Here is a 144179-nt window from a genome sequence, read left to right as displayed (position 1 = left end):
TTTTCCAGTCCTTACCTTTAAATCTAACCTCTCTTCTTCCTCTCCTGTCCTCTTTCTCCATCTCTGAGTGAACTTCTCTCTCTTTGCTCTCCCTGAAATACAGCAGCTCTTCTTTTAGCTAGCAGACACACTGTGTGACAAACTGCACACACTTTGTGTGTTTGCTGATATTTGTTGAGCATTTAGAAACGTTGCATTTACCTGCCACACGTTACTCCCTTCATGCTCGCTCCTCTTCAGTAGCGCTAATGAAGCTGTTTATGTGCCGCAGCGCAACTTACGGACTCGGTCCGGCCCGATTATAGCGCTATAAATGATACATTAATTATATGGGTTTGTGTATTTAATCCCTTTGTACGAGATAAGCCCCGATGATGGAGGATACACCAGTACGATTGTCTCTTATGTGTTATTATTCCTCCATTTAGGCTCAGATCGTTTTATGTTTGAAGGCGCACTGACCGGAAATGCAAACTTCTCTCTGACGTGTTAAAAAGTAACGAGTCTGTTTGAAAATGTAAGAAGTAGAAAGTACCGATAATTGTGTAAAAATGTAGGGAGTAAAAGTAAAAAGTAGTCAGAAAAATAGATACTTAAGTAAAGTACAGATACCTGAAAAATCTACTTAAGTACAGTAACGAAGTATTTGTACTTCGTTACTTCCCACCTCTGTTCATCAGGCATTAGAATCCAAATCCACATGTGTCAGGAGTGAACTTGGAGTGATGGGATCTGATTCTGCCATCGATATTTAAATTAACATGTATACTACATTTTCTATTTTCAGTTTGAACACCCCCTCAATTTGGGCATCCTACTCAAAAATTTAGAGCAGTCACTCCAACCCTGACAAATCAAGATGGTGGCAGCTTGCGTAAACATTAGTAAAACTCCATAATTTGTAGTTTGTGTATTTGTTACGCATTAAATAAGCCACACCAGGCTCCATCTGAGAATGTGCTGAGAAAAAAAAGAAGAAAGCAAAAAAAGACAGACATTGTGTGTATGCCAGGTATCCAGGTATTGCCAGCAGTGACTGAATGTTTGTACCTTGCTGTGGAGCAAAACTTTCCATCCTTTATAACAAAAAATGGGCAAGTGGAAAGCTAATATTTTGTAACTGATAAAGATTTAATCAAGCCATACCTGGTGTTTAGCTGATCTTGTTTGACAATGCCATCGTATCAGTAAGTTTTTGTTAAAAAACAGAAAGCTTCGCATTGCATGTAAGAAACATTTTATAGAAAACACGTGAAAAATATTTTATATGCAAATTTCTGCCCTTTGTTACAGGTGTTCTGGTGTACTTAATGAAGGGTTGTTAGTGACAGACTATGAAGCTGCACAAGTGTTGCTCTTGTGATGCATGAAAACTTTTGGTTTTTGGTGCTGCTCCAGAAAGCAGCTGGGAGAACAATAGCTGAGGGCTTCAACAGGGAACAGACATTTGGCACCATACATCAACAATATACATCCACAGATCTGTGCATAAACCATGTGTGCCAATGTTTCACCAATCAATATTTTTGATCTGAATTTGTCCTTATTTTACAAACACATTTAGAACCACCTCAGAATATGCTTACAAACAAGTGATAAGACCTGAAAACTGCTAAAAAAAAAAAAAAAAAAAAAAAAAAGAAAAGAAAAACAAAATAAACACACACACACACACACACAAAAACAACTGTAGTCAGTCTCAGGACACAATTACAATATTTACAAAATGTTTTTGTAATACATGTCAGATACAGTCTTGAATGTTATATTTTCTTAACAGTGCCCATACCTCCACCTGAAAAGCAAAGGGAGAAAACACACCAACCCAGCCTACACCAATCCTGACTGTGTGTGTTTTGTTTTTCATTTAATCACTTTTTAAAAATTAGTTTCATGGTATATTTGGAATAAATCTTTAGCGCCACACTTTTTCCATTTTAGCTATATCACATGTTAAAATTAACATCTTAAAAACCATCTAAAATCTACAAATAAAGTCACAAAGCAAATATGCCACTGGCAGTATAGTACTAACAAGTAACCTTATATAGCATAGAAAAAGTTACTAGCAAATGTTAGCAGTTCAGAGTCATTTCATGGCTGCTGGGTTTTTTTTTATGCCTATAACAAATCTGTATGTTTACAAAACTTTATCTTTTTCCTCATAGATTTGAACCAGGGGCCTTTTTGTTTCTTGCTGTAAGGTGACAGTGCAAATCATGCCATCACATTACAGAGTTCATAGAGTTCAAGGTACTTTCTGTCGAGGCTCTTCTGATGGCTAATTCTGGGTTAATTCTGCTAATTCTGTTGTTTTGTGAAAATCATAAACGACAAAATAAAACAGTATTAATAATTAATATTGTTTTCCAATTTTTACACAACTTAGACAGTTGTGTAAAAATTGGAAAACAGGAGCATAAGAGATGTTTTGGTTAGTTCTGTTTTAGTTTCTGCATATCTTTAATTCTTGGAACTGTTTAGCTACATTAAAGTTGTATTTGCTGATTCATTCACCCTTCTAGGACCTCTTTGCCTGTCTTATATGTCCAAACAGCTCGTCCCTCTACTTTAGCTTAATTCATTTATGTTTCACAGCTCTTTACCTCATTGCAAAATGCATTCTTTAGTTTTAACTTATTCACACTCTAAACCCATGTCTGATCTCTTATGTGTTTTAGGCAACAGAAAGCCTCACACAGCCAGGCGTGCTGCTACTTTGGGGTTATAAGGTGAGTAGGGTTCACAGGCAGGCCAAATGACAGTATGAGATGGAGGATTGGAAGCAGGGAGGGGAGGACTGGCACAGCATCTGATGCTTTTTTCTGATGCCAGCATAAAGGCTTATTTAGGTTTTCTGCCTTGGGTGTTTTTGTTGATTCTTCTTTATACCCACTGTTTCATGTATGTAAAAATAATCACTGTATGAAGAGCTCATCTCCAAACGTGACTGTGCAGCACTTTTGCTCTGTACTCAAAGAGCAAACAAGTTAAGAGTTTTGTCACTGAACTCGGGCAACGGAGCAACAAGGAGTTCTGCTGAAGTGGCGGGAGAATATTAACTGAGGACTAGGTAAGTGGGAATGATTGCAGCAGCATTTGTAAGAATTTGCATAATTGAGGGTATGGCTCTGAGGGACTCAGGAAGAGTACTTGGTTGGCTGGAGGGCTCAGTGGCTGAGAAGAGACAGGTGGAGAGTGGGCAGGCAGGTGCAGAGCTGGTATGTCCTTCCCTTCTCAGGTGACTGAGCTGGCATGCCAATGTTGAGATAAGTGCCTGATGGTGCCCACAGTCCACTGCAGCGTGTAGCTTGGAAGTAGCAACTGGAGGAGCAGAGAAAGCAGGAACACAGGAAGCATGCAGGAGATTTTAGAAAACCGACTGTCACCATACCGGCAAGAACAATCCAGCAGAGAACTTATGGCACCAATCAGCCTAGAAATACCCAGCACCTGGTTACACCATGAGAAACGGGTATGCAAAAATATTTCATATGAGTGTGACAATAACTTTTTTCTTTAGGCTTAATAAATCTAATTATATTAATAGTGCCACAAAGTGTAGTTAAGCAAATTCAAATCACACTACTTTGATTCTGTGAAAAACTTAATTTATTACAATTTATTAAGCATAGAAACATAATATAACAACAACCTGGTCAGCTTCTTGTGTTTAAACTACCTAATGACAGATTTGTGTTACCATATCAACCAACATTTCAATCTGTTAAAATACACTGAAAATGAGCCCCAGTTCACTCTGACACAGTTACTCAGCTGGCTTCCTCCATCCTGAGGTTACAGAGCTGCTGGTTTCTGTATTCTTTATGTCAACAAATCCTATCAAGAAGACCCACTGAGAAACACTGCTTGGAAACACAGGCAATACCTGTTAATACACGGCTGCTTTTGGCATTTCCATGTATTTGTTGTCAATACAAAAAAAAATAGAAAATCTCCAGCCTCACAGTTCAACTGTATAACCACAGTCAGCTGAAATCCTAAAGATAAAAATCGTGTACACACAATTAACACTTTCTAAAACTTATCTGAGGAAGGATTTCTCAATATCTGTCATTCATATGTCCGAGTTTCAAAATAAAATGTCAACATTTTATTCTTCTTCATTTAAGACCTCAAATACATCAGATAGTAATCTTATGGACCTGCAGGAACCCAGAGATTTTCTGCAATGAAAATATTTTCAAATTAGGATGAAAAGAAGAACCAGCTACACACAAAGGGTGAGCACACATTACACACTACACAGGAATTACTTTCAGATAAAATGAGTAAACAAATTCTCTTTTCCTCCTCACTGCTAATTCTACTAGCACAGTCATCAATCATCTAAAATTAAAACTATTCCAAAACTTTAATTATAACAGCTCAGCAACACAGGAAAAGGTTTCTTTTCTGTTAGCTGATTTGTGATCATATGCCAGCTATAAGCTTTCCTCTGTGCCACTTCTGAGTGGTCCATAAAAGATCTTTAATGCATCAGTCTACTTGCCGTAGCTTGTATGTACTTAAAGTCTGTTGGGTGGCTCCAAGGTTGTGAAACACTTCCACACCTCTGATGACGACTCCAACACCTTCCAGGACACCTTCTATGGGTTCTGTGTGTTAATGTTTCACGGTGAAACATCATCACCATAGACTTTTGGTTGTCCTCAACATCCTGAAAAACAGAACAAAAAAAAAAAAAAGTGGTGCTCACTTTTCTTTCATTATCTTTATCACAGACATGTGCACGCTCACACTCAGAGAAAGAAGACAATGAGAGATTGCCAACAGCAGAGCAAACACTGGGACAGTGACTGATGACGGGAATATGCAGAGCTAACAGAAAGGGAAACTGTGATAAATGTGTTTGCACAAATGTGCATTTGTGTCTGTAGTTGTGCAGTGAGAATATATTTTGCCTCTGTTTGGGTATGTTTGCATCTATGTGAATGTGTGTTCCAGCTTGGAATATGATTGTCTAAGTGGTACTGATAGTAACACCAAAACACTCTTTAAATTGGTTTACTACATACATACATAATTGTGTTTGGTGTGTTTGTGATGTTCACTTCAAACTAGAACTGAAACTGCAAGTCAGTTCTGTGATTGGCTGTTTCCTCACAAGACTGGAGCAACAGCCAGCCACATAACGAGTTCTTCCCTGTTTATCCTAATTATGGAAATAAGCCCTCTTGTTTTTCCATCATAATGCTACCTTCTTCTGCCCTTACATCACCAGTAGCTAAGTGCTTCTCTGAGTGAAAAGTACTTGGTAGCCTCTAAATACATTCCAGGCATTATCATGCTTTCTTTTTTGTTTGTTTCATTATGTGATGTCACCTACTACACACCTTTAACCCCAATCCCCCTCCTTCTCCACACACATTTCCAGCACATTTTTCTCTCTTTGCCATTCTCATTCTCTGCGGGTACTGTGTGGTGATATTCCAGTTTCATGTTTAGCCAAAGAAGAGAACATTCTAGTTACACAATAATATTTTTCTAATTTCTTCACATAAAAAGTAAAGAGTTATTTGAGTAGTATTTTCTACTACTCTTGTGGTTGGTAGTCGGTGTCAGTTTACTGGTGCAAGATTAGAATATTGTGAAAAACTCAGTTTTTGTAATTTAATGTTAAAGGGTAAAGTTTCAAATACATTATATATTTTGTTCGTCTATTAGCTGCTCACTTTAGGAGTCGCCGCAGCATCTCACCATATCCTCTGCATCCTCCTCTGTCACATCAACCCTCTGCATGTCTTTCTTCACCATATCCGTGAATCTTTTCTGTGGTCTTCCTCTTTTCCTCCTGCCTTGCAGCTCCATATTGAAGATTCTTTGTCCAGCGCATCCACTATCCCTCCTCTGCACATATCCAAACCATCTCAGCCTTGCTTCACTTAGCTGTCCCTCTAATATACAAAATTCTAATCCTGTCCATCCTGGTCATTCCCAATAAAAAACTTAGCATCTTCAACTCTGCCACTTCCAGCATGGCCTGCTGTCTTTTTGTCAGTGCCACCTTATGACGTATGGTTTCTTCTCAACACACTCGCTTCACTTGTTAGCACATTTTCATCTTTGGCCTTAATTACATCAACCTACTGCACATCCTTTCCAGCTCAAATTCTCTGCCTAGCCAATTGACACAAGTCTTTTTCTCCCTTGCTTAGTGTCCGGTCTCACAGACAACTTACTTTTAGCCTTTTTTGCTTTGCAACTTCTGCATAACATGTAACCTTATATGTTATTTCCATCCTTTTCGCAAAATCTACTACCATCTGTTCCCTTCACCTACATGTCCATGGAGGTCTGCTACAATCACCAATCTCTCCCCCAGAGGACACTCTCTACCACTTCATCCAGAATTCCTCTCTCCTGGTATCCAACTTGGGTCACATATGCAATGAAAACATTCAACATCACCCTTTTGATTTCCAGATTCAAACTCATGATCCTGTCCAGCACGCTCTTCACCTCCAAAATGCGATTCACACACACATACTCACATACATATCCTACTCCATTTATCTTCTTCTATCCTCTTCTTCTACAGTTAGTTCAAAAACATACTTTTTCTCTTTCACTTTATGATGGTGAAGTGAGACATACAAATAATATACAGGATACCATCTACTATCTCTAAATATTCTGATGTGGTTTAAAGTTGCCTTTAGCCCTATGACAGCTTGATAAGCATGAGAATGCAACTCTCTGACCTTAGGTTATCTGTGAATTATTTAGTAAAATCCAGCCATTTGTTTTAATACAGGTGACACAAAAAACAATGATTTTTAAAAAAAATTTATTTATTTTTGCTATTCAGACACACTTCTTTTAAATATTACATAAATATTTTTAATTTATGGAATAAACTTATGGAATAAAATCAATAATCTATATTATTTCTTATATTAATAACATAAATATATGTAAACATTATTTCATCTAATTTTGTTCTCTTGTAACATGTCATCCCATCATGACTGCCCATGAACTGACTGTCTTTAAAGGGAATCTGAACAAATAGTTTTATTATTTAAAGGACCATGTGAAAATCTTTACACTCTGGGATTGGCCTAAAGGAATGGTGAGGAGGACTGAGCTGAGAGGATGAAGCAGGTCAGGTCAGGTCAGGGAGTCACGTCACTGAACTTTACAACAATTCCCTACTTTCATGAGCCCAGGAGCAATCTAACATCTAAAAGACAAAGGGACATAAAAGGCACAAACGACGCTCGTTCCCTAGCGCCATTAATGTCTTCCCAACAACATTTACATCCAAATACCACACCCTGCCTCATAAATGATGAAAGACTGCCTGATGTCTACAGTCAAAGGAGAAACACATACAACCCTCCCTCTCTACAATCAGTTTCACTTTCTGATATCCTGAATCTTTAGCCATGATATGCCACATTGCTCCTAAGCACCCCATGCATGCAGTGCACGCACCTGCTCGTACAAACACTTTAGATGATCTGATTATCTAAGTAGGAGGCCGTGGAAAGGCCAAAGGAACTAACAGGTCTATGTCACATTTCAGAGAGCATCAGGCCTTTGATGAGGAAGAAAGGCTGTGGTCTTTGAACACTGCAATAGAACAGTTTCATCAGTGTGTCAGGAGGGATAGAAATCTCCCATCACCACATACCTACAGTCATAACACACCCACAGTGCACAAGGTCTCAGTCTCAGCACTCACATCACTGCTGTAAAAAGAAAAAAAAGAAAAGAAAATCCTTATTTGAAACTAATTAATAATTGTTTGCCACTATCTCAATAAGGGGGCATCACAGGTAAAGTCTACGCACCCCGTCTACCCAGAAAGCTTGACACAATATAGAACTCGCTATGACTGTGGCACATGAATGTGTATCATCACTGCCTCCTGGATGACCTGTTTTCTAAATCATTGGTATCACCCTCACCTTGACCTTATGTTGTGAGTCTCCTGGTAACCTAAGCATTCCTTCAGCTTCATGTGGGAATAGCTGTTACTGGAAATGGAGATTAGCACAGGAGAATAGACTGCTTGCCTCCATGGTCACTGACAGAGTTTGAAGCTGTGCTGAACTTTTGAACTTGTCAAAGTATGTTTGAGGGCAACAGGCAACCAAGAAAATCTGCACACCACAATCCCTGTGACAAAGTGACAAAGAGAGGCTTTCCCCATCAGAGACCAAGAGAGCTCTGCTCAGTCCTCTGAGCTATTAGAATAATGTGCTGTCAATGTGTATGACTTCTCTGCATAAACCATATCAGGGACATTAAAGTACTTAAGACAGATGAAGATGGTTCTCCAATTTTTGAACTTCCAACTTCTGAAACAGATTCCAGGAGGTGGAGCATATTTTATAGCTAAGTAGTTATCTTCATACTAACAAGCAACAGTTTCAGTTGTTCCAAGTTAGGTTTAGTTAGCACTAAGGATCATCATTGCATGTTTTACCAGAAATCAGGATTATTCAGCATAGTTTCCCATTTCATCTGGGCCCTACCTACCATTGCTTCTGTGGCCTAATAATGGAGCCCTCCTTTATAGTTTGAGACAGTTCCTTAGCCTCACACTAGCTTACATTAAGTTACCACTAACTCAAGTAAATTGCTATTGCAGGTTTTAAAAACAAAACAAACAAACAAAAAAAACGTACAAATATAAACCAAACTTTAGTTAGGGGATTCACACACGCTGCCTGGAGGCTTTAACAAGATGGCAGGACTTGATCTCTAGGAGCTCAATGTAAATTGTATTTAATATTTATTTTCAAAATAAAAGCCATGTAATTAAAACAGAAACTAACAAAATGACTGTTAAATAAGGCTATCTTTTCTTTAGAACTGAAACAGAAGTTGTGGTGTTCACACACCCTTTTGTATTTTTCTCTTGCAACATTAAAAACAGTCATAATTATCTAATATTACTTAAAAGGATTGTTTAGTATTTTCTATTATTATTATTATTAGTTATTATCAAATCATTATTCTAAAGTTTTTCCTTCTGAACTTGTTTCTGTAGATCTGCTTCAGAGCCTCTGTTTTTTGGGGGGAGGCAAAAAGGATTTTCAGAGACACCTTGTTATGGTCCCGAGCTAGCTTCACAGTGTTTTGAGTTTTTGATTCTGTGGTTTTGGTCATTTAATTATTCAGTTTCCTGTTTTGTCTTGTGCTTATATTGTTTGTTTGTTTTATGCTTAAGTCTATTTAATTGTGTTCTCAGTTCTTAGTGCTTTAGTTCAGTTCTCCCTCTGTGGGCCCTTCCCACCATAATGTGCCCTCTCTCTTGTGTCTTGTCTCCTGTGCTATGTTTATACATGTGTGGTGTCAAGTCTGTGTTCCTGCCTCTTTGCTCAGTTGTTTCCTGTTGTAGTTTGTCAGTCTCTTGTCTCTTGGGAGTGGCTGTGGCTCAGGAGGTAGAACAGGTCATCTACTAATCGGAAGGTTGGTGGTTTGATTCCTGGTTGCTCCTGTCTGCATGCCAAAGTATCCTTGGGCAAGATACTGAACCCCAAGTTGCTCTCCAATGCAACCATTGGAGCATGAATGTGTGTGAATGTTAGATAGAAAGTACTTTGAAATAGTGCTTGTGTGAATGGGTAAATGCAAATGTGTGGTATAAAGTGCTTTGAGTGCTCAGCTAGAGTAGAACTAGCTATGTTACTATGTGATGCCTATATAAGAACTAGTCCATTCCTTGTGTTTTGTATTCAGCTTTACTTCCCTGTCTCATTCTCTGTGATTTAGTTCAGCTATGTGTTCCCAGAGGTTTTGTTTCTGTAGTTTATAGCCTCCAGTGAATTCCCAGCGTGATGTTATAAGTAAATTTAGTTCTGTTAGATTTTAGTGTTTTCTACTGTATTACCCACGTATAGTCTAATAAAAGACACACTTTCAGTTTCACCATGTTTGCCTCCCCACGTGCTGTTTTTGGGTCCACATTCCTCTGCGCTCTCCACAGTCTACCTCCACAGACCCTGACACAACTTTACAGAGAATATTAGTGATAGTGTGATCGTCAGTTGCTGGCCTCTCTAAATCGACTCACTGTAACATATGTTACCACAAGAGCTATGTGCTATATGAGCTATGCGAGGATGCTCTTTGTGGACTACAGCTCAACATTTAACACAATCGTCCCGGATATCTTAACCACCAAACTGCTCAAACTGCAGATCCCCCTTCCCACCTGCATCTGGATACAACACTTCCACACTCACCGCCCACAATCTGTCAGATGTGGCCCCCATCTCTCCTCCACACTCACACTCAGCACTGGTTCCCCTCAAGGCTGCATGCTAATCACACCAAACCACTAACAACAATGTTAATGGCACTATTAACACATCTTACTGGGCGCTCAGAGCACTCCACAGCAGATTTTCATTTAAGGTAATTTTTTTTAAGTAACTCATGGGGCATGTAACATTATGCTTTTTATGCAGCTTTTTCCAATAAACAAACATTTGTCTGCTAGCTACCCTGTGGAGAATGTCTAGTTTTCTATACAGTGGAATGGACCTTAATCTTAGTCTCTTTAGTTTTGATACTGAAGATCTTGATCAAATAGCAAATACACTCTCAAAAATTAAAGTACCTTATTGTACCATTGGGGATGAAATGGTTTATCATTGGAGCCAGTTCATAAGGTGCTGCTGTTGTGCTCGTCACAGGGGAAGTGAGGTTGACTTGAACATCTGGTGACAGTTTTGCACCTTAATGTAATGGTACAAAATAAATGGGCGCAAAATCAGATATTGGCAGACCTAAAAACTATCAATGGCAGAAGAACAGTATCTGAAAGTCATGTCCTTATAAAACATGAAAAAAAAAATCCAAGAACTATAATAGGACCTGAAAATGCTGGACTTTTGAAGTGGATACAAAATAAAGCGGATGAAATGAACACAGAACTGAAATTGGTATTATTTGCATCATATCCAGGTGTTGTGTAAGTCAGTATCAAAAATTAACCATGTTGTTGAATTTGTAACTAAAATAGTTAACTTCTTGAGGACAAAAGCACTGAATCACAGACAGTTTGTTGCACTTTTGGAGAAGCATGAGACTGAAAATGGTGACATAGGCAAGTAGCAGTTCATAAAGAAATAAAATTAATATTGAGAAGAATTGGGAAAATTAACTGCCCATCCCTGTCTAAAGAGTTCAGACTGTGTTGACGAATAAAGGTGGCCGTGCCAAATACTGACTTTCAAGCTTATAAGCTTAGTTTAGAATTGTGTAAATGTGTATTTATTTTTTTGCCTCATATACTGCTTTTTCATGTATGTTTGCACGCTTCAATAAATCACTGCAAGTCTTTCTAATTTTCCAAGTAAAATAAGAAGAAATGAGGGGTAACGCAGGACTTTTGCACTGTACTGTACAAATACAGACTTCTCCTGTTTTTCTTTCTCTTTCTTCCCTGTGGTTTTCTTTGCCTCCACCCACTCTTATGGATTGTTCATGGCAACAAAGTTGTTCAGTGTTGACTTCAGTAACGCTACTTTACCCGCTATTACAATGATTTACTTTGGACTGTTTTCAGGCCTTGGGATCTAAATGAAAGCGAACAAGCTTTAAACCTTTTTCAACACTGTGTTGTAAATTCACTAAAATGGTCAAAAATGTAGACAAAATGGCCTTGGCCGTGCAGAGTGTTGTTTCTGCTGGGTGATGGTGAACAATGGTGGGGAGGAAATGCTCTTTAAAATGAGGAGAGGAGGCAAAGTTCAGAAAAGTTCATTCACATCGTTCGAGGGCTGGACCAGCAGCGATAGGATAACTGGACATAAAGGTGTCAGCTACAATTTACTATTACAATTTGGCCATTAAGCTGAAACTCTTATCCACGGTGACTTACACTAAGGACAACAGTTCAGCATTTGTGGATCCAATAATTGCAAGAAGCACAGTAATAAACAAGGGCCAGGGACAACAGCACAAAGCTAAGAAGTCAACATGGTATGGAGGGAGGCTGGGTATAAATCAGAATGGCACCAGAATGAGAATCAACTTGTGAAAGAAGCCAAACCACATTTGCCAGTAAAGGTTCCACTGAAGTACAGAAACTCTGGCTCTTATTTGCCAAACAAAGTGAAGGTTACAGTGTTACAAATACATGCAGCCAAAAAGTTTCACGCACCGTCAGACTGATGACACTCTTCACTGTCTGACGTGAATGACCAGTTTACTCAGAGAATCCAGGCTATGCATGTATTCAGAGAATGTCTCAACATACACTGTAGTAACCTGGTTACTGAGTATCCACATGTAAACACATGCAGCAGGTCAGTCATCACATTTTCATTTACCTTTTTACATTTTTTTAGTCATGCATTTTTACATTTAGGTTCATATACAAATAAAAACAGACTAGACAATAGTGTAAGACAGATTCAGACGTATACTCAGATGTATTTTGATCGTAGACCCAGCAGGGTCTCAGTCCCAACTCGTTACATACATCAGAGTCAAGTGTTAGCACAATATAAACTTTTGCATAATTTCTCAATATGCAGAGTCAGTATAGCAAAACAATGTAACATAATCCAAACCATGATTTCAAACTAAACCTAACCAAGCTGTCTGCTTGTCTAAAGTCTGCTCTCTTTTCTTTCCCCTCACACCCAACGGGTCGCAGTGAATCACTGCCCCTCCCTGAGCCTGGTTCTGCTGCAGGTTTCTTCCCCTTAAAAGGGAGTTTTTCCTTCTCACTGTCACCAATTGCTGTTGATAGGGGGTTGTGTGCTTGTTTGTCTCTTTCTAATATTGCACAGTCTTTACTTTACAATGTAAAAGCCCCTTGAGGTGACTGTTGTTGTAAATTGGTGCTACATAAATAAAATTGAAGGGAATTGAACCTAACCAAACAGCAATGAAAACAAACATTAAAGGAAAATAAGACAAAAACACACAGAAAACTAAACAAGTGTCCAAAACAGGGCATGAACACATTTTTGCATATAGAACTGACAAAATTGTACTAATGGGGAAAAGAATGTGCTGGTTTTACATGCTAAGCTAAGCACATCTTAACTCTAGTATTAAATTACCATATTTGAATGTGTTTTTAATATTTTTACACACATGCCTTCATTGGGAGCAATAGTAGAGATACAAAGTGAAAATGCAAAGGGAGAGAACAGGACACGAAAGGAAAACAAGAACAAACAGGTGTGAAGTGTGGGAAAACATTTATAGGTATATGACAGGAGAGGGCATGTTTGAGGCATGCTCCTGCCCATGAACTTGAACTATTATGCTCATATCATGCAGTCCTTGCTCAGGCGTGTGAAAATGTGTAAGCTTCTCTGTTACAAGTTTTCTTTCTTAATTTCTTCATACACCGTTTCCTCTCACTTTCTCATGAACTTAGTGCAGCATGGGAGGAGAGACAACCTGTAAAGGAAGGAAGTAAGGGTCAAGACAGCAAACACATAAATGCGCCAAATGTACATAGTTTCTGTTTAGAGATCAGGGAGGTATTCTGATCCAGGAGGAGGCTACGGCCGCATTCTCCTCACCCAATCTCTAAGTGTGGCAATTCAAAACAGCTTCAAAAACATTTGCTCCTCAGTAAGGTTGGATGACACTGTTGGGACTTGTTTTACACGCAGTGAACTCAGTACGCTAACCAGATAATCTGATCATTAGGAGCTGCTTTCTCTGCCAGCTCCAAGTGTGTTGTTTGAGAGAAATCTGCAAAGCCAGCTCCACAAACTATTTTCTGCCTTTATGTCATAAACACATTTAATAATCCATTAACAGCTTGTAATCCTGAATGAGAGGACCTGCAATGATCATGAATCTGTGTTACAGGACTGCTTTTATTGTTCCACTGTGAATCTTTACTAGCTTGATGCCCTGAAAGTGAACTGATCAGTATGAACTCTGTTTCACCCTCTGACTGCTCATCTGTTAGGGTCATCAGGGCACATCTTTGCTTTCACTCCTATGGATTCCAGATTTCTCCTATATTGCTCTTGATCTCATCATTTACAATTACACTGACATACCTCACTACAACTGCACTAATTCATTTATGCATTTTTATAATGAAGTTGTGATATAGTCTCAATTTATTAATTTTTTTTAAATATAGCCTTTAGTCCAGGTATTCTAATTTCCCTGGATTTATATGTAAAAATATGCAATACTTGCATGAAGGTCATAAACTGTATGTAATAGACGGATGTCCTGTGTCTGAAAAGTGAAGCCAATGCCAAACTACCTTAAACTTTCTTTCTTCCTAATGGCCAGCAGCAGGCAACTCCTCTGGTTGCAAAAAGATGTCCAGTTTTAATAGAAGTCTACTGGAAAATGACCTTTTGGTTGACTTGATCTGTGGCCACAGTAAACACTTTACTGATAAGTTTACAGCCTCAGTCATTTCAAATCATACAGTACTAAACATGGTTTGCTAAATTATGGCTCAATGGAGTAACAAAAGGACAATAAGGCAGGGGATTATCATGCATCATCATGACTGACAAGTTGGCTAACCGTTCAGCATGCAGTGTGCCTCGTTTCAACGTTAGACTCATCATGTCCAGTTTCAAAGCACCAAGCTCAGGTCAAGGCTTCACAATGCAACCACTGACCAATGAATAACATTACTGTGGCTGTGTCTATCTTTTATATACAATCATTGAAAATAAAACACAAATAATTCATTTTAAACAGTTAAACTGTATGTAAATGTTGAGATTAACAAAAAGAATAAAATTTACTGAAATATAAATAAACAAAACATTTGCCTAAAAGAAAGCAAAGGATTCAGGGAGGACTGTGTGTCACAAAGGTAAACCAGGAGTGTGATAGGGAGATGAAGTAGCTAGCTGATTATAGAACACAGTAGTCATAGTTTGGTTTGAAATGAAAACAGAATCAAGCAGATGTTTGCAGTTTTGAGGTGTTTATTGTAAAAATGGAAAAAGATTCTGGTAAGTGACTGGTTACTGAACTGAGTGAACTCTCTACAGGGATGCAATCAGGGGCTCTGTCGGAGAGGAGAGAGAGTATTAGCAGAGGACCATGCAAGTGGGAATGAGTATTGATGTGTTTTTAATTGAGTAAATTGAGTACTTGGTCAGCAGGAGGGTTCTGAGAACAGCCAAAAGGAGGCAGGTGGAGAGCTGGCATGCCAGAGAACAGAGATGCAGCTGGAGGCGCTCACAATCTATAGGAATGCTCGATTTGGAGTTTGCAGGTTTCCAGAGATCACTGGGTTCTGGCAACTAGTAGAGAAGGCAGGTTACACATGGGTAAGCACAGGAACCTAGTGAAAACCAAAGAGACCTGACCATCACCATGTTTGCAAGGGCAATCTAGAGGAGAACTGCATCACCCATCTGCCTAGAAATACCCAGCTCTTGATTACACCATAACAGGTGAGGGAAGGACTGCCAGGGCAGGAAGGCTCCACCCCCAGATCTGAGACACAGTGCCAGGACAGCAACTCCACCTGACTAAGAGTAAGAATAGAGAGGTTAATAAAAAAAGAAAAAACAGAAACTAGAGCCCACCCAGCTAAACCATAATACTGGTGTGTAAAACATGTGAGTATCTATGTGACTGAGATAGGGGATGTTTTGTTTCCTTTCTGTTTAATTGTCATTTGCAATCATTTTCTCATACACAATATGATTTAGAGCAGGGATCCTCAAATCCAGGCCTCGAGGTCCGGTGTCCTGCAGGTTTTAGATGTGTCCCTGATCCAACACACCTGAGTCAAATATAGAAGTCATTAGCGGGACTCTGGAAAACTTGACTGCATACTGAGGAGGTAATTCAGCCATTTGATTCAGATGTGTTGGATCAGGGACACATCTAAAAGCTGCAGGACAGCGGACCTCGAGGCCTGGATTTGAGGATTGTACCTTTTGTCCTGACAGATGACAGAAATGGAGAGATAAAGCTCACATCATTATTTAGTTGGCTTATCACTGTTATGGTCAGAGGCTTGACAGAAACTAGGACTTCTACTCTTTACTATATGGGTAGTGAAAAGTTTGTCAACTCTTTAGAAAGTTTCTGCCTAAATGTGACCTAGAACATCAGCTGACTTTGAAACAAGTCCCAAAAGTAGACAAAGTGAACCCCTTTAACAAATGCCATAATATAATACACGTCTACTGGAGAAAGCGATCCAGTATTATTCCTCTTACAGGCAAAGGCCTGTGCACTTTAATGAATAGCAGTTAGATCAGGTGTTTTCAGGGATAACAACCAGGTGTGAGTGAATATTTAAAGAGCAGAGATCTATCAAAGTCTGATCTTCACAAACGTTTGCAGAAATGATTCATGGCAACAGAGATTTGTTATGGCCTCAGAAAAGAATAGTTATCTCTTGATGCTCACCAGGAAAAGGTTACAGAGCCATTTCTAAAGAATTTGCACTTCACCAGCACACAGTGTCCAAGAAGGAAATGAAAGACCACTGTTAGCCTTATTTGTTAGGCAGTTTTTGTTTTTTGTTTGGTCGTTTGTTTTTCCAGATGGACGCGTGTATATTACCAAAAGGTAAAGTTGGAATAGCAGGACGGAGAAGAAGAAATGAAAACAGAAGACAATATAGTGGCAGCAGTGACGCAAAATGTAGAATTGTAAATACAAATGGGTCTGAGCTGTTTTAGTAGTATACAAATGATCAACGGTATATTAGCATAGGTAGATGCAGTCATGTTTTGGTTCAGTGTACCTCTAACAATTAAATGCAAAAATAAATAAGTTCTCTGCAAAATACTTTATTAAATAAAAAAAACCCACACATTAAAACATAATTCATTTAAATAAGCTGAAGTACAATACAAAAGTTATATAAAACAGACAAATTAAATATGTACAAAGTCCTACATGGAATACTTTAATCAGCTCAGAGGAGTCTACAAAGTGTCTCATTTAGTTTGCTTATATCAAGAAAATATATACAAATCAATGTATAAATAGTATAGTATAAAATATGCTCTTGTGTAATCTACAGTATGTACAGTTAATGCTTAAAAACACCACACTGACATGTGGCAAAAAGAAAAAAAAAAACATTTTCTGTTGTAAGTGGTGTGGCCTATGATCCGTTTCTGGAGCCAAAACATTCGACATTTAGTCTGTTCTAGGAAAAAATCCTCAACATATTAGTTTAATTTTGTACATAGCTAGTGAACTTGGTTGGTAGGTTGTCTTCAGGATAGACAGTAGGTCCTGTTTTCATGGTTGGAGGCCCATTTAAAAGAGTCCAATGACACTTTGTAACCACCTCCACCAGGAAAACCTTCAGCATAACCTTGGCAAATTCCTTCCCAATGCACATCCTGGAGCCACCCCCAAATGGGATGTATTGAAATCTGGAGGAGTTAGCACAAGGGTTGGTCATGAAGCGCTCTGGCTGGAAGTCTTCTTTGTTGGGGAAGATTTGTGCCACATCATGAGTATCACAGATGCTATATACAACATTCCAACCTTTGGGAATCTGGTAACCCTGAGGAGATAAGTGGAAATTATCAGTGAGCAGGTTTTCTATCATGCCTCTTTAAACTTTCACTTTCATATTGTTTAAAAAAAAAAAAAAAAAAAAAGCTTACATTGAGCTCAAAGGTTTTGAGGGCTACTCTGAAGCCTCCAGGCACAGGAGGGTTGATCCTGAGTGTCTCTTTAATGACACAGCCTGTGTATTTCAACTGCTCCAAGGACTCAATGTTCAGACTCTGGAGGTCCATACCCTGCTCCACCTGAAGATAAACATTTGTGTTGAGAACCCAAAGACAGTGTTAGGAATTGAGCCACTTGTTTCTGTTATTGCACAGTGGTAGAATCAAACAGTTCAAGCTAATAAGCATTCTGAAAACAAACAAAAAAAAACCCAAAACAAGAAAAAAAACAAACAAACAAACAAAAACAAACACAGGTGCCAGTGGGGGCAGCAATAAAATAATTCAATTTTATTTATATAGCACCAAATCACAATAGTCACCTCAAGCTGATTTTTATATTGTAAGGTGAATATCCTACAATAATACAGAGAAAATCCCAACAATCAGACAACCCCCTGTGAGCAAGCACTAGCACTTGGCAACAGTGGGAAGGAAAAACTCCCTTTTAACCAGAAGAAACCTCTGGCAGAACCAGCCTGAGGGAGGGGCAGTCATCTGTCTCGACTGGTTGGGGGTGAGGGGAGAGAGAGACAGGACAAAAAGACACACTGTGGAAGAGAACCAGAGATTGATAATAACTAATGATTAAATGCAGAGTGGTGTATAAACACAAAGAGTGAAAAGAGGTGAGTGAATAAGAGAGTGCATCATGGGAATCCCCCAGCCTATTGGAACATAACTAAGGGAGAGTTCAGGGTCACCTGATCCAGCCCTTACGATAAGATTGATCCAAAAGGAAAGTTTTAAGCCTAATCTTAAAAATAGAGAGGGTGTCTGTCTCCCAAATCCAAACTGGCTCCACAAAAGAGGGGTCTGAAAGTTGAAGGCTCTGCCTCCCATTCTACTTTTAAATAGCCCAGGAACCACATGTAAGCCAGCAGTCTGAGTGTGATATATAAACTCTCATTAAAGTTAAAGACTTCTTACTTACTATTCATCACTGATTGAAGAAAATAAGTGTTGAACCTTTAGCCAGGCTCACAGAGTCAGAGCTTTGCTGAGTCGAGTTAACTAGTAATGATTTCATGAAGTTCTTCACAATTTTAACCATTAGAGAAAAAAATGATTCATAACCAGATGTATAATTATATTCAGCTACTTTCAGTACTACTGTTATTTACACTTTCCCTCTGATTGATCTTCCTGAATTACCTTCAATAGTTACTTCCTCCAAACCATGAACATGTCCATTTGACCCATTCCTATAAGACTGCTCAAAGAGGTCCTACAATTAAAGATTAAATCTTAAATAGGATCAGTCTCTCTATTTACAGACTACATACCACAGGCTTTTTAGGTGGCAGTAATTAAACCATTACATAACCAGTCACTTGACCTCGCTGTCTTAGCTAATTGTAGGCCAATCTCCAACCTTCCTTTTATCCCAAAAAGTCTTGAAAGAGTAGTTGTAAAACAGCTAACTGATCATCTGCAGAGGAATGGTTTATTTGAAGAGTTTGTCAGGATTTAGTGTGCATTACAAAAACACAAACAGCATTAGTGCAGGTTATAAATGATCTTCTTACAGCCTCTGACAGTGGACTCATCTCTGTGCTTGTCTTGCTAGACCTCAGTGCAGCATTCGATACTGTTCACCATGATATATTACAGAGATTAGAGCATGCTGTAGGTATTAAAGGTACTGTGCTGCAGTGGTTTGAATCAGATCTAAGAGACTCCAATTTGTTCATGTAAATGGGGAATCTTCTTCACACACTAAGGTTAATTATGGAGTTCCACGGGGTTCTGTGCTAGGACCAGTTTTATTTACATTATACATGCTTCCCTTGGCCACAACCCTGAACCGGATAAGCAGAGGAGAATGGATAGATGCTTCCCTTGGGTAGTATTATTAGAAGGTACAGTATAAATTTTGATTGCTATGCAGATGAGACCCAGCTTTATCTATCCATGAGGCCAGATGACACACACTAATTAATTAAACTGCAGGAATGTCTTAAAGACATAAAATGCTAGATGACTTCCAATTTCCTGCTTCTAAATTCAGATAAAACTGGAGTTCATGTATTCAGCCCTAAAAATCTTAGAAACAGTGTCTACCAGATACTTACTCTGGATGGCACTATTTTGGCCTCCAGTAACACTGAGAAATCTTGGAGTCATTTTGACCAGGATATGTCCTTCAATGTACATTTAAACAAATATGTAGGACCACTTTCTTGCATTTGCACAATGTTGCTAAAAACAGCCTGTCTCAGAGTGATGCTGAAAAACTACCTCATGCATTAATTACTTCTAGGCTGGACTACTGCAATTCATTATTATCAGCCTGTTCGAAACACTTCCTGAAAAGCCTTCAGTTGAACCAAAATGCAGCAGCAAGAGTACTGATGAAGTAGAAAGAGAGCATAATTCTCCCATATAGGCTTCTCTTCATTGGCTCCCTATTAAATCCAGAATTAAATTTAAATGTATTCTCTTCACATACAAGATCTTGAATAATCAGGTCCCATCTTATCCTAAAGACCTCATAGTCCCATATCACCCCAATAGAGCACTTTGCTCTCAGACTGCTGGCTTACTTGTGGTTCCTGGTGTATTTAAAAGTAAAATAGGAGGCCTTCAGCGTTCAGGCCCCACTTCTGTGGAACCAGCTCCCAGTTTGGGTTTGGGAGCCAGACACACTCTACTTTTAAGGTTAGGCTTAAAACTTACCTTTTTGATCAAGCTTATAGGTGGATCAGGTGACACTGAACCCTCCCTTAGTTACGGCACAATGGGCCTCGGCAGCTGGGGGCTTCCTATGATGCACTGATTATTTCTTTTTCAATCACCTCTTTTTAATCCGTTTATACACCACTCAGCAGTTAATCATTAGTTATTATTAATCTCCGGTTCTCTTCCACAGCATGTCTTTTGTCCTGTTTCCCTCTCCTCACCCCCAACCAGTCGAGGCAGATGGATGCCCCTTCCTTAGGCTGGTTCTGCCGGAGGTTTCTTCTGGTTAAAAGGGAGTTTTTCCTTCCCACTGTCACCAAGCTTGCTCACAGGAGGTTGTCTGATTTTTGGTGTTTTTTCTGCATTATTGTAGGGTTTTTAACCTTACAATATAAAGCGATTTGAGGCAACTATTGTGATTTAGTGCTATATAAATAAAATTGAATCTATCCTACCCTAACATGCATGTCTTTGGACTGTGGGAGGAAGCTAAAGTGCCCAGAGGAAACCCATCCAGGCACCGGAAGGGGTTCAAACCAAAAGCCTTCTTGCTGTAAGGCAACAGTGCTAACCACTGCACTACCATACTTCCCCCACTGATCTGAGCAGCTCGTCACTATCCATCTGACGGGGCTTCAGATGGCCTTCCTGATCGCGGTTTAACATCTTACACTAATGAGCTTTTTGTAGAGAGCGCCAATGTGGATTATTGGCTCAGTGTCAATTATAAGATAAGCAAACCTTACTATAAAATTTTTTAAAGTAACATCAGCATGTTGGTAATGGAGATGGTCATTGTAGCAAAGACTGTCATTATGTGGCTGCCACGACAAATAAGTAACTGATTTTAGTGAGGAAGACCAGTTCAGGAAATGTAAAAAGTAGACCTTGATTCTTGTTTTTGAATTAATTTTTGCAAAATAAATTGCAGCGGTCACTGTAAACATTACTAATTAAGTTAGTGTGTATTCACCTTGTCTATGAGTTCCTGCCTTAGTCTGTCCACTACTTTGGGGTTTAGACCCAGGAACATGACCAAAGAGGTGGCTGTGCTGGCTGTGGTTTCATGCCCCCCAAACAGCAGCTCTGTAGCAGACTGCTTGATGGCCTGCAAACAGAAATAGATTCATTTCAGGCTCTGATCATAACAGTGGCTCATGGACAGAAAATACTGAGTTTAGTTTTTCAGATGTACATTGCAGCAAATCTGACATTGTCATTACCTGCATGCTGATGGGCTCTCTGTTCTTGTTGCTGCTGTCTATGAGCTGCTGCAGGGCATCTCTGTGTTTCCACTCCTGGTCTGACTCCTGCACCTTCTTCTTGATGTTCTCCTCAATCTTGGAGTGGATGAAGTTCCTTGCTTTCAGACCCTGCAGGAAAGGAAGCAGGAAACCGAGGAACAGAATGAAGGGACAAAAGAAGGTGGAAATAAAAAAAATATATATATATATCAAATGGGGGATTGAAGTGAAGGCTTAAATTAACTGAACTATGAACATGAAATTCTTCTGTTCAGACACAGTACAATAATTTCATGTTGTTCTTTGCCTCCTGAAGAAAAGTTTGTTATAAATGGACCTTAATTGAACCTTAAAAAACACTGTAAATTGTATGTATGTCATGCTTCTCTTACCCTGTACAGTCCACTGAAAGGCACATCAATGGGCAAAGAGAACAGATTCTTGATCATTTCCTCAAAAGCCTCCACCAGCTCACGCTCATCATTTTTAATCTGCTCTGGCTCAAAGCCCAGCAGAACCCTCATGGCAATGCGGAACATCAGCCGCTTCATCTCTGGGTAGACAAGCACGCAGGAGTCGCTTGCCAGCCACTCCTTCACTGCAGCCTGCACTTCCTCCTGGATAATGGGGATGTATAGCTCTAGAGCTTCCCTGGAAAAGGCCTGCATGATAGCCTGAGAGGGACAGAAGTGGTGGATGGCAGGGTAGACTTAATGAGACCATTTCATCTAAATCTGACAGACAATTTATAAAATTACTAATATAAAATCTTGTCAAAGTACAATAGTCAGTAAATAGCCAAAGTAAAATAATATGTCTTTAAATTCCTTTAACCAAAAATATTTAAGTACATTCCCCTTAAGTAAAGTTCCAGATAACTTACTTTTTTCTTAGTCTTGTGCTGAGCTCCATGCAAGTTAGAGAGTGTCTCCGAGCCCAGGATAGTGCGAACAGAAGCGGGCCACTGCACGGATACCAGCCTGTGCTCCCCCAGAAGGATCTGCCTGACGTTATCCGCGCCGGTCACGCGCACCGTGCGGTTCCCGAAGAGGTGTGTGCGGTAGATGTAACCGTACTTCTCTCGTTTCATCCGAAGAAAAGTTTTCCTCTGTAAATATGTTCACACAAACCGAACCAAAATGAGAGATGTGCAACCACTGAGTTTGCTTTGTAGATCACACGCGCCAACATAAAACCAGACTCGGAAAGGAAAGGCAATGTACTTGTGATAAATACTACATGTAAACATTTCCGAAGAGGAACAGGGGCAGAGTTTAATTAGAAGTGTATGTTCACACACACACACACACACACACACACACACACACACACACACACACACACACACACACACACACACACACAGCATAAAGCGTTTACGTGAAAGCAGCATTTACCTGGAGGATGAGTTGTAGCGTTTCTCCAATGAAAGGTAAGCCCATGGATCCGGGGGGCAGCGGGCAGGGGGAGTTCGGGTCTCTGCATCGGAGTATGTAAACCTCCCACAGCTTCACGGCCATCAGGAACAGCAAAATGGGAAGCGCCACGGTGCATAAGAACGTGGTCAGCAGTGCACTCACAACCATGTTGCAGCGTCTTGTGGGACCCGTGAAGCGTTCAGGTGGAGCTCTGTCTGCTACTGTGACTCCGGTGTTCTCAGCCACAGCTTTTATAGGCTGCCAAGACTGCGGGTAGCCCGTTACCTTCTCCTCCCTCCGATAAATTAGTTCACGCAAAGTTCATCTTTAATTGTGGGTGTCGCTCCGCCCCGCCTCCGACCTGTACTGGCCGACTTGCCTTACCATTTGTTCCAGGGGCCACATCTTTAGTCCCTACCTCCTGTTGCACGCAGACAATCCGCGGCGGATTTCACTGAGAAAAGGTGATGATTCCCTCCGAGACAATGGAAGTCCCAAGACGCCTTTGTTGGCAATAAGGCAGCTATTTTACACACTCATTACCTTGGCTTAAGCCCCGCTTATAAGATCAATAATCATGCCTGCCAGCAACGACCATTCAGGAGCAATGAGCTTTTGAGGATCGCATTTTCAGGCGCGTCAGAAAATGGAAAAGCCGCATTTAATCCCTCTCTCTGTGGGCCTCACTGGTGCCATTCATAGTTAAAACTATAAGTTGGTTTTGTTTTATAGCTTGTGACTGTTGTGGCATTTTAAAACTTCACTTCATCACTTTGGCTGTAATTATTCAGAATACCAGACCCAGCTTCCCCTCTTGCCTTAATCAAATATCAACAGAACAATAAACGCAGTATCTGCCTATCTGAGATGAAGGGTGATTAAGAGCTTGCTGCAAAGCAGCGCTGCCCTCCGCTTTGACTTCTATCAGTCAATTATTCCATTGAACCTCTTTATAATCTACAAGAAGACTTTAACCTGCTCTCACTCTTTCTTGCTGTGTATGTGTTATAAAAATGATATCTCTCTTAGAGGGTTCAAACACAGGTCAGTAGACAAGTAAGCGGCACACGCGCTCACAGCGCACGCAAGGTTATCCCCGGGTTACGCTGATGCACGCAAAGTAAACACAGAGCTCATCAGCCGGGTCACCACATCCTCACTCTGCATTTGGACTCTTTACGATCTGCCATAACTTCCGAAGGTGTGTGCGCGTGGGGCCAATCGCTCAGTCAGAGACAGACAGCTTGGCTGCTGTTTTTACAGCGAAACATTGCATGGATGGATCTGCCTCTTCTGGTTGACTGTGTGCGTTTTTCAAAGAGGGCGCCCCGAGGTTCACCCCGATGGGAAGGTGCGGCAACTATCACTATTACAGTCATACAAAAGCCCGGACATATAATCCGATCTCCCACCAAGGCCTGGTTGTAAAATTCCCTGACTTTTCCTTTAACTATTGTATGGCTGTAACAGGTAAATTTGCGTTCTGGGAAGTTTAGCAGCCTGCTGGGAACGATATGTTACAATTAATGACATGGTTGTTGCTTTTTCAGGTTTATTCAACTTTGCGGGATTCGCATATTTAGGGAACATACCACTTACATAAGAAATGATTTCCATATTTCTCCAGGATTCCTGGCAGCTTGTATAAGAAACACCAAGGCCAGCTCCCCCGTCTCTCTGTGCCTATGTCTACAGATTTTTAAAGATGCAACACTGACTTGTCCTACACAAGCCAAGTGTGAGTAGTACAAACCATTTGAAATACAGTAGTTGTAGAACCACTGTATTTCAATTCAATTTTTATTAATATAGCACCAAATCACAACAACAGTCACTTTAAGCACTTTATATTGTAAAGCTGTGATTTCTCACAAGTGACACCAACTGGTCTCCCCTTTTTTTTTTTGCATTCTTGAAATTAATACTGGTATAAAAAATGGATTCTGTTCTTCAGTTTCATGAAGACAAGTTTCTGAAAATAACAATATACCTAACAGTAATACTAACAATTAATGTAATTCAGTTCAATGTTCCACAAAAACAAAGATGAAGTATATTAGTCTATAAACTGCTGTTGCTATTTGGAGGAATTTCCTGGAAAGAGCAGCTTATTTAGGGGGAAAGACTGAACAGTGAACTAGAAATACTTGAGTGTGAAACAACTGAAACTTTTAGAGAATTTGTTTTGCGTGTCTGCAGCAGCTGGTGATGGATGTTCAGGGTGAACGGGTTTCCAGCTGGTCATGTTGTGGACGGTGAGTTTTTTCACATGACAATGTGAATGTGTGAAACAAGATTCTGCTGTTTATGTGTTACAGGGCGGGGACAGGGGACAGGAGGTGAAGGGAAGTTCAAGTATAAAGAATGATTCATTGATTTAAGCTTACTGCACAAACGCAGACTGATCAGAGGACTGCACCTCGACTGCTGTCATAGTATATAGTCAATGGTGCAGAAATCAAGGGAATACCTTCATGGTCTGTTCTTAGAGATTTTAGCTTTAGCTGCAAGACAACATACGAGCTTTACACACAGCTGATGTCATATTCTAACAGTTAAAAATTAATCTACTAATAATGTTCACACTTCCCTGAGGACAAACCCCTTGGTTTCCCAGTCAACATACCCGTGACATTTCTCATGGCTTCATATTCGTGACACAATTACAAACTCCAAAAAAAATCCATTGTTTTGTTATAATTCCACTAGAAAAAAAAATATTTGAAATAGTATTAACAGTAAATGTAATAATACTAAGTAGGTACATGGTACAGCCATTGCGATCATAGTCACACTCTTCCATGCTGAAAACTTCTGAGAAGGAGGATTGGAGTATGCACCATGGTTTTGGAGGCCCAGATGTATTTTTTTGTTTTTGTTCATTTAAATCATGCAATTCATATTCAGACAGGATTTTGTTCAAACTGAACCGCTGACAGGACAGCAATCTTTATTTTATTAAAGATTGTGTCACAGCTGACTCACTGACGATATTAAAGCTACTATAAAAAGTCTCGAGTTTGTGAGGCTACAAAGGAGCTGATAAACTAAACGTCACTCTGGCTTGGTAATGAGAAGAAAACAAAAGTTAAATTTCTCTAAGCTGTGTCTTATCAGATTGTGTCAAGATTGTGTTTGTTTTTAACCCCACCCCGGAGTTCAGAATGGGTTGTTGTTTTTGATATGTTTGTCTGTCTGTCTGACTGTTTGTTTGCTTGTTTACAGCAAAACTACTATCTGATTCATACCGAATTTGCACAAAAGTGACCCGTAGATCACCTGATTACATTTTTGCCATAATTGGGCCACGGTCAGAGGTCAAGTTTTTCTGACAATCTTCTCAATGCTATAACTTGAGAACAATGTAAGGTATGATGTTCAAATTCACACCATAGATGCACCTATTAAAAAGCTCAGACAAGTTTCAATCTCAGCAACCTCAAGATAAAGATTCAAAGGTCAAGTTTTCGCAATGTGGAGTTCTGTAAAACACACACACCCACTGATGGAAGAGAGTGCACATTCAGTGGGCACCACCTGACCTGATTATGACCCTGACATCTCAGTGAACTCCAGAGCGCAACCAAGTTCACTGTCTGTTAAAAGGGGGTTTCACTATTTAACTATTAAGTCAACTGAGAACACATAAAAACAAAAAACAGACAGTAAAAAAACTGAGAACATTCAGTAGCTAAAGGATTAATAGCCTAATATAAATAAATAAGGGCAGCACGGTCACAGTTGTTAGCTGACATGCAGTTAGTGGGGTTAGGTTAACTGGTGATTCTAAATTGCCCATAGGTGCAAATGTGAGTGTGAATAGTTGTCTGCCTCTCTGAGTTAGCCCTGCAACAGACTGCCAACCTGCCCAGGGTGTACCCTGCCTCTTGCCTCATGGCAGGTGGGATAGGCTCCTCAACATGACTGAAGCAGTGTGGGATCATCCTAACAGAAAACAGAACAAAAAGCAGCCAACATCCAAAGAAGAGCTTTGAATGTCCTCCCAGAAGCCTGGAGAAGTATTCCTGAAGAATACTTGAAGAAATAACAGGAAAGCTTCATCAAGAGGGTTCCAGTGGAGCTGCTAATGTTGCTCTGTATGACTGTTTGCTAACATGGTAACTACAACAACTTTATAATATGTGAGATTTTTTGTTTATGGATCAATAAAGAATCAGGAAATCCATGTTTTATTGGTACCACTGGGAGCATCATGAAAGCAATGTGAATGTGAGTACAAATACTGCTTGTATCGTATATAAAAAATGTTTGAAGTGCTTATTTGGTGACTCTGTTGTAAGTTATAATAGAAAAGGTAAAAAGAGTTTCAGATTAATTTATAATGATTTACAGCACATATCTGTGATATCTGGTTTGAGGCACAACCCAGAGGTGCATTCCCAGCAGGAGGAAGTCACAGGGAGTGGCAAACTCCTGACTCAGCAAACGTTCACTCAGTGTTTGTCTACGTTTTATATATAATTATATATATAAATTCAGTTCTTGTCTACTGACGTGTCTTTGGATCTCATTGCAGAGTTTGTAAGTTTCAGTCAGAGAGCAGAGGAGACAGAGAGTTCTCCAGGCCTCATTCCATAATCCCGGATGAACATGGTAGACTGGTATCACTTGCATACAAATTCACCTCCATATTTGCTGTGGGAAATTGGGAGTGGTTTTTGTCATGGTTCTGGGTCTTGATCCCAGCATTTGGAGTTTAAACATTTAAGTTCTGTTTATTGTATATTTTTGCATAGTGTAATTTTGAGTTTTGTATTTTAGTTGATGTCTCCTGTTTTGGTTTTGTAGTCTTATTTCTGTTCACAATTACCATAGTTATAGTTTATAGTAAATCCCTGTTATATTTTGGTAGCTTCTGTCTGTGTCCTGTATCTAGTTTTGCTTTCTCTATCTCATCGTATGGATTCGTTTCAGCTGTGTGCCCTAGCCTTTCCCACCTTCTTGATTACCTCTTGTGTATTTAAACCCTCAGTCTGCTTCTGTTCATTCTTGTGTCATGGTCTTTGTTTTCTGTTGTCTTTTCACCAGTTATGCTTGTGGTCCATCCTGTTCCTGTTGTGATCTCTGAAATGAGGAGCTGGCAGAGGAGCAGAGTTGCTGAGATGAGGCTGCAGTTTGGAGCGCCGATACCACAGTGGGTGAAGAATCATGGAGGGCCTACAACTGTTGACAGAGTGGCTCAGTGCATCCTGCTGAACCCTCACCACTGATGCTGCAGTTTGCTAGCTCTTGTCCACAGCGGCTCCATCTCCACCTGAAGCTCTGATGATGAGGCTGGGCTGGCTGTTTTTCATCGGCCATCCAACCGCTGCCCGCCACAAGAAGCAAGAGTCAGCCTTTGCTCTGCCTGCGCCCTCTTCCAGGAGCAAACTGCTCACACGGTCGTCACTCCCGCGGCAGCCAGACTTTATTTCAACCCATTTCTGGCTTGCTTAGGCTGGGGTTACTGCAGCCTGCTCTGCACAGGGGTGGTTGGTCTAGGAAGACAGCCGCTGTTCTCTGTGGAAGCTGTCAATGTACTTGAGTGTTGCTGACCTGCTGACATCTGTGCCTGGCCCTGGCCTTGGACTGTGACTCTGAATTTTCTGCCTTGTTAAAGCATTAAGTCCCTACACTAAAATACCTGTCACTGCTGTTGACATGCAGGAAAGAAACATACCTAACATTGCATTAACACAGGAAGGCAAAATCTACTGGCTTTCCCAACAAATGGCTGGGGTTGGTGCTGTCTCTGAGCCAGCCTTGTTTTGACATGGCTAAAGTCACCTCAAATGTACAGATCAGACTTTCTACTTTTCAGGACAGTGAACATCTGAATCATTCTAAAATCTGACAAAGTTTAATTTACTAAACTTATTTTACTGTGAACAGTGAAGTAATGTTTACTAATTGTCTGTCATGTGTCATCAATTTGTATAATAAGCCGTTTTTGGCTGCTCTTTTGCCACAAGTAGTTGCTCCAGCAGGTAGCGCCACATGTCTGATTTGGCAGTTTTATGCCAGATGCCCTTCCTGACACAACCACAAAAGGTTGTCAAATTTGTTTCTGGCTGGAACTGAACCAGCAACCTTTCACCTGTAAGCAAATGTATTAACCACTACACCACTGGAGACAGTTATTTTATTAAAGATTGTGTCACAGCTGACCATTTTTTGATTAAATCAACACAACATTTTCTATTTGTCATTCTTTCATTACTGATCAGTCTGCTTATCCTCATTACATCATGTCACACACTGCCATTTTGTCAACACTGCTGACCTCTCAGAGAAACTGTGCCCTTTGGTTTTTGTACCGTACAGAGGTGGGAAGTAAAAGTACAAATACTTTGTTACTGTACTTAAGTACGATTTTCAGGTATCTGAATATTTTTCCGACAACTCTTTACTTTTACTTTTAGCCATCACTGTAGCTTATCAGGGGTTAAAGTGGATCCAGACCAGCGTTTGTGGTGCACATATCTGTAATTTGTAATTGAGGTACTTCTGCATCTAGCTAGCGCTACACAAAACCATAAAGAGAGTAATGTGTTGTTTCAGGGCATTTCAAATGCAGAATTTCTAACAGCAGAACAAATATCAGTAAACACACAAACGGTACAGCTAAAGGTAAATTCACTCAGAGATGGAGGAAGATGTAAGAAAGAGCACAGGAGAGGAAGAAGAGTTCAGAGTTGTGTTCAAAGGTAAGGACTGATCAGTGTCATTTGATACACTGGAAATTTAGAGCTTACGTGACATAAATCAGATCTTGGATCTGTATATGATGTGAAGTTATGTTTTGTTTTGTTTTTTTCTCATTTTGTGAGACGTTCTACGAAACAAACTGAGGGATACTAACTTTGTGTTATTCAAAGGTTGCATAGGTTAATGCAGGATAAACAAGTCAGCCTGCCGTTCTGTGATGAACTTACAGTAAAGCTCTGTGTTGCACCAGTGCAGAGCAGCTGGGGTATTTGTTGCCACAGATGGGTTATGTCAAGTGTAGTGAAATGAATTTGAATTCATCTGATGATTAGATTCACTAAGTTCCACCTTTATACCAACTGAATACTGTCAGTATAAACAGTCACTGTAGGGGATGGAAATCAGCTAAGATCGCTCGTGAAATACTGGGTTACAGCTTGCTGAATTCATTTGTCTAAATCTACAAAGAGCAGTAAAACCAGAGCAGCAGCAGCAGCTGATCACAGCTTGTACACAAAGAAAATCTACCAGAGCCAACAATAGAAATTATTCTATTGTGAATATCATTTTCCCCACGCTGAGCCGCTACAACCGATCTTAAGATTCCTAATTTTTCTGTTTGTGTTGAGGCAGTCACCCTCTACAATGTAGGCGACAGCAAATAGATTTTTTTTTTCATTAATTCTTCTTTTTTTAACCTCTGCTCATGTTTTACATAACCGTGTTCAAGGTGAGTACATTTAGAATTAGAATTAAGATTGAAATTAAGTTAGTATTCTCAAATAATATCATTTATGTTAATTTAGCACAAGGTTCCGTTAGCTTTGCACAAAAATAGCTGATAGAATGAGCTCCAAAGAACTACGTTTTACTTTCTTTCTTGGACTACATTTCAGAGTCTGTACTTTTTCACTTTTACTTGGGTAAGAACTTGAATCAGTACTTCAGCTTCTACCAGAGTATTTTTTTTTATATACAAGTATCTGTACTCTTCCTGTACAAGTATCTCCTGCGTGAATTGCTACTTTATCATGGTGGAGGGGTTGTTGTCCCCCCTGGAGCTATGTTGTCTGGGGGCTTGTCCCCCTGGTAGGGTCTCCCACGGCAAACTGGTCCTGGGTGAGGGGCCAGAAAAAGAGCGATTCTGAAGACCCCTATGGAAGAGTCACCAAGGGAACTGTTTATCCTGCCTGGGATAGGGTTACCAGGGCCCCACCCTGGAGCAAGGTCTGGGAAGGAAGCTCGAGGGAGAGTGCCTGGTGGCCAGGCATTAGCCCGTGGTGCCCGAACGGGTGTAGCCCAAAGAGAGAACATGGGACCGCCCTTCTGTAGGCCCACCACCCACAGGAGGTGTAATAGGGGTCGGGTGCAATGTATGTTGGGCGGTGGCCAAGGACGGAGGCCCTGGCAGACCGAACGAGCAGGAGCTAGTGCATGAGGTTGAGAGATACCAGCTAGATATAGGCGGGCTCACCTCAATGCATGGCCTGGGCCCTGGAACCAGTCTCCTGTAGAGGGGCTGGACTCTATTCCAGTCTGGAGTTGCCCTCGGTGAGAGGAGGCGAGCTGGGGTGGATATTCTTGTATCCCCTCGGCCTGTACGTTGGAGTTTTCACCAGTGTACTAAGGGGTTGCTTCCCTGTGCCTTCCTGCCGGGGAATGGGTCCTGACTGTTGTTTGCACTTATGCGCTGAATGACAGTTCAAGGTACCCACCCTTCTTGGAGTTGCTGGGTGGGCTGGAGGGTGCTCCATCCAGTGACTCCATCGTACTACTGGGAGACTTCAATGCTCAATGTGAGACCTGGAGGGGCATGATTGGGAGGAACGGCCTTCCCGATCTGAACGTGAATGGTGTTTTATTGAGGGCTGTCTCGGTTGTCATACCTCTGCAAAGTTGCATGGAGATGGAGATGGGGTGGCACGACTGGATTGGCAGACTGAGGTGTCTGGGCCATTGTTATGGGCCATTTAGTCCCCGTCCAACTGCAGTGAGAGCTTGGTCTGCATTGTTGGCCATAAGTCGTACTCATTACTGGTCGGTGTTGGACTCTGCCAGGTCTGCCCTTTGTGACAGATTCTGTTCATAATTTTTATGGAAATAATTTCTAGACATCATCAAGTGGCAGAAGGCTTTTACCTTGGTGGCTTCAAAATCTCATCTCTGCTTTTTGCAGATGATGTTGTCTTGTTGGCTCCATCAGGTGGTGGCCTCCAGCTCACACCAGAGCGGTTCAAAACAGTGTGAAGTGGCAGGTATGAGAATTAGCACCTCTAAGGTCCCGTTTACATGACGACATTTCCAGTGGAAACAGTGTTGTTTTGATGCGTTTCAGCCTCCCGTTTACACGGATGCGTTTCAGAAACAATCTCCATTTACACGGAAACACTAGAAACAGTGAAAACGATGTAGTTCCCATTGCCAGGCCACAAGTTGGCTGTGTTTTTAAAATTTTTTTGCAAAGTTTGTTTACGCAACATGCGCATGCGTGGAGGGACTCGGTGGGATGCACAACAAAGATCTGGTCATTACTTACAAAATGGTCAATGTGGACTGACGAGGTTGGATTGCTGCTGCACACAACACCAAATTAGAAAACTGCAAAAACACAGAAAAATATTGGCTGGGAATGCCACTCGAAGTACGCAGATATTTAAGTTGAAGTTTAAGTTAAGTTCAAAAGACTGAGCAGCACAAGAAGCAAACGTGAATCCGCCAGTGTCATTCATCTATTAGTGCATGTGCAGAAAACTGTGGCTGTCGCAACCATAGTGCGCATGTGCGAGTGCTCCCGTTTCCAAAAAGCATCGTTTTCGTCCGTTTACACAGAAGTGGAGTGTTTCTGGAGGCCGTTTCCAAAAAGTCACTCCGTTCTCATGTAAATGGGAGGCCGAAACGCATCAAAACAACAGTTTCAGTAAACTGTCTGTTTCTCCAGATTTTTATCTTCGGTTTCTGGCATTTTGTCCTTGTCAAGTTACAGCTGAATAAATAGATTTTAAAAATCTAATGTAAAATTAGGATTCCACCGTCATCTAATGAAAATTCAAATGGGTAAATGATGAGAAGAAATGATCTATTTTATATCAAACTTTTATACTGTCTGTGAAAACATAGTGGACCAAACTGATTAAAATGACTCTTCCCCATGTTCAGATTCCTCGGTCCACTGCATTAAAATCAAGGCTCAGATTTTTATTTACCTGTTGCCATGGTAAATCCTGGTATCGGAGCTCCATTGATGATGGCTTTCTTTCCATAATCATGTACCTGCATAACTAAGGATGCTCATGCTCCAAGTTCATTGAACTAACTCTGATCTGTTCGGGGAACTCAGAGTTTCCAGGCTTTCCAAAAGGTTTAGTAGTGTGTTTGTTGGAATTTTTGAACATTCTTCCAGAATGCTGATTCATCCTCAAAGTGTTCTGTCGGGTTGAGGTCAGGACTCTGTGCAGGCCAGTCAAGTTCTTCCACACCAAACTTGCTCATCTATGTCTTTATGGACCTCGCTTTGTGCTCTGGTGTGCAGTCATGTTGGAACAGGAAGGAGCCATCCCCAAACTGTTCCCACAATGTTGGAAGCATGAAATTGTCCAAAAAGTACCGTTCTCCTGGCAACCGACAAACCCAGACTCATCAATCGGATTGCCAGACAGAGAAGCGTGATACGTCACCCCAGAGAACACATCTCCACTGCTCTAGAGTCCGGTGGTGGCATGCTTTACACCACTGCATCCGACACTTTGCATTGTGCTTGGTGATGTAAGGCTTGGATGATGCTGCTTGGCAATGGAAACACATTCCATGAAGCTCTCTACGCACTGTTCTTGAGCTAATCTGAAGGCCACATGAAGTTTGGAAGTCTGTAGTGACTGACTCTGCAGAAAGTTGGCGACCTCTGCACACTATGTGCCTCAGTATCCGCTAACCCCGCTCTGTGATTTTACATGGCCTACCACTTTGTGGCCAAGTTGCTGTCCGTCCCAATCACTTCCACTTTGTTATAATACCACTAACAGTTGACTGTGGAATATTTAGTGGTGACAAAATTTCACAACTGGACTTGTTGCACAGGTGGCGTCCTATCACGGTATCATGCTGGAATTCACTGAGCTCCTGTGACCCATTCTTTCACAAATCTTTGTAGAAGCAGTCTGCATGTCTAGGTGCTTTGGTATGAAAATAACAGTGCAAAATAACAGTCTGAACATTTCTTAGCATGTTTGTGTGCTGGGACACAGTGAGGCTCTGAGAGTGAGATACAAATGACAGGAACCCTTCCTAGAACAAGTGATGCCTGTCTGTGTGAGTATGTGTGAGAGATGGGGAGAGAAGGGGCTTATAGCCAGAAATACAGTGATTGGTGGGATTTAAAGATGAAGCACCATCTCTTTGCATCTTTGTTTCACTCAGTGACTTTAAAGGGTCAGGCCACCAACATAATTTGTCTGTTTTCACAGTCTGCGTCTATCCTACTGTCCGCTGTGTCTGTTATGACTGACAGCCTTTCCACTGCAGTAAATATGGAGTTCAATTCAATTTTAATTATATAGTGCCAAGTCACAACAAACAGGTGCCTCAAGGCACATGATATGTGCAGGTATTGTAAATGCAGAATTCTGCTCTCACAAACCTTTTTCCAAAAATGGTGATTTTTGTTTTTGAGTTTGACCAATCAGTATCAAGGCCCACAAGCATGTTTTCAGAACCTATCAGAAGTACCTACCCCAGGGAAGGCTTTTTTAACCTTCTGCTACACTGGAAAAATGTTTTCAGGCCTGATTTTTTTTTTTGGCTTTTGAAATCTGTAAAACTGGTTCGATTAGACACCACTACACATCTATGCTTTAGGGCATAGCTAGCTTGTAACTGAGAAGTTGCAACCATGAGTGTGTACCTTAGTTTGTCATTCAGAGGCACCCTTTCTCTAGTTTTAAAACAGCAGCGTGACCTCAAGAAGTGAATGGGAATTCAGTAGGTAATGTCTGACTTTTATATGCAGTCTAAGATGAACACTCATGCCAAACGTCATGGCAATGTGGCAGCGTGGACATTTACCAGCCAGATGCTCACATCTTGTTGTAGAGTTAAATGCTGGACAGTTGGACCCGCCGGTCTTACACATAACCTGACCACTGAGTTCTGGAACAAATAATATATTCAGCAACAAGCAGCTGTTGGATAAACTTTTATTACAGCACACAAAATAAAAACAACAAATTTGGGGAAACAACCTCTCAGTCAGCATTTCCTACTGAGAACAATAACAAAGGCAAAGCAAGGATTCCTTTGGATATTAAAATGTACCCTCTCTTCACTTGTGCAAATGACAAGAAAAACCAAACTCCTGCGTCTTCAAAGGAAATTGTAATCACCTACGTTCATAAGGTCTTAATCTTTTCTCACAAGATAACTAACCACTGATCAGTGCTAATAAATAAAACTGAAGATTCATGACATACTCCTCATTTTGCTGCTCTGCTTGTCGTTCAGACAGTTTCATAACCCAGTTTATAATTTTACATTATTATTAAGCGACTGTAAATGAAAAGGACCATCTCATGTTTCACAACAAGTCTTCCAGCTGATCGAAGGGCATACTGTACTCTTACTCCTTAAGTGGCAGGTTTCAAAGACCTGGGATCAGACCTTTGAATCCATCCACCCCCTTGAGTTGGCTGACTTACACGGCATAACAAGGAACAACAGTTTTTCTGCTAAAAAAACAAAAACAAAGATTGGTGCAGAAGCCAAGCAACATTTTTGCCAATGCCAAAACCAAGATGGAAACAGAGTGTAATGACTCTGCACCTCTACAGGATGTCTTGAGTTGCCTTGAAAACAACCAAAAAAAGACAATGCAGAATGTACTGGAAACAAGCAGTGAAAAGGATTTTCATCCAAATGTGGCAAAAAATTTAAATACACTTCAAGAAAATCAGAAATGTCCACAAGCATTAGTGACCAAAAGAGTGAGATTGCGGATACAAGCAGCAGAACCTTTTCTCTGAAGGGTGGCTGACCTCTCCCTTAGAAATAGGGTGAAGAGTGCAGTTATTCAAGGAGGTAGTTCAGGCAACTGGGGCAGACCCAGGACACTCTGGGGAGATTATATCTATTGGCTGGCCTGGGAACACCACAGTGTCCCCCCAGATAAGCTGGAGGACATGGCTGGGGAAAAATAGATGGATGGAAAATCAGCAGAAGAAAAATGATTTCCCATCAACTACTAGTGAATGCATGCTAATTTGGTTTGGCAGACCACAGATGGTGGAGCCAATTCTCCAGTTAGAGCTATCAGAGCACTGCTGATGAAGAGAATGTAACAAGATAATGGAGCTGAAAAAAGTGTCACTTTCATGTATTAATGTAATGAAGGTTACAGCTTCCTCAAAAAGTTGATGTTTATGTCCAGTGGAAGCTGCATGCTTTGTGTATTACTTTTTTCACATTGTTCCTTTGATACACCACCTCAGCCAAGCTTAAAAACACTGCAGATGCTTTCAAACTGTTATGCACTTCCACTCACAAGGTTTTAAGCACCAACTGAAAATGCACTTAAAACAGGTGGATGGAAACAGACCTGTAAATTGTATATCTGGTAAAAGGGAAAATATAACAGCATCATTGAGTCATGATAATTGCATGACTATTTATGCTGCAAAAACTGTCAATATCATGATTGTAGAGTCAACATAGCAGCGACTCCACAGTGTAGCTATTTAGACATTTACCTAAATGAAAGATCCTGATTCAGTTCCAGAAGGAGACACAAATCCCCTTGGGATGTCCTCAGGATGGGCATCAGGTGTTTAAAAAAAAAAGTGCCAAAAAATAAATCTGTTAGGACTGGTGCGGCTTCTGTTTTATGTTTTTATGAATGTTGTTTTATTTCAGAATTTATATTAAAGTGGACATGAATATATATTGTGGTACAGGCCCTGTACATACATCCTAACCAGGAGAAGCAGTACACTCATGAGATGAAACCCAGAGGTGAGGTATGTGTAGAGAAACTTTGACTTCAGAATGTTTTGGACCCGACTGAAACCGTTGATACTATAATGACATAGATAGAGTGTGTATGCTGGAGCAGGAGCTAGCTTTTTACACTTCAGTTATGCAGTTGTGTGAAGAGAAGGTACCAACTTCAATCACTGAGGTCCTCATAATGCAATCAGCTGCATTCAACAAGAAAGCAACAAATGCAAATTCAAACTCTTATTAATTACATATTTACTTTAGCTGTTGATGGAGGTTCATATGACCTCCAATTCTCTTCAAAGCAGACAACCTGCTGTAATATTTTCTTTACAAAATATGCAATATATACAGTGGCATTTACAAGAAACCATTAAAAAAAGGCAAATAATGAATCAAGGAGGAAAAAACAAACAGAAAACAGTCATTTTCAGTGCAAACACACCTGCAGAGGAGAAAATAGAGCCCAAACACAAACAGAATAGAAACAGTCATTACAAAATGTCTTCAGGAGTGTCAACCTGCCTGTGATGCTGTAAAGAAACCAATTCATTATTGCTGTGCTTTGTGTGATTCTAAAGCTTAACTTCACCCTGAGGAACAAAAAAGAAAAAAGAAAAAAAAAAAAAGAATGCATGTACAGCGTACTTAAATATGTGCATTTAAAATCAATTTTACATTGTGATTTACCCCCCTGTGGGGCTTGTTTCCATGTAAGCATGAATCAAGTGGGTTGTATGACAAGTATTCATGTAAAGAATGATTTATTTTCCCTACACCTCTCTGCATTTACCAAGGTGGGAGAGAGCATTCCACCTGAACATCCTCAGCACCACGGAGAGCCACAATGATGCTGAGGCTCAAAATGATTTTAGCTGTGACAAAGTGGGGCATACCAACTCGTGTCTTTTCAAAGTAAAGGTCAGGTCTGTGTATATGGATGCTCAAATGTGCTGAGAAATGTAGCCTCTGTCTCCACCTGGTATTAACATGTGATTTGGATAAAGGCATCTCAGACCTGGCTTTCCATCTCTATTGAAATGATTTTCTAATAGTCTTTTTTTTTAAGTTCATAGTTCTCCTACTGAAAAGGTGATACATCCTCTGCAAAGTCGGTTATGAAAAAAAAAAGACATATTGGAAAAAAATCTGTTTTTGGTTTTAGATTTTAGATTTAGGTCAGCGGTTCGATTCCTGGCTGCTCCGGGCTGCATGCCAAAGTATCCTTGGGCAAGATACTGAACCCCAAGTTTTTCTCCGACACAAGCGTTGGAGTGTGAATGTTAGATAATAAGCACTTAGCTTAGTTACTGATGGAAGTGCTTGGATGAATGGGTGTGAATGGGGTAAATGTAAACGTGTTGTATAAGCGCTTTGAGTAGAAAAGCGCTATATAAGAACTAGTCCATTTAAGGTATGATGTCCTTTATAGTCTGAAAAGAGAATCAACCAGAGTATGCCCTTGGCTAACAAACTGTCAATCACAAGTCATGAGCCAATAAGCACGCGGTGCCCCTTGTTTCTTAGATCTTCCCCTCGCTCATCACGTCCAGCTTTAAAACACCAGTTTAGCAATGGCTAACACACTGACCTCGAGGCTGCACATTCTAGTCACTGTTACACCTTCAGAGGTGGTCCAGCTGATTCAATAGCATAAGACTAGTGTGTGTTCTAAATGCATTGACATGAAACATACTGCATACACAGATCGCATATTAATACCAGGTGTAGCGTTCCTATGACTGTGGTGAATTTCTCATATGGTGGCACCACATGCATACTCATTACTAGGGCTGCTTTTTACAGTGTTAACTCAACACTCCAAACTAAAATCCTTTTCAACCCTTATTTGGGCCTTAAATATAATCCAGATGTTTACACCTGTACAATGTAATACAATCCAATGCAACAGGCTGCAAAGACCCGACCTGCACCAATCTTACTTTGTGGTAACAGATTGTAATATTTGGTATACAGTATTGTCTCATGCTGTGTAACTTGTGTATGCACACAAGACAGGTCAAATTACAGTATTTAAAAATAAAACACTTTGCAATTTTCTGCCCACATTTTCTTTTGTGCAGGCAACATGCAAAAATTTCAATTTCAATCTAGGCGTCAAAGCCTTGCCCCTTTTCTGTCCACTCATGTTTCTGTTTTGTGTGAAAGCACACACTGAGCTACTCCATGTTCAGTGACTGTGTCTCAGGGGGTTGTCTTAAATGTACAATGTGAGGCAGAAAAAGCGAATAACAGCAAACAAAGCCACCAAGAAGTTCAACAAATCATCACTTTTTTCATGAACATCAGTCTTTCAAGACATCATCATCCACTCATCTATTCTTTCATCCATCCATCATCACCTCAGCTCCTCCTCCTTTTCACAGAAACAGATATACAGTAACAACAGGTGAAATATTGGGATGATGAATTTCATCTGGTCTTTGTCAGGGCCGCTGCTGGTTACATATTTATAATCAGAAAGGTTATAAACAAGAAGCACTGAGAGGTTTTCATATCAGAGTAACCAACTGTTATTCTGTTATAGTTATAACACAGAATTATAAGTTCTGTTATAATTTATTCTATTTTTAACCCTTTAATGTATTTACTACCAGGTAATAGCAACATATCCTGCACTCTCATTGGTAGTCACCTGAATTACATAACTAAAAGCTCAGAAAAGTTTATCTCGGGTCCCACCCACTTTGTGAGCTCAGTGGTTATTCTGCCCGTAGTTTCTTGAAATTGGTAAATGTCATTCACTTTCTGTGGCCTCTGAACGCTGCAAATGACTTCCAGCGTGGACGCAGTTTTATGCAGAGAGGAGTGGAATGGGAAGCTGCAAACTGTAGGGACCGACAAGGCTCATCATCACAAAGGCTGGACAGTAATATTTTAATTTATAAATATATAAAAAATGTAAGTTGATGCAGTTGAAGCAAAGAAACAGGGTTAATAGTACCGCTTATGTCTAGTGACTAAACTATAGCCCATATCCTCAGCAGTACTGATTCTGGTATAAGTTATATAAAATGAGAAGCGATGGTGTTCCTTCACATACCAGTCATGTAAGGCCCATTTCCATTTGGTGACTGGTGCACGTTTGCATGCCAAAGTTTGAAAATTCAAAGTGGATTTGAAATCTAAACGCAAACTTGCTTTGGATCCCGATCCAAATTTGGCCCCATTGTCAATACAGAGTTATTTTCCACTACATGTTAAAGTTAAACTGCAAGTAAAAAACTTTCGAGGAATGTAAACTAGCAACCAACTGAAACCTCTTGACAGGATCTGCTCAGCTGTGGGACTTTTCCACGCAGAGGTTTGTAAGTCAGAGGTGCTTAGCTGGGAAAACTGCCGCAAAGGATCCTCAAATGTCTCTTTTTCCATTCTTTAAAAAAAAAAAAAAAAATATCAGACAGCAGAGAAACAGGAAGAACATTCAAACGCCTCACAGAGAGGTCCTGTGCAGACTGCAGCTGAGGCTTTTCTTGCCGTGCAGTGACAGTGCTAACTACTGAGCCAATTTTGTTCTCGTACTATTTAACCAAATGCCCGAACACAAACAGACACACAAAAAAGATGACCATCATCTTCATCATCTCAAAAAATGTGACTGGACTTCTTTGATTTTTTTGGAAAAAAAAAAAATCTTCATCAACACAGTTCAATGAAGAAACACAAGGATCCAGGTAGAAAAGACTCTAATTACAGATTTGCTTCATGTCTACACAATATGATGTATAAGCCCAATTCCAAAGAAGTTGAGACTTTATAAAATGGATATATAAACAGAATGCAATGATTTGCAAATCTCTCAAATGCACATTTTGTTCACAATAGAACACAGAAAACATATCAAGCATTTAAACTGAGATATTTGACTATTTCAAGAAAAGAATATTAGCTCATTTTGAACTTGATGACAGCAAAACGTCTCAAAAGGTTGGAAAAATAAGTGGTACTAAAAAGAAGCAGCTGGAGGAACATTTTACCACTAATGAGGTTACCTGGCAGCAGGCCAGTAACATGACTGGGCAGAGCTTCACCAATCTGCAAGAAACTGCATCTACAAATTGTGAAACAACCTCAGATTAATGTTCCTCAACATAAAATTCATCATGCAAAGAAGAAGCCATACGTGAGCATGTTCCAGAAACGCTGCCATCTTCTCTGGGCCAAAGTTCATTTAAAGTGGGAAAACTGTGAGACAAATCAAAATTTGAAATTCCTTTTGGAAAACATGGATGTTGCATCCTCCTGAAAGAGGAGAGAGACCATCTGGCTTGTTATCAGTGCTCAGTTCAAAAGCCTGCATCTCTGATGGTGTGGGGGTGCATTAGAGCCTATAGAATTGGCAGTTTGCCAACAGTGCAGAAAGGTATGTACATAAAGGATTTAGTGCAACATGTGTTCCCATCCAGATGTCTTTTTCAGGTGAAGACCTTGCATATTTCAGCAGGACAATGCTAAACCACATACTGTAACTATTCCAACAGCATGGCTCTGTAGTTGGACAGTCCAGGTGCTGAACTTCCCTCCCTGCAGTCCAGACCTTTGGACAATTGAAAACATTTAGTCCAGATCCAGGACTGTTGAGCAGCTGGAATCCTCTGGTCTCCTCAGTTCCCACACATTTATGGACTGTTTTTAAGATAAGGAGATGCTTCACAGTGGAAAACATGGCTCTGCTCCAACTATTTAGAGAAATATTGCTGCCATCAAATTCAAAATGAGCAAATATTTTTTCTTAAAAATGACACATTTTTCTGTTTAAGCGTTTGATGTGTTTTCTATGCTCTATTGTGAATAAAATATGGCTTTATAGGATTTGCAAATGGCTGTATTCTGCTTTTATTTACATTTTTTGGAACTGAGTTTGCGCAAAACTGATTTTGTGTATGGAACTACAGTACCAGTCAATGGTACTGTACATGTTCAGCTTTTAAAATGAGGCTTAGCTCAATGCACAGCTGGTTAAAGTGAAGACCTCAGATGGTTATTATGGACCCATCGCCTGGAATTTGCTCTTTAAAGATCACAATCATCTGCCATTAATGAAAAACTTAATCAGCAGATAAACTTCCTGGACGTGGCTTAGGTTCAAAAAGGTTATCATACTAATGCACGTGTCTGACAGGGCACTAGGAAATGATTCATGCCATTCACTGGAGGTGTTGACCTTTGACATCATTGTCCCAATAGTTACGCCTGTCGCTTCCTGTGCCGTAGCGTACTCCCTCTATAACAACCACCGCATTCTCACAAATGTACAAAACATAGTTTGTATTATCATAGCCATTAAAAATACTTTACAAACATTTTACTGTTTGTTCCACTGAAGAGTTCAGTAAACTGTTTCTGTATGTGTTTGTACATTGAGTATTCAGTCAGCTAAGGAGAGGACAAGTCTTCATACGTGTTTGCAGAGACAACTCCCTGCATGCCTTGTACAGTTTGTGTATTGCTGTGCCTTCATGTGAAGTGTGTGTAACTTGTGTGTGCATGTAAGTTGTCTGTCTATCCCTTTTGCCTCTGTGTGAAAGAGAGAATTCCCTGTGTAGTTTTGTTGTATGTCATTGCCATTTTGTGTTGTTTTGACATGTTAAAATGTCCTTTGTCTTGGTAGTTCAATGTCTGCATGTGACTGTATTCATGTTTAAATCTTTTTATCTCATGTGTGTGTGTGTGTGTGTGTGTGTGTGTGTGTGTGTGTGTGTGTGTGTGTGTGTACAGATTTAAGAGGACATGCCATTGACCAGGCTCCTCAGTTGTTTGACCACAGTCTCTATCAGCTTCTGTTTGTCTCTGTCATTCTTCCGGAACTGGGAGAAGATGTTGTTCTTCTTACTGGTGTCCTTCATCCTAAAGAAAAGAATAACACTTTCTCAGTTAGTGGGGATAGAAGACTTTTTGTCTGTAGAAGGGTTGTTATGAGCACAGAGCTTTCACATCTTTGTGTGGCTAAGTTAAAATTAACACTGGAAGATTTGTCCATTTATTTCAGGTTATCTGAATTAGTGGGAAACTGATATCCATCTATCCATCCATCCATCCATCCATCCATCCATCCATCCATCCATCCATCCATCCATCCATCCATCCATCCTCTTTCGCTTATCCAATGCAGGGTCGTGGTGAGTGCTGGAGCCTGTCCCAGCTGCCACAGTGCGAGAGGAAAGGTACGCCTCGGACAGATCGCCAGTCTGTTGCTCACAAATGCTGTTCTGGAAGAATGGCTAAAAATTCCCATAAACACACTCCTAAACCTTGTGGAAAGCCTTCCCAGAAGAGTTGAAGCTGTTATGGCTGCATTTTAAACCCTATAGATTAGGAATGTTACTCACACTCATTTGTGTGTGAAGGCAGACAAGCGAATACTTTTGGCAATATAATGTATATATATGCCCTATAGTTAGAGTAGTTACAGTATAATAATAAAACTACAATAACTAACAGTAATTCTAACTGCCAAATGACTCATTGGTCTCTGGGAATACTGTTGACATCCTTCCAAAACATAACCAAAATCAGATAATCAATGAATTTGTGAAGATCAGATGTGTTGTTCAAGAATCACAATTTACAGCTTTCTTTGTCAAATGACAAATGGTGAACAGATGAGAGAACAAATACATTAAGTGCTGAAGCAAATGCACACACGCACAGAGGGGACATTATGATTTGACACATACTAAAGCATGAAAGTAGAAAACAAAGAAGTGGTGAGGATGCTGCACCTACCCCCTATAGACTCTGAGCAGCAGCAGAAAAAATGAGAGAGTATTTAGAGCAGAGGAAACAGACCATCTAAACTTTTTACAGGTTATGTACAAGAATTGTAAAAGCTATTAAAATCATAAATTTCCACAAACCATTAGTACCATAAATTTGTGTAATTGCCCATAAAAAAAATTTAAATTAAAAATAAATTACCTGAATAGGCATTTTACATTCTCAGTTGTATAGCATCCATATAAAAGATTAACAGAGGAACAAAGCACAATAATGGACATAAAATGAGACAAAATCGAAGAATTTTTTTATATTCTTGAAACCCATCACAGCATGTTGTTTAATGGCATCTGCAACAATAACCACCCTCTCTGCAAGATCCTAATATACACAAATGTTCTGAGGGGAGGACCACACAGTACTGGCTTAAGTGAGGTGTGTTGAGTCTAAAGCCTGAGCTCAGATGTAACCACAGCTTATGGCAAATCATGCTGTTCAGACAAGAGAGGGGTCTGAGTTAAAACTGACTGTAAAACGTGTCCCTCTTCCTTCACTGATAACATTTGTTCTCAAAGATGCACAGTGCTGAGTCCTGATATGCTGCCAAATACCCCTCATTATGGGGGTCTCAAATGTGAATTTTAAGTGTTACTTGTTCTACTTGGTGGAATATCATAAAGATTTGGCAGGGTGCACTCATCCTATGCACTTACTTCTCCAGCAGAGCCAGGGCAGTGGCTGGGTTCACTCTCAGGTACTTGGATGTTGGCTGGCCATAATCCGCCAAGTAAGTCGACCAGTCCCACACCATGAACAGGTCCAGTAGCTACAAAACACACAGAAACTTACACCATTTATATTCAGCAGAACCTCGTGGAATTTCACAGTGCAGACACAGACCAAAACCCACGTCTTGCACATTATCCTGCGTTGATATGGCTTGTTAATTTTTGCAAGGATATCGTTTATGTGAAAGAAAATATAACATGTAACAGACTTTAATGTTTTCTAACTGGCTAATGGCTAACATTTTTGCATACGAGCAAAAACTTTAGCCAGAAGCCGCATACTGTACCATTTTCTTGTATTTACAGTGAACGACGCTCGAGCTCAGGAGGTAGAGCAGGCGGCTGGTAATTGGAATGCTGGCAGTTTTATCCCCAGCTCCTTCCCTGACTTCTCCAGTCTGCATGTGAAAGTCCAAGATACTAAAACTCTAGTTGTCTATGATGCTTCTGAAGGTGTGTGTTACAGTGATAAAAAGCACTGCGTGTATGAACGAGCATGACTGGCTAATTGCGATTAGGACAAGACTAGAAAAGCATTAAATAAACAGCTATAACTGAGTTCTGTCAATCTGAATCCCTTTCTCTGGTATGAAATTTCACAAGCCTTACTCAGTAATATAACAAGGCCAAAAAAAAAAATCTTCATTTTTTTTTAAAGATCTCTTTCCCATTTGTTCTGCTGTTCTTCACACTGCTTCTCCTACTTTTTTTTATGACACTGTAGTTCTTTTCTTCAAGTTTCACCAAACAGCATCAAGCTCCACCCACGATCGTTCAGGGCCTGGGCCTGAGACTCATGTCTACTAGGTTCTTCATGATGTTAAGTGTGAACAGGAACATTTAAAATGACCCCACCATGACCTCTGTTTAACCAGATGGAGATGACACCCCTACCCCACTCACATACAGTGTATGCTAATGTGAAATGTGCTAATGTGGGTGAAACAGCTGGGTATTTGGGCCATGTGGAAAGAACAGTGAAAGAACAGCTTAGTGCTAATAGCATTATTCAGCTGACTTAGACTCCAACACGCTGAATGAGGCTTAGCAGCAATACCATTATTCTCACCTGGAACCAAGTGATGAGCTCTGAGCAGGCACACACAGGTTGCTATCTGAGCCCAAACTTTATACTTTTAAAGACAAACTCTAGTCTGTTGTGAACTGATCCCGATTTCCTGACTTTGAGCATTGTTTTGAAACCATGGAAATAATAAATGGTAAATGGACTGGTTCTTATATAGTGCTTTTCTACTCTACTTGAGCACTCAAAGTGCTTTTTTACAACATGCCTCACTTACCCATTCACACAGGCACTTTTTTCTACACCTAAGTGCTTTCTATTTACCATCCTCACACATTCATACTTCAACTATAAGTTTGATCAAAAAGGAAAACTTTATGCCTAATCTTAAAATGTAGAGAGAGTGTCTGTCTCCCGAAACCAAACTGGGACCTGGTTCCACAGAAGAGGGCCCTGAAAACTAAAGGCTCTGCCTCCCATTCTGCTTTCAGAAACCCTAGGAACCACAAGCAGCCAGCAGTCTGAGAATGGAGTGCTCTATTGGGGTGATATGGTATTATGAAGTCCTTAAGATTTGATTGGGGCTGATTATTCAAGTCCTTGTATGCAAGAAGAAGGATTTTAAATTATATTCTGGGTTTAACAGGAAGCCAATGAAGAGAAGCCAAGCTCTCTTTCTAGTCCCTGCCTAGCTGCAGCATTTTGGATCAACTGAAGGCTTTTCAGGGAGCTTTTAGAAGAACCTGATAATAATGAACTACAGTATTTGAAACTAGAAGTAAAAAATAAATGAACTAGTTTTTCAGCATCGCTCTGAGTCAAGATGTTTCTAATTTTAGAAATATTGCACAAATGCAAGAAAACAGTCCTACATATTTGTTTAACTGAAGGACATATCCTGGTCAAAAATGACTCCAAGAGTCCTCACAGCATTACTGGAGGCCAAGGTAAGGCCATTCAGAATAAGCATCTGGTTAGACACCATGTTTCTAAGATTTGAAGGGCCGAGTACAACAACTTCAGTTCAATAAGGAGAGCTCAAAACTGCAGTTCTTGGCAATTATGGCAGTTCAATGGCCACATGAAGCTGGCTCCCAAAGCAAATAATCCCCATAGAGTCCTGCTTAAAAACTCCCCAACTAAACAATATTAAAAAGCACGTTTGCACCCTGGTACAAAAACTGCTTTTGGTTACAAAGAATACATTACAGTTTTTTAAATAACTTAATTTGGATACTGTAAGGCTTAGAAATCAATGGGGTTACAGCTTGAACTAACAGGTGTTCAACCCATGGAGCTTACTTCAGATGATGTCAGTCACTGACCTGGGTCTCTCCATCATGATTGTGCTGTGAGTGCCTTTTAGAGCATTTTAATTGAATTATCTGACAAATCTGATATTGCATTTGTTTGTTAATTAGCACTAATTAGCAGATAATCTGTGTCCCGTGTGTTGCATCCATATGTTTATTAATACAGCTTACTAACCAAGCTTGCTTGCTTGCAGTAACTTAATAGTTCATGTTGTCATCCAAATTTGGGCTGCAGTTGAATAAATTACATTTCCTTAGGAAGGTTTCTGAGTGAACGGACCTGCAAGTATCTGCACACAACCCCTCGTAAGAGCTGCCTTAAATCTCTAAATGCTTCAGTGTTTCCTTAATTACTTTTATTTTTAAATCATAGGGCAGACTGAATCATTGTTTATCAAAGACAATACATAAAGCAGTCCCATAATTCACAGACATACAATCTGGCCAAAAACAAAGAAGTACCAAAACTGGCAAGTGGCAGGTCGTGTAAATGTTAATTAACAGTGGATTTTCCATTTAATCCCATAACCTACCTGTATATTTTGAAAGTTCAAAGACAGGTCTTTAAGGACAGCGGCTCTGACACTGGTCATTGGATCCTGTCTGACACTCTGACACCTCCACAACGCTATTCCCACACTCTTCTTTCAAGATTACCCCTACTCCATTTATCTTCCCATCTGCACCATGGTAGAACAGTTTGAATCTACCTCCAATGCTCCTGGCCTTGCTTCCCTTCTACCTTCCACACACACACACACACAATATCTACCCTCCTTCTCTCCATCATATCAGCCAGCTCTCTCCCTTTACCAGTCAAAGTCTCTACATTTAGAGTCCCCACTCTCACCTCAACACTCCTGCCTTTCCTTCTCTCTTGCTGCCTCCTAGCACACCTTCCCCCTCTTATCTTCACTTTGTCTTTTATTTTTGTCGTTGCCAAAAAAAAAAAAAATCAAACATGGTACAAACACTGGTAAAGAATATGGAGGTGTCTAAATATGTGCTGTTACTGGTGTATTGTTCAGTGATAAAAGTTTACCTGTCGTAGGTCGATAAAGGCCAGCTGAAGTGTGTCTCCTTGGAACCCAGGGACTGGTTCTGAGCTGGCAAACACTGCAAAGATACCAAAACATCATCAGACAACAAGTCAACACAAACTTTTTCAGATCTGCTTCTTACTGCTGGGACCATACATACATACACTGGACATATGGTGGTCTAATGGTCATTGAGCTAAATGCTTGACCACAAAAAACAGAATTTAGTATTGTTAGAAACAATAAATCTTTCTTGTTGTGCATGAACCATATATGCTAAAGGACCACAGTCGAGAACCAGTCAGTGGATATCTAGAGGCAGCATTGTGTTGATCAGATTAAGTATCTACTTTTTTGTTGAAAATCACACCAGCAACACACCTGCAAAATATATGTGTGCGCAGAAACACACAAATGTGCAGCCACACACACAAATAAATTAGACAATGTTAACATCCTGGATTATAATTGTATTGCTTAAACAGCAGGGATATTTTTTAGCTTAGTATTACAATTTTTATGGTCAAAATATTCTAACTATATTTTTGCTTAAACAAACGAATCACAAGAATGTTTATGTATACTATTACCATTATCAATGTAAAATGGTTCCAATTTGTTTGGTCATTGTGTTAGTATAGGTTCCACAAGGGTCTATACTGGATCTCCTTTCCATTCACTATTTATGTAAGCAAAATATTGTCATTGCTGCAAGTTTATGCTGTTATGTACATTTTTGTGCAGATGACACTTGTGTTATAAGACAGTATGAGTTTAGTGATGATAAGGTGAAATCAGACATGTACTTGCCTTTCTCTTTCAATGTTTTTCTTAGATACAATAGAATGTTATTGTAGTATTTATACTTTTGATTATCAACGAATATTTAAAAACAAATATTTTAACATTGTATTTCTTTATACTCACATTCACACTGAATGACATCTAAGTTGAACTGCTGAATGGCTCCCATACTGATCTGTTTGAGTTCTGTGTCCAGCAGCATCTGCATCAGTGATGTAGACAGATGCTTACAGGCTGACATACAAGCTGTCTGGGCCACTTTTCCCTGCACAGAGAAAGATGGGGGCAGGAGGGAGGTATAGACAGGAAGCAAGAGTAGAGTTGACAGATGGAAAGATTAAGATGAGGACAATGATGATACAGAATGAGGATGAGAGGAGAGGAAAAGTGATAGAATGAGGTAATTTGATGGGGGTGAACATTTTTAAAAAGAGGTAAGGATTTGGCATAGAAAGGATTTGGTTTTTAGGAAGGACAGGATGAGAAAAAGAAGGTGAATAAAAAGGTATAAAACAGATTGAGGTAAACAATTGGCGGGAGGATAAAAAGTTGAAGGAGGAGTGTATGTGAAAAGAGGAGCAATACAGAAATGGGGATAAAGAGCAAGAAGGGCAAGGGATAATTCAATGTTAATGTTACATCAAATTCTGGGTGAACAGCAGGTATAAATACAATACTCTGCAAAAGTCTTGACTCACACTAATGTCTATATTTTGCTAGGAAAACGGAAAAAGGTGCAGTGATTTACCGAAACATACAGTGCCATGAAAAAGTAATTTCGCCCTTCTTTTTAAAAAAAAATTTTTTTGCATACTTGTCACACTTGAATGTTTCAGATCAAACAACTTTTAATATTAGACAAAGATAAGCTGAGTAAGTGAAAAAAGCAGTTTTTAAAGTATGATTTTATTTATTAGAGGTAAAATGTTATCCAAATCTACCTTACTCTATGTGAAAAAGCATTTGTGCCCTAAACCTAATGACTGATTGTGCCGATCCTGGCAGCAAGAATGGTTACTGTTTAAGGTCATGCCCAAGCATCTAAATCTGATTTGAGTCTGGACTTTGACTCGGCCGCTCCAAAAACTTTGTTTTGTTTTTGTTGAGCCATTCAGAAGTGGACTTGTTGCTGTGTTTTGGATCATTGCCCTGCTGCATTACCCAAGTGCACTTGCTTCAAGGTAAGAACTTATGGCCGGACACTCTCCGTCAGGATTTTGTGATAGAGAGCAGAATTCACAGTTCCAATTATAGCAAGTTGTCCAGGTCCCGAAGCAGCAAAGCAGGCCCAGACCATCACACCACCACCATGTTTAACTGGTGGTATGCTGCTCTTTTTATGAAATGCTGTTAGTTTTACACCAGATGTAACAGGACTCAAACCTTCCAAAACAACTTTCAACTTTTTTCTCGTCAGTCCATAGAATATTTTATTAAAAGTCTTTAGGATCATCAGGATGTTTTGTGACAAATACGAGATGAGCTTTTGTGTTCTTTTTGGCCAGCAGTGCTTTTCACCTTGGAACTCTCCCATGGATGCCATTTTTGCCCAGTCTCTTTCTTATTGTTGAATCATAAACTCTGACTTTAACTGAGGCAAGTGAGGCCTGCAGTTCTTTAGATGTTGTTCTGGGTTCTTCTGCGACCTCCTGGATGAGTTGTAAATGCACTTATGGAGTAATTTTGGCAAGCTGGCCACTCCTGGGAAGATTCACCAAGTTCCAAGTTTTCTCCATTTGTGGATAAAGGCTCTCACCATGGTTCAGGAGAGTCCCAAAGCCTTAGAAATAGCTTTGGAACCCTTTGCAGACTAATTGATGTCAATAAGTTTGTTTCTCAGCTGTTTCTTTGGATCGTGGCATAATGTGTTGCTTTCTGAGATGTTTTAGCCTACTTCACTTTGTCAGACAGGTTTTATGTAAGTGATTTCATGATTCAACGGGTCTTGCAGTGATCAGGCCTGGGTGTGACAACTGAAATTGAACTCAGCTTCCCAAAAACTGTGGATAATCATAGGGCATTTCAAATTTAAGTGTGAGAAATAGTGTTAATTTTGTTGACGAAATATTTTGTCATAGTTTTTGTCAACGACCCTTTTTTTTCATGACGATAACGAGACGATGACTAAATTAAAACGACCTAAAATGATAAAAACGAAAACGAGACGAAATTGCTTGGCAGGGATGACATCCAATCAGAACTGATTTAATTTTGTGACAGGGCGGGACAAGTTAGGAAAATATCCAATCAAACGCACAGTTGCGCAAATATGCTCTAAACCCGGGAAGACCAAACTAGCCTGTGATTTGTCTTTACTTCCGATAGAACTAAGTTATGTAAACAATGTCAGCAAGGAGAAAGAGAAGAGCCGATGTATGGACACATTTTTCCTTTGACGTTGTGACAAACAAAACGATGTGTAAACCACATGGGGCGACTATCTTGGGTAAAAACACGACAAATCTTAAACAACATCTGCAAACCAGTCACCCAGATCTCCATGCAAAGGTAAGCATTTTAATGTCATGCAGGGTAAAGTGTTTTTCCCAGTTTAGCGTTTGTGTTTAGAGAAAATCTCCACACCGCGGTGGATTAGCCTTTCCTGATCTTAGTCCTGAACACTGCCCTGTACCTTTCAGAGCGTGTCCTGCTGTAAAACGCTCGTATTATCTCAGTAAGGTGGTGTTAATGATCAGGTGTGTGGGAAGCAGGTGAAACGCTAATGTTATTAATATTAATAATATTAATAACTTTTAATACATTTTTAATTTTGTGTAAGTGTGTATAATGACTAATTCAAGGGAACTGAAGAAAAAGCATTTACATTTTACACCCTTTATATTTTAGTCGACTGTAGATTTAGTCGACTATATTCTTACTATAATTTCATCGACTAAAACTAGACTAAAATTAAAACTATTCAGATGACTAAATTATGACTAAAACTAAATTACATTTTCGTCAAAAGACTGACTAAAACTAAATCAAAATTTGCTGTCAAAATTAACACTGGTGAGAAATATGCAAAAATAAATAAATAAAATCAGGCAAAATACTTTTTTCACTGCACTGTACATGGGAATATAGTATATAAGGCAAGCACGGACTTTGTACAATTCTAAAGAGCAAGAAAGTCAATATTTGGTATGACCACTGTTATTCTTCAACATAACCTGATCTCTCTTGGGCAAGCTTTCTTGTCATTTCTTTAAGTAGTCTTCAGGATTAGTTCTCCAGACCTCGTTAAAGACATTCCAAAGCTCTACTTTGGATGTTGGCTGATTTTTGTTTTTGTCATGATGATCCCACACTGCTGTAATAATGCTGAGGTTCAGACTCTGGGGAATCCAATCCATCACTGATAGTGTATGTTTTTATACCGACGTATGCTTTCACTCCACTGACAGCGTGTTTGGGATCATTATCACGCTGAAAAATGAAGCTGTTGCCAGTCAGAAGCTTTCCAGCTGGTACTGTATGGTGAACCAAAGTCTGACTATCTTTCTGCAATCATAATTCCATCAATTTTGACAAGATCCCCAGCACCACTGACTGAAATGCAGCCCTCAACCATGGCTGCAGACACTCACTGTTGTTCCTCTCTCCTCAGCTCCTCATACACATTGATGACGATTTAAACCAAAAATGTTTAATTTGGATTCATCACTTCATGAGACCTGTTGCTTTCAATTTTCAGTCCAGTTCTTGTGTCATTTAGCATACCTCAGCCTTTTACCCATTTTCCTTCCTTAAGAAGGGCTTCTTGGCAGCCTCAATTTCACTTCAGCAAACGATACGTGGAACAACTTGAAGGACCTGATGCATCTTCCAGGTTCTGTGTTAAGTCTTCACTGGATTTTTTTCTTGATTTCTCAAGGACATGACTTTTAAATACTGTTCATCTGCTGTAGATTTTTTTTTGTCTTTTTGAGTCAGGCTGTTGGTAACAAAGTGTCTAAAGACACTGCAAAAACTGGTTCTTTGCCAAGTTGTCTGTTATGTGTAGACACAACCCTGTTCATTCCTCAACTCAGGTGCCTTTTTTATGCTTGAATCGTCTATAGGTCATCTATAGGTCAGTGAAAATTGTGAGGTACAAGAACTGGACTGAAAATGAGTGAAAAGTGCTCAAAGATAAACTTTGAAAGACCTTCAGAAAGACTGGAGAACTATTGCTCAAGACCACTTCAAAAAATTTGGCTCAGTTGGAAGCAGAGAAATGAGGAGTAGCTCAAGAGTTTTACACAGTAATGTACATACAGGTCAAAAAATATACAATTCAAAGGGATCAGTACTGCTCTATGCCAGGCGTCTAGAGCGAATGTAAGTACTAAGGCTTTTTACAAGATTTTCTTCAGTTTCCTAAAGATCATTAATAACTGCACTTGGACAGAGTGCTGTGTAGAACTGTACCATATAATATCACCTGCAATAATACTGGTATAAATTGTTACATGATATAAACATATTATATTGCAACATCACTGTTATAGCATCAGCATGCATTTACATTCCCTAGTGCTTGCAACAATGACACAAGCCCCAGCATGTCTGAGCCCAAGAACCACGTCAGCTGCCGATGACGATTTAAAAGAAAGGGATCTACTTCAACATCCTCTAACAAAACAGTGCTTTGCAGACTATGCCAGGAAATTGTTCCCAATTAAGGTGGAAACAAAAATGTTTCACTACTTAAGGCAAAAACAAAATGTCAAGTGCAACCAGGCTACGAAGGAGGAGATACTAGAGCAGGGATCCTCAAATCCAGGCCTCGAAGTCCAGTGTCCTGCAGGTTTTAAATGTGTCCCTGATCCAACACACCTGAGTCAAATATAGAAGTCATTAGCAGGACTCTGGAGAACTTGACTGCATACTGAGGAGCTAATTCAGCCATTTGAATCACGTGTGTTGGATCAGGGACACATCTAAAACCTGCAGGACAGCAGACCTCGAGGCCTGGATTTGAGGATTCCTGTACTAGAGACTGCTGATGTGTGACCCAGATGTAATCAAATGACTCCACCGAGTGTCACAGGAGCACTCGCTAGCTGCTCCATATGACAGGAAAAGCAAACACTGGATGAAAATTACAGATACAGTTACATAGCAGAAAAGCAGGGCTTTAAGTAGCTGGTTAAAAAACTCGACCCAAGATACAACATCACAGGCAGAAAATATTTTTTTAATTTCAACTTCATTAATTAACAATATTGTGCAGGTTCCTGACAAGTTACAAGGCTAAATTACTTTAATTATTGTTGAACTAAAGTGTTAATGTTAAAGTGTTACTGTTACTTTTTATGCTTACATTTCACTTAATCTGTGTCACTGGATATAATAGTGCTGCTGGCACCTTGCATCAATAGATTCACAACATAACAAGATTATAAGGTTCCCAACCCCTGAACAAGCCTATTATATACAATAGTAAGCCTCATACATTTGAAAAAAAAAATCTTAATGGCAAGTTTTCAACTATATGAAATGGTGTAACTCACAATATATGTGAAAAACTGCTAAAAGAACTGATAAGACCAGCATCTGTCACAGAAAGGTATGAGGTTAGTTACTGCACTATTGAACTTCAAGCAGTGTTCTTTGCAAAACTTCACTTATAAAACACCGCAGGCAACAGCCTAATGCATGCAGGTAGGAGACAACATACAGTATTCTCAACAAATAATTATACACACCATATAGTCCACATACCTCAATTTAGCATTTCCACCACTTGAGGAGATTTTGTTTAAAATATGCACTTGAACAAATTGGAAATGCTTCATGTTAAAACTCCACTGAAGTGTTAGAAATGCAGTAACTTTGAATAGCTCAGTAAAATACAATACAGCTAGTATGTGAGGCAAATACAAACAATCAGACAAACACAATATATTCTCTCTGATACTCATGCTGAAACACGGATGATGTGGTGAGACCTCACACTCAAGGATAATCCTGAGCCAAGCAGTCTAACTGAGGTACACAATTACATAAGAAGACTCCCCTTTCAAAACATCACCCAGTAGACAATCAGTGATTCCTGTAATCAGAGTTTGTCAGAAACAGAAATCACTGCAAATTGCCACAAAGACTCAACATAAGAAGTTCAATAGGAATATTTTGCCTCTCGCATGAAAAAAACAAAGCCTTTCTTTCCTTGATTTCCACAACATCCATCCTCCATGATGACAACTGACCAGCAGTAGTGGCACATGTGACAGCCCTTTAATCTAAATGAGTTGGCATCACATATCAGCCATTTACTCCAAATTTCTTAGATTACAAACTCCCGACAGCACAGAATGGCAGCCACCTGAGTGGCCATTCACATAAAAAAAGTCCCCTTATAAAGAAGGCTTTGAGATCTATGCGCTGAAAATACAATCAAACAAAGTTGGAGAAATCTGAAAGTAAAAGGAATCAAAAAGAATAGATGGTAGTGGATCTTCCATCAACACTAAAGCATAGAAAACAAAAAAAGGAATTTTGAAAACAGCGTCACAATTTTACTTTGGAGCCATGTTTAAAAAGGTGCCACAAACAAATATTACTTTTCTTTATGTGAAGTGTGTTGGGTGTAGTTGTGAAGTGTAGCCTCAAAGCAAGAAGGTTTCAGGTTTGAACCCTGTCTGGGAACTTTCTGTGCAGTATCTGCATTTTTCTCCCTGTGCTGCAGGTACTACATCTTTTCTGTTGGTTAAACCTAGCTACAGGGGACCACAAGCAAGTGTATTCCTAGTGCCAGTCCCAAGTCCAGATAAATGGAGAGGGTTGCATATGGAAGGGATTCCAGCACAAAATCTTGGCCAAATCAAACATATGGACCATCAAGAATTAAATTTCCATACTGGATCAGTCGGACCTGGGTTAAAAACTATCGCCTCCATTGCTGTTGGCCAACAGGGTGCCGGTAGAAACTGTGCTACATTTGGCCAAAGACAAAAGAAGAAGAGTGGGGGAAGGTGTGTTACTGTACAAGGCAACGAAAGAGAAGGAAAGCCAGGAGCATGGAGGTGAGAGTAGGGACTCTAAATGTATGGACTATGACTGGGAGGGGTAATCTTGAAGGAAGAGTATGTGAATAGTTTTGAGGAGGTGAAGAGAGTGCCGTGAGTTTGAAGCTGAAAATAAAAGGGGTGATGGTGAATGATGTCAGGGCCTATGAGGCAGGCTCTGGAGGGTACAGAAGCGTTACCAGGTGACTGGGAAAGTACAGCTGTAGTGCTGATGGAAACAGCCAAGAAGGTGTTTGGTGTATCTACTGGACAGCGGAAGGGGGACAAGGAGAATTAGTGGTGGAATGAGGAAGTAAAGGAAAGCATTCAAAGGAAGAGTTTGTCAAGAAAAAAATGGGATAGTCAAGGAGATGCAGAAAGTAGACAGGAATTCTGGCAGGCGAGGTGTGCGGCAAAGAGAGAGGTGGCAAAGGAAACAGCTTATGGTGAGCTATATATGAGGTTAGACACTAAGGAAGGAGAAAAGGACTTGTATCGATTGGTTAGGCAAAAACTGAGCTGGAAGGGATGTGCAGCAGGTTAGATTGGTCCAGATGACACACTTGTGGAGGTATGGAGATATCCAGGAGAGAAGGCAGTGGACATTCTGACTAGATTGTTTAAGAGAGTGAGAGGAATGGATAAGAAGTGTACTAGTAGTGATTTTCAAGAACAAGAGTTATCTTGAAAGCTGTAGTAACTGCAGAGAGATAAAGTTGATGAGCCACATCATGAAGCTATGGAAAAAGTTGTTGAAGCTAGGTTAAGAAAAGAGGTGACGATCAGTAAGCAGCACTATGGTTTCATGGCGAGAAAGAGCACTATACACGCAATGTTTGCTCTGAGAGTGTTGATGGAGAAGTATAGAGAAGGACAAACGGTGTTTAATATGGAGCTGCCAGGAAGGAGGAAAAGAGGAAGATCACAGAGGAGGGTCCTGGATGTAGTAAAGGCAAACACGTAGAGGGTTGATGTGACAGATGCTAGGGATACCAACAAGATGATTACATCTCAAACATCTCAAAATACTACAAATACAGCATAAAATATAAAACACTACAAATAAACAATATAAAATACATTAAGTGGTTTCTCAAAAGAAACATGCACAATCTCCTTCACTGCATTCCTTATTATGTATTTAAATTCACAAATGGATAGCAGCATGTTTAAATTTAAGTCTTTCTGTATTCCATGTCCAAGGTGCATAATAAGAAAATGCTGTTTTCCAGATCTGTCTGAACTCCAAGTACATCAAGAAACAACCATTCAGAGGAGTGTAGCTGGTAAACACTGAACCCTCGTCTAAAATGGTCTCAGTGGATGGGTGGCTGTGAAGAAGTATTTCTGATTCTTAATCAGAATCAGAAATACTTTATTAATCCGCAAGATTAATGAACGAAGGGAAACCAGGAGAAAAAGCTGAGGTATGCCAAATTACACAAGAACTGGAAAGAAAATCAATGGCAACAGGTCTTATGGAGTGACGAATCCAGATTTGAAAGTTTTTGTTCAATTCATCAGTGTGCACATAGGAGGTGAGGTGCAACAGTGAGCGCCTACAGCTATCCCTAAAACACAGTGGAGGCTCTGTCATGGTTCAGGGCTGCATTTCAGCCAGTGGTGTTGGGGATCTTGTCAAAACTGATGAAATTATGCACACAGAAAAATACCAGATTTTGATCCACCAGCTGATTTGGCTTCATTTCTCAGCATGACAAGGCTCCCAAACACACTGTCAATGCAGTAAAAGCATATCTCAGTGTAAACAATATACTGTATTTCTTTTCACATGTGGATCTAGTTCCCATTTTCCTAGCAAAATAAAAAGAAACGGGGGTGCCTCAAGACTTTTGCACAGTACTATACTCCTCAAACAGCGTATTGTCAAATTCAGTGTTCGTTCCAGTTTCAGCAGACACACTGTTGTTGACCTCATAGTGCAGCAGATTCCACTGTAAAAATTAGCAAACAGACATCTGTACAGAGCCTCACGTCCACCCTCTGATAACAAAATGGACTTCACTCAGATCCCAGTGGACTCTAGCCTACTTGCCAATGTGGAAAATTTCTTAGGGCTACCTAGAGCTTTATGATCCACCTAGGGTAACTAATTGCTTGCACACATTTTCTGACACATCTTTGGCCTGATGCCGTTATACTCATTCAACAGCAGAGATAAAATTTAAACTTAAGCTACAAAGAGTCAAGAACTACTACTCTCAGCAACTACATAATTTGCTTCATGTTGCATGAAAGAAAAAAATAAAGACTTCATTTTGCATGAGGGAAAAAAGAATGAACTTTCTTGACAAGTATGTAGCAGGCATCAGAGTAGTCTGGCCTTATCTGCAGTAGATGTTACTTGGTCCTCTGTTCCACTCTCCTGCAGATAAGTGTATCTGTTGCTCAGATTTAAATGTAATAATCATTTCTGAATGTCTTCAGTAACAGCAGTTCCAGCAGAAACCACAGACTGTACATAGAAGATAGCCATAGCTTTCAGGTCTGAAAAATTAAGTCAATGCAGAGGTGCCTTAAACCTGCACTTGTCAACCACAAGTTGTTAGCCAATGAGCGTGCAGTGTCCCTCTGTTTCACAGTGACATCTGCCCATCCTTGTGATGTTTGGTTTCACAAAGCTAAAATGGGAACAAAATACTCAGCTTGAGGCTTCAGAATTGGACTACACATTAGGTGATGCCATTGTGGCTACATCCATCTTTTATATGCAGTCTGTGGTAGAACCAAAAGCCTAGAGATGTGGAGCTTCTGAAGTCAAACATTAGCATGCGTTTTATCTCCCTTCTGCCTGTAGTTTAGTAGCAAAGTGTTATAGAATCCAGGCAGGGATACTCACCGACATCGATGCATGATCATTGTTGTTATTCTGAGTAGAGAACCCCCAAACCAACCAAAAATGGAAGGAGGAGAGGGAAAGAGGGAAAGGACAGGAAAAGAAATGTGGCAACAATAAATGGACAGGAGGAGGTAAATTCAGCTAAAGATATCTTGCATGCTTGACATGTCAAATTAATCAAGGAGTAGAACAAATCAATTACAAAGCTGTTCATTACAGAAGGTGTGGATGGGGACACAGCAGGAGACACTTTTGAAAAACAGGAAACACAGCAAGCTAGAACTTATCAAAGAAATAATAAGAGATGCAGGAGAAGAGAAGGTACAGTCGACAAACGACTAAACAGGCTGTGAGCTGTCAGCTCCCTGGGTCGAATCAGTTTCTGATCAAGTCCTTCACAAATGTGCCTAGTTTGGTTGAAACAACAGTGTAGACGCCACTAACAGCACAAATACCATGCATTTGCACAAATCACCACTGCAATATGTACACAGCTCAACTTAATATTCACAATATAAACCTTTTTCAGACAGCACCTACAGTTTGATAGGGATGTGATGAACACATCAAAAAACAACAGAGAACAGATGATGGAGGGAGGTCAGGGAAAATGGGGGGGGGGGGGGGGGGGGGGGCAGGAAAAATAATACTGCATCTCTATTATTGACAAAATAACATCAACATCGCAGCAAACCATTTGAAAACAGCTAGAACGTGAGCAAACGCAAAGAAAAAACGACAACAACACAACGCCACAATGTTTATGTTCCACAGTTCCCAGAGAGAGGCGGTGAGTGTGATGTGTAGCGGTGAGTGGTCGGATCATACTCACCGGGAGGTGTGTGAAGACCTGGAAAGTAGAACGTAGGAAGTTGATCAGGTCCATGAGATATCCTGAGGCGCGGCCGTCTGACTCGGCCATGCCCCATTCATAGTCTGCTAGCTGGATGAATTCATCAATCTTCTGGTTCAGTTTGGTATAAATCTCTCCCTCTGCAGCATGGCGTGCATCCTGGGAAAGAATTTTTCCAAAATTTAAGGGGACTAAAGTATTATCTTACCTACACTCATTCATGTTTGGAATGAGAGACAGAGCCTCAACTACACTCACAGCCACTACATTAGGTACACCTGTAAAGGCACAGGTACATCTGTTCAACTGCTTGTTAATATCTAATCAGCCAATTACATGGCCGCAAATGAATGCATTCAGGTGCATAGACATAGTGAAGACAACCTGCTAAAGTCAAAAACAAGCATCAGAAAGGGGAAGAAAGGTGATAAGGTGAGTAAGTTAAATTCGGTTTGATTTAGTTTTATTTATGTAGTGCCAAATCACAAAATAGTCACCTCAAGGTGCTTCGTATTGTAAGGTAAATAAGAGATTATTAGCACAGCAAAGCAGTTGTTTTTTTCTTTTGGAACCCTAAGATTGGAAAGAACTTTGCCAGCTGTGATGAGTCTCAATTTCTGCTGTGATGTTCAGACGGTAGGCTCAGAATTTGGTGAAAACAACAAGAAAGCATGGATCCATGTTGCCTTGTAACAGTTCAGGCGTGGTGTAATGGTGTGGGGGATATTTTCTTGGCACACTTTGGGCCCCTTCAATTTCAATCTTATTTATATAGTGCCAAATCCCAACAACAGTGGCCTCAAGGTGCCTTAGTACCAATTGAGCATTGTTTAAATGCCACAGTCTACCACCTGAGTGTTGTACCCATCCTCTGATGGCTGCTTCCAGCAGGATAACACACCATGTCACAAAGCTCAAATCACCTCAAATTGGACATGACATTGAGTTAACTGTACACAAATGGCCTCCACAGTCATCAGTGGCCTATTCCAGGAAGCATGTTCAACCAACTCTGGGATCGGCAACTCTGAGTTTCCCGTTCTAGAACAGTTGATCGGAGTTAGTTCAATCAACTCTGAGTATGATCACCTTGAGTTAGCGCATGCATGAGTAAGGAAAGAAAGCCATCTTCAATGGAGTGCTGACAGCAGGATTCACCACAGCAAAGGATAAATAAAGAGCAGAGCCTCCATTTGAATCCGATGTATCGAGGATCACACGTGTCAGCGTGGAGCATGACGAGTCACTTTAATCAGCTTGACCAACTCTGTCATTATCATAGACTGAATAAAAGTTTGTTACAAAATATATAATTTGTTTTATAATGTTTGTTGTCATTATTTACATAACTTGAAAATGAATCCATTATGAACAGATGCAGACTGGATTAGCTGGGAAATGACTGGAGCCTGAACTGGATCTGGACCTTATCTGAATCTGTGATCCTGATCCATTTGGATCCTCCTGCTGTGCAGGTGGACTCGGACACGGTTTGTGGATCTGTTATAAAGGTTATGATCACTGATTTATGTGATATTCAGTGGAAAATATGTTGAGATTCATACTCTGAATTTCAGACACTGTAACTTTCAAAATGTTGACATTAAAGTCACTTTAAATACGTTTAGTTCAGGTTTCAAGCCTTAAAATCATTTCAGCCTCATCTTCACTCAAACATTCACATCTTCTCCAGGATCCAGACATTTTTCCATCAGTGAGCTTTTACAACACAACCAATGATCAATGATTGATCATTAATCAGTGTGTTCTGCATCTAAAGCTTTATACAGATCAGTGTGATTAACAGTGATGCTACAGTAACTACAGTAAATGTTTTAGAGGAACTGACTGACAGTCTGACAGCTGCGCTCATTTGAATCCGTGACATCATCGCTGTCTCCGTCCTTACAGCCTGTTCACGAGTGAACGACTGTAAAAGCTTCATGTTACGTAAAAAAATAACAAACTAACGTCTAACTGGGATTTCAGTGCTTGTAGAAACATAAACGTCTGCAGAGAGGAGTCAGAGAGACACTCAGAGTTTGTTGGATAAAACCTGCCAGCGAGCAGGTTAGGTTCACAGAGTCTGTTACCATGGTAACTGACTCAGAGTTGGAGTTAACTCTCTTTCTGAAAATGGAAACCCGAGTTTCCTCATTTTAGGGTTAACAAACCCAGATTTGTTAGCTAAACCTGCTTCCTGGAACAGGCCCCTGATCTCAATCCAATACAGCATCTTTAGGCTGCCAACAGGAGATTGGCATCATGGAGCGGACAAATCTGCAGTAACTACGTGATGCCATCATATCAATATGGACCAAAATTTCTGAGGAATGTTTCCAGCACCGTAAACCCATTCAGGTGACATTTTAAGGATATTTATTTGACTTCACACAGCTCCCCCTCTATAGTCGTCCTCCAGTTGGAAAAAGACCTTGATGAGATTTTATACACAAAAATCTGTTTCCAAAATCTTCTACATTTCTAAAAGCATGGAAATCACAAGTTTGTTCACAGTTGGCTGGTTTGTGACTTTTTTTAAAAATACATTGGCCATAAATGACAAAGAAATCAACAAAAGAATTGCTCACTTTAGGTCAACTTTTTAAGAAGCATAAAAAAATCTTCAAAAAAGACACATGATGAAAAAAATTTATTTATACTATGATTTATATCAATAGCGTTTTATGTCTCTTTACATAACCTTTTCCTATAGCCACACCAGCATCTGCATATTTCCTTTCTTGCTCTCTGTGTGGCCCTGCTCACATTCTCCTCTGCATCTCTGAGGAAACTGGGCTTCACTTGTTAGCAGTGTTACTGGTTTAGTAACACTGCTGCCAGATTTATCAGGTTGTTTTTAGATTTGGAGAATTTATCATCATATGAGGTTTAAAAAGCAAATATTCTACAATGCTACATGCCACTAACACAGGTTTGATGTTTGCTGGTTCAGCTGTTATAAAGCAGTCAACTGCCTTTTTGAAGGGGGGGGCAGGTACATGTCAGTCAACTGCCATCTTTGGTGCCATACAAATTCTAAACTAATTACTTTTTATAAATGTTCAAGTGTTTTGATCATATGTGAATTTATTTTCATTTGAAGTGTGACTACATATAAAGAGCAAATATAGCTGAAATGACAGCACAACTGTTATCCTGAGAGTATGTCCAAATAAATAAATATCGATACTAATTGCACAGTACTGATACCAATGGTGCTGTCTTCGCCTCCTGCAGCACCACTGCAGACAAGCAGGAACACAACCCCCTCTCCTCAGCAGCAGCTGAAGCAGCCGACGTTCACGACACTGAATGAAGAATTTTGTGAGTTGTGTTCAATCAATCATATGCGCACACACCTCTTTTATATTACTGCTATTTTTTTTGCACTGTGTGTAATATTCTAATATTACAAACAATAAATAATGTCTCTTGATTTCTTTTTGAGCACTGAACATTTCCCTGAGTACAGACATTAGGACATGACAGCACTGGGGGAGGTTTACTTTGAAAGTTGGCAACACTTCTGCAACATTTAGGGAGACTTTACATTTTCAAACAAATGTAAAACAATAGCTCTGTCATAATCAGAAGTATTAATATACGTTTATTTTTGTTCTGAGAGTTTTTGTTAGGTTTCATTTTTATATGACGTCTGTCGCCATTCAGTTATAATCATATGATCAGACCTCAGTCGAGATTATGAGACCTGATCAAGGTTTTGAAACTGCTGTTAATCGCTATAATCATATTGTTAAGCTTACATTTAACATTATCACACAGATATGAATGTGCTGACCAGCCAATAAGTATATTTTTTTAGACTACAATGGGAAAAATGCACATTTCAGTGACATTTTACCTTGAAGGTTGACAAGCCATAGAGTCTTGTGGTGTGAACTGTTTCCGGGGAGACATTGGTGATGTTTGTTATAAACTCCTCCAGATACCTGCAGGCCTGCTCCAGGTGGGTGGTATTAATGATGATCTGCACCAGCTACAGAGACAAAGTTACAGTTTTAAAATAAATGACTAAATCCGTTTTCATGACTACATGTGTGAGTTGTCCTAACCTCAGTCAATCCTATGTGGGGCTTCTTGATGAGGTTTTGCAGACAGCTGCTCAGAGTTCTAGTCAGCAGTAGGTTGGTTGATTTTCGTAACATATCATCAATCTCTGTTGAACTGGATACACAAAATATTTTGGTGTAGTAAGCACGACAGTTGCAAAGCTGAGAAACAACATTCGGGGTGATCTGATGTGAAGAAATGTTCATGTGGACTTACTGCAAGGGAACATAGAGTAAGTGTTCAGTAGTCTACCTGCGGTGTAGTGACTCTGAGAACTTGAGGCTGGCGTAAATGAACTCTTTGACCTGGGTGTAGATCTGAGGGACAGACTGGGACATTGGCAACTTCTTAGGAAAGTCCTGCTGCTTATGCGTACACACAAAACATAGAGAACAGCAGTATTAAATCAAGTGTTGTCACTGAATACAAGTTATCTGATAAGATATCTCTCTTTTATGTGGATAAAAATGGGTGCTCAGATTTGGAAGACTGTGGTACTTGAACATGTTACCTTCTCTATCTCAGCATCGTGGAAGGGAAAGCGGCTGACTACCAGTTTATACTCTTCCTCCGTTTCCACTGGGATGGGACTGTAGTTGTCCAGTTCAAAGATCTCTCTATAGGAAATAACACAGCTTAAGGTTTTCACAAACAAAGGGAGGGTTTTGGGAATCTCGCTCTCTTTTACTCAAATGTACTACAAAGTTTGTTCAGGCACAAACACCCAATTTAAAATGAGCATATTCCAAAAAAATAATTTTTCACTTTAATACGTTGTCTCTGTATTATTTACAGGATCAGTGATTTGAAAATAAAAGAGCAACCTCCACTGCAATAGCCTCCTGTTGCTGATGCTTGGCTTAAATACAGTGTAAACAAAGCTGATTTATTTATTTATTTATTTTAGATTTGTGGCACAGTGCTGGGAAACCTGTCTTTTTCTATATGTCACCAGCCCAGGCAAACAAACAGTCACACATGAGTGAAGCCCACCTGAACACCAGGGCCCATTTCTTCAGTAGCGTTTCGTTGTACTGGTCTCTAACCTCAAACAGCAGGTCGAACAAACGGTTCACTGGGAAACCATAACCCTGAACACAAATATACAAACATCACACAAACAGAAAACACTCACGTTTTCACACTTCAGCGCGACAAACAAATGAAATCCCATTCTGAACCAACCTGTAGTGTGTCAGCAAAGATGACTATGAGATTCTTCAGCTCCAGCACCAAGTCTGGATCATCACAGTATGACTGGAGAAAGAAAGAGCAATCACCAAACAACAGTCTAAAGCTGCATTACCTGCTTTGCTTACTAAAAACATTTATGAGAAAAAATGTTTTCATAGGACTCTATGCAACACCTCACAATTTAATAGCTTGTACATCCACCTTCAGCAGTAACTACTTGGAATCACAGTCCTGCTGAATGACCCAATTTGGGTCAGACAGATGGCCTCACATTTGACACTGTGGAGTAACTGTACTGTATAATTATGAAGTTTCTACTAAGTATATTTAGAAATGTATTCTTGAAAAAACTTTTTAATTAAACTTAAACATTTTTTATGGGAAATCTGTCTTTGCATGCAACATATCCTTATCCTAACAACATCATCCTTCGTACAATGCGAAAAGGGAAGTTGAAAGAAGTGGGAGAGCGAGATCGCGGAGCCTTATGAAATCTAATGTTACAGCAGCTGGCTGGACACTCGACACACTGTGAACGCACACTGAACTACTGCAAATACTGTCCTGGAGATACCATTCATGTTAACTACACTCCTGTTTTTGATAGGTATTTTCTACAGTTCTTCACATCCTGGGACGAGACCAGACAGTGTGACACGGCAAGTAGAGGCGGAGCCACACGACCCAATGGGCCAAATGCAGGCAACAGGATTGCCAGTTCAAACTCGTGCTTTTAGGAGAGTCAGCGGTGGGAAAGTCAAGTCTGGTACTTCGTTTCGTTAAGGGTCAGTTTCATGAATTCCAAGAAAGCACAATCGGAGCTGCCTTCCTGACTCAGACGGTATGTTTGGACGACACAACGGTCAAGTTTGAGATCTGGGACACAGCCGGTCAGGAGCACTACCATATTAAAAATGCCCCAATTCTAAAACGCCTACATGAAGTGCATCAAACAGAAAGTTGAGCAAATGCATCAACTAAGTCCTTCCAGTTCCTAGAGAGCAGGGTGATTTATGATCCTAAAAGCAACACAGCCGAGACCATTACACTGAATAAGGAGCCTACCTAAATCAGGAGTGTGTAAATCAACAGAGTGTGACACTCAGCAGCAGCTGCCTGTCTCTCTGTTGGTGTCTGTGTGTGTTTACTCACACAGACACCAACAATCTTAAAAACAGAAATCTATTTAAGCCATATTCAGACCAGTGCTAAATATAATCTACTCTTTAAGTCATGTAGTGTGTGTTATTAAAAGCATATTTTATTAATTTAATGATGATGGGCAGCATTCAATTCTTCACTGAGTTGGAAAAGTTTTCCTCACTGAATTTTATTTTCTGCATTTATAAGTTGGCATAAGATTCTGGACATTTTTTAACCTTTCAATCTGATGCAGACTGACAGATAGCTCTGTAAAAGCCTTGTTACAGTACTTCGAGCTGAGCAGTGGCTTTAAGTGCAGGAGCCTGACAATGTGGACTTGCTTTTGTCACAGCACAGCAGAGGGGCTGCAGGCCAAACAAGAGACCAGGGCCTTTGTTAGGCTTCTCACCCCATGCTGTGCAGCCTATTCTATAAGCCTGTTAGCATAATCCTCTGATTCATTTACAACTGACTAGGGTCCAGTGGTCAGGAATATGCCTTCTTTATCTGCTGTTATTGTTGCAATCTGTCTCTCATTAAGATCCCAATGACCTCCTCTTTGCCTGCATGTGTATGTGTGTTTTGACCTCTTCTCTTAATAGTGACATCGTTAGTGTGTTTGTGGGTGCGCTGACCTGTTATGTGTATAGCAGCCACTGAATGAAGGTTCTTCCAAGATTAAAAGATCCACAGGAGGAACTATTATTTCTATTTACTCTCGACAGTATCCTTCCTATTCACAGTCAATGACCTGCTGACACTAGGTGTGCATGTGCATATCCGTGTGTGTGTGTGTGTGTGTGTGTGTGTGTGTGTGCCTACAGAGTGTGTCCGGAGCACAGCGATGATCTTGGACAGAGCCATGTTCCACAGTTCATCAGTGAAAGCTCTGGTCACCAGCCCTCGAGTGGCATGGAGGATATGGTCCTCCACAACAAAGAACCTGAACACACACACACACACACACACACACACACACACACACACACACACACACACCTGAATACACTGAATACACTTGAGACAAACAACCTGAAAAAGATATGACAGGAACACCTTACCCTACAATCTGATTGAAGTATCTTCTGTAGCCTTCCACTGTCTCGTGCTGGAGACACACAGAAAGACACAAATCCATGTTAACATAGACAAATACACAAAAGTCACCAGTAAGGCAAATACTGAAGTTAATATGTTGAACAGTTAATGAGATACTGAAAGTGTGACGGACAGACAGACGGGCGATGAACAAGTAATCCTTAGGTGTCTCCCTGCCTCTCGGCAGGTGACAGCAAAAAGAAGAGATGAGATCATCAGAAAAAAGTTCTCTTTAGGCAGTTACCTGCTTAACTAATATGATCAAATAAATACATCCGCTGACTTAAATCCTTTAATAATTGCTGCTGAAGTATCTTAACAAGTTATTCAGATGTGTCAACACTTTGCCGAGGTCTGGAAGAAGCTTGGACACAACTTGGACAACTAGGAGAAGAATCCCAAACACACAACAAAATTGATCTTGGAATGGATAAAGTAGGGTAACAATAGGCTTCTGGAATGACCTTCCCAAAGCCCCAAGCTCAACCCTATCAAAAACTGATGGACTATGCATAAACGCTGGGTCCATACCAGCAAACCAACTAATTTAAATAAACTTTGTGCCAGGAAGAGTGTGCAAGTATCCAGCCAGAATTAGGCCAGAAGCTTGTTGATGGCAACCAAAAGCATCTAGTTGAGGTGCCAACTGCTAACAGACATCTGATCAAATATTTGAGCCTGCATGTATACATTAGACCCTGTGTGGATCAGAGAAAATACTAAATAATTAGTCTTGTTTTTTAGCAAGATGCATGCTGTACAATCATTCAACTAAAAACAGACACTCACTAATCCTCCCCCTCCCTCTTTCCAGGACTCTAAAACATACCTTTTAACCTTATAACTTTTAAAATTCAAATGTAGAAATGTTTATTTTTAGTAGTATCAATGCTTTTTCTTATTATATTTTTTTTAACTTTGCCAGAGATGGACCACAGCTTACTCTGTGTTTTCAATCTATTTAGTAATAGTAATAAATAACAGGGAAATACATAGGTTTCTATAAAAGATGCAACGCATAGCAAGCGGATTGCATTTAGTGTCATATACAGTCACCCCCAAAGGTCCAGGAAAAACATTGACTGGTTATCTGAATTTCATCCATATGCTTTTTATGTGTGTTAAAGCCATTTGTGTTACTTACCATGTTAGCCTGAGGCTGCAGTACTAGCCGGGCCTGTTTTTTCCTTTGTTTCCTGTAGTAGTTCTCAAATGTTTCTCGGTCACCCTGGAGACACAGAATACAGAAACAAATGAAATTAAACTATATTACTCTTTAAAAGCCAGAATACTCAGATAACATCAAAATACTTTTCAGAAATATTCTCATAGGTTTTTGGTTGGGGGAAAAATAAAGGAAGTCATCCCTGAAATGTAGCAGCTGTGCGTTGGTGACATCACATCTCTGACACAGTTTTGCTTCACATGGCTTCAAATCATACTACGAAAATTTCAGAAGCAGAACTCTGTAGTCTGCATGGGGCATTTTAATTAAAAAATTGAACAGATTCTTTATGCCTTTCCTGTGTCTGATTTCCTGTCCTCTTTACCTGCTCTCAGTTCAATGTGGCTTTCATAATAAATAAAGCTGGCAGTATTTGAAGCGGCACAGGACGGAGAGCTGGGACGATTCCAAATACACTGCAGCACGTCTGATGCAATCACAAGTGTCAGACCTGGAACACGACACAGCTGTGCACGGTGTATTACAGAGGTAAGGCTTGCAGTACTCTCTGCTGGACCACCTGATAGCACTATACCCTTGGTTCCACTTTATTAGCATAGCTGTCAGCAGAGAATCAAAATCTAATAAACAGAGAAATGGACAGCATCGGGTCTGAGATGCAAAGGTCAGAGACACCTACCAACACAGTATAAATGTGTAGACACCTGTAGACAGGTGAGAAGTCCACCAGATCCTGAGCAGTAAGAATCTGTCAAACACATAAAAGGAAACATAATAATTTAAAATGCATCTGTCTATCTTTTACATTCATTCAGCAGTACAGTTGCAGTGAACAGTAAATATCCTTTTCATAGAAAATACATGGCAAATGGACTAGTTCTTATATAGCGCTTTTCTACTCTGAGCACTCAAAGTGCTTATACAACACGTTTACATTTGCCCCATTCACACCCATTCTTACAAGCACTTCCATGATTAACTAAGCTAAGTGCTTTTTTATTATCTAACATAAATAAAATAAAAACAGTGCTTACACAACTGTCGCATGTAGTTACAAAATCTGTCTGAAACAGAATTCCTGATTATGCAACATGACAAACGGGTCACTTTTTTAAGTTATGACTCATCCATCTGCACATTTGTGCTGTTGGTGCACCATTTATAGACTATGTTGAATATTGTAATACTAACAGAAAACTATAGATGGACTGACTGAGTGCCCAGGGAAAGGAATCAGCCAATTTCCAGTGTTCGGCATGAAGATAGCCTCACATATGACTGATTATGAGCCACACACACAAAAATGTTGTTAGCATGGAAGCCCTTCACTGTGACTGAAAACACAAAGCTTATCAAATTAAACCACAGGAGGAGTACCATGGAAATGTATGTAACAACAAACTTAAAGAGACAAATGAAAAAGAGAAAATGTCCTTTTATCTGGTGGAACATAGTGGAAAATGATGCAAATACCTGACATTTGTTTTGTTAGATGAATCTGCTGCACCTGCTTTTGTTTGGTAAGGTAAAATATGCCATTTTCAGTTAATTGTTTGTACTGCTTTCCAGCAGCAGAGCACTTTATTGTCACTTGCATAAGGAAAGAGTGTAGTTTGGGGGAAAGTGCGTAATTTAACAAATCTCTATTTTTTGTTTCTATATGTTGTCAGTTATACGTCTCATAAAAAAATTAGAATCAGCAAAAATCAGTATTGGCTAGGCCACACTTAGAGAAAAACCTGAAATCAGAATCAGCTAAGACAATTGCCATCAGTGCATCTCTACACAAACAGAAAAATGAGGTTACCACAGTTTTTTGATCATTTCCTGTCACACCAACAATACACAGTTTTTTTCACCTCTTCATCAGCTTCTTCATCATCTCCAGGGTCACCATCCATCAGCAGGCCATTGGGAGTGTGAGTATGTGTTCGTCCATTGAGGGAGTACACAGGCTTGATGTACTGGCCCATACTGGCCTGCTTGGCTACTGCACTGTTAAAGGTCCTATGCTGCTGTGCCTGGAGGCAAACCAAACAAACAAACACAAGTCAGTATTCTTTTACACTGCTATGAACTGAATTAAAAAAAATAAATAAAAAGACTGACTACCTGTCTCATGGCAGTCTCTCCAACTTTGTCCGAATGTTTTCGAATGCTCTCCAGGAAATCCTTGAGATCTGACATGGAGATCTCTTTGATCTCCTCTCTCAGTCTCGGCAAATTTTCAGCCATGATCTGACAGAACCTATACTGACTGACCCTACAGGGGACACACCAGAACCATTTAACAAGAGCACCACTGAGCAGGCGCCAACACTCGGCTGTTTTGGATTCATAACCGTGGCTCAAAGAGCTGATATAGTAAAGTCAGTGAACAAGTGAGAAGTCTAGTCTAGTCTTAAAATTTGAGGTCACATCGTTTTCGAGTTATCGTCTTCACAAGATCTTCAGAAAACTTGACTTATGACCTTTACCTTTAGGACAAGGTCCAAGATTTTTAGTAGATGCATCTATGGTGTGAATTTGAACAGTCTAGGTCACATTGTTCTCAGGTTATGACCAAAGTTACAAGTTTTTGTGGAAAAGACGCCACCGATGCCACTGACACCAAGGCTATGACAAAAGTTTAACTTGTCCTTCAAAACAGCCGAGCTAAAAATTTACAACATCAACTAGTTTCATATTTAAAAAAAAAAAAAAAAAAAAAGGCGCAAAACAACAACAAAACAGCTGTCAGACTAACCAAACTAATAAAGACACCACCGCCCACCTCTGCTAGCTTCTTATATTAAGGTAACATTTCTGTAAGCTAGGCTGTGTGGGAGATAGGCATCACATTTAATCAAAAAGACATTTTCACAACACTCTTCCAGCAGCCTTAATGGTATGATCCTACCTTGGGATATAGACCTTCTCTAGCTGCTCCATGGTTTTTAGTGCAGCATAATATCTGTAGAAGTAAACAGTATAGTTTTAGTAATAATGCACTGACAGCTATGGCTACTTATTAGAACCGTTTAACATCAAGTTCACAATATTTCAGTAAGTCTTTAAATAATAGTTGGACATCCATTTGACAACAGAAACAGGGTTTGCAGTTTTTAAAGCTACTCAAGTGTAAGAAAACACTCAAATCTTTGTTTTAAGAAGATTTGACTGGTCTGTGGCTACACAACTCCATACAGTGGAAAGCTGCGATGCTATGTTTCCTGACACATTTCTATTGTATCCAGCGTTAATTTAGCAATTTATACTACAGTAATTCTTCTGTATGGGCCAGCTCCCCACATGCATGAATGAGGTTTGGGCACCAGTGACCCTGCTGCTGGTTCAACGTTTATCCCTCCTTGGACACATCACATTTTGGCCCTTGTCAAAGTCACTCAGAGCCTTACACTTGTCCGGTTTTGTCTACTTCCAACACATTAACATCAAAAGACTGACTGTTCACTTGCTGCGTACTACATCCCACCTAAATGGTTTTAATGTTGGGGCTGATCCATACAGTGAACTGGCATTTGCTGAAATGAATAACCCTGGGCCTTTCTGAGATTTAAACCTGTTTTGTTGTTATGATAGAAGATTCTGACATATTATTTAAAACATAGCTTATATCTTATACTGTATTTTATAGAGGAAACACATAATTCCTTTTGGTCCATTAGAGACCTGAAAAGCTGACACTAACCTTGATGAAAATCTTATCCTTGCATTTGGATTATGCAGTTTGCTGCCTGACAACATATCAACCCCGCAAAGACAAGCATCGTACTAACAGTAAAACAGCTGTATTTCAATACATGTTGGTGTTCTGAGTAAAAACTTGCAATGCTTCCAGAGTATAAAAGAATCTGTTAAAAAAAAAAAAAAAAAAAAAAGACTAACATATTAAAATTATGACTAAGACTAAGATAAGATTATACTAAGACATGGTGGGCTAGTGCTGCCTTCTTTAAATCCCTACTGATGGTCTATCTGCTTATGCTGAATGAATTACAGAGAAATGTCTGGCCTATATCTACATCTAGCTCTGCTAGACTGCATGCAGTGGGATATTTCATTTCCAAATGTCTATTCTGCAACTTGTCAAGTTTTTTTTGGTCTTTCATTGTGGGCACAAATTACAAGGGTTCAGCATTAGGTCAGTGTGCTGAGTTACCATCATTATGGTGATAGGCAGGGCGTGAAGGGATCTAATTGGTGGTTCAGTGAGTGTAAAATGCATTGTACACAAATGAACAGAAGACACTCTCATCAACTGTCCTTTTAATGAATAGTCTCTTAATTTGGTACACAGTAATGAGCAGCCTGTTTATCTGTCTAGGCTTGTAAATACAGATAAACATGAAGTTTATAGGGTAAAAGTGAAGTTTATACAAACTAGCAGAGCATGAGTTGAAAAGTCAGTAAGTTATAAAATTTGCCAGAGAAATCTCTTATTTAGCATGGACAATAAAACACAGGGCCTTTCCTGAATCTTAATTTGGGTGCGTCAGGCTTGGCGTGAGTTTTCTGCAAATATTTAAAATTTCAGCAGTGTGCTGGCACGGTGGGGTAAGACAGGGAGTGACAGAGAGAGAAAATGGACACATCTACAACAACATGACAACTGGCAACAGTCTGTAACTTTATGTTATACGTTGTTAGAAAGCAGAGCAAGCTGGCATTCATTTTTTCCCTCAAATTCTCCATAATACTGTCACTATGTACACATGAATGTATGTAAATAAACCTCTGACTTTTTCCAACACCTTGTCAGCCCAGCTTTAACTTGTAAGCATGTCACATAGTTATGTGTCACTATCTGAGGGTCATTGCTGGTAATGTTAAATAAAAGCTGACACACTACAATTAAATGTCCCCATCAGACAATAACTCAGAGTTGGACTGCCTGTCAGGACGGGAGCACTGGGACATTCCCTGTGGTATCTGGTAGCAAAGATGACAAAGAACCAGCACATCCTGCACTGGTAACATATTTTTCTCATCTGTCCTTATCAGTGACACATCAGTTCACATCAGAATTTACACCATAAAACACGCAGTTAAGCGCATGGGCAATAATCAGATCATAATGCATCTAGCTGACAGTTTAGACCTATATTTAGCACTATCTACCTGTGACTTTATTGCCCAAGACACATTCTAAAGCCAACTGTAAACAACGTCTTGCACGTTATTTAAAATAGCTGCATGCAATCTCTATTGTAGTGAAATTCTTTGATATGTTACCTTTTTGATTCGAGCTGCTCCTTTAATTTGCTGTACATTTCTAGCACTGCAAAGGCAGAGATGACAGGAAGTAGAATTAATCTATTAATGTCTAGATTAACTGACAAAATTTCAGTGATGTGATACAAAATGTGCATCAAAGGAGGTTTAGTCTCTCAAAAATAAGGATAGGGTGGGGTTCACCGCCCTGTGAAAACCTGTGTGGGCAAATACTTCAACAATTTACATTTTCTGAAAATACTTTGTGGATTCAATTATCTATGGCATGTAATATTAAAAGATGCAGAGAAACTGGAGAAATCTCACAAGAGACAAGGCTGAAGACACCGAGGAGGCCGAAAGCGCCGATGCGTTTCGGCCTCCCGTTTACACGAGAATGGCATGAAAACAAGAAAAACTGAATGATTGGCAAATTACTATTACCGTTCCATTTGTATTCACATTTTACACAGTGTCTTAGTTTACCCAGAAATAGTGCTGTATAACAAGTCATATTCAAAGTATGAGTACATGGATAAAGGCTCCTGAGGTTATCCAGCTGAATAAAATGAACTCCAAACTAAAATTTTTCCTCACTGAAACAAAAACAGCAGAGAGACCTGGTATACAGAGCTGGAGCTTCTCCACAGTGGTCGCCATGTTCCTCTGCTGGATCCGACAGCGAATCACCTCCTCTGTCTGAGCTGTCACCTGGGGAGGGAATACACAATACTGGAGACAGTGACCAACTGCTTAAAGAACATGCTCACAATACAAAACTCTGTTTGCAGTAAATGACTAATGCATATTTGTTAACAGGAGACCAAAAAGCACTGTTTTGTCTTTTGGACTACGTGGACTTACCTCCCTCCCTGCTTCTTGTAATCTTCGATTAGTGTCTGTCACTTGACCCTTTGGAAAAAAGACATCACTTTAACTGTATAGCCTCTGACTGCTCACATCTTCCTGTGATATATCCATGCTATAATTCTAAATAATACACTCCTATCTACACCTTAGAATCTCAGCACACTGATTCTTTACATTATGAGTTTTTTCTTTTTCTGTCCACAAACTATTACAATGAACTGATGAGCTACACTGCAGCACTGGGGGACATGTTCCTACACCAACATGAGCATACAATTTAATTCAGCCCCTAAGCTGCTGAAAATATTTCCAAATAGATGTCCTCCAGTTTGAATAAGATTTAATAAAACTACTGTGACCAGGTGTATTTGGAGATTACAGAGCATTCTTTAAAATGTATTCATTTGTAAGGACTGTTTTTTAAAGCCTGGTGTCTTCAGAAGCTAATAGCATGTTCTTGGTCTCAAGACTTGGGATTCAAAAATGCATATGTAAATGAATAAATGATTTATTGAGTATTATTATTATAATACTATTGTTGAATGCCATTTTAGAACACATAAATACTTTAGCCTTGGTTCTCCCATACTTACTGCTGCATGTCTATCCAGCCTTCGTGCCAGTCTGCTCCCCTCTGCATGCCCTCTCTTTTCCCTCTCTACAACTGCTCAGCCTTGTAATCAGCTCATTGTCCATGAAGGGCCAAGGACAAAGGCAGGTAAATTCAGTTAACCAGGCAGTAGGGACCTGAACCCATCGTCAGTCCACTGGACCTTTAATGGGGTTTAATGGCTTGTGACAGGCTCTCTCTCTCACAGATTTAGTGACAAACTTCTCAATTCTAGATGGGGATTTTTGAACTCTTGACTTTCGTCACAGCCATGACCCAAATGATCAGTCAGCTTCTGGATGACAAATTATTTCAGTAGAGCTTCCAAAAAAGGCAGAACGTCTATGTAATTGCAGTTTTTTATTTAGTCAGCAAACAGCAACAAGCAACAACCTCCAGGGTTGAAAAATTAAGCCAATGTAGAACTGCAACTAACTGCAGTTCCTGGCCACTTGAGGCTGTCTCCAAAGAGAAGTAGATCCCCACTCACTCCTATAATATATCTAACTAAACAGCATTAAAAACATTTTTACAGACCGGAACAAGAACATCTATCCTCTATGGCTAATTCACCCCTTCATAACAACAGTACAGTGGGAGAGTTTTTTTTATAACTATATGCAACTGGATGCTGGCGGTAAGTGGATGGCCTGCTGTGTGGCAAAAACTATGCAAGAAGTTGATTCAGTGAAATTCTGGTATTTTAGCAGTCTGTTATTTAGTATTAATTAGCAGATACATGTCTGTGCTTTGCACCCATACAGTTTAAGCATGCAGCTTGCTAACATTAGCTGATGACTTAGCATACCATCTAAATATGGTCACTGCTAGCTCCCAAACTAACATGTGGGTGGCCAAAAGTCTACTATTGAGTCTTAAATGCAGAGTCCAAAAAAAAAAAAAAATACAAAGGTTAAGTCACTACATGTGGCCATGTACATCCATCTTTTATATACAGTCTATGATATTTGACAGCAAAGAAACATGTGATAGAGATAATAGAGAAACTAAAAGAGTCACAGTCAACAGGGAGTATGACTTTTCTATATTTGGAACAGTAGGTCATCGCAGGCATTTATGCTTGTGCTATTGCATTATCTGTTAATTATGATGCAGTTCTGTCTAAACATTTTATATGTGGTGCCAGCCATGATATAGAAATATAAAATGCTGGGACATTTTCCCAACATATTTTCCCCTCAAGTTTCAGACTTTGTGCTGAGGTATATATGCACAACTTTGTGATTCAGATGAAGATCATCAAAACTAATTTCACCCAACAAATCTGAAAATGATCTTTTGGTCAGATTACTAACATCGCCTATAAACCTGTTATAATTTGTACCTGTATAATTAGTCCCCTTCACAATGTAGAAGTTCACACAACCACAGTATTTTGAAATTAAGAAAAAAAAAAACAATTCTCTTGCCATCACCTCTTCAGGCCTGTAGTTATCTTTGGAGTAATCTGTCTTACCATCAGTTTCTCTGCATCAGCACGGACTTTGAGGAGCTCTGTGATGGCGTCCACAAACCCTTGGTGGTGAAAATTGCACATCTTTTCAATCTCACGGTCATGGTTCCTTATCCTGGCATCCAGTTTTTCCATGAAGCGCTTGTGGGCATTGGGTTGGTCATCATAAATAGACCTGAGAGACAAAAAACAAGTAGGAAACAGTTTAACTAAACGCTATAGGAACTGTTCGTTTTTACCACAATTAGCAAGTGGTCGTCCAATAGCTGGGGAAAAGGTGGGACAAGGCCATGTTTACCACTGTGTAGCATCCCCTCCTCTTTTAACAACAGTCTGTAACTGTCTGGGAATTGAGGAGACCGATTGCTGAACTTTTGGTTGAGGAATTTTGTTGTTCCGTTCTTGTCTGATAGAGGACTATAACTGCTTGACAGTCCTGAGTCTTCTTAGTCATATTATTTGTTTGATGATGACTAAATGTTTTCAGTTGATGAGTCTGAACTGCAGCCAGGCCACTTCACTATCTGGACTGTCCAACTATGAAGCCATGCTGTTGCACTATGTGGTTCAGCATTGCCTTGCTGAACTATGCAAGGAATTCACCTGAAAAAGACTTCACCTGGATGGGAGCACATGTTGCTCTAAAACCTGTATACCTTTCAGCATTGACTGGGCTTTTCCAGATATGCAAGCTGCCTCTCTCATAGGTACTGATCCACCCCCATACCATCAAAGATGCAGGCTTTAGAATTGAGTGCTGATAATACCTATTCTATTTTTTTGTTTGTTTGTTTGTTTAGGTACAGCATTTGATAGACTTCTAATCTTGCTGTGTGGTGTATATGGTGTGTTTTATGTTGTTTTATTTGCATATATTGAGAGCCACGTTTAAGACAAATTTCCACTGCTTTGCAGTGGACAATAGTTTTCAGATTCTAATTCTTCAACTTTCTTTTTGCTGCTACTTAATTTTCCATCCTTTTGTTGCCCCTGTCCCAGTGTTTTTGAAACATATTGCTGCCATCACTAAACACACCAACACTGACAACCGAACTGCTGCATTTAAAAAGGTGGTTTGCTTAAAACAAAACCATAGAGACTTTGTTTGTGTTGGCGAAGTTGCAGCAGCCCTGCAGCCACCGTTACATGTGTGCCTGAAGTGTAACAGTAGCAATCAGTCAGGATCACACTGTCACATTTCAAAAGCTCTTTCTTAAAAAAACAACACAGCAGCTCGCCTTTCTGACAAGTTTCTAATGTCCATAATTTAACTGTAAAACCATCAATCTGTATATTTCATTATCAACTTGGACTTGTGTGAACAACAGTCCCATACTGCAGTGTGTTGGAAACGTCACAGTCCCATGTTCTATAGCTCACCCCACAAGGACATAATGTGAGTAGTTATAACTCAAAGACAACAAGCGAACAATGCGGCGTGTTGAATGCAGAGTAGCTGCAGCATGAGTTAACGTGCATGTGTCTTTGAACAGACAGAGACCGTTAGAGACCGTTAAGCTGGAGGAATTCAATGCTGACATCACCGTCCATTTAGTGGAGTTACTGCCCCATCTAGTGACAATGAAGGGAAATACCACAACTAATGCTTATTTCTCTGCCAAGTACTGTTTTAAACTTAGAAGTTGCTCATATATCACTAAAAAAACAAAACCTGCCAGAATATTTTTGTTCTGCATCCACCTGTGGCAACTGACGTTGTCTGAAGGTGTGTTTGGAAAAACACACCTGTGTATACTGAATCCCACAGTTTACACTGCACATTAAGACAAACAACAAGCCATGAAGTACCAAGCAACTATCTAGATTAATAAACTGTAGTGAGACCAAGCATAAAACCACTGAAGCTGCAAGTGTTTCCAGGGACACTGCCCCCCTGAATTAATATGAAAGGAAGCTACTGTACTCAGCTTATTCTCTCACAAAAAATACTTTCTCACAGTTTTTTGGACTCATTATCTGTGACATATGCAGTTCTTAGCTGTTACAATTTTCCCAGATGTTTTTTTTTAAATATATATATATATATATATATTAGGGGTGGGACTCGATTAAATAAATTAATCGAATTAATTACAAGCTTTGTAATTAATTAATCGAAATTAATCGCATTTTAATCGCATTTCAATATTTGACATGAGAAATATTAATTTAAGTTTAGTTGATGAATAAATCAATATACATAAGCTTAAACATCAAAATCTTGTTTATTTTCCCACCAGTCTACTACACAGACCAACGAAGGGTAGAAGTGCTCCTGTGATAAGCAAACTCCTGAAATTAAAGTTAAGCATCATAACTGGATGGTTTTATTCAACATTAATGTCTCACTTGTTATAGTTGGAAATTAATCATTCTCTCAGCTGTATTCCTTGATGTTGAAATGTGTTATGCTTGTTTTAACAGCTTATTTTGAATTAAAGACTTAAAATTAAACCACAAAAAGGAGATAAAGTTCGTTCTCCGTTTAACCAGCTGCTTTAACACAGCTGTGCTTCGCACTCACGTTGCTAGGCGACATGAGCTACGCAGAGGTGACGGCAGCTGATATGAAGGCTAGCTGCTCACTTCCGGCCTTTGTGGTGTTCGTGGGCTGCGAAAGACGTGGGCCGGGTCCTTCGCAGGATGCGGCCCCTAATTTGGACATTGTGCGTCGATATAATCTGTACGCCGGGAACTCGTGCACTGAGAAACGTTCCACGGTGCAAAGTGCGATTAAAATGCGTTAAAATTTTTAACGCGTTAATTTCCCCATAATTAATTAATCGAAATTAACGCGTTAAAGTCCCACCCCTAATATATATATATATATATATATATATAATAAAGATAAGGAATACTATGAATCTGTTATCGGTGCATTTCATCTGTACGTGTGCATAATTACAAAGACTGGGTGCATTTTTCCATTGCACTGACGTTTTTCAGAAAAAGAGGAGTTATTTGCCAGTTAGGTGCCAGAGATTATAACGATAAAACTGCAGGTGGTTTAGACAGAATACGCAAGCATTTAAACACGAGTGTCACTTTAAGGCCTGATGCAAAGCAAGATTAAAAGAACACACGATAAGATCACCTAATTTTCGAGCAAAGCGCTCGACTGTGACAACGGACCCTCAAACAAGGTAGGTCAGGTCGAACGCTTCTCGAAAACGTATATATGGGGGTGAATGGAGCAGCCCATAATTGAAATCGTTAGCGTCATGAGCTAGCTTGCGCGATGAAATTGGGTCAATGACGAGCGCAACGCGCTCGTCATTGACCATGGACCTCACGACAACGTGGGTCGTGTCGAGACGTTTCCGAAAATGTATATATGAAGGTGACTAGAATGGCGCATTATTGGAATCGTTGGCGTTCTCCATTATTATTATTAGGCCCGAGCCTCACGAAGTGATCGGCGAGGAGCCTATTGTATTCGCTCGCGCGAAAAACGAAAAAAGGTCAAAGTCGAGCGCGAAGCGCTCGACTTTGACAATGGACCCTCAAACAAGGTAGGTCAGGTCGAACGCTTCTCGAAAACGTATATATGGGGGTGAATGGAACAGGCCATAATTGAAATCGTTAGCATCATCAGCTAGCTTGCGCGACGAAAGTGGGTCAATGACGAGCGCAACGCGCTCGTCATTGACCATGGACCTCACGACAACGTTGGTCGTGTCGAGACGTTTCCGAAAATGTATATATGAAGGTGACTGGAATGGCGCATTATTGGAATCGTTGGCGTTCTCCATTATTATTATTATTATTATTTTTCTTTTCCGCAAATGATCGCAAATTTGACCCCCTGAACATTTACGAAAACGCACCAATTTTTGCACAAAATTCAGGACCGGTGAAAAATTTTGTTTTTTAATATCGCCATTAAAAACTCAAAAAACCAGTGCAACTGCGCCCCCTGTCAAAATCAAAATACATTGCGCCTATGGGAGGCCTTGCCATGTAAAGTTAGCCCAAGAGTCATGAAATTCGGATCAAACGGAGATCTTGTGAAACCCAACAAAAAAATATATTACACCAACTCCGGACAACAAACAGGAAGTCGGCCATCTTGAATTGAAGTTTGTGAAGCGCAGAGTCAGCATTTTTGCACACCTCGTACTTGAATTAACTTGTCCTAGGGCATTAAACCGACTGGCACCAAAATCGCTCAGGAACATCTTCACAAGTTGGGCATCAAAAGATGTGCGAGGTTTTATAGAATATTCAACGGTGTTGGCATGGCAACCGCGTGAATTTGGTCTTCGTTTTTGTCTCTCGCCGCAATTTTGTTTGTGCATTCGTTCGCACAATCTTTGGCCGATCACACTCAAAATTTAATAACTTGTTTACTGACCCGGCCTGAACCCACAATTAGGGAATCAAGTTTCTAGGTGCAATAGCGCCCCCTACAGAAGCAAACAAATGTTTGTATAGAGGTCCACAATTTTAGTTTCACTGAAATGCATGAAAATTTGTGTCAACATTCTTGACGTCATCCTCATCAAAAAAGCCAATCACACCCATGCTCTATTTTGTAACACGTTGCCATGGCGGAGCCCGAAATGCCCCATTTTATTCTAATGGGAAAAAGCGAAAAATCCCCCATATTAAAGTTTCTGCTTACTTTGCCCGAAATACATGAAATTTGGTACACAGATTGTTGATGTCAGCCTGATCAAAAAAGTCAATCACACCTATGTCATATTTTGGACGCTGTTCCCATGACGATGCCAAAACTGCCCCATTTTATCCCTATGGGAAAAAATGTGAAATTTCTGCGATGGAAAAATGACCCTTGCTTTCTCAAAAATGCATACACATGCCTGAAATTTGGTACACGCATTGTCCACATCTCCCTGAACATAAAACCTACAGGTGAAAATACTGTAATGTGTAAGGCGTTGCCATGGCGATGCCCAGAATATGGCATCTTTTTCTTTGAGAAAGTCAATACATCCATTGCAGTTTTTCATATGTGACAGCAAAAAAAACCCCGCTAAAATAGGCACGGCTGGAAAAGCTGGGTTCAAATCGGCACCAGCACCTGGGCGGCGGCCGGCGAGGGCCTATTATCGCCGCTTGCGGCTTTAATTATTATTATTTTTCTTTTCCGCAAATGATCGCAAATTTGACCCCCTGAACATTTACGAAAACGCACCAATTTTTGCACAAAATTCAGGACCGGTGAAAAATTTTGTTTTTTAATATCGCCATTAAAAAACTCAAAAAACCAGTGCAACTGCGCCCCCTGTCAAAATCAAAATACATTGCGCCTATGGGAGGCCTTGCCATGTAAAGTTAGCCCAAGAGTCATGAAATTCGGATCAAACGGAGATCTTGTGAAACCCAACAAAAAAATATATTACACCAACTCCGCACAACAAACAGGAAGTCGGCCATCTTGAATTGAAGTTTGTGAAGCGCAGAGTCAGCATTTTTGCACACCTCGTACTTGAATTAACTTGTCCTAGGGCATTAAACCGACTGCCACCAAAATCGCTCAGGAACATCTTCACAAGTTGGGCATCAAAAGATGTGCGAGGTTTTATAGAATATTCAACGGTGTTGGCATGGCAACCGCGTGAATTTGGTCTTCGTTTTTGTCTCTCGCCGCAATTTTGTTTGTGCATTCGTTCGCACAATCTTTGGCCGATCAGACTCAAAATTTAATAACTTGTTTACTGACCGGGCCTGAACCCACAATTAGGGAATCAAGTTTCTAGGTGCAATAGCGCCCCCTACAGAAGCAAACAAAAGTTTGTATGGAGGTCCACAATTTTAGTTTCACTGAAATGCATGAAAATTTGTGTCAACATTCTTGACGTCATCCTCATCAAAAAAGCCAATCACACCCATGCTCTATTTTCTAACACGTTGCCATGGCGGAGCCCGAAATGCCCCATTTTATTCTAATGGGAAAAAGCCAAAAATCCCCCATATTAAAGTTTCTGCTTACTTTGCCCAAAATACATGAAATTTGGTATACAGATTGCTGATGTCAGCCTGATCAAAAAAGTCAATCACACCTATGTCATATTTTGGACGCTGTTCCCATGACGATGCCAAAACTGCCCCATTTTATCCCTATGGGAAAAAATGTGAAATTTCTGCGATGGAAAAATGACCCTTGCTTTCTCAAAAATGCATACACATGCCTGAAATTTAGTACACGCATTGTCCACATCTCCCTGAACATAAAACCTACAGGTGAAAATACTGTAATGTGTAAGGTGTTGCCATGGCGATGCCCAGAATATGGCATCTTTTTCTTTGAGAAAGTCAATACATCCATTGCAGTTTTTCATATGTGGCAGCAAAAAAAACCCCGCTAAAATAGGCACGGCTGGAAAAGCTGGGTTCAAATCGGCACCAGCACCTGGGCGGCGGCCGGCGAGGGCCTATTATCGCCGCTTGCGGCTTTAATTATTATTATTTTTCTTTTCCGCAAATGATCGCAAATTTGACCCCCTGAACATTTACGAAAACGCACCAATTTTTGCACAAAATTCAGGACCGGTGAAAAATTTTGTTTTTTAATATCGCCATTAAAAAACTCAAAAAACCAGTGCAACTGCGCCCCCTGTCAAAATCAAAATACATTGCGCCTATGGGAGGCCTTGCCATGTAAAGTTAGCCCAAGAGTCATGAAATTCGGATCAAACGGAGATCTTGTGAAACCCAACAAAAAAATATATTACACCAACTCCGGACAACAAACAGGAAGTCGGCCATCTTGAATTGAAGTTTGTGAAGCGCAGAGTCAGCATTTTTGCACACCTCGTACTTGAATTAACTTGTCCTAGGGCATTAAACCGACTGGCACCAAAATCGCTCAGGAACATCTTCACAAGTTGGGCATCAAAAGATGTGCGAGGTTTTATAGAATATTCAACGGTGTTGGCATGGCAACCGCGTGAATTTGGTCTTCGTTTTTGTCTCTCGCCGCAATTTTGTTTGTGCATTCGTTCGCACAATCTTTGGCCGATCACACTCAAAATTTAATAACTTGTTTACTGACCCGGCCTGAACCCACAATTAGGGAATCAAGTTTCTAGGTGCAATAGCGCCCCCTACAGAAGCAAACAAATGTTTGTATAGAGGTCCACAATTTTAGTTTCACTGAAATGCATGAAAATTTGTGTCAACATTCTTGACGTCATCCTCATCAAAAAAGCCAATCACACCCATGCTCTATTTTGTAACACGTTGCCATGGCGGAGCCCGAAATGCCCCATTTTATTCTAATGGGAAAAAGCGAAAAATCCCCCATATTAAAGTTTCTGCTTACTTTGCCCGAAATACATGAAATTTGGTACACAGATTGTTGATGTCAGCCTGATCAAAAAAGTCAATCACACCTATGTCATATTTTGGACGCTGTTCCCATGACGATGCCAAAACTGCCCCATTTTATCCCTATGGGAAAAAATGTGAAATTTCTGCGATGGAAAAATGACCCTTGCTTTCTCAAAAATGCATACACATGCCTGAAATTTGGTACACGCATTGTCCACATCTCCCTGAACATAAAACCTACAGGTGAAAATACTGTAATGTGTAAGGCGTTGCCATGGCGATGCCCAGAATATGGCATCTTTTTCTTTGAGAAAGTCAATACATCCATTGCAGTTTTTCATATGTGACAGCAAAAAAAACCCCGCTAAAATAGGCACGGCTGGAAAAGCTGGGTTCAAATCGGCACCAGCACCTGGGCGGCGGCCGGCGAGGGCCTATTATCGCCGCTTGCGGCTTTAATTATTATTATTTTTCTTTTCCGCAAATGATCGCAAATTTGACCCCCTGAACATTTACGAAAACGCACCAATTTTTGCACAAAATTCAGGACCGGTGAAAAATTTTGTTTTTTAATATCGCCATTAAAAAACTCAAAAAACCAGTGCAACTGCGCCCCCTGTCAAAATCAAAATACATTGCGCCTATGGGAGGCCTTGCCATGTAAAGTTAGCCCAAGAGTCATGAAATTCGGATCAAACGGAGATCTTGTGAAACCCAACAAAAAAATATATTACACCAACTCCGCACAACAAACAGGAAGTCGGCCATCTTGAATTGAAGTTTGTGAAGCGCAGAGTCAGCATTTTTGCACACCTCGTACTTGAATTAACTTGTCCTAGGGCATTAAACCGACTGCCACCAAAATCGCTCAGGAACATCTTCACAAGTTGGGCATCAAAAGATGTGCGAGGTTTTATAGAATATTCAACGGTGTTGGCATGGCAACCGCGTGAATTTGGTCTTCGTTTTTGTCTCTCGCCGCAATTTTGTTTGTGCATTCGTTCGCACAATCTTTGGCCGATCAGACTCAAAATTTAATAACTTGTTTACTGACCGGGCCTGAACCCACAATTAGGGAATCAAGTTTCTAGGTGCAATAGCGCCCCCTACAGAAGCAAACAAAAGTTTGTATGGAGGTCCACAATTTTAGTTTCACTGAAATGCATGAAAATTTGTGTCAACATTCTTGACGTCATCCTCATCAAAAAAGCCAATCACACCCATGCTCTATTTTCTAACACGTTGCCATGGCGGAGCCCGAAATGCCCCATTTTATTCTAATGGGAAAAAGCCAAAAATCCCCCATATTAAAGTTTCTGCTTACTTTGCCCAAAATACATGAAATTTGGTATACAGATTGCTGATGTCAGCCTGATCAAAAAAGTCAATCACACCTATGTCATATTTTGGACGCTGTTCCCATGACGATGCCAAAACTGCCCCATTTTATCCCTATGGGAAAAAATGTGAAATTTCTGCGATGGAAAAATGACCCTTGCTTTCTCAAAAATGCATACACATGCCTGAAATTTAGTACACGCATTGTCCACATCTCCCTGAACATAAAACCTACAGGTGAAAATACTGTAATGTGTAAGGTGTTGCCATGGCGATGCCCAGAATATGGCATCTTTTTCTTTGAGAAAGTCAATACATCCATTGCAGTTTTTCATATGTGGCAGCAAAAAAAACCCCGCTAAAATAGGCACGGCTGGAAAAGCTGGGTTCAAATCGGCACCAGCACCTGGGCGGCGGCCGGCGAGGGCCTATTATCGCCGCTTGCGGCTTTAATTAGGGCCCGAGCACGAACTGTGCGAAGGCCCTATTGTAATTGCTTCGTTTATTATTTTTTTTTTTTTTTTTTTTTTTTTTTTTATTATTATTATTATTATTTTTTTTATTTTTATTATTATTATTCAGGCAAATGAATTGGCTTTTTGGGGGCTTTATCATATTCAAAAACTCATGAAACTTTGCACATGCGTCACACCTGGTGAAAATTTAAGTATTTTAATGGGCTCGGGCAAGGGCGCGCCCAAATGGCTCGCTAGCGCCCCCTAAACTGGAGCCCCACCGCTGTGTTTCACGTACATGAATGAAACTTCATACACATGTATATCATGTCCAGGCGCACAAAAAATCCTCTTGGAGCCATGCCCTAAACCCAACAGGAAGTCCGCCATTTTGAATTAATTATGCAAATTTGGCGATTTGCAGCCCTCACGCTTTTTCTAATAACTCAGAGGTTTTAGACGTTATCATCTTCATATTTGGTTTGTCTAACCTACACCCCCAGGGGAATCTAAATCTCGAAAATGGTGAGTTTTTGCCAAGGGGGAGGGGTCCTTATGCCCCTTTGAACTTTGATCATTCGCCATGAAATTTTGATTGCCTCTCATTCATACCTACATGATCCAATGTGCATCAAACTTCTCCAGTAGGATGAGGGTGCCCCCCTGAACACATACATATGACAATATTTAATATCAGTCGCAGCGCCACCTAGTGGGAACAGGAAATGTCATATTTTACACTTGGAGGTCCAGCTCCAAGGTGGTTTAGCAGAACCATCTCAAATTTCACCTGGAAAGCCTTAAGAAGTTGGACTTACTGTGTTTTCAAAACTGTGACTTTTTGACAAAAGGGCGTGACCCTTATGGGACGGCAAAGTTCGATGATTCGCCATGAACACAAAAATGGCTGTAACTCAAAGCCAACTTGCCCAATCTGGCTCAAACTTCAGTGGTGTGATAAGCATGCTGCCCTGAACACATTCATATGCATAAAGTCCATAAACGTTAGAGCGCCGCCTAGTGGCAGCTCGGAATATCTTAAAATAGCATGTTTTTTGAGTAGCCCCGGAGCTACGTTTTATCTACATGTATGAAACTGTACAGGCTCATGTAACATACTAAGACGTACAAAAAAGTCTCTTGGACCCATACCCCAAACCCTACAGGAAGTCGGCCATCTTCAATTGAAGGTGTCAATTTTTGCGATTTCCACGCCTGCTATTTGAACGAACTCGTCCTAGGGCATTTCACCCACTGACACCAAATTGGCTCCAGATCATCTACACAAGTAGCCCATCAAATATTGTGGAAATCTTTACAAAATATTAAACGGCCTTGTCACACCAGGCCATTAAATTTGGCCTTTGTTTTTCTCCCTCACCACCAAAATTGTTTGTGCACTTGTTCGCACATGCTTTGTCTGATCAGGCTGAAAATTTAATCACTCATGTACACACCCAGGCTGAATCCATAACTACAGATTCAAGACTGTAGGCGCAATAGCGCCCCCTACAGAAGCAAATGAAAATTTGTATGACCGTCCACAGAATTAGTTTTGCTCTGAAATACATGAAATATCTTTCACCATTCCTTACAAAATCCTCATCTATTTGATAAGCCTCCTGCCCTGAACACATTGATATGCATAAAGTCCATAAACGTTAGAGCGCCCCCTACTGGCAGCTTTAAATATCATAATATACCATGTTTTTTAGCTAGCCCCTGAGTTACATTTTATCTACAGCTCTGAAATTTTGCACACTCATGTAACATCCTAAGACATACAAAAAAGTCTCTTGGAGCCATACTCCAAACCCTACAGGAAGTCCAGCATCTTCAATTGAAAGTGTCAATTTTTGCCATTTTCAGGCCTGCTATTTGAATGAACTCCTCCTAGGGCATTTCACCCAGTGAGACCAAATTGGCTCCACATCATCTAGACAAACAGCCCATCAAAAAAGTCAATCAGACCCATGCCCTATTTTGCATGCTGGAGCCGTGACCACACCCCCAAATATTCCATTGCGTCTATGCCGAGAGCAAAAGATACCTTTTCCTATAAAAGAATTCAACTTTCTAGAGACCCATCACGATCACAAAACCTCCGAGTGCGGCACGGGTCGACGAGCGCCACAGGTCGACGCGCGCGGAGTGCGAGGGCCCGATATCACCGCTTGCGGTTTTAATTATTATTATTTTTCTTTTCCGCAAATGATCGCAAATTTGACCCCCTGAACATTTACGAAAACGCACCAATTTTTGCACAAAATTCAGGACCGGTGAAAAATTTTGTTTTTTAATATCGCCATTAAAAAACTCAAAAAACCAGTGCAACTGCGCCCCCTGTCAAAATCAAAATACATTGCGCCTATGGGAGGCCTTGCCATGTAAAGTTAGCCCAAGAGTCATGAAATTCGGATCAAACGGAGATCTTGTGAAACCCAACAAAAAAATATATTACACCAACTCCGGACAACAAACAGGAAGTCGGCCATCTTGAATTGAAGTTTGTGAAGTGCAGAGTCAGCATTTTTGCACACCTCGTACTTGAATTAACTTGTCCTAGGGCATTAAACCGACTGGCACCAAAATCGCTCAGGAACATCTTCACAAGTTGGGCATCAAAAGATGTGCGAGGTTTTATAGAATATTCAACGGTGTTGGCATGGCAACCGCGTGAATTTGGTCTTCGTTTTTGTCTCTCGCCGCAATTTTGTTTGTGCATTCGTTCGCACAATCTTTGGCCGATCAGCCTCAAAATTTAATAACTTGTTTACTGACCCGACCTGAACCCACAATTAGGGAATCAAGTTTCTAGGTGCAATAGCGCCCCCTACAGAAGCAAACAAAAGTTTGTATGGAGGTCCACAATTTTAGTTTCACTGAAATGCATGAAAATTTGTGTCAACATTCTTGACGTCATCCTCATCAAAAAAGCCAATCACACCCATGCTCTATTTTCTAACACGTTGCCATGGCGGAGCCCGAAATGCCCCATTTTATTCTAATGGGAAAAAGCGAAAAATCCCCCATACTAAAGTTTCTGCTTAGTTTGCCCGAAATACATGAAATTTGGTACACAGATTGCTGATGTCAGCCTGATCAAAAAAGTCAATCACACCTATGTCATATTTTGGACGCTGTTCCCATGACGATGCCAAAACTGCCCCATTTTATCCCTATGGGAAAAAATGTGAAATTTCTGTGATGGAAAAATGACCCTTGCTTTCTCAAAAATGCATACAAATGCCTGAAATTTGGTACACGCATTGTCCACATCTCCCTGAACATAAAACCTACAGGTGAAAATACTGTAATGTGTAAGGCGTTGCCATGGCGATGCCCAGAATATGGCATCTTTTTCGTTGAGTTAGACAATTCATGCATTTCAAAATTTCACACGTAGCAGCCAAAAAAACGGCTAAAACTGGCACGGCCGGAAAAGCACGGTTCAAATCGGCACCGGCGCTTGGGCGGCGGCCGGTGAGGGCCTATTATCGCCGCTTGCGGCTTTAATTATTATTATTTTTCTTTTCCGCAAATGATCGCAAATTTGACCCCCTGAACATTTACGAAAACGCACCAATTTTTGCACAAAATTCAGGACCGGTGAAAAATTTTGTTTTTTAATATCGCCATTAAAAAACTCAAAAAACCAGTGCAACTGCGCCCCCTGTCAAAATCAAAATACATTGCGCCTATGGGAGGCCTTGCCATGTAAAGTTAGCCCAAGAGTCATGAAATTCGGATCAAACGGAGATCTTGTGAAACCCAACAAAAAAATATATTACACCAACTCCGGACAACAAACAGGAAGTCGGCCATCTTGAATTGAAGTTTGTGAAGCGCAGAGTCAGCATTTTTGCACACCTCGTACTTGAATTAACTTGTCCTAGGGCATTAAACCGACTGGCACCAAAATCGCTCAGGAACATCTTCACAAGTTGGGCATCAAAAGATGTGCGAGGTTTTATAGAATATTCAACGGTGTTGGCATGGCAACCGCGTGAATTTGGTCTTCGTTTTTGTCTCTCGCCGCAATTTTGTTTGTGCATTCGTTCGCACAATCTTTGGCCGATCAGCCTCAAAATTTAATAACTTGTTTACTGACCCGGCCTGAACCCACAATTAGGGAATCAAGTTTCTAGGTGCAATAGTGCCCCCTACAGAAGCAAACAAAAGTTTGTATGGAGGTCCACAATTTTAGTTTCACTGAAATGCATGAAAATTTGTGTCAACATTCTTGACGTCATCCTCATCAAAAAAGCCAATCACACCCATGCTCTATTTTGTAACATGTTGCCATGGCGGAGCCCGAAATGCCCCATTTTATTCTAATGGGAAAAAGCCAAAAATCCCCCATATTAAAGTTTCTGCTTACTTTGCCCGAAATACATGAAATTTGGTACACAGATTGCTGATGTCAGCCTGATCAAAAAAGTCAATCACACCTATGTCATATTTTGGACGCTGTTCCCATGACGATGCCAAAACTGCCCCAATTTTATCCCTATGGGAAAAAATGTGAAATTTCTGCGATGGAAAAATGACCCTTGCTTTCTCAAAAATGCATACACATGCCTGAAATTTGGTACACGCATTGTCCACATCTCCCTGAACATAAAACCTACAGGTGAAAATACTGTAATGTGTAAGGTGTTGCCATGGCGATGCCCAGAATATGGCATCTTTTTCTTTGAGAAAGTCAATACATCCATTGCAGTTTTTCATATGTGGCAGCAAAAAAAACCCCGCTAAAATAGGCACGGCTGGAAAAGCTGAGTTCAAATCGACACCAGCACCTGGGCGGCGGCCGGCGAGGGCCTATTATCGCCGCTTGCGGCTTTAATTATTATTATTATTTTTCTTTTCCGCAAATGATCGCAAATTTGACCCCCTGAACATTTACGAAAACGCACCAATTTTTGCACAAAATTCAGGACCGGTGAAAAATTTCGTTTTTTAATATCGCCATTAAAAAACTCAAAAAACCAGTGCAACTGCGCCCCCTGTCAAAATCAAAATACATTGCGCCTATGGGAGGCCTTGCCATGTAAAGTTAGCCCAAGAGTCATGAAATTCGGATCAAACGGAGATCTTGTGAAACCCAACAAAAAAATATATTACACCAACTCCGCACAACAAACAGGAAGTCGGCCATCTTGAATTGAAGTTTGTGAAACGCAGAGTCAGCATTTTTGCACACCTCGTACTTGAATTAACTTGTCCTAGGGCATTAAACCGACTGGCACCAAAATCGCTCAGGAACATCTTCACAAGTTGGGCATCAAAAGATGTGCGAGGTTTTATAGAATATTCAACGGTGTTGGCATGGCAACCGCATGAATTTGTTCTTCGTTTTTGTCTCTCGCCGCAATTTTGTTTGTGCATTCGTTCGCACAATCTTTGGCCGATCAGCCTCAAAATTTAATAACTTGTTTACTGACCCGGCCTGATCCCACAATTAGGGAATCAAGTTTCTAGGTGCAATAGCGCCCCCTACAGAAGCAAACAAAAGTTTGTATGGAGGTCCACAATTTTAGTTTCACTGAAATGCATGAAAATTTGTGTCAACATTCTTGACGTCATCCTGATCAAAAAAGCTAATCACACCCATGCTCTATTTTCTAACACGTTGCCATGGCGGAGCCCGAAATGCCCCATTTTATTCTAATGGGAAAAAGCGAAAAACCCCCCATACTAAAGTTTCTGCTTACTTTGCCCGAAATACATGAAATTTGGTACACAGATTGTTGATGTCAGCCTGATCAAAAAAGTCAATCACACCTATGTCATATTTTGGACGCTGTTCCCATGACGATGCCAAAACTGCCCCATTTTATCCCTATGGGAAAAAATGTGAAATTTCTGCGATGGAAAAATGACCCTTGCTTTCTCAAAAATGCATACAAATGCCTGAAATTTGGTACACGCATTGTCCACATCTCCCTGAACATAAAACCTACAGGTGAAAATACTGTAATGTGTAAGGCGTTGCCATGGCGATGCCCAGAATATGGCATCTTTTTCTTTGAAAAAGTCAATACATCCATTGCAGTTTTTCAGATGTGACAGCAAAAAAACCCCGGCTAAAATAGGCACGGCTGGAAAAGCTGGGTTCAAATCGGCACCAGCACCTGGGCGGCGGCCGGCGAGGGCCTATTATCGCCGCTTGCGGCTTTAATTAGGCCCGAGCCTCACGAAGTGATCGGCGAGGAGCCTATTGTATTTGCTCGCGCGAAAAACGAAAAAGGGTCACAGTCGAGCGCGAAGCGCTCGACTGTGACAACGGACCCTCAAACAAGGTAGGTCAGGTCGAACGCTTCTCGAAAACGTATATATGGGGGTGAATGGAGCAGCCCATAATTGAAATCGTTAGCGTCATCAGCTAGCTTGCGCGATGAAATTGGGTCAATGACGAGCGCAACGCGCTCGTCATTGACCATGGACCTCACGGCAACGTGGGTCGTGTCGAGACGTTTCCGAAAACGTATATATGAAGGTGACTGGAATGGCGCATTATTGGAATCGTTGGCGTTCTCCATTATTATTATTATTATTATTTTTCTTTTCCGCAAATGATCGCAAATTTGACCCCCTGAACATTTACGAAAACGCACCAATTTTTGCACAAAATTCAGGACCGGTGAAAAATTTTGTTTTTTAATATCGCCATTAAAAAACTCAAAAAACCAGTGCAACTGCGCCCCCTGTCAAAATCAAAATACATTGCGCCTATGGGAGGCCTTGCCATGTAAAGTTAGCCCAAGAGTCATGAAATTCGGATCAAACGGAGATCTTGTGAAACCCAACAAAAAAATATATTACACCAACTCCGCACAACAAACAGGAAGTCGGCCATCTTGAATTGAAGTTTGTGAAGCGCAGAGTCAGCATTTTTGCACACCTCGTACTTGAATTAACTTGTCCTAGGGCATTAAACCGACTGCCACCAAAATCGCTCAGGAACATCTTCACAAGTTGGGCATCAAAAGATGTGCGAGGTTTTATAGAATATTCAACGGTGTTGGCATGGCAACCGCGTGAATTTGGTCTTCGTTTTTGTCTCTCGCCGCAATTTTGTTTGTGCATTCGTTCGCACAATCTTTGGCCGATCAGCCTCAAAATTTAATAACTTGTTTACTGAACCGGCCTGATCCCACAATTAGGGAATCAAGTTTCTAGGTGCAATAGCGCCCCCTACAGAAGCAAACAAACATTTGTATGGAGGTCCAGAATTTTAGTTTCACTGACATGCATGAAAATTTGTGTCAACATTCTTGACGTCATCCTGATCAAAAAAGCCAATCACACCCATGCTCTATTTTCTAACACGTTGCCATGGCGGAGCCCGAAATGCCCCATTTTATTCTAATGGGAAAAAGCGAAAAATCCCCCATACTAAAGTTTCTGCTTAGTTTGCCCGAAATACATGAAATTTGGTACACAGATTGCTGATGTCAGCCTGATCAAAAAAGTCAATCACACCTATGTCATATTTTGGACGCTGTTCCCATGACGATGCCAAAACTGCCCCATTTTATCCCTATGGGAAAAAATGTGAAATTTCTGCGATGGAAAAATGACCCTTGCTTTCTCAAAAATGCATACAAATGCCTGAAATTTGGTACACGCATTGTCCACATCTCCCTGAACATAAAACCTACAGGTGAAAATACTGTAATGTGTAAAGCGTTGCCATGGCGATGCCCAGAATATGGCATCTTTTTCGTTGAGTTAGACAATTCATGCATTTCAAAATTTCACATGTAGCAGCCAAAAAAACGGCTAAAACTGGCACGGCCGGAAAAGCACGGTTCAAATCGGCAACGGCGCTTGGGCGGCGGCCGGCGAGGGCCTATTATCGCCGCTTGCGGCTTTAATTATTATTATTTTTCTTTTCCGCAAATGATCGCAAATTTGACCCCCTGAACATTTACGAAAACGCACCAATTTTTGCACAAAATTCAGGACCGGTGAAAAATTTTGTTTTTTAATATCGCCATTAAAAAACTCAAAAAACCAGTGCAACTGCGCCCCCTGTCAATATCAAAATACATTGCGCCTATGGGAGGCCTTGCCATGTAAAGTTAGCCCAAGAGTCATGAAATTCGGATCAAACGGATATCTTGTGAAACCCAACAAAAAAATATATTACAACAACTCCGGACAACAAACAGGAAGTCGGCCATCTTGAATTGAAGTTTGTGAAGCGCAGAGTCAGCATTTTTGCACACCTCGTACTTGAATTAACTTGTCCTAGGGCATTAAACCGACTGGCACCAAAATCGCTCAGGAACATCTTCACAAGTTGGGCATCAAAAGATGTGCGAGGTTTTATAGAATATTCAACGGTGTTGGCATGGCAACCGCATGAATTTGGTCTTCGTTTTTGTCTCTCGCTGCAATTTTGTTTGTGCATTCGTTCGCACAATCTTAGGCCGATCAGCCTCAAAATTTAATAACTTGTTTACTGACCCGGCCTGAACCCACAATTAGGGAATCAAGTTTCTAGTTGCAATAGCGCCCCCTACAGAAGCAAACAAAAGTTTGTATGGAGGTCCACAATTTTAGTTTCACTGAAATGCATGAAAATTTGTGTCAACATTCTTGACGTCATCCTCATCAAAAAAGCCAATCACACCCATGCTCTATTTTCTAACACGTTGCCATGGCGGAGCCCGAAATGCCCCATTTTATTCTAATGGGAAAAAGCGAAAAATCCCCCATTCTAAAGTTTTTGCTTACTTTGCCCGAAATACATTAAATTTGGTACACAGATTGCTGATGTCAGCCTGATCAAAAAAGTCAATCACACCTATGTCATATTTTAGACGCTGTTCCCATGACGATGCCAAAACTGCCCCATTTTATCCCTATGGGAAAAAATGTGAAATTTCTGCGATGGAAAAATGACCCTTGCTTTCTCAAAAATGCATACAAATGCCTGAAATTTGGTACACGCATTGTCCACATCTCCCTGAACATAAAACCTACAGGTGAAAATACTGTAATGTGTAAGGCGTTGCCATGGCGATGCCCAGAATATGGCATCTTTTTCTTTGATAAAGTCAATACATCCATTGCAGTTTCTCATATGTGGCAGCAAAAAAAACCCCGCTACAATAGGCACGGCTGGAAAAGCTGGGTTCAAATCGGCACCAGCACCTGGCCGGCGGCCGGCGAGGGCCTATTATCGCCGCTTGCGGCTTTAATTATCATTATTATTACTATTATGATTATTCCTCTTTCAAGTGGATTTATTAGTATTTCTTGGGAATGCACTAATCCTTTAACTTCACTGGATATTAGCAATACGTCCCAGTCTGCATCCAATCCACTCACTTTGTTGTATGCTGTTTACAGCGCCACACATCAGCAGCAGTGTGCGGTTGCTAGTGGAGAACTGCCATAGTATGAATGGAGGCTTTTCACTCAAGCTAAAACAACAGCTTTGATCTGTATGTTTGCAGCAAATTTTAATATAAGGTCAAACTTATGTTTCATTCATTCGTTCTTACATCAATCAATGTTTCTGATGTTCTGGTCCCATTTACTGGTCTGTTCACTCGCTGGAATGTGTATGGGTATGTGCAATATTTGTTTTCTTATTGAACAATATGTGATGTTGACATGGTTTTTATTGTTTGTAGTGTATTTAATTGTGGAAGCAGATTGTTTAGCGTATGATGTCCAAGACAAATTTCCCCGTGGGGACAATAAAATACACATCTATCTATCTATCTATCTATCTATCTATCTATCTATCTATCTATCTATCTATCTATCTATCTATCTATCTATCTATCTATCTATCTATCTGTGGTCAAGGGACTTGATGTGACTGAAAAGCTCAGATGATGACAATGATTTTTCTCGCTACAAAAAAGCAGATATTTGTTGTTAATGAAGGGAGCACACAGACAGTTTATTTAAACTGCTCTTTCCTTTAACTGCCAAAGATTTAAGTGTGGGCATCTTTTTCGTGCAGACTGGAGCAGTTAAGCAAAGTGAAAGATTATCAGCATGTCTCTACATTATTTTCACTGTTATGCATCAAGTTACTGCTGATGAGAATCTACTGAAGAACAGGTGCACAAAGGCTACTTTACATACAGCCTTCCGCTGGAAACTTGGACTCCCTCTTATGTATTGAAACATAACTCTACTGAGAATATTAACTGTCTGTTATAGAATTAATGTAACAAAACTCTATTCATACTACAACAATTAAAATAAAAAATAGAGCCCCTCTCAAAACTGATATTTATACATGCAATATCTAAATGTTTTGTGGTCTTTAACAAACATTTTAAAATTACGGCTTCAAACTATTATTTAACAAAAGTCACTGCAAAGTCATTGCAAAACATTTTGGTTTAATATTATTGTTGTCATTAATATTCTTTATTATCTTCAGGTGTAGGAAAGCATCCTGTAAAAAAGCCAACAAAAAATGATTTTTTTCCCCCCCTTAAAGTCTCGTTTTATTTTTTAGACAATCAGCTAAAACATTTAAACCACTAGGTTTACTAGTTTTACTTTAACTATTAAAATATTAATGATATTAAGAAGCAATTAAACATTTTTTTCATATTTCTCAATGTATAAAATCTTATTTTGCTTGACATTTTTTGTATTTAATATTTTGTTTTCATTTTGTTACTACTGCTGTGTATACTCACACTGCCGTATACTTGCTATGTTTGTTTGCTATAGTTACTGTTGTGCTGCTTTTTGGTTTTGGTGAGAAAATTCTCTCATTTTGCATTTATTTAAATACATTTTGTCACAGTGCCACAATGATCCTTTAAAAATACAGTTACCCACACAATATTAATCACTCACACTATATTAGTCACTCAGCAGAACGGTTTAAATGCATTTACAAAAACAAACCAAAGAAACACACCACCATCACATAACTATTTCTTCAAGTACGGAGTGACATGACAACCTATAATGAGTATTCAAATTCAAACTGACTTTCCATTTCACGTGTGGTGTTAGTTAATAGTTATTTTTGGCAATCACAAGCTTTATGATCTGCTGTAACTGTCAACATAGTGTGTGTACAGATATCTCTGTGGCCCATAACAGCCGTGGGCAGCTAGCAAGTTTCTGCTACTGTATGTGTATAAACATATTTTTGTACACACTACATTTTAACATACTTGAGTAATATCAACACTTAACAATAAATTGGGGATTTAAAAAAAAAAATCTGCATCATTATTAATCATTAATCTTAATCAATATTTTATGTTTTTAACTCTGAGTCACCTCAAATTTTCAGCTTTCCATGTTATAAAGCGTCCATGTTATTGTGACAGGTGATACGGGTCAGTGGAGTTGGCCGCTGTTAGATGGTGTTACTGAAGCTTTTTTGTTTTTTGTTCTTTTAAGAAGCTCTGATGTTGTCAGACTTTGCAATTAGCAGATCCGTTCTCATCCAATGTAAGAATGTAATCAAACTTTTTATCAGAGGGAAAGTGTAATTTTAGGGCATTCAAGCCTTATGTTAGCTAGCATGATGTTAGCTTTTGAACAGCTTTTTACAGCTGGCTCATTGTCAGCTGTCCAGAGACGGGAGGGTCACATGTCTAATGAGCTGACTCCGAATGACTGCATTCTTCACCCTGTCCCTCTCCAAGGGAGAGGCCAGCCACCCTTTGAGAAAGATCATTTCCACAGCTTGTCTCCATGATCTTGTTCTCTGTGATAAATGTGATAAATAACCTATTAAAGTTGCTGTACTTAAACACATATACAATTCAATTCAATTTTATTCATATAGCGCCAAATCACAATGACAGTTGCCTCAAGGTGATTTATATTTCAAGAGGAAAGACCCCAACAATCAGATGACAGTGGGAAGGAAAAGTTCCCTTTTAACTCCCTTTATTAAAGCACCGGCAGAACCAGGCTCAGGGAGGGGCAGCCATCTGCCATGACACACTGTGGAAGAGAGCCAGAGACGAATATCCATCCATTTTCTTCTGCTTATCCAATTCAGGGTCGTGGGGTAGCTGGAGCCTCTCCCTAGCTGCCATAGGGCAAGAATATTACTGAAATCAAGACCAGCCTAGTGAGGAGGAAAAACTATGAAGAGTTTCTACACAGGAGGAGTGGTGGACTAGAGGAGAAGAAGAGGGTTTATCACTGAGAGGATGCTGGTCTGAATCCTTGGACTTGCATCATTGTGGGCCCTTAATCATGGCCCTTAACCCCCCCAGGTTGCCCCCCGGCGCTCTCTAGCTGCCCCCTGTCCCACATGTGCTGTGTGTGCTACATACTGCATGTATGATGGGTTAAATGCAGAGACTGCATTTAACTGCATGTATGTGACAAAGTTATTGTTGTTATTAAATACCCTAGTCTGAATTATCAAAAGCAGGGGTCTCAAAATCGGCCACGCCCCCTACTTCCGGTCCGCAATTTGATGTAAAAAATATGACAATTTGACCCTTAATTGACATTTCGCTTTCCCCTCCAATTAAGAGGAGTTAGCGAAATGTCAAAAAAGTAAGTTAAAGTGCCAAATTGTCATATTTTTGACATCAAATCGCAGACCGGAAGTAGGGGGCGTGGCCAGATGCGGACCGCGAGTTTGAGACCCCTGATCAAAAGCCTCAAAATGCCACTTCCCATTGCCCAAAAGCCTCCATGTCCAATCAGAATGCAAGATCTGCCCATGTGACCAAGTATTTTCAACACTGTGCTGGACTGAGGAGCCAGCTTTAGTTGGTGGTGATCAGATTGTAAACACAAGGTGAGTCCAGCCTTGTTTTGTGTAGAAAAAATGTTCAGCAATCAAATTTATCTAACTAAAGGAAGTAAAAGTCTTAATGAGATTTCCGTAGGTGAACCTGCAGGAGGATCATTACTGGCTGCCGAGCGTACTCCCCAGCCTGCGTGGAGCTCCCATCTCCTTTGCTGTGAGGGTCTCTCACACGGTCTGCTCCCGGGGGGACAGGACGGGTAGGTGGCTCAACGGCTCGGCGTGTACCTGCATGCGGGTCCGTATGCATCCCTCGGTTGTCACAAACCCCACGGCCTAGTATATACTATTCTGTTATTGTTAAAATAAATGTGCTGCTATTTTTTGCCATTGTGGTTGTACTGTGTGAATCTATGTGTATAAATCTTTTTAATCATAGTCCAATATTTGGGCCTTTTGGCTTCATTCACACTGTGCAGAGGATGGAGTGAAGATTTAGCTGGTTTTGCCACAAAACAAAATATTATTCGTTAAAAAGTAGGTAAATTACTATATTTACATTTTTGGAAAAAAGGCTCTTCACCATTGCCTGTAAAATGAAATTACTGAACTTTACCATAAGATCCAGATTTAGTGTCCAGGCAGATTTAGAGGGTTTTGCATCTGAACTCTTCATATGTTCCTATATTTATTTATCAACAACAAAAACGGCTCCTGAAAAGCAGATTGTGCATAAATAAACTGTTGTTCTCATTTAACAGTTTATTGTTTCTGTGCTCATTATATCTATGAGAACTGCTGTGTTTCCATAACAGCATGTAAGTGCAAGACGTCATCATTAAAAACTGATATATCAAATGATAATATGTTACTTAGAATACAATATTAATTTTACTTTACTTCACGAGAGCATCTGGCCCTCACAGCGTCTGCCGAGAAAAACTCCGGCCCTTGGACAAATGCAGTTGATGGCACCTGCTCTACAGGCTGCCAGTCTGTCTCAGGGCTAACAGAGAGAGACAGACAATCATTCGCACTCACATTCACACCTATTGGCAATTTAGAATGCCCAGTGATTAAACCAGTATAGGAGGAGGTAGGGTTATGGTTCTTGTGCTCTGCAGTTGTACTCTTCAATACATGTCTATTCTCCAAGTTTGAAGTCAATATGTTGCACAGTTACTGCAATACTGAAAGCGTGATGACTGACAGACAATGGAAAAGTGATCCCTAAGTATCTCCTTGCCTCTCGGCAGGTGACAGAAAAGTCAACAAAACAAACCCCAGTCAGAAGTCACATCACTTATCATTTTGATTCAACTTAATTCACTTCCAAAGAGTTACATGTTTGCACAAGTATGTGTGGTAATCGCCTCAACTGCCACGGATGTGCAGACACATTTTTTGTGAAGTATCCACTTTCAGCACAGCAAGTTTAACACCATAGTCTGATGGGTATTTGTTCAAATAAGAACAGTATTTCTTTAAAGATGTTTATTTATTCAATAACAACAGCTACTGGTCGAGGCTTCAACATTTAATCCAAGTTTTTAGAGGGTTTACATGCTTCAGTTTAGATTTTATTATAAGTAAGACAGAACTAATTTATTATTAGTTTGAATTTACTTTTGATTGCTATTTATATTATTACTATTATTCTTATTCCTCTTTCAAGGGGATTTATTAGTATTTCTCAGGGATGCACTGACCCAATAACTGGATTGGATATTAGCAATACTGTACCGATTTGCATCCAGTTCATTCATTTTGTTGTATATAGTTTACAATACCACACATCAGCAGCAGTGCGCTGGTTGCTAGTGGAGAACTGACACAGTATAGAAATAGAGAATGCCTTTATTGTCATTATACAGGATGTACAATGAGATTGGAGGAATGGAGGCTTGTCACTCTAGCTAAACCAACAGCTTTGATCTGTATGTTTGTAGTAGATTTTAATATAAGGTCAAACTGTGGTCAGTAGGGATGTGCAGGACTAGATTTTAATTAATGCTCAGTTCAAATGGTTCTCCCAAATGTTACGCAGCCATCTGCCATCAGATGGAACTGCAGATATCATGATAGAAAAATGCCATAACTCTGTTATCTTGGCCTGATATTTTTATTAGGTCTAATATTGTTAGTTATTTTTGAAATTTTACAACTTAACCTGAAGTGCACCTCCTGAGGAACACCGTCATTTTCTTCATTTCCGGCTACTTCCCCCAAGTTTGTACAAAGAAGCAAAAAAACTAGAGACAAATGTGTTTGCACCTTTAAAAAAAAAACTGAGCACAGCAAAGAGTAGGACCCAGGAGGGAAGAAGTCCCAGCATTTTATGTTTCTGTTGGTCAGCATCGCCAAACACAGGGACACGACCTGCACACACACAAACGCCAGCAACAACATCAGCCACCTACATATGTTACATCGTAGCTCTACAAAGAGCCAGCACTGAAGTGTGAATCAGGGGGAGGAGGAGGAGGAGGCTGGGGGAGAGGAAGGTCAGAGCTTCACTGCTCAGGCTGTGGCTCCTCGACCCAAAACAACATGGATGAATGGATGTTTCTATTGTGTCTCTAACGTTCTCCGCACATGACAAACGTGACGACAATGATGACAATGCTTTCTCTCTCACACTAGCTCTTACTGTCTGGAACGTAATGTGAAATGTCCACAACTCCATTAATATTATTTCACTTCATCAGTCTCTCTACTTGTAATCTGTTGGGTAACAGGAGGTGCAGCCAGAGGAGGAAATGAGAAACTAGCATGACTGTAAATAACAGCAGTCTCACTGATATCAAAATAGCGCAAATTATCTAGATGAATTAAATAAACTGTTTGTTTATTTATTTATTCTGAGTCTGCTGTTACTTTTTTTTCTTAACTGATAACTAATAATCGTGCAATAGACTGGTAACCTGATGTGAAAACTAGATTTTCTTTCTTTTTTTTTTTTTAAATCTCAAGGGCTGTTTTCTTTTTTTAGTGAGCCAATCACCATCTCCCAATGTGATGGATAATGAAGTTCTGTTCTTTCTTTTCTAACAAATAAATTCTGGACATTCTTTCTCCCACAGAATTCTAAATACATTATTATACTAAAAAAGCAGATATTTGTTCTTCTAAAACAACTGCTGATGTCCAGGCTTTTCACAAGTTCAGATGAAGGGAGCACACAGTTTATTTAAACTGCTCTTTCCTTTAACTGCCAAAGATTTAAGTGTGGGCATCTTTTTTTCATGCAGACTGGAGCAGTTAAGCAACGTGAAAGATTATCAGCATGTCTCTACATTATTTTCACTGTTATGCATCAAGTTACTGCTGATGAGAATCTACTGAAGAACAGGTGCACAAAGGCTACTTTACATACAGCCTTCCACAGAAAAATTCTTATAACTGGATACTTGGACCCCCTGATCATTCTCTTGTGTATTGAAACTGGGGGGGGGGGGGGGGGGGGGGGGGGGGGGGGGGGGGCTAGTCGGGCTACAACAATTAAAATAAACTGATATTTATTCATGCAATATCTAAATGTTTTGTGGTCTTTAACAAACATTTTAAAAGTAATATTTAACAAAAGTCACTGCAAAACATTTTGGTTTAATATTATTGTTGTCATTAATATTCTTTATTATCTTCAGGTGTAGGAAAGCATCCTGTAAAAAAGTCAACGAAAAATTATTTTTTTTGTTAGTTTTCTTTCCCTCCTTAAAGTCTCGTTTTATTTTTTAGACAATCAACTATCACCAATGATATTAATGATATGAAGAAGAAGGAATTAAACATTTTTACATATTTCTCACTAATTTATAAAATGTTAATTCGCTTGACATTTTTGTTTTTAATATCTTATCTTCATTTTTTTTTTGTTATTACTGCTGTGTATACTCACACTATGTTATACTTGCTATGTTTGTTTGCTACATTTACTGTTGTACTGCTTTTTGGTTTTGGTGAGAAAATTCTCTCATTTTGCATTTATTTAAATACATTGAGCATTTTGTCACAGTGCCACAATGATCCTTTAAAAATTCAGTTACCCACACAATATTAATCACTCAGCAGAACAGTTTAAATACATTTTAAACCAACAACAACATAATAATTTCTTCAAACACAAGCAGGGTGACATGACAGACAAACCAGTGATGAGTATTCAAATTCAAACCGACTTTCCATTGAACGTGTGGTGTTAGTTAATAGCAGCTGTTTTTGGGATGTGTAACATCAACACTTAACAATAAAGCGGTAATAAAAAAAAATTGATATGTGCCAAATCATTAATTTATGTTTTCAGCTCTGAGTCACCTTCATCACTGCGTTCATCAAAGTGTAGGTTTTCAGTCCATTGTTTACCTCAGCTGTCAAAATGCCAGATATGAAGCGTCTATGTCTTCGGGACAGCTGATACGGGTCAGTGAATTTTTCTGTAGTAAGCTGCTGTTTTTGCCGGAGTTGGCTGTTGTTAGAAGATGTAACTTAAGCTTTATTTATTTATTTATTTTTTAAACAAAGCTCTAACATTAGTAACAACCATCGTCTAAATATAAGGAATAATAATCGTACCATCAATGCAAAAACTCACAAATGTCAGTAAATTCCTGGAGGGAGATTGCTGAAACTATGGCTGTGAGGGAATTAACAAAGAAATGGAAAAACTAGAGGGACAAATATGTTCCTGACAAGAACATATTTGTCTGAAGCCTGATCAAATTTTATGTTTTTAGTATTTATTCAGCTATATTCTAAACACCAGATATCTATTGTAAGTGTTGGGAGTCTAATAGAATACAAATAAAGCCATACAGCTGTCTAAATGTTTTTGTGTATTGATTTTTTTATAAAAAGGGATAAAGTTTGTGCTACCTGATGGTGCTTATAACTTTGTGAAGCTTGTTAGACTGTATGAAATGGATCATCAAGTCTATGAATGTTAGATGACTAATAATGGTCATGAAGACTGATGGTGTGGGAGGTGTTCTTTAGATGTAAAGACAATATAACAGTGATCAGCACCTCTAGATTTATTATAATATAGTTTATTCAGCACATGTATGTTGCAGGTTAGCATTCAGGACCAGTACACAGTATTTATTTCAATATAGTGGTGTACAGTTCTTTACCACCTTCTAATGTAAATTAATGAACAAATGAGTCCAGCCTTTTCTGCAATCTTTCCAAACTATTTCACATTAATGCTCCTTTTATAGCAGAGCATTTTTACCAAAGTGCTTAAAAACACTTTTTTAATAATCTTATTTTATTTTTTTTTTTTAATTTAGAAATCTAGTAATTAGGTATGTTAGGAGTAATTCTGCAATTTCCATTGTAAATATTACTCACAGTGAAAGGCAGTAAAAAATACACTGGAGCTGAGCCATGAGGTCAACAAGTACACTTGTAAAATGATCACAATGTGTCCTCCCATCCTCGCTAAGTCCGGCCTTAATTTTTAATTTTGTTTGTTCTAAAATGTTTTATGAGTAATTTTTTTTTTAGAATTGAAATCTCCAGTTTACTCTTGGTTTGATATACCAGACTCCCCTTAGACAGGAATTCAGTGGAGCTACAGACTGATCAGCAGTTGAAGACAATTTGTTAAACAAATCAGCCGCTTCACCTAATCAAATTTTCATCCTTGGTCAGCTCAACTACCAAGGGACAAGTGGAAGTTAGTATCTGACACTAGGGCTGCAACTAACGACTATTTTGATAGTCGATTAGTCATCAACTATTGAAACGATTAGTCGACTAATCGGATAATGAATCACACAATTATAAAATGGCACTTATTTAGCTATCAGCTTTTACATTTTGCATAAGGTTATTTAAAATGTGGTAGTAATCACATACTTCATTCAAACTTTTTAGGTTTGCTGCTGATATAACTTTAATGGTCCATTTTTCCAACCATTAAAAAAAAAAAAAAAATATATATATATATATATATATATATATATATATATATATATATTTTTTTTTTTTTTTTAAGTCTGACGTCTTTTCTGGGTCCAAATGCTTCTAAATAAACAGCAATGGTATAACCGATGACTGGTCACTATTAAAGATGATTGTAACATACCTTAACAACTGCAGCCATTTCCGCTTCTCTTTCTCATCGGTAAAATCAAAGCTGAGTGTATTTTTTTCGCGTTAAAACAATCAGGGACACAGCATTGCCGAAAATTGATCACCTGACAGTTTGGACCCGGAAATTGAATTCTACGTCATCACTTAACAACCGGACTGCGCATATGTGAAGCTCGCCAGAGATAGACGGACAGGACAGGAAGATGTCTCACTACGTTAAAAAAAAAAAAAAAATCACCAGTAATAAAAAACAACTATTATCAACAATTAAATTCGTCGTCAACTATTTTTATTGTCGACAATTTTGACTAATCGTTGCGGCCCTATCTGACACCAGATACTAAATTAAGAGCAGCAAAAAATTATTTCCTTTAGTGATTATCCTTTTCTTTTACAAAATTTTGTTTAATCGACAGAATGCAAAACATTACTTTTAATTAGGGTTGGGGGATAAATAACAAATTGAAACTTGAGTGCATACACTGACTATAGTGCCTACGATACTAGAAAAATAAATACAGTCACATTTTCAGAATTTTGGCATTGAAATATCACACGAACGGGTTCTGGTGACCTGGAGTTGTGATTTAATAGTCTGTTGTTCACATGTGCTAATGTCTTTAATAGTCACAGTGTGATGTGCACAATAGTGATGAATATGTCCTGCATTTGATTTCCTTTACCAGTCATCATGACTAATAATACTAAGAAGAAATAGGACAAAGTTATTTAGACCAAATACATTTTTTCCCCATTCTAGTGCACTGCCACAACATACTGAAAGATCCTACCTGAAAGTGTCACTCAAACTGATCCAAATTTATTAAGCTTTAGTCCCTTGTGATCCAGATTTACTACCAAATGAATATCGAGGTGTTGATGATGGAACTGGTGGTGATCCTAGCAGAGGCAGGCCAGACATACCTGACAATGATAATACCTCTAATGAATCAGAACTAACCAGAGACACCGTGTATAATAAATTCACAGATGAAGCCGAGTTGTATGCCATGGAGTTATTGGAGAATGTGAGGTAGTATTTGCATGTGTAAAAAAAAGTTATTCAGTGTGTGAGTAAATGGCTACATGGAACCTCCGGTGACGAGAACAAGATCATTGGAAAACAGATGACTTTAGATAGTGGTGAGACGAGATCTGCAGGCTTTACTCCTGTTGCTGTTGAAGATATTTCAACATTACTAGATGATGTGAAAGCTATGATTGATGAAGTAAGTGATTTATACTCTGCGAATAATGAAAAAATAACTGTCTTCTGAAATATCTGGGAAAAAAAGTTTGTCACAAAGAGCGACAGATGTAGAATCAACAAGAAACAAGAAAAAAGTCTGTACAAGAAGTCAATGTACAAACGTAGAAATGCTTCACTTTTTTCCATTCCACTCTACAAATGGTAAAGAGAAATCCTACAATTTCCCATTGGCACACAGAAAAATCCCCTGCGGAACGTAAGCATTTGCTGCAATTTGATGGGTCCCAAAGTTCTTCTTTGAATTCAAAATACTGGCAGGAAGGAAAAAAATGTCAAGGAGAAACCTTAGCCAGACTTGAAGAGTCCCACAGAAATAAGGAAAAGGGAAAAAGCTGAAAAAGATAACAGCCAGCATAATTGCCCATTGGGGTCCCTTGCATGAATGTAGTTAATGTGCAGAGGGTACTGGCAGGAGGACAATCTCAAAAAGCAGATGAGCATTAAAAATGAGATCAAATATATAAGCAAAGTTCTGGGGAAGAAAGATGATTGCTTGGTCATAGTGAAGCAATCTTTCAATTGTCACTTCTGGTGCTCATCCTCCTCCATGTGCAAGAAAGAGAAAGCAAGATGAAATATGTGATAATAGTGGCTCTAAGGGAAACTTAGAAATACAGAACTCCAATGATGAGTTTTTAGAATCAGATTCTTAATCTGCAGCACAGTCTAGTGATGAGGAGAGCTGGAATTTTCAGTACTCATTCTCACAACAGGAAGTCCCAGTTGCAGCGGCATACGATGAGGAATTCTTTCTGGGGGACGTATTGGAAGGTAAATATGTGTATATACACACATACACACTCACTACTTTAACACAGATAGCTGTGCCTGAAATTACAGGGTGTATCAACATGTGAGAGCCAACCAGTAGAAACATGAATGTGCAGAATATGCCTATCAAGGGGGTTAATCCTCAAAACTGATATACCTGTATGGCAAAAAATGGAATTCAGGACCTATGGCAAACCCATAGGAATGAATGTCTGTGCTGAAGGCAAAAAAATTTCAAAGTCACACTACTTAAACTTCAAACTCATTACCCATACCCAGGAAAATACTGGATACTTGAAAAATGACCTCTATATATATATATATATATATATATATATATATATATATATATATATATATATATATATATATATATATATATATATATATGTGCATAATTATTATTTTAATAAAGATTAGAACAATGCAAACCATAACAAGGGCCCTACCTAGTGGGGCAAAATACACTCATCTCATCATACAGTATTAACCCTGTTCGTTGTCAAATGAAAAACAAAGAATTTATAATTATGTAACCTTGACCTCTAGGAGTTGATCTCTGCATAATGTCTTGACATGGAAACTAATCATGCAAGGTTTCATCAAAATCTTTCAAACCATTTCTTAGATCTGAAGTGGATATGAAAAAAACAAAAACGAGATTTAACCAGTGATCCCATATAAAATCCAAACCTTGCTTTGGTTATAAGCTATCTGCAGATGAAGTTTGGTAAGTGTAGGTCCAATATTTCTTGTGGTCATTAATTACAGTAGGCTAAATCATTCATTGTTATAGGTTTAAGCTGTCCCACTTATATAGCCTATTATCTTGGGTGGGTGGGCAGTGGGGCTGCAGTGTTTCATTGAGCTACTCAATTACAAAAAATCCTTGATGGAAATTATTTGCCAATGCTTCATTTAAAGCATGACTGTAGAGCGTTTCACCCCACATTGTAACTAAAAATAGACCTGCAGTAGAAATTTCAGGAGCATGCATGTGAATAAAAAAAAATTACATTAAGCCAAAGCAGTCCCCAGTTTTTCAACAAAAGACTGATTACAACAGCAATAATGCTGATGTCATAGTTCAACGTGGAGTCTGTCTACACACATACCGTGAAAAGTAGAGAGGCAGAGCGTCCAAGACGGCACTTGTTACTGGAGTTACCATTAAAACCTTTACTGGGAAAAAGCTGGCAGGAGCTCTTCATCAAACACCCCGTTCAACAAACTCCAATATTAAGAAAAGTGAACCTTTCAGCTGCTCCCATTCATCACCGTTTGTTTTACACAGTGGAAAATCTATTGTAAAGCTACAGAAGATGAACAGCTAACTTAGTCTGCAGGGATCTAAGCAGAAACAAGCCCAGCGGTATTGGGTTAGGCTGTAAACTGAATTACTATTAACGTTAATTATTAACTTTAATTACTAACATCAACAACATCACAATGTCTGTTTTCAGCAGCAGGAAACACTGCATCGAGCACAGGACAAGCTCAGGTCTGAGAATGCTGATATGCTCACTGTTCTTCATTGCACACTTCAACAAGCAGACACGCATATGTGCACACACAAAAACATGTGAACACACACCAAATCTACCTCATTCAGGACATACAATATTGTCAGATCTCTTTTCGCCTCCCCTTAATGTAAGAAGACAGAGTAAAGGATATTTTATTTTAAGCCCTACTTTAGGCTGTATGTATACCTTATTGTATTTGACATTACAGGATTTGCAATTGTTTATTTTTGCATTTAATAAAATGTTTTCTTCAAAATAAGCTGATTATAATACGGCACATAAATAAAATGAAAGGAACTGGTTTTGGCAAAGGTCTAACACTATGATGATTTATAAGACAACATCAGTGACAAGTGCCAATGTTAGTAACGGAGTAAACGACTAGCTGCTGCCATCATGTAAAGATAAGTCAGTCACACCACACAACATTTGTAACTCTGTTCACCAAACCATGTAATAGTCCACACCCAGAAAGGTGTACACACTGCAGTAAATCAGTCAGCACTGGAGCTGCACTTAGCAAAGAACAGAAGATGTCACTTTACCAGGAAATATCTGCAAGCACAATATACAATTAAGACTTACCTATCTATAAGAAAAATTACGTTATGAACTTGATTCATTCAATTAGCATTTTTGTTCTTACTAAGCTCTACACTCACATATAACCAGTTAGCAATGCAAATACCAATGACCACACAAAGGGCATCGTTAGATCATCCAACCAAACTGCCTAGTTGTGTTGATGGAGAAAAGACAGCGTTGATAACATCACAGAAGAATAAAAGATAAGGGGACGAGCTGAGAAAGCTAGGTAGCGGTGTTACTGAAGGGCATATATTCACCAGTTTCCCCAGGTATGCTGAAAAACAGCCACGGCCCACAGGCACGTTTACAGGGCAGGTGTGAGAGGTGGAGGGATTCGACTGAGGCTAAAGTTACTTTATAAGAAGCTTGTCACACTAATGTCATACAGTGTGGCCTCGGAAGCTACTTTGGCATCTCATTGCCTAATATAGACAATGCAGTGTTAAAAAAAATGTTAGGTTAAGCGACTCAGCATCTCATGTCACTACCAGCTTCCGTGTGTACAGCTGAACACCAGGGGGTCAGGGCTCTAATCCGGTCGTGTCATTCTTTTCATTTTAACAAACAACTACCCAATATAGTTACCAAATAGCCGTTAGCTAACGCAATCTGCATAACGACATGAGGATGTGAAGTCCCACAGCCACACCCACAAATGATGTTTACATTTTTGACAGGTCACTAGTCATCCACCGCTATACATAACCTAGGAAATCCCACATAAATGTAGCACGCTAAAGTAGCATTACATTACCTCACAGTGGTCATTGTTAGCCTGCTCGCCAACAAGACAGCTAGCCCCATTCCTCATTTCAACACTACTGGCTAAAATAGCCAGCGTTAGCCTGCTAGTGGCTAAGGCAGCTAGGCTAAGTCTTTAACAAAAGGTCTGATCATGTAGGACACACAGTCAAAGACAGAGGATCTATAATTGGCAAGGACATTTATAGAAGCCATATATTCTTACCGAAGAGTAGGACCGACACAAGCTGTGTCGGTGCTCTCAATTTCCTGTAAAATCCGCTCGTGCTCCGTTATACACTCCAGGGTTTCATTGTCCGCCATGATTGTTATGTGTATATTACGGCTATCGCTGCAGCTACAACGGAGCATGGGTCAGTGTGAGGTCCGGCCTGTGGGAGGCGCGCTACAGCTGTATTGACCTCGGCGTTTGGAGGTCTGTTTCCTCATAGCCTGTGGCTTACAGTGAAGTTGGTGGTTCGTCAAACCTTATGTTACGCCACAAGGAAAACCACACGGGTTTTGACTCTTTATAAACCTATCAGAAATATGGTGTAAATCAATTGATTCCCATGGTTTCTATAATAACGGCATTTTTTTTTTCATTCCAATATTTCAATACACTAATCTCCTCCAAATCACTTTGAGTTTTATTGTCATACAAACGGTACTGGTGATGATGTTGCCTCCTTTCATATAAGCTTTAGTGGCTTATCTTTGATTAATCTCGGTTCTCCTGTGGCCAGTTTTTAAGCAGAAACATACAAAAAGAGTTTATTTAAATTTTCAGTGCATGAAAGCTTCATTTTGTTTTATTTTATTAAATCAAGCTGCACTTATGATTGAAGCCTGAAATGATAGATTGGATGCAGTGGAACACAATGCTGCCCATAATGGTAAGTTTTTCATATTTGATGTCTCTGTAATTGAACTCAGTTCAGCGATGTTAGTCGTCCTATTCAAAACAGTGTGCTCATGTCCACTTGCTTCTAAATACTTGTTTTTTCCTCTTGGTCTTGATGAATTTTGTAATTTAGCTTAATGAGTCCACCATTAGCAGATGAAATTTATATTTTTAAAAATGTGCCTTGGATGTTGCAAGAGTTTACCTTAAGGTGGTTCCAAGAGGCAAATCCACAGATTCCAATTCTGCGAAAATATTCCCAAAAGCCTTCTGTTCTGTGTTTTCTCCTTCACTTTGACTAGGCAGATCAGGTAATGCAGCATGGATCCTGTTACTAGCCATTCTCTTTTGGTATGAAGACTAAATATCTGTATGTGTAAGAGAGCAGTGTGTGTGTGTGTGTGTAATCGTGCAGGACACCTGCTGTGGTCAGCAGAAAAAGAGGGTGCAACAGGAAAAAGAGACCTTGTGATTCACTGAACTTTGAAGCCAACAAAACTAATTTCAGCTGCTCTGTTAGTGGAGTAAACTGATGATTTTATTCACCTCTGAAAATTCAAAACACAGTCAGCAGGCTATAGATAGTTGATGTTGCAGATAGAGTGCCATGAAAAAGTATTTGCCCCTTTCTGATTTCTTTCTTTCGTTCTTTTATTTTTTTTTTTTTTGCATATTTGCCACACTTTAAGACAAAAACTGGTTCATCCCAATGACAAAACTCCCAAATGCAAGCTAAGCAACATAGTGCATGCTGTGCAGTGCAGTGTGAGGAGTGCTTAGACCTCTACATTGAAGAAACCAAACAGCCACTCCACAGATGCATGCCACAACATAGAAGAGCCACCTCGACAACAAAAGACTCAGCTGTGCTTCTGCATCTAAAGGATAAAGAACACTCTTTTGAGCATGCCAGTGTTCATATTTACAACTAAAAATGTTTTTATATAAAACATTGATCCCACCACCCCCTCCTGTTTGTATGGGTGCAATATTCAAAACCATAATTAGTGTGCAAGTGAGCTTAGTTAGTGAGCTCTATGTTCCCAGTATTATAAAACCAGGCCTCAGATAGGAGCATAAAGTTCAGTTTATTACAAATAATGATGTAATTAATAATAAAAGTCTTATTTGCTAAAGACCTAACATTAAGAAGTGCAAGTTTTAAATTTCAGGGAGTGATCGTTGCATTTGTGGCTTAGGACACAGTGGGTTTAATGTGCACAAGAGCACTGGGTCTTTGAGGCTTGCTTACTGGCAAGTTGTTGGTCTGGTCTGTTGTTAATTATTACCTTGATATGAGAAGTTGATTTGGGATTTGCAGGATGTCATAGGGTCAAGGAAATGCAGAGTTAACTTTTTGTTGATGGACGGAGGTGTCATGGTCCCGGGCCGTTGCCCAGTGCTTGGTGCTTTTCTGTAAGCTTCTGTTCTGCCATGTCCTGCTGAACTTACCATTACAAAGACAAGGGAGGATACTGGTCCAATAATTACATATTGTTTACCAGTTTTCATGATACTGTCAGTGAGGCATATAAAATTCTCTTTTCTGATTGCTGCAGTTTATGATTGTTGGTGCCAATATGAACCACAACAGTGGAGACTGAAGTGTGCCAACACACAGCAGTTGTTTACATCATGAAGAGTACCTGGATGGTATGAGGTGAGGCATCTGGAAATCTTTACGTGATGGACCACAGATGATCCAGTTATCAGTTAGTCAGGAGAAATCATGTTTGTTCAGGATAGAGAATTTATTTTCCAGTTGGAGCAGCTGAGACTGAGGAGGATAATAGAAGAACTTCCCACCATCTTTCCCCATCCATTCCCAGATTTGGTCTGTAGCAAACTGAAGAGAATCAAGGGATGTTTTAGAGTCTTAGATGGGCCAAGACTAATCTCTCCAGCACCTTCATCGCATGTAGGATGTGAGTCAGTAGCTCTGATGGTGCTGACTTCTTCAGTACAGGACCCAGACAGTTCTGCTGTAGATTTGCTGGTGTTTGGGATCATTGTCATGTTACTCACAATGGAATCACATTTGACTCTAGAATACTTTGGTATACAGAGAAAGTCATGGTTGACTCAGTGACTGCAAGGTGCCAAGGTCCTGTGGCTGCAAAACAAGTCTAAATCATTACCCCTCCAACACTGTGCTTGATAGTTGGTATGATGTGTTCTTGCTGATATGTTGCATCTGCCTCAGAAGGTTGAATCTGTTCGTTCATTGTTGTTCATTAATATGCAAATTGTCATGACCATTGATCAGTGGCTATAAGTACCATTCAGAGAGTTGGGGAAGGTTTGATTCTTGTCATCCACTGGAGCACAAACTGGGTGTCATCTGGGTGCTACAACACACAGCGAACACCATCTCCACAGCCACAGTGACCATGGAAGCAGAACATCATATCAAAAAGGCCTTGCGTAAATGTCATTAATTCAGATGGGCATTTGTTAAAGCTGGGAAGTCACCTAAAGAATGCCCCAGGTGAGGCAGGAGAGAAGAAGACCAACCACTGCCTTTGGTGATCTCTTATCAGGAGTAACAGCTGAGACATATTTTCTCAAAACATAAGCATTTTTCTCTCTTCAGCTCTCAGCAGAGGGTCGCACTTTTCTTCTCTCCCCAGCCCTTCCTTTTTCCCCTGCTTTGCTGCTTTAGAGCCTCTCTTCACGCAACTTCTGAACTGGAATTTATAGTTATGGACCTGGTCAGCTGGTCTTTCAACGCCATTGTTTTGATCAAATTTTCACCATGAGGAGATTGGGGGAAGGAGAACCCTATTCCCTCTTATTAATTGTCATTCCAGCTGGCTACGTTATGGTTCCTGTGTGGTGTGGAAGATGACATTCCTGGCCGTATTGTCAATGGAATACACACACATTTGGCTTATTGATACTGGGATTTCTCCAAATTGGACCTGGAGATACCTGGCTTGTCGTTGCAATTAAGGAAGTCTGGGCAGCTGTCTGGCCTTGATAAGGCTGCTTATGATGGGAATGCAGGAAGGTACAGACTCAACTCAGACTCTGTATATCTGGAGTTGATTCGGAGGGGTAAGATCTTGGAGATGTATGTATCTGTTTCTGCACAGCGAAGGAACGAACCAAGAAGATTGGGATGAATTGGATTTTTTTTTGCCATAGAGAGGTGCCAGAAAGACTGAAGGCTGTCAACAAATTAATCAGTACAGCCTGTACCCAAAACAAGTCATAGAATCAGAAATTTGGCTTCCTGGTGGCCTTGGACTGCCGCTTATCAAATTGTCTCTGGGATGTTTTGTAAATAGATGCTCTATGCCCCTGCTGTCCTGTCTTCTTCTGACCTGTGTTGGACTGATCTCCCTGACTTAGCTGCTGATGAACTCTACATCTTGTCAGAACTGTTAGCTGAGGAGGGAGATTGAGTCAGCCCCACAGTAGCCCGACCCCCCTTCTCGCCTCCACTGGCTCCCCTTTCCATCCCTCCCCACCCTAGTGCTCCCATGCTATATGTTTCTGTTCTATTGCAGAGGTTTTTGTAACCTTATACTGTGTATATGCGTATGTATACAAAGTATGAGATTATTTTTTCCTCACTGATCCTTATATGTTTTCACTACTGTTTCTGTCTTTTTAATGGCAGCGCTTTCAGAAGGGGGGCAGCATGGCCACAGTTCACCACAGTTCATCTCCCCATGTTTGTTTGTCTTCTTGGATGGGTGTTCTGTTAACTGTAATTTCCCCATTGTGGGATCAATAAAGTATCATCATCATCATAGAGAAGTGCTGTGTAAGAACCAGACGATTTTCTTTGAGTCATATCTGTCATTAATGATATCAGCCATTTTGAGCTCCCTTCCCTCCCCTCCCGCCCAACACACATTGCACCCGACCCCCTACGACACCTCCTGTGGGTGCTGGGCCTACAGTAGGGAGCTGGAGATTGACAGACGGATTGGGGCTGTGTTTGCAGTGATGCGGATGCTGCACCAGAATAGAATAGAATAAAATAGAATAGAATAGATGCTATTGTCAAGCTAGAGGCTAGGATACACCCAGAATGGCTGACTGAAGGCCAGACAGTCCTGATCCCCAAGGACCCCCAGAAGCGACCAGTTCCATCCTACTACCGGCCCATAACCTGCCTCAGTACAACACAGAAACTTCTGTCAGGCATCATAGCAGCTAAGATGAGTAGGCATGTGGCTCAATACATGAGCGAGGCCCAGAAAGGGATAGGCAGAGAGATCAGGGGAGCAAAACACCAGCAACTAGTAGAGAGAGCAGTCACACGAGACTGTAAGAAACTACAGTCTTGACTACAAGAAAGCCTATGACTCGATGCCGCACACATGGATCCTGGAATGCCTAGAACTGTATAAGATCAACAGGACCCTAAGAGCCTTCATCAAGAACTCAGTGGGTATGTGGAGAACAACACTAGAGGCAAACTCCAAGCCCATTGCACAAGTCAACATCAAGTGTGGGATTTACCAAGGAGATGCCCTGTCCCCGCTGCTGTTCTGCATAGGCCTAATCCCCTCAGCCAGATCATCAACAAGACTGGCTACGGATACTGACTACGGAATGGAGCAAACATCAGCCACCTCTTGTACGTGGATGACATCAAGCTGTATGCTAAGAGTGAACGAGATATCAATTCACCGATCCACACCACCAGGATCTACTGCAATGAAATCAGAATGTCATTCAGACTGGAGAAGTGTAGTCGCATTGCAACAAAGAGAGGAAAAGTAGCCAGAACTGAGGGGATTACACTACCAGAAAGCAACATTGCAGACACTGAGGACAGCTACAAGTACCTTGGAATCCCACAGGCAAATGGGAACCATGAAGAGGCCACTAGGAAAGCTGCAACCTCCAAGTACCTGCAGAGAGTAAGGCAAGTCCTGAAGAGTCAGCTGAATGGGAAGAACAAGATCCGGGCTATCAACACCTATGCCCTGCCAGTTGTCAGATACCCTGCTGGGATAATAACCTGGCCAAAGGAGGAAATAGAAGCCACTGATGTTAAGACAAGAAAGCTCCTTACCATGCATGAAGGGTTTCACCCCAAATCCAGCACCCTGAGACTGTACAGTAACCAGAAGGAAGGTGGCAGAGGACTAGTGAGTGTCAGAACCACTAAACTAGATGAAACAACAAAGATCCATGACTACATCAGGAATATGGCCACAAAGGATCAGGTGCTTAGTGAGTACCTCAGGCAGCAGAAACTCGAGAAAGAAGAGGAGGAAGAAGAACAGGAACCATCATGGAAGGACAAACCTCTGTATGGCATGTACCACCAGCAGATAGAAGAAGTGGCTGATATAGAGAAATCCTACCAATGGCTGGACAAGGCTGGACTGACAGACAGCACAGAGGCACTAATCATGGCAGCACAAGAGCAAGCTCTGAGTACAAGATTGATAGAGGCTTGAATGTACCACACCAGGCAGGTATATTTTCTATAATTTGTTTTATGTACATATGATACTGTTGTTTTTATATTTGAAATGGAAACACGTGGTGAAATTTTTACAAAGGAAGTTGTAGTTACCTGCAGGCTGTTTTCAGCCTGCAGAGAATACACACATAGGATACATGTCTCATATACGCCATGTTACATGCACATTCTACAGGATACTTACTACCATATATGGTAAGGAAAAAGCCAAGAATGTTGTTTATTACATGCTGTAAACTGCGTTTGGTGTAACCCACGTGATCTTATTGTGAAAGTCTGAATAAAAGCACTGTGCAGGAAGCCGTCTTTTGGGACAGATAACTTCTGCTCAGCTGCGAGCTGAGTTCAAGGAACGGATCTCTCCTCCTTGCGCAAGTTTAAAAAGAGTTGTGTGTTTGTTCTCTGAGTTATTAAAATGATCTGAACCTATCACCCCAGATACAGGCTGTGCAGAGATGCCCCTGAGACAATCCAGTACATAACAGCAGGGTGCAAGATGCTAGCAGGCAGGGCATACATGGAAAGCCATAACCAAGTGGCTAGCATATTATACAGGAACACCTGTGCCGAGTATGACCTGGAAGTCCCAAGGTCAAAATGGGATACGCCCCCAAGGGTGGTTGAGAATAACAGAGCTAAGACCCTGTGGGACTTCCAGATACAGACAGACAAACTTGTGATGGCTAACCAACTGGACATCGTAGTGGTGGACAAACAAAGGAAGAAGGTCGTGGTGATAGACATTGCAATACCAAGTGACGGGAACATCAAGAAGAAGGAACAGAAGAAGCTTGACAAATAACAAGGGCTCAGAGAGGAGCTGCAAAGGATGTGAAAGATGAAGGTAACAGTGGTCCCGTGGTAACTGGAACACTCGGGGCAGTGACTCCCAAACTGGGGGAGTGGCTCCAGTAGATTCCTGGAACAACATCTGAGATCTCTGTCCAGAAGAGCGCAATACTGGGAACAGCTAAGATAGTGCGCAGGACCCTCAAGCTCCCACCAGGCCTCTGTTAGAGGAGCTTGAAAGGCAAAACAAAAAGACCACCCAAACAAATGTTGTTCAATATTAATTATGTACAAAAATGATAAAGGTAGTTGTAATTTTCAGTTTGACCTTATGGTGGTGGTGATCTTTCATTGGGCTATTGCCAAAGCTCAGACGCAGTAATATAGAACTGTGTCTGATCTGATGTACTGTACTTATTGTCACAGCAACATGGCAGAGCCTCAGCTGATGGAATTTAGTTCAGAGAAGCAGTTTACCTTATACTGGAGAGTTGTAGACCTCAGACTAATAATGATGAAGTATTTGATCATGTTCTATCTATGAATCACAATGACAGCTGCTCTGAAAGTCATTTATTTTTCCCTAATCAGAACTTCTTAAATTGAAAAACCCAGACATCTGTGATAAAAGAACAGTGGAGAGACCCATGAGTTTTGCAGTACAAACAGTGCAATAACCTTGTGACTATGATCAATCACTGTGCCTATTAATCTGGGAATTATGGATGCCAAAATATAAAATACAGTTGGATGTGTGCAAAATAAAGCACATTTTGAAATATTTTACTACAAATTACTTTAAAATTACCAGAAATTAATCATAATTTTATGATTAAAGAAAATGTTGAATGTTTGTTTTTTGTTCATACCACAAATAGTATCATTGTGTGTATCTAAATCTTCCTTCTCCTGGTGCACTTCTAAAGGTGATTGCATTTGGCTGTGCCGGCTTAAAAAAATATGCACTTGGGATTACTATTGCATCGTGGAAACAGTGCTCAACATTTCATCATAGTCATAATGTAGTAGAACAAAATTAATTTCCTCAGATATTACTCAAAATAGTGTAAATGTAAATGACTACAACTTACTGCGAGTAACTGTTCTTCTCACATACAACACAAATGCTAAGTTGCCATATTGTGTGTGTGTGAGAGAGAAAAAGAGAGAGAGAGGGAATATTCTAATGTTTGGTTGCAATACTAACACTCAGCTTAACTGATGTTAGTGTATCAGTGTGTAAAGTGTGGATAAACACATGGTGGCACAAAAGGTTACATTATCTTCTGAATATTTTGAGTAAGGCAACAGGCCTTGGTTCGCTTACACAACAACTTTCTATTTCCTGCTATTCTTCTCGGAATGGATTGGCCCATTAGGTCCAATGAGATCTTTACAAAAGCCATGACTATGAGTTTCCTTATTACCCCACCAAAAACAAGAAGTGGCTGTCACTCACTCACTCAGACACACACACACACACACACACACACACACACACACACACACACACACACACACACACACACACACACACACACACACACACACACACCAGCAGCATAGGAATTGTATCAGAGCTGCAGGAAGGGATGCAAAAATGGCTTGATGTTACACAATGAAGAAAGCATATACAGTATAAACATATAAGATGACAGATCCATGAATGGAAAGTGCACACTAAAACTCTCACTCTTTCTCTATGTCTCTCTTCCTCTCTCTCTCTCTCTTTTACACATGCACTCCACTACAAACACTACAGTAGTATTGATACTGGATTACTCTATAAAGCCATTTAATAAGTTATTTAATTTATAAGTTATTTAATAATTCTTGCTCTCTGTAAGGTTTGGGAAAAACTGTTTATGGCAGTAACAGATTATAAAAAAAAAACAGCTGGGACAGAGGCAACAAGAGATTGGCTTTTCATGGCTCATCAAATATTTATATTTAACTTTTATTCTTATTTTATTTGGTTTATTATTTGGTGGTTTTTAGGTTGTCTTGATGAAGAGTCCTGAGTTGTGCTGTCATATATATCATATATATTTTTCATATATTTGTCATATGTTTAGAGTTAAACTCAAATGATTTCCAGTTGTTTTCTGATAGCAGGGTGGAGGATGAAGGACAGAAAAGACCAAAAAGTCAAAAGTAGAAAAAGGAGAAAAGCCATGTCACAAAGGCAGAAACCTTACAATGTTTTAGAGAGAAACCCAACAACTGCCTTTCAGTAAGTTCATCAGTGTGGAGAAAAATCAGAGACTTTCATGTTGGGAAATAAATGAATGACTTTTATACAATATTTCTGTATGGCCTTATTTACAGAATACTTTGGTGTTACATTTCTTGGCTCAGCACTGAATCAGAGTGAAAAGGAAAGGGACTTGAAAAGAGAGAAAACAGGAAGAGGAGAACGGATGAGTGTCAGCAGCGATATCACATTCTCCTGTTGGCCTTTGAATGTCCACTTGAACATCCTGCCCTGTCCTTTAACTCTGCAGTTTGTCTGATTTTCTGGCTCATGTGCAGCTCTGTGCCCTAATACAGATGGTATTACATTTTTTTAAAAAGTGAAAATCATAATCCCAATAATAGTATGAGTTTTAGCATCAAAAATATACTTTAAGTACCTAAAGTAACAATAATTATGTAGAATCATATATTTTATATTATTTGATCATAATTATTTGAATTTGCACATCAAATAATTGATGTATATAATTGAATTGATGATCATATTTAATGTTGTAGAAGGAAAGTAATTAAATTACTTACATACTGCTGACCAACTTTATCTATTACAATACAACATAAAACACAAGGAGTTTTATATTTAAAATCTGTGTAAAATGTGTTTAAATCTAAAGTGTTAAAATAAATCTGGCCAAAATTAAAGTTCAACACAACAAACAGAGACCAAACCTAACAGGAGTAAGAACCTGAGTCTACATCGCTTTCAAATGGCTGGTCAAAAGGATGTTAGGGTTTTTAAAAAATATAAATGAAAACAACTGTATTTAAAGGTACAGTGTGTAAAATCTCACCACTAGATGTCAGTAGATTGGAGTCAACTGAATTCTGTTTTCTTACCCCTCCCAATTCAAGTCCGTAATCCTAGCTACAGTGGCCACTGTAGGACAACAACTCAGTCCACTGTTTACCTCACCTGTCAGTATATATCCAGTCCTAGTCGATGAGTCAGTGAAACTCAGTTCTGTCCACTGACACCAAAACTGAGAGTTGCTTAGGATATCCTGAACTTTTCTTGAAGTAAACATTTGCTCTGTTTTGGTTTTTGCTTCTGTTAGCTGCTGTTAGCTGTTTTTGGTTGTGACAATGTTGGGAATAAATAAGCATGTTTATGCATGTTTTAGTGCTAGAGCCCCGACTTTCAGTTCAGGAGATGAGGCTTCAGGTGACAAGGGAGAGGATGACATTTTATCCAGATGCCGGTCGCGTTGTGTCTTCCTCTCGCATTTTCACTTCTTTGGTGAAGTGAACCCCTTCTCAGATGATAAAACATAGATCCTTCATATCTTGGGTCTGAAAGTACAGACATGAATAGAAATGTGCCTCCAGGGCATGTGAATGCTTGCGAATTCTCCTCTGCCTTTGGTGTACTACCTGTGTGGCCGGTCTCTAGCCACATACATAAAACACTGATGAAACAATGATTTCCATCTTGGCAACTGTATTGAAGATGGTGGGGCAACATGGTGACTTCCACAAACCAGTGCCCCTCCTATGTATTTCTAATACATTCATTCAAAGTTTATGAAAATGCATCAGTTTGTAGGAAGATGTAATTACACACAAATCAATGTATATTTTCTTTCTATTAAATAAAGTCAAAAATGGCTCCTTCTTGGAGTCACTGGGTGGTGAGCTCGAGGGTGCTCCATCCTGTGACTCTGTTGTCCTCATGGGAGACTTCAGTGCTAATGTGGGCAATGACAGTGAGACCTCGAGAGGCATAATTGGGAGGAACAGGGAGTGGTGTTCTGTAATTAGACTTCTGTGTAAACTAGTTTGTCCATAACGAACACCATATTCAAACATAAACACATGGTGGCACACAAGGTTACCATATCTTTTGAATATTTTGAGCAAGGCATATTTTTGCCACAAGTTAAAGTGGCACCAGGGCACCCTAGATTGCAGGTCCATGATCGATTTTCTAATTGTATCATCAGCTCTGAGGATGTATGTTCTGGACACAAAGAAGAGCTGAGCTGTCAACTGCTGACCACCTAGTGGCAAATTTGGATCAGATGGCAGGAGATGATGCCAGACAGACTGGCAATGCCTAGCTGAGGCCCCAGTCTGTGAGATCTTCAGTTCCCACCTCCAAGGACATTGAGTCCAAATGGACCATGTTCCTCACCTCCGTTGTTGAGGCTACTGCATGGGGCTGCGGCTGCACTGAAGTGAAATGGTGGTAATCCCCAAACTAGATGGTGGACACCGGAAGTGAAGGGAGCCAACAAGCTGAAGGAGGAGTCCTACTGGGCTTGATTAGCCTGTGGCACTTCGGAGGCAGCCGATGGGTACCAGCAGGCCAAGTACAACGCAGCTCAAATAGTAGCTGAAACAAAAACTTGGGTTTGGGAGTAATTCAGTGACAAAGACTGTCAGACTACCTTGAAGAGATTCTGGCAAACTGTCAGGCGACTCAGGAGGGGAAAGCAGTGATCTACTCACATGGTGTATTGTGGGGGTGCTTCGAGGACCTCCCTAATCCCATAGACATGCCTTTTGTAGATGAAGCAGTGTCTAGGGACAAGGTGGGTGATTTACAATTCACTGGGGGTGAGGTTAATGAGGTAATTAACTCCTCGAGGGCCCCTGGGGTTGATGAGATTCTGAAGACTCTAGATGTTGTAGGGCTGTCTTGGTTGACACATCTCAGTAACGCCGCATGGAGATCTGGGGCAGTGCCACATTAGCGGACTAAGGTGGTAGCTCCCATCTTCAAGAAGGGGGACTGGATGGCGTGCTCTAACTACCACACTCCTCAGCATCCCTGGGAAGGTCTATGCCAGGGTGCTGGAAAAGAGAGTTTGTCCCTTAGTCAAACCTCAGAATCAAGAGGAACAGTGCGAATTTCATCCTGGTCACGGAACGCTGGACCGGCTCTTTATCCTCTCAAGTATGTGGGGGGGGGGGGGGGGGGGGGGGGGCATTCAGTCCCTGTGCAACTGTGAGAGCTTGGTTCGCATTGCAGGCAGTAAGTCAAACTCATTTCACGTGGGTGTTGAACTCCACCAGGTTTGCCTTTTGTCACCAATTCTTTTCATAATTTTTATGGAAAGAATTTCTAGGCGTAGCCAAATGGCAAAAGGCTTCCACCTTGGGGGCCTCAGAATCTCATCTCTGCTTTTTGAAGATAATGTGGTCCTGTTGGCTTCATCAGGTGGTGGCCTCCAGCTCGCACTGAAGCGCTTTGCAACGCAACATGAAGTGGTAGGTATGAGAATTAGCACCTCTAAGTCCGAGGCCTCTGCTTCCTGGTTTCAACCCTTGCTTTTGCGGGGGTTTATTAAATTCGGGCAGATTTCTAGAAATGAGAGCTGCTTCATCCAGAGTGTGATGGATGCCATCTCTCCTAACAAGACCAGGTTTTCCCCAGAAATTTTCCTAATTATCTATGAAGCCCACATTGTTTTTTGTACACCAGTCAGACAGACAGCAATTTAAGGAGAACACATAGCTGAACACATCCAAGTTGCTGGATAATAAACAAGAACTTTCTTGCCTTCAGAGCTTGACTCCTTAAATCTGTAACAAGTCAATCACTTCTTACATGTTGAAAAATACTTTTAGTTACTGAAAGATATTTTGAATTTTGTAAAGTGAGTGATAGAAATGTGTGAGCTCAGTGCTCATTTTATATCTAGTTTTAGAGATTCCCTCCTTTCATTTCTCAAAGAGCATTAGACTGAGCTGCATTTGTTTTAACTTGTTGTTTACATCTTACACACCAAAATTTTCTGCAGAAAACTGTATAATTCATATCTAATAATAATAATATTGTGGTCATCTGTCTCTTTTGAAAGAGCATCTATGGATCACAACAGCGATGATGTGTTGGGAACTGTCACTGTGCCTGTTCCTCTCTCAATGTGCTCTTCCTTTCCATACTCTGGCAGCTCCCTGCCAGCTTCCTGTGTCTGTTCAGAGCCCAGGCAGCTATACAATTGTTGACCCCTATTGTAAGTTACACTCCAAACAAATAACACTGAAGGACATCCTGAAATGAAGACAATCTAATATTAAAGCCAGGAAAGTTGTCCAGATGTTTCAGACAATGCCAGAGTTGCATTGAATCAGATTTTAAGCTTTAATTTTGTATTTCTGGGAAATGCAGTATTTGGACAACTAAAAACAATGACATAAATTTGCCTAGTGGGCAAAACAGTATAAAGCTACTGTACATATTAGAAAAAATATGAGCCTTTACTCTAAGCCAGTCTTGACCAAATTTTTCACTCAGACAAAGGGTGTCTGAGACCCTTTGGAGGAAGCCCATTTCCACATCTTGCATCCAGAATTTCATTCTTTCAGTCACTACCTACAACTGCCATCCAGCATTTTCCCACGCCACCTTATCAAACTCACCATCAGGTGGTGATCAGGTGACAGCTCACCTCTTCTCAACTGCAGAGCTGATGATACATTTAGCAACCTGCAACCTATGGTGTTCTGGTGTTTGTTAGGGACAAACACCATGACTTGCACCGAATTCCAGTAACAGAACGCCATTTGGGTTCAGATCAGGCTGTTCCTCACAATCATGGCCCTTCGAGGGGAAAAGGAGAGGGGGAAAGCACAGAGCTCCCAACATGTGCTCATATAATGATGGAAACAACCACAGAAATCACTGACCTACCTTTTTCACTAGAATAAGTATGCTTTGCTGCCCCTAGAATTTTATTAATTGCAGTGTTAAATCTTTAGTAGCTATTCACTACTGCCCTATTAGTCATGTTTTGGCCTCACACAGGACTCCAGCATACATAAAGAAGTTGCTCTATACCAGAGAACCTTGATTCAAGTTTCAGTGCATATTGACTCTAATAATGTCTTAAACAAAAAAAAAATTAGATCAATCAGGGAAAAAACGTGAACTATCATCAAACACTGGTGATGCATTTCTCTGTCTGTCCTGGAATCAGATGTGCTTTGGTGGATTTGTTTCACCACACTGTGACCTTTTGTTTTTGCCCTGACACTATTGAAAAGAGTAAATAATTAAAATACATTTTATTATCTTCTAAGATATTCCCCTAAGTCCCGCACTTTTTTGTATTTTTAGTTATTCTTGTCTGCCTTCATCAAGCTCTGCTCTGCAGTGCACTTTTGTATATCTGTCATATTTCTTCACACTGTAAGTGAATCATGTTGATGTGCTTCCAAAAATCTTCTCAGCATCTTCTCTAACTGCTTTCTATTCAATCATTTTTCAAGGGACACGATCACATCAGAGTTTTGGATGATACAATTTTGAATTTGTTTAAATCCCTTAACAGACCAGAGATTAAATGTAGCATTTTCAGTGTGAGCCAAACAAACAAACTATTTTACATACATTGTTACCAACAGTCTGGTTGTTTTAAATTGTATTCAAATTAAACTTTTGTTCACATGTTCAGCCTGCTTTTGCCCCCCCCCCCTTTTTTTTTTTTACTATACATGGTAAATCTTTTAAAAAATAATAATCATAGTCTATTGTCAAAGAATATTGTCTTAATTTGTGTACTCCAGTGTGCACAAAATAGACTGCTATGTTAAAAGTGGCCTCTGTATAACTGATGGCCCCAGCCGCAAAGACAGTGACCTATGAATAGAAGTTTTGTATTTGTAAAAGTAACTTAAATCTGGAGTCTTCCTTTCATGTGAAAATGAGGAAAGGGGGAGGCTTAGTTTCACCAGATGTAAAGATCTGTATGCTGGTTACATTTAACAGTCTTTCTTGAAAATGTAACCTCCCCCCACTCACGCCATTTTTAAAATCTTCAAGCCAAATGTTACAAAACCTTGATCCAAGCTTTCCTAATGCACCACAAGCCAGTCAGATTTGTTCCTCCTAGAACCTCGTTATGGTTTATCTCAATCAAGTAAAATCACTTCCTGGTAAATGTTGAAAGATGTGACTACACACTGCCCAACATAAACGCTTCATCTGCTCTCTTTGGAACGTCACAGTAACCACCTCGTCTTTCTCATTTTCTTTCTGTATTATTTTTCTAATGTTTTATAATGAATATTTTTACTTGCCTGCATTTTATTTTGATGGGATTCATTTGGTCAAGTCTCTCAAAGAAGTTTAAAAAAAAAAAATCAGATGAGACATCCTGGTGCATTCAAACATCAGTGAAAGTGGAATGTGGAATGCCTCTCTCTTGTAAATAACATAATTTGTCATGTTGCCTGGTATGTTTTTCATGTATGTAAGTTTAGTTTTTGTGTTTTGGGAGTTGGATTCTTGTGTTGGTTTTATTTCATTTTCAGTTTTATTTTTGTCTTTAGGTTTTTATCATTCCTGCCTCCTTTGTATGATGTTTGGTGTGAGTTTTCTTGTCTCTGTATTTAGTTGGGTTCTTTTGACATTTCCTGTTTTACTTTGATATTTATTTGTCTTTTGTGTCTTGCTTTACTTCCTGCTGTGCGATTGTCTCGATTATCATCACCCTCGTCTGGTTTCCCTCATGTTTCCAGTTTTCAGTTGGCACACAGCATGTGTATCTAGTGATGTCCTTCCCATTAGTCCTTGTCCCTCTATCTTCGCCAGTCTGCTTTCTCTTTTCCTGGTTTTCTGCAAGTGTTTGGATTTCTGTTTTGTGCTTGTTGTGGTTTATGTTTTGAGACTTTGCCATTCAACCTAATCAGAGGTACATTATTTATTATTCTGCCTGCCTTGAGTCCTTCGCTATACAAACCTGACATAATTAATCATTTATTTGAGAAAAGCTTAACACCGGAAGGCAGATGAACCAGTTGCTTTTCCCATTGGAAGTAGTCAGGAGGTGGCATCTTTGACTAAGGAGCGGCTGGCTTTTAGTTGTGGACTGACTTGACTTTGAAGCGCTGGTTGCAGGTGTGTGCGCGTGTGTGTGTGTGTGTGTGTGTGTGTGTGTGTGTGTGTGTGTGTGTGTGTGTGTGTGTGTGTGTGTGTGTGTGTGTGTGTGTGCGTGTGTGTGTGTGTGAAGAGCTCTTGTCATTCAGAGAAAGGGCTCTGATGGCTCTTTGAGTGTCTCTCTGGGTGTCTAGTGTACTCAGTTACATTCACTACTTACACACAGAAGTGTATGATGATTGCTCAGTAGACACAAACCTCTCAGAGGTTTTCAGCTGGCTCTCCTGTCTCCTTCAAGTGTATAGGTTTTCACTGAGAGCCAGGAGGAATGTGAACACAGGGACACACTCTCTTTTTCATCCTCTTCGCTTCTTGTTCTGTTTCTCTTTCACACATGCAAAACTGGCAATCCTGGCAGTGTTTGCATTTATAGATGGTGAAAACTTATAGGAGGCTATTTCAAAACACTGCCCTTTTAATTAGACAAAATTCTTTTTAATTGCCAGAAATCAGTCCTGTTTTCTGGCTGATACATTATTCACTCTGTCAACTTGTCTGTCCAACATTTTGGGTCAGTACATTTCAGCGGCTGCAGCTAATTAATTTAACCACTAAGCAGCCGGGCTATCATGAAATCTGAGGATGTCGTGTTTTCTTTTCCATGCCGTACAGCACTTTGGACAAACTCTTGTGTATAAAGAGCCATCGAAGCAAAGCTGATCTGGTGACCATATGCCTTACCAGATTTTTGGATAAGTAAAAGTTACTTACTTTTACTTAGTGGGGGTTTCAGTGTGCAGGCTAAACCACAAGTCCCTGGAGACTTGTAATTGTTTGCAGTGTAGTCTGTCTGCTCGGCTGCAGACTCTTCACCTCAGTTTCTCTGAAAGATAAGGTCAAGCTCATCCTGCCACACAGATTTATCAAAAACTAAGAAGGAGTCAAACAAAGATAATGATCTCTCTCTCTGACCTGTCTAGGCACAAAACTACAAGGGTCTGAAAGATTTCAGCCTGTTCACTGACACTTTTATATGACCATTTCAAGCACATTTACCCAAACCAATTCAGTCTGCAGATGTTAAACAGTTGTTAATTATTGAATTTAATGAACAAAACAGAATTTTCAAATATGCTGATGAAAACCTCCAGAACAGCTAAAATGAACCTGTCATATGTCCATTGTGTGGCAAGCTGTGTGTGGACCCAAATGCAGGACTTAAACTCAAAAAGAAGCTTTAATGCTGAAGGTTGAGACCAGAACATAAACAGAACATAGAAGACATGAAAGTCCAGAAACAAAGAAGCAGTTCTGTGTTTTGGCCTGAGCAAGGGACAAAACAGAGGGTACAAAACAGGCTGACCGGGTGGCCAGTGGTGGAGACAGAGCACCGCTATGGGCCGTCCGGGGGGTTGGCGGCAATGACCCTCAAGCCGCCTCTTCTGACGGCTGGAACTGAGGCAGCTGCCTCCTCTGATGGCTGGGTAATTACATGACTGGGGAAAGCAAGACACAGGTGAACAGAATCTAACGAGACAAAGGGAAGTAAAAATGAATACAATGCACAAGAGACACAAAACCAGCAAAATAAAACAGGAAGTAAGTAAACAACAGAAACAGAGACTTGACGAGATATAAGACAGGAGAATAAGTAGAACTCAAGGACCAAAACAACCTATCAATAAACTATATATTCCAACACATAATCTAAAATATAGTTACAAGAACATAGGAAATCCTAAATAAGAAAAACTCTTAACTAAGAATCAAGAATAAACTCAAAACACTGGGTCAAAGATCCAGGAACCATGACAGTACAGTACCATGTCTGTTTCATACTCTTTCACTCATATTCAGTATTAGAGTACAGATGTACATTTTAGTGGATGTAACATTTAAATTTACAATAATGGACTACACAGCAGTGGGGAATACATTTCATTACAGTAGAAGTATTTCTGAAAGTGCTATAACTAAGTTTGAGGATATAATTCCTCCATTATTATACTCTTCAGTACCACGTTCCAACACAGTGCAGAGCAGCTACCTAAACTCTACTCTGACAAACGCCGATTATCTCGTCAGTAGTTTCACGCCCTCATTTCATATGACTCTGTATACTCCTGAGATTTATTTAGACTCTTTCCCTCCAATTGATCTTTCTGAGTTAAATTCAGTAGTTACTTCCTCCGAGCCATTAACGTGTCTATTAGACCCAATTCCTACAAGACTGCTCAAGGAGGTCCTACCATGAATTAATTAATTCACTATGCTAATTATAGGCCAATCTACAACCTTCCTTTTATCTAAAAAAAATCTTGAAAGAGTAGTTGTAAAAAAGTTAACTGATCATCTGCAGAGGAATGATTTATTTGAAGAGTTTGTCAGGTTTCAGAATTCATCACAGTACAGAAACAGCATTAGTGAAGAATACAGTCATCTTCTTATGGCCCCTGAGAGTGGACTCATCTCTCTGCTTGTCCTGTTAGACCTCAGTGCAGTGTTTAATGCTGTTGACCACAATATTTTATTACAGGGATTAGAGCATGCTGTAGGTATTAAAGGCACTGCACTGCAATGGTTTGAACTGTATCTATCTAATAGATCCCAATTTGTCCATGTAAATAGAGAGTCGTCTTGACCAATTCTATTTACATTGTACATGCTTCCCATAGGCTGTATTATTAGAAGGCATAACATACATTTTCATTACTATGCAGATGATAACCAGCTTTATCTATTCATGAAGTCAGATGACACAAACCAATTAATTAACCTGCAGGAATGTCTTAAAGACATGAAGGCCTGGATGACCTTTTATTTTCCTGCTTCTAAATTCTGATAAAAGTGAAGTTATGGTACTCAACCCAGCAAACCTTAGAAACATGGTGTTTAACCAGATACTTACTCTGGCATTACTTTGGCCTCCAGGAACACTGTGAGAAATCTTGGAGTCATACCTCAAACCCTCCCTTGGTTATGCTGCAATAGCCCTAGGTTGCTGGGGGGCTTCCCATGATACACTGAGTGTTCTTTACTCAGCTCATCACTGTCTCTGTGTTTATACACCGTGCTGCATTTAGTTATTGTTAATTTGTCCTGTCTCTCTCCCCTCACCCCTAACCAGTCACAGCAGATGGCTGCCCCTCCCTGAGCCTGGTTTGGTGCTATATAAATAATACAAATAAGATTATTGAATTGTGTTTGTTTCACTTTGTGTGACTGGTGTTTCCCTGTTTTTATCAAAAGTGATATAGTGAGTTGTGAACATGTTAATTGGAATGTGGAGGTGCCCACACCAGCAGCTTGCAAATGATTAGCTCCAGCATTAAGACCATACCCTACATACCCTACATAAGGAGCCCCACCTAAAAAAAAAAGAAAACTCCCCTTTGTTTTCTTATTCCCCCCTCTGTGATGAAACATTAAATTGCATCTAATTATACCATTAACTTTGTATTCTTCCTGTTTGTGTTGCTTCTACCTTCTTTTCTTTATGTATGGTATGGCTTCAACCTGTTTCTGCCTCTGCTTTCATCTTTTTAAAGTTTGGCATTGTACCTTTTAAAAGATTTTGCACTGTTTCAATCCATAAATATCAAGTTTTTGCTGATACTGACATATCTGTCCTTCACAGCATCCTTCCTAATAACCAAATCTGTCAAGAGACTGTGTGTCTTGCTAATGAATCTGCAGAAGAGGTCTCCGCTCAATGAAAACCCGGGAAAAACTTGACCATTCTGGTGTTTCTTTGTGCAAATGCCCACATTGTCTCCAGCACGATGCAGTCTCCATGTTGCCCATACCATGTTGTTCACCACTTTAGTTAAGAGAGCCCATAATAGTCACTCTCTCAGTCAGGGGTAATGCTAAAAATAAAATAAGTCAAGACTGCATAGAAATTTCATTAGCACAGTTTTCATTTGACTTTGTAATGACACAGTTCCCATAGTTTTCTACTTTTCATGGTAGTTTCTTTTCTTCTTTAATGTTTTTCAGTACATTCGAGTGGGTTTGTTTCCATGGTGGGTTTGCAACATTAACAGTGGACAAAGCATCATTTTTAAAAAAAAAATGCCTGCACTCGCCAGCTCAGCAACACCAAAAGTTATTTCCAGGTAATCTGGCTTCCTCTCATAGTCTGAAGACATCCACCGGGTTATAATTTTTATTTGCATTGACTTAAAGTAACTCAGAGCTGTTCCTAGAATTATTTTTTCACGTTTTGTATCATTTTAATCTCTGTACAACAAACCCATATACAACATATCCAGGAACTTGGTTCTCTAATATATTCCCCCCCTGACTGAAGTGTCTTTCATAAGAGAGGTGCAGGAAGTGTGTGAAGCACAGAGGCGTCTTCATTATGATTTAATTTTCATTTTTTTAATATTGATCAGATTCATTAATAAGACACGAATGCATGTCAACTTTTAGCAGTGATTTGTTCATTTGATGAGGTAAGTAAATCATCATTAGACAGAAAACGGTTTATTTAATATAAACTGTGACAGTTTACAGTGCAAACGAGGAAGTAAACATCAAGTAAAAATGTATTTTCTTGCAACAGAAGAACTTTGTTAGAATCTTTGTTTTTAAAAAAAGTTGTGTTTTTTATCTAAATGCAAACAATTTCTAAGACTTGTTTTTATTTCAAAATGCAAGTGACAGTTCTGACAGCATATGAAGAAACAGAAATGCAGATTTGATCAGAAACATACAATCATTGAACCTAATCTGTGTGTGCACGTGTCTGTGTGTGTATTTGATATGTGAATGTTAGTCTGTCATCATTGTGAAATTGGCTTGGCTTTCATTTAGAATGGGGAAGTGAAAGAGAGTTATGTACACAGACACACACTGAGACAAACACACACACACATCTAGAGTGTTCAGTAAAGCAGTGCAGCCATTCTCCCTGCAGACGCATGTGTGATCTTAGATAGCTTGTTGTTTTTGAACCGGAGAACATGTGCTGTTACTGATAGGCAAATCCTTTGGGTGCCGTCACTGACTGCACACTGCATAATGTCGAGAAAGAGCTTCCACACCACTCAAAACAAGCTCACACACACAGGTCCAAGGACAGTGAATAGAACACGGTGAGAATGCTGGAATAAAAGATGAATATTATACAGGTTATTTATGCAAGCAACAGTTTCATAGGTTATTATGACAATAGTTTGGACCTGCATTGATATGAGATGGAATAATAATGAAACAAGCTTGTGGCTTGAGCTTATTATTTTGATTTGTGTTATTCAAAGGTTGCATAACAACATTAGGCAGTGTAGTGCAGGCTACACATTGTTACATTAATATGTCACAAGGTCCAGTTTCCATTGTACAAAAATACCTGGTAGAAATGTCCTCAAAAGAGCTACTCTTTATATTTATATAAAACACAGTCTGAGTACATTTCAGAGCCTGTTCTTTTTCACTTTTACATGAAAGAAGTTGAATCAGTACTTCACCTTTACCAGCATATTTTTAACGCAGACAGAGGGAGGAGTAGATCGGGAACACTGAGGCAACTGGACACACGAGAAATACTGAACTCAAAATAGGAACTGGAGCTAAATGAAAAACCAGGAATTCCAAACCCAGTAAACTATCTTAAAAGGCATTTGCAAGTGTAAACATGGACCAGAAGTGAAATAATAATAAAAAACCTGAGGCTCAAAATTACTAGAATGATATAACATCTAAATGGGCATCCAAAACTCAACCTACAAAACATAAGGGTCAAAACTTTAAACACTACAATAACAGAAAAACTGAGCAAATGAAGTATATTAACAATACAAACTCACAGGATCATGACAATGTAAATGCATAAACAAATATAATAAAATCATGAGGAAATTCATGAAGACACAGGAAGAACTTGGAATCTCCAGACAGAAAAGTGCTCAGTAAACTAGACTGCTGCTACGAGGCAACAACTCTAACAAACGCACCACTCCAGAGCTAAACAATGAAAAGTGCCTTAAGTTTGCATTCTTTATAGAATTCAACAGGGGGCGAGTACTCGGAATGCAAGCTAGTGCTTATATTTGCCCAATAAGTTCATGGTCTCAGTGGCGAAGTCGACATCTTCTCCTTCTTGTTCATTTTGTAAATGATAGTCCCATTTGGAGTCAAATAGACAGTATTGCAGTGCACACAACTCTGCAATAGTGACCTTCTGACCACTGTCCCATCACATATAGCTTCAAAGAACCAAAATGGTGAACTCGAGGCTACAAAACACAAGTCCACAAACAACTGGGTGAGCTCACCGTGTCCATATATTGTTCACAGTCTATGTGTCGTATAACTCTCAGTGACCCCTAACTTGGTGGTGGCGCTCTAAAGGGAGCAGGGTGAAAACTGCACATGAAGACGATGACTGATTCTGTATAAAAGAGTAAATAGAATAAAATCTTTTAGCCAAGGCCACCCCACTTCTTCTTTATCTTTTCAGCTTTTGACATTTCTGTCTTTTCATTTATGTACTGTCATGTAGCCTTTAAACAGAGTGAGGCTGGGAGGAAGTGAGAAAACAGCACATCCTGTCACCCCCATTGTCTCACATAATACTTTCCATAGATAACAAAAATGCAGTGAGGTAAATGGAGAGCTCCTTTCTGACAAGGCGGAGGATGTCTTGCCTACAGTGGGATGCTAAACGTAGAACTTTAAACTGCAGAAAATTGTTCCAACAAAATAACAAATATGACCAAAAATTGGAGAGTGTCAAAAATTCAATCTCGTGAATCATTATTTGAAAAAAGCTTTTTGAAGAACTTCTAAGATTAAAAATGGGGAGAACATATTTTAAACTGGTTCAGATTCAGGCTACATTAAATCTTCCTGATAATGCAGATTTATTTTAACTGCTGAGTGGTAACTGCTGTGACTGGCTGTGATCTGTCTACTCTACCTATTCTGTGTAGCAGAAGAAAAAACAGGGCTAGTCTTGGGCCAGAAATGATATTGCATTTAAAACCTTCTACTCTCATGGAAGCAATTTCTTCCTTTTGCTTTTTTTTTTTTTTTTCTCTTCTGTGCCTTTTTTCCTCCATTGCATAACAAGATGAGGTAGTATGTTCCTTTTTTTCTAATGACAACTTCATTCTTTTACAGTCTGTTGCCAGCTTGCTGTCTTTTAACCTCTTTCCTTGTCCAACATCCTCCTTTGTGCTGGACATATCCCAGCCGAAGTCCAGCCTTCTCTCCCAGCATTCCTTTATCTATTAATGTCCCTTCCTGTCTGTGTGGCCATCACTGTTTTCACAGTCCTTTGCCGGAAACCAAACAAATTAACACAGCATTGTTCTGGCCAGTCACATTATAGCTGGAAACATCAGCACAGCAATAGTTTCCTGAAACTCCACATTAAAAGAAAAGGCCAAGAGCAATATGCGCGAGTCTGTAACTAGTTTGAGCTTGTGTGGCTTTATATGCACTGTCTCTTCACTTATGGGATGTCAGTAAGGCAGGCAGGCACAAACAGCAAATCCAAAAAGCAACACAGTCACCGGTAAATGGCAAAAACTTCAGCGTGGTTATGAAGCTGGAGCGTCATGGATCACCAAATAAGTCGAGGACTCACACGCAGGACACTGAGGAATGTTAACACTGGTTTATTCACAAAAGCACAGGAAAATACAGTCTGAGATATGCAAGAGTTAGTTAACAGGGAGCGGGCTGCAGGTTTCTCTGTGGGCACAAACGTACATGCACACTGTCACAGATTTCAGAAAGAGCTCAAGGCTGGCTGGGGCTGCACAGAGATGAGAATTAGTTCTGACAAAAACACACACTGGCAAATGAAATGCAAGACAGGAGCCATAGTGCATACCTTAAGCTGTGACAATGATCTGGCAATCACTGAAGGACTTCTTCAGCTTTAAATAGCCATCCTTGATGCGCACACAGGGGAGTCGATCAGCAGACTCACCACAGGTGAGGTTACGGCAGGAGGGCAGGGAGACCTGGAGAAACACCCTTGCACCAAGGGAAACAATTTACACCCACAGCAAAATACAAACACAGAGACAGAATAGTGAGGCAGGAGAAAACCAGAGAGAGAGAAAAGAAAGAATGCAGATCAGCCAGGAGGACTCAGGGACCGTGACATGGAGGCTGTTTCCACGCCCACTCGTGGTCCAGAAAACAATTCAAAAGGGTCGCCACAGCAGGTCATCTACCTCCATCTCACCCAATTCCTAGTATCCTCCTCTGCCACAGCAGCCCTTTGTATGTCCTCCTTCACTACATCCAGGAATCTTCTCTGTGTTCTTCCTTTTTTCCTCCTGCCTGGCAACTCCATATTAAACATCCTTTGTCCAGCACATCCACTATCTCTCCTCTGCACATGTCCAAACCATCTCAGCCTTGGCTCTCTAACTTTGTTTTCAAACTGCTCAACCTGAGCTGTCTCTCTAATATGTCCATCCTGGTCACTCCCAGTGAAAATCTTAATATCTTCACCTCTGCCACCTTCACCTCTTTTTGTCACTGCCACTGTCTCTAAAGCAACCATCAAAGAATATAATAGCTACTTTATTGTTATTCAGAACATACACATTAGAGCATATCAGAGTGAAATCTCAGTGCACTGACTTACCATCAGACTAATACAATAAATCTAAATCTAAAAATCTAAAACATAAAAAAAAAAGAACGTTCGTCTTGTGACTATTGCAGAATCCGGCTGTCCTGGTCCTGATGCTGCAAAACATCTTCACAGGGAGGGTGGGGGTGAATAGATTTTCTGACGATTTTATGGGCTCTGCTGAAACAATGTTTGTGCATGATGTCCTGGATAGATTGAAGAGAAGTCCCGATAATCTTCTCAGCAGTCCTTGTCCCTCTGTGTGGCGATTTCCTGTCTGAGGCTCTGGAGCTCCCAAACCAGGTGGAGATACAGCTGCTCAGCATGCGCTCTATGGTGCCTCAGTAGAAAATGGTGGGGAAGGGAGGGGAGTGGTGCACTTTCCTCTTCCAGTGCAGGAAGTACAGATGCTAATGAGCCTGTTTAATTAGTGATGATGTGTTTAGTGACCAGTCCAGACTGTCAGTTATCTGCACACATAGGAATCTGAGGCTGCTGACTACCTCCATAGCTCTGTTGTCAGTGACGAGAGGTGAATGACTGGGCTGTTTTCTCCTGAAGTCAATGATCATCCCTTGGTCTTGACTTGCTGTCAGCCTGCTCCAGCGAGGTGTTATTGATGTCCATAAGTGTTAGCTCGTCAGCACAATCCCTGAGTACTCATCCTGGAATGTTGTCGAGGCCTGCTGCCTTCTGTACATTCACTTTCCTCAGGGTTTTATGGACATCTGCCATGTGAGATTAGGTGCTTTGTCATCAGGATAAAAATGAGCTTTAATTGCAGGCGTTTTGTCATTTGTTGCAAATCTACAGAAAAATTTGTTAAGTTCATTGAGAAGGTGTGGGTTGTTGTCAGGCAGTAGAGGAGCAGCCTTGTAAACTGTTATCACCTCGAGATGTTCTTCATGATGCAGAAGTTGAGACCACTGCTGCACTGTTACACCATCTGTTGCTAGTAGAAATGTACAAGCCTCCACCACTTGATTCACCATTATGTGCTTGGTTCTATTCAGCCAGAATGTTTTCAGTCCCGACAAGCTAACAGCATCATGGGGGGGGTGGCTGAGTTCAGCCATGTCTCCATCAGGATCGCAGTGCAGCAGTTTCTCACCTCCCACTTTGTTGTTAAATTCAGCTTTAGATAGTCCAGTTTGTTTCCTAGGGAACAGATGTTAGTGAGGAAAAGAGATGGAAGCAGATTTTCGCACAGGTTAGCATTTAGCTTAGCCATTAGGCTTGAAAACTCCTCCATGTTTGTAATCCAAGAAGGAACTGGTGATTGTACACAACTTTACTGACACTATGCAGCGGATTAATGACAGAACTCCTATTTTGAGTTATCACACAAAAACAGTCCGATGTTGAAAACTAATGCAGCTGCAGTCAAATAGGATAGGCTGGTCTCACTACCATCTTGCCTTTCACTCTTGCTGCTATCCTTCTGTCACAATTCACCCCTGACATTTGGCTCCATCCACTCCACCCTGCCTGCGCTCTCTTGTGCACTATCCCTTGCCTGAAATGAGGTTTTAAACTCATCTCACTACCTTGACTCCTTGCAGCTTCACTGATACCTGTCTCCCTCTCACATGGAGTGGTGGCCTAGGGGAGAAGAAGAGGGTTCGTCACTGAGAGGACCCTGGTTCAAATCCTCGGGCTGGCATCACTGTGGGTCCCTGAGCAAGCCCACCCCCCCAGGTTGCTCCCCGGGCGCCCTTTGGCTGCCCCCTGCTCCATGCTGTGCTGTGTGTACTACATTCTCCATGTGTGTGATGGGTTAAATGCAGAGAATGAATTTCACTGCATGTAAATGTATGTGACAAATAAAGCACTTTCTTCTTTCTTCTTCTTCTCTTCACACATGGATTCTGTCTTGCTTCTCCTGACTTTCATTCTTCTTTTCTCCAGAGCGTACCTCCACCTCTCCAGTCTCACTTTCACCTGTTCCCAACTTGCACTACAGATTACAGTGTTGTCTGCTCTTTCTTAGCATGCTCACTGATCATCACCTCTCTTCCTAACCTAGCTTCACCAACTCTTTCCCATATCCTAATGTTATGGCTCATCAACTTTGTCCCTCTGTTACTACAACTCTGCACATCACCCTTGTTGTTGAAAAATAGTGCCACTGAAACTGGAAAAGATAACTCACAAAAATTTGTGTTTGTACACAAAGAAAGTTGAGGAAAATATGAAATATGTTCATGAAGGTTTTGAGCTGAGGGCAAATGGCACAACATTCATTTTGAAACTATTTTTGCCTGTCTTGAAAGGACGTTCAAACAAACATCAAAACATTTTCCAAACACTGATTAACATGAAAAGCCATCATAAAAAATGGTTGTGCAAATAGTACCACAGGTACCACAATAAACAAAGGAAAACCTTATGCAGCTACCTGACAACAAAGACAACACAATATCGATTCCAATACATTGATCTGAGATTACCTCCATATCATTGAGCCCAAATACACACATATGCACGCATGCAAACACGCACGCATGCAGACACGCACACACACACACACACACACACACACACACACACACACACACGCACTTTTCCCTACTAATTTCTGCCAACTGAGGAAGTTTTATGAGGGGGCCTACTGTTTGCACAAGCAGTAAAAAATCAATAGTGGGATTGGAACAAGAGCACAAGCATGTCATAAAACAACCAGCAGCAGATCAATAAAAGCTTATAACTCAATCATTTAAGTCTGTCTGTATGAGAGGATGATAAGCTACTTCAACACTGTAAATTTAGATACATGTCTTTATCTTTTTCACACATACCATTACAGAAATGTACATACATACTGATATGGTAGTCATTATAGATACATTGGTCCATATTTTATATTGACAGCAAAAACAATATTTCAGTATTTCTATAATGTTTAAAATGACTGTTGCAACACTGCTGCTGTTCTTTCTGTTCTGCTGTAAAAACTGACTGTAAATGATTTGGTTCAAACTGCCTGTGAATGTCTTCTAGCTTTATCTTTTGGGAATCTCACCATAAATCAAGCTCACCTGAACAGCACTGTGCAGCTCTGCCTGCTTCTGTAGCAACAAGTCAAGTACATGCACAAGTTAACTGTCATGAAACTGACATGAAATAGGTTAAATACTCAGATAATACCAACACAGTAACACATATGGAGGCATAGCCAAGTGAAAAATGACATTTTTAGTATCTTCCTTATTTTTCTTGAAGTTCCATCCTCTTGATGAGGGTTGAATGCAATGGTTCTCCATCTATTCCCATGTTGGGCTGTATCCGCTGCCTCAGAGTAAGTCATTCCTGTCCACATCTTAATGTTTATCAGTCTAGACTCTGGACTATCCTCGGCCTTCCTCTTCCTCTCTTGCCATTCACTCTTCCCTCCATCAAGAGGAAGGAGCGGGTTATGGCAGATCATGTGGCCAAAATACTTTAGTTTCTTAACTTGAGTGGTCTTCGGGAGGCATTTTTTTTGTTTTGATCTTTTCCAAGACTTCTTTGTTTGTCTTCTTTGCTTTCCATGATATTCTTATCATCCTTTGTTACATCCATGTTCCCGAAGCTGTAAATCTTTTAGCCAGTATGTTGGTGATTGTCCAGGTTTATGCACTAAACATGTGTGGACCATACCTAACTGTGAATGATCTGCTTCCTGGTGTCTTTTGTGATGTTTATGTTTATGTTTATTGAGATCCCCATTAGCGTCAGCAGCATGCTGCATCAGCTATTCTTCCTGGGGTCAGTTTACATAAAAAGACAAATTACATTAATAACAACAAAAACAAACAAACAAAAAACAAATAAACAAAAATTATTATAGATGCATTATTCAATTAACACATGCTTATGTTCATAATTTTTTAAGAAAGACACACAGTTTAAGATAGGGAGATATTTTAGATTTCACTTACATAAAAAGTATTATACCTTATTTATTTTTATAGTATATTTTCAATTGCTTCTTAAAACTGTCTGCAGTACTTTGTTTAATGTTTTGTGGTAGTGAATTCCATTCATTCATTGCTGTAAACATCACTGTACGTTGGCTTAACCTAGTTTTACATTTTGGCAGAGTGAAACACAGTTCAACCACGTGCCTTGTTGAGTAATCATGGGTATCTTTACTAAATGGTAGTTTATGGTAAAATATAGATGGACTTTTTACTGTAATTATGTTATTTAGAAAATTTGTCAGTGCATACAACCCTCTGTCCTTCACCCATAACCAGGAAAGCTGATTATGCATTTTAGCAACATTTGTCTTAGTGGCACATTTTAGAGCCACACGTGCTGCCTTATTTTGCGCCAGTTGTAATTTTTTAATATTGCTTAATGATGTATTCGACCAAACAACAGAGCAATAATCTAAATGAGACAATACAAGAGTTTGAATGACAACTGGGATTGCTTGTTTAGTTAGATATTCCGAACATCTTTTAATAACAGACAAACTACTAGAAACTACAGAAATTACTCTCTGGATATGTTTATCCCAGGAGAGTTTACTGTCTATAAGAATTCCTAAGAGCTTCACCTCTTCCATTTGTTTAACCAATACGTCCTATATGTGGAGATCCAGTTGAGGTTTGGCTCTTAGAGAATGATTTGTTCCAATGACAATACTCACTGTTTTAGAAACATTTAAAATGAGTTTGTTACTGTCCACCCAGTCAACTATACATTCAATCTCTCGTTCAAGATCAGTTTTAATCTCATTAACAGACTTTGCTGCTAGATATACTGTAGTGTCATCAGCAAACATTGAGATGCCAGCTTTACTTAGCACTGATGGTAAGTCATTTGTAAATTTTGTATATAGAGTTGGGCCAAGACAACTGCCTTGTGGCACTCCATGTTTTACAGTTTTACTGTCTGAACAGCAGCCATTATAATAGACCAGTTGTCTCCTGTCACTAAGATAACTACTGATAAACTGTAATGCTGATTCTACAAAGCCATAGGATTTAAGTTTCTTCAACAAAATTTCATGATCAATAATGTCAAAGGCTGCAGAGAAGTCAAGCAACACAACCCCAATTATATTATTATTTTCCATTTCCCACAACCAGTCATCTGCCATTTGAGTTAGAGCAGTTGCAGTGGAATATTTTTCTTTGTTAGCATGAAGATGTGAGTACTTTATCCATTTGGGAGAAGGCACTTGTTGCTAAAGGAATCCTTCTGAGTATCTGTTTATCACACCTGCCATCATCTGTGATCAGTTGTCCCAAATAAGTGAATTGGGAAACTTGGTTAATAATTACTCCATCTATAGTGATTTTGATGATTGCTTTAGTTGGTTGCTTACTTATGACCATTATGTTAGTTTTCTTGGCACTCATTTTCATGTTATATAGCTGACCAATTTCATTTACTTCATTTATAATTGTCCATAGGTCTTCTTCATTCTCTGTTAAAAGCACAGTGTCATCTGCATATTTAAGATTATTGATATTCATTCATCCAGAGATGTCTGAAAATCATCTCTGTGTGACGACTGAAGAGACATGGCGATGGCACACATCCCTGGCAAACTCCTCTTTTGATTGGAATCTCAAATGCTTGTTGCATCCAGTAGAGGCTGACTATTATGAAGTGGCAGTGGCACAGTGGTAGGTGCTTGCCTTGCAGCCGGAGGGTTGCCGGTTTGAGAGCTGCGTTGTGTCCTTAAGCAAGACCCTTAAACCACATTGCCTAACGGTAGCGTTGGTCTCTGGCTGCATGACCTCAGATGCTCATCTCTTGATGAGCCATCTGGAACGATCATTTCATTGTGTGCCTTGTGTGCACAATGACAATGAGTTGAATCTAATCTAATTATTAATCTGTTGTCATGCTTGTCAATTCCAATATCTTCTAAGCATTTGATAATCAATTCATGACTTACATAGTCAAAAGCTTTTTAATAATTGCTAAAACATGCATAGACTTCAAAGTTCATTTCACAATATTGTTCAAATATCATCCTCATATTGAAAATGCCTTCTCTTGAGCCCTTTCCAGATGTAAATCCACTTTGTGATCTGATCGTTTCCAGGTGTTTTTCCTGCTTTCAGATCTTTCACTGGCTTCTTGACTTCTGTAATGAGTCTTGGAGAATGTTCACTATCCGTTACGTGTATGGTTGGGGGATTATCTCTTTTATCAATATATGGTTGGTCACATATTCTTGCCATCTGGTCTTGATTTCTCCTTCTTCTTCAAAGAGCATCCTACCACCTCTGCTCTTTATGCAGTTGCTGTCTTCCTTTTCCTGTGATCTCCTTCACCTTCTTGTGCAGATCTTTTGGCCTATGTTGGATTTCCAAGCTCTCGACCTCTTCACACTTCTTATTCCAACATTCCTCTTAATTCAGCTGCCTTTCAGCTGCCTATACCTGGATGGATTGACTTCTTTAACCTTCCTCCATCTTGACAAGGACATCCTGCATCATCCATGATTGTTTCGCATCATGCTTCTTTGGCTGCTTCTAAAAAAACTCCCCTTGAGTGCGTTCCATTGTAATCTAGTGTTATCACTTCTATCAGTCTGCAGAGTCTGTTCATTCATGAGCAGCTCATACTTATTGCGTACCACTATGTTACACTTGTTCTTATAGGTGGTATCTTTCAGCATGTTCATATCAAGCTGGTCCATTATCTTGTTCTTTCCACATTTCGATTTCACCTTCATGCTCATGACCAAGGAACTGTGATCAGAGCAAACATCTGCTCTTCACTTGTTTGATGCAATTACAGTATCATGATTCATCATGATGTAAATAATCTGGTTGTGATGCACATCCCCTGGGCTCTTCCAGGTGTATCTTCTTTTCAAAGGATGCTTAAAGAGGGTGTTGGCCATCAGCTTGTTTTGTCCAACAGAAACTGATCAGCTGTCACCACATTCATTTCTTTCCCCTTCTCTATATCTCCCTGTAACTGCATATTCACTCTCTTCCCCCACTTGGCACTTTAGTCCCCCATAAAATGGTAATATCTCCTGTCTTAGTGTACTGCATTGTTTCTTTAATGTTGTCATAAAACTGGCCAATCTCATGCTCAGACAGTGGTGCATAGATCTCCATCCATCCATCCATCCATCCATCCATCCATCCATCCATCCATCCATCCATTCTCTTCTGTTTATCCGGGGCTGGGTCCCGGGGGCAAGAGCCTAAGCAGAGAAGCCCAGGCTTCCCTCTCCCCAGCCACCTCCACCAGCTCATCCGGAGGGACTGGGTTGTCCCCTGTAGGCCCACCACCCGCAGGAGGCGTCGTAGGGGTCGGGTACAGTGTGTGTCGAGCGGTGGCCAAGGGTGGAGGCCCTGGCGGACCGATCCCCGGCTATTGAGACTGGCATAGATCTGTATGATGTTGATATTAATGGTGTTCCTTTCAACTTCATCTGGATGGTTCTGTCTGACACAGATGGCACACTTGTGCTCTTCACCTCCAGAGAATATCATCTCAGTATCTTCATTCATTATCCTACCTTCATTGGTCCATCTCATCTCTGCTATGCCCAGGAGGTCTACATTCAGAGCTGACATTTCAGCTTCAAGGTTGTCATACTGTCCTGGTGTGTACAATGTCCTTATATTCTAGGTAGCGACTCTAAGGATCTTTCTTCTTGTTTTCAGGCAGCTGACATCAGATGTAGACCTCTCTTCAAGAGATTTTGAACCCACCTTGTTATGTCTAGCCCCCTTATTCATAGTACTGATTAATTATTCAAATCTTCTTTTTTTCTTTCCCAGACATAAGCCAGCATCCCTTCACATTGTGTCACATTAACAGAAGCACTACCTGCGATGATGTATCAAATTAAACAGATTTACAGTGAAATATTGTCAGTAGAATAGAATTGAAAGCCTTTATTTTCACTGTATTTAAATGCAGCAGATAAATGAACAATATAGGAAAATTGTTCATAAGCAGACACAAGTACCAAAATTGGCATATACTGTATGCTCATTTCATTTCAATTCAATTCAATTTTATTTATATAGCGCCAAATAACAACATCAACAGTCACTTCAAGGCATTTTATATTGTAAGATAAAGACCGTACAATAATACAGAGAAAACCCAACAATCAAACAAACCCCTATGAGCAAGCAGGTGGTGACAGTGGGAAGGAAAAACTGCCTTTTTAACAGGAAGAAACCTCTGGCAGAAACAGGCTCAGGGAGGGGCAGCCATCTGCTGGGGGTGAGGGGAAGGAGACAGGACTAAAGACACACTGTGTAAGAGAGCCAGAGATTAATAATAACTAATTGCTGTGGAATGGTAAAAGGTCACCAGCAGCTTTTCCTTGAGGAAACCTTCCTTCAAGATTCTCTGTAAGTGCAATATTAAACCCATGAAAAGAAGATTTCATGGGTTTAATATCTCAATTAAACATTTAATTTTAGCCTTTTAATCATGGCCTTAACTGATTTGGCCAGATTTAGGCACCAAAACATTTGTTTAGGTTTTAAGTTAAAAGAAACAATGTTTTCTTAGAAGAATTCATGTATTTTGTCAACATTTCCTTGCGTACCACAGTTATTGCATTATAATGACACTTGCTCATTGTCTCAACATGTGTATTTTAGACTCGTATTAAAATGTTTCAGACTATCCAGCACAATGAAAATTGATGCTAAAAAGGTACTGAACACTTTACAGTATGAACCCAGTGGGGTCTGACTAAACATCACTCTCCGGTGACTTTATACAGGCTTAGGGACAGGCTGCTGGAATAAATCAGACACACAAAGAACACCAAAAAGATGAATGTAATGCTTTGTAATATGATTCAAAACACTGGAATAAAAAAAAGTGTTACAAAACTAATCTTGTATGTTTGATATGTCCAATAAGTGACAAGTCACAAATGGCCTTTGTGGGAATGACTTATAAAGAGTAATGATTTCCTCTTAGGAAACTGAAAAGGATTTTTAAAACAAAACAAAACAAAACAAAAAAAAAAATAAGATAAAAGTCTGTTTTTGTTTTTTTGTTTTTTAAGATCTCATCACAATGAAAAATGAAATAAGCCTTTATTTTCCAACATCCACCCACCAACTTTAAGAGATTTCCTTTTATATAATTCCAAAAAAGCCACTTGTGCTCTAATAGCACCTTAATTTAGTTGGGTGTTTCCAACCTTTGGCCATAACTATTTATTATCTGTGTGTGCTCTGCCAAGCCAGCTTGTTTGAGCAGCTAATCGTTCAGATGGACTCTATCTAAATTGGATGGTGAGGCATAAAATCCTGCACTCTTTTAACTAGCATGTGAATACTTTTAAAACGTCCCTATCTTCCATTTGGATATGGCCTAATTGAAAAGTAAATAGTACACTTGAGTGCACCCATGAATCAGTGAGTGATATCTCCTTAGCTGCCAGAGGAATGAATCTCTAAGCTGGCCCCCATGTCCCCTCTCCTGTTTTCTGCTGCTTCAAATGGCCTCCCTCATGCATTATCTATTGGATTATTGTTTTGGGGATTAATGTCTTGATGTAGGTAATTTTCACACAGACATTAAGTGGTTTCTGGGCCAACTCCAGACCTCAAATGTTGACTCACCAGATGGAACACTGAACAAAGCTGAGCTGATACTTTCAGCAGTCGAGGTGAATAAAGAGGATGTGAACACCTTGGAGTATTAAAAATATTAATGCTACTGTTTGGCTAAATATTTATTTTTCTTTGGCACAAACTGCCTAGGAGTAATAATATGTTCTACAACTACAACTGCAAACAGTTGGGAAAAAGGCCTGTTTTAGGAAAAAAGAGATGTGTGCCAGTTCCAGTGTGATAACTTAAAATATGCTTTAAAACTTATCACACAAACATTGTATGCTGGGGAGCCCTTCCAGTGGTTTTGTTTGAGAGTGGGCATCAGGTGACAGTGATATTTGAACTGATTCGTGCTTATACAGAACAATGCTTGCTCTTTTATTTTTGGACACATGTTTGAATAAGTTGATTTTAACCTAAGTGTTGCCTTTGTAAGAATTAAAGTGGAGCTAAATACTCTCCCTTTTCTGCCACAGGGGCATGCTTCCCATATCTCTAAATGTTTATGAGCTATATAAGTTATTTATATATATTTATGTACATAGCACCAAATCACAACAAACAACAACAAGCCTCAAGGGGCTTTATATTGTAAGGTAAAGACCCTCCAATAATTGAGAGAAAACACCAACAATCAGACAACAGTTTGTCTGATCAGATCTAGTGTCTGATGAAACAGTTAACGTTGTATGCTTTGTTTTTATGGTTTGTGGTTATCGCTGTTCAGCCAAGCAGCAGATTAACTTTTGTTATGTCTGTTGTTGTCCATCACTCCGGTCTGAGTCCTGCACCTGCAGACAACAGGGAAACACTACACTGTTTTCACTACAAAGTATTTCTTGTAGAATTATCTTTATTATTTTTTTAAATATATTTTAGTTTGGTACATTCATATATTTGTTTATTTACAAATCTTAATAGTGTCCATAAATAGACTAACAGAGCTGTTTCTGGTAGGTTCTTACTGTAGATCTGTGGTTATTAGTAAAATTACAGTTCACTGTTTCCATAAACAGAAATGCTGATTAT

The 144179-nt window shown here is 40.0% G+C and overlaps 2 protein-coding genes across 4 annotated transcripts; both read right to left on the bottom strand.

The window, feature by feature from the left end:
• Positions 1-16890: 16890 nt before the first annotated feature.
• cyp26a1 (cytochrome P450, family 26, subfamily A, polypeptide 1) lies at positions 16891-23200 on the bottom strand. Its single transcript, XM_030755433.1, has 7 exons — positions 22975-23200; positions 22461-22685; positions 21970-22251; positions 21557-21706; positions 21307-21441; positions 17586-17732; positions 16891-17482 (listed from the first exon to the last, which is right to left on the bottom strand). The coding sequence occupies exons 1-7, from the start codon at positions 23161-23163 to the stop codon at positions 17144-17146; spliced, it is 1467 nt and encodes a 488-aa protein (XP_030611293.1). The 5' UTR covers positions 23164-23200; the 3' UTR covers positions 16891-17143.
• A 16190-nt stretch (positions 23201-39390) lies between these two features.
• Positions 39391-109181, bottom strand: exoc6 (exocyst complex component 6). Of its 3 annotated transcripts, XM_030755133.1 has the most exons (25): positions 108991-109181; positions 75966-76137; positions 73873-73920; positions 73629-73719; positions 73030-73075; positions 70694-70747; positions 69907-70057; positions 69654-69815; positions 68474-68542; positions 67753-67836; positions 66572-66618; positions 66333-66453; positions 64359-64430; positions 64167-64264; positions 63685-63790; positions 63426-63535; positions 63176-63287; positions 62965-63099; positions 59079-59258; positions 58247-58276; positions 48515-48656; positions 47590-47663; positions 44136-44248; positions 43432-43443; positions 39391-42552 (listed from the first exon to the last, which is right to left on the bottom strand). In XM_030755133.1, the coding sequence occupies exons 1-25, from the start codon at positions 109134-109136 to the stop codon at positions 42426-42428; spliced, it is 2502 nt and encodes an 833-aa protein (XP_030610993.1). In that variant the 5' UTR covers positions 109137-109181; the 3' UTR covers positions 39391-42425. The 3 variants fall into 3 exon arrangements, with proteins under 3 accessions (XP_030610993.1, XP_030610994.1, XP_030610995.1); XM_030755134.1 differs by lacking the exon at positions 43432-43443; XM_030755135.1 differs by lacking the exons at positions 43432-43443; positions 58247-58276.
• Between the last annotated feature and the right edge of the window lie 34998 nt (positions 109182-144179).

The sequence above is a fragment of the Archocentrus centrarchus genome, chromosome 19, assembly GCF_007364275.1.
Source record: "Archocentrus centrarchus isolate MPI-CPG fArcCen1 chromosome 19, fArcCen1, whole genome shotgun sequence".
NCBI lineage: Eukaryota > Metazoa > Chordata > Actinopteri > Cichliformes > Cichlidae > Archocentrus > Archocentrus centrarchus.
Note: the sequence above shows the minus strand (reverse complement) of the source record. Positions and strands in the feature narration are given on the sequence as shown.

Coding starts and splice junctions, on each gene's coding strand:
- cyp26a1 (XM_030755433.1), bottom strand. CDS start 23,163: ATGGTTGTGAGTGCACTGCTGACCACGTTCTTATGCACCGTGGCGCTT. Junction 21,707..21,969: donor CTTTCAGTGGACTGTACAGG/GTAAGAGAAGCA, acceptor CCTTTCCTGCAG/GGTCTGAAAGCAAGGAACTT. Junction 17,733..21,306: donor GGCAGGAACTCATAGACAAG/GTGAATACACAC, acceptor GTTTATCTTCAG/GTGGAGCAGGGTATGGACCT.
- exoc6 (XM_030755133.1), bottom strand. CDS start 109,136: ATGCTCCGTTGTAGCTGCAGCGATAGCCGTAATATACACATAACAATC. Junction 63,791..64,166: donor AAATGGGCCCTGGTGTTCAG/GTGGGCTTCACT, acceptor TATTTCCTATAG/AGAGATCTTTGAACTGGACA. Junction 48,657..58,246: donor ATGATCATGCATCGATGTCG/GTGAGTATCCCT, acceptor TTCTCTGTGCAG/GGAAAAGTGGCCCAGACAGC.